At 44.4% G+C, this 144179-nt stretch overlaps 1 protein-coding gene across 1 annotated transcript; it reads left to right on the forward strand.

Moving 5' to 3' along the window:
* The first annotated feature begins 9074 nt into the window (after positions 1–9074).
* On the forward strand, positions 9075–96234 carry LOC120991841 (5-hydroxytryptamine receptor 7). The gene is made up of 3 exons (XM_040420592.1): positions 9075–9327; positions 10100–10662; positions 95210–96234. Exons 2-3 carry the CDS (start codon positions 10157–10159, stop codon positions 95979–95981), a joined length of 1278 nt encoding a protein of 425 aa, XP_040276526.1. The 5' UTR covers positions 9075–9327; positions 10100–10156; the 3' UTR covers positions 95982–96234.
* Positions 96235–144179: the final 47945 nt, after the last annotated feature.

Genomic DNA, 144179 nt, shown 5'->3' on the forward strand with positions numbered 1-144179 from the left:
CTGTATAGCGCCACCTGCTGTTTATTATTTTCCTTATTTGTTGTCCACCTCATTGAGGTGGTCACACTTGCTCAGTTTAAATCTTCAACTGCCACCAGCCATATCTGCTGTTAGAAGCTGTAGTAGTTACAGGGAAAGAGCTACGGCAGAAAGGACACCCCTCTGAGCTGTGATAGGGAGCGAGCTACAGCAGAAAGGATACGCCCATGAGGTGTCAGCCTGAAGGTAATCTTGCTGAACAATTGGAGCAGTGAATGTGGAGATCTCTGGATCCATGTGAGGTCCAGCACTGGTTCCAGCTTTCTTAGAAAGAGATTGCCATGTCCTATACGATGTCTGACTTTCATTTTTACATCAGTCATGGCACAACCCCTTTAAGCTGCTGTCTAGCAACCAGTGTTTCCTCTACGATCCATTAGTCTCGCTGCCGTTGCCGCTTGCTAGAACGTGATATAAAAGTATTTAGTAAAATCCAAGACAACTGAGCACACAGAAAGAATAAACAGGCTGACTATAGGAGCGCCTGCCCGTCCCGTGGTGTCTGCCTGCCAAGGACTGAAAACCAAACAAACAATACGACTCCACCCGCTAACACCACACAACAGCCTCCTTCAGAGAATGCTTCCTTCTTACAACTTGTGAAAACTGATTTTCGCGATAAAGAAAAGAACAAAAACATTAAAATCTCAAAGAAGAGGCCAAAACCTCATTATACTTGCTGCTCTTTCTCATCATGTGGACACTGAGGCATAGCTCAACAGCTAAAAGATGGTGGCAATAGGCGGCAGTGGTACCACACCAAGGCCAGAGTAGGGAGGCCACCACGGGACAAGGTCAACTAGGCCTGGCAAAAATCGGCAGGTTCAGCCAACATTTATCTGATGTGGGTGGCTTCTTGGGAATGAGGGAGGCCTTGATGTAGATTTAACCTTCGACACTAGAACTTCAAGATATTCTTTTGGCAATGGCCAGAACGGTGGTTCATGAATCCATATGGCTCTAAACTAAGGAGCTATAAGTACTCCATGTGACGCCACATGATAACATATTATATCATACAGCCTCCATTAGAGTATTGCTGCATTACATAACTATAGGCTACTCTGAGGGCCCAACACTAGAGGCCAATAACTTACCGATCCAGGGTCCTCTCCAACTGAAAAGAACCAGAAAGCAAAGGGCAAGTAAACATAAGGCCTCATGCACATGCAAACTGCGGGTTCGCGAAATACAGACACTGACCGTGCGCATCCTACACTTTCCCTTCCTGCCCCATTGTAGAAATGCCTATTCTTGACCACAAAACGGACAAGAATAGGACATGTTTTATTGTCATCCATGTACTATCCCAAAAAGGTCCGTGTGCAGTCCGCTTAAAATGCGGATCAGACATGGACCGACAATATGGTCGTGTGCATGAGGCTTAAGCTTTTGATCTGGGGTTTGAATTAAAGGGGTTCTCCCATGACTGATGTAACAAATGAAAATACATCACATAGGACATCACAAACGTAGAACCAGCCCTGGACCTCACATGGCTCCAGAGATCTCCACATTTATGGCTCTAATTATGGGCAGCACGGTGGCTCAGTGGTGCCTTGCAGCGCTGGGGTCCTAGGTTCGAATCCGACCATAGACAACATCTGCATGGAGTTTGTATGTTCTCCCCGTGTTTGCGTGGCTTTCCTCCCACACCCCAAAGACAGACAAAATGATAAAAAACAAAGATAAAAACATCCTGCACGATATGATAAATTAATATGCGGATGTCCATGGCTACATTTATGAAATAAAATAAATCACAGAAAAAAAATAATAACGCACTAACACTATAGATACAAGCATTATATATGGACTAAGCCCTCATTCTGATATAATAAAATCTGAAACTCTCAGCCAATACATTTTGATCAAAACACATCTGTGCCCACCTACCCGCACCAAGGTGCTCTCAGTCAGGCAGGTCCTACTCTAAACCTACCTATGCCGTTGGGCATCTACATTCAGGAGAGCAGACCCTGCACATATAGTGTGTTGCTCCTAGTCACCTGTATGTGCATCTAGCTTAGTTTCATTTTGCTCAGTTTGTAGTATGGGAGTAGCATTCCTGTGCACTTTTGCCCTTCCTATCAAACAGACCGCCTTGATTAGGTGGTACATATAGGTATGGCTTGCTCTTCCTCTCATTGGTTGCTGATGCACACAGAGGTGACTAGGAGCAGCACACCATATGTGCAGGGTATGCTCTCCTGATTATAGATGCCCAACAGCATAGGTAGGTTTAGAGTAGAACCTGCCTAACTGAGACTACCTTGGCGCTGGTAGGCGGGCACAGATGTGTTTTGATCAAAATATATTGGCTGAGAGTCTCGTATTTTATTATATTAGAGTGAGGGCTTAGTCCATATATAATGTCTGCAACTATTGTGTTATTATTTGTTTTCCGTGATGTGTCCTTACTACTGAACCTAGTGACAGTTGACGGTTGAAACTGAGCGTGTGCTTCCATCTCAGTGAGCAGGACAGAGAAATTAGAAATAAAGCAAACAGTAGATGGCGCTATACAGAGAGATTTAATTGAATAATTCAGTGGCAGTAGTAAAATTTTAATGACTTGCAACTACAAAAGTATTCAGATCCAGGGGTAGGTGTGAATAATGAAGAATGTTTTTCGCGGGACAACCCCTTTAATTTGGCTTTGGTTCTGGAGTCTAAATAAATTGTGAGGTCTGAATCTATCTTGGGGACTGGTCTGGGGTCTGAATTTATCTTGGGGACTGGTCTGGGGTCTGAATTTATTTTGGGGTCTAACATATAGTATATTGGGCACATCTGATGAGATTGTATCAGAACATGCAGCGAGTTGTACTTTTTTACCGCAACTCGTCTGACAAGTGTGACTTTAGCCTCCCTGGAGCTGGCAGATGTGTTGGGGAGGGGGCACATGCAAATGTTTGCTATGGGGCCAAAACATTTCTTGCGAAACCCCTGCTGTTGGAAGATGGCCTGTATGAAATCAGAGGCGTACAAAGATATAGTATGAAGAAACAGCTGATGACAGACACAGCTCTGCTACATCTGTGTTCCTGGCAGCAGTCCAGTAAGCGGTTGTAAAGGGGGAGTATGGCTCCTCACGCCTGGTTCATTTATTTCTACTATTGTGCAGTGAAATAAATCCTTGAATACACAGCCTCTGATTTTCTCATCATGAAATTTCTATTTGAAGTGTCCATATCTGGGGTGCAGATAAGCGGACAATGGAGGTGCTTGCACAGTGTCAGCGGGTAGAGCGCCCGATGCCCAGTTTGTCCAGGGAACGTGTGTATATAGTAACCCTGGTGAGCACCGCATGCAGAAAGCACTCCGCAGCCTGAATACACAGGGTGGGTGTGACACACTGCAGACAGTAGGAATATTAGAGGGTGCAGAGGTGGGGTCCAGGAGTCTGAGGGGCCCCTGTTAGGAGACCGGTACTAGAAATAGCACATGGAGGTGAGGGTGTCAGGAAGTTTAGGTTACACCTCTGAAAAATAAGAGGCTGTAGAAGGGCTCACAAAGAGATAGGCGGCCGCCAGCCGCCACCAACCCCTCTGACTCCACCAGCCGACACCGGATCCTCCGGGTCCGACAGCCGGCACGACCCCTCCAATTCTGCCAGTCGGCACGACCCCTCCGGCTCCGCCAGCCGGCACGACCCCTCCGACTCTGCCAGCCAGGACTGACCCCTCCGACTCCGCCAGCCGGCACCGACCCCTCTGACTCTGCCAGCCGGCACCGACCCCTCTGACTCCGCCAGCCGGCACCAACCCCTCTGACTCCGCCAGCCGGCACCGACCCCTCTGACACTGCCAGCCAGCACCGACCCCTCCAGCCAGTACCGATCCCTCCGACTTCGCCAGCTGACACCGACCATGCCAGCCAGAACCAATCCCTCGACTCCGACAGCTGGCACTGACCCTTCCGAGTCCACCAGTCGGCACCGACCCCTCCGACTCCGCCAGACGGCACCGACTCTGCCAGCCAGAACCAATCCCTCGACTCTGACAGCCGGCACTGACCCTTCCGACTCCACCAGTGTATCTAATCGGATACTGCCTAGTGTATCTAACTCTATTATGTGTGATTCTGTACGGTGTATCTAATCCTGTCATATGTGATACTGCCGAGTGTATGTCATCATGTCATGTGTGATACTGTCTAGTGTATCTAATAAGATACCACCTAGTGTATCTAACACTGTTGTGTGTGATACTGTATTGTGTATCTAGTCCTGCCATTTGCGATACTGTCTAGTGTATCTAATCCTGTTATGTGTGATACTGTACAATGTATCTGGTCCTGCCATGTGCGATACTGTTCAGTGTATCTAATCCTGTCATGTGTGATACTGTCTAGCGTATCTAATCCTGCCATGTGTGATACTGTCCAGTGTATCTAATTCTGCCATGCGTGATACTGTCCAGTGTATCTAATTCTGTCATGTGTGATACTGTCCAATGTATCTAATCCTGCCATGTGTGATACTGTCCAGTGTATCTAATTCTGCCATGCGTGATACTGTCCAGTGTATCTAATTCTGTCATGTGTGATACTGTCCAATGTATCTAATCCTGCCATGTGTGATACTGTCCAGTGTATCTAATCCTGTCATGCGTGATACTGTCCAGTGTATCTAATCCTGCCATGTGTGATACTGTCCAGTGTATCTGATCCTGCCATGTGTGATACTGTCCAGTGTATCTGATCCTGCCATGTGTGATACTGTCCAGTGTATCTAATCCTGCCATGTGTGATACTGTCCCGTGTATCTAATCCTGCCATGTGTGATACTGTCCAGTGTATCTAATCCTGCCATGTGTGATACTGTCCAGTGTATCTGATCCTGCCATGTGTGATACTGTCCAGTGTATCTAATCCTGCCATGTGTGATACTGTCCAGTGTATCTGATCCTGCCATGTGTGATACTGTCCAGTGTATCTAATCCTGCCATGTGTGATACTGTCCAGTGTATCTAATCCTGCCATGTGTGATACTGTCCAGTGTATCTAATCCTGCCATGCGTGATACTGTCCAGTGTATCTAATTCTGTCATGTGTGATACTGTCCAATGTATCTAATCCTGCCATGTGTGATACTGTCCAGTGTATCTAATCCTGTCATGCGTGATACTGTCCAGTGTATCTAATCCTGCCATGTGTGATACTGTCCAGTGTATCTGATCCTGCCATGTGTGATACTGTCCAGTGTATCTAATCCTGCCATGTGTGATACTGTCCCGTGTATCTAATCCTGCCATGTGTGATACTGTCCAGTGTATCTAATCCTGCCATGTGTGATACTGTCCAGTGTATCTGATCCTGCCATGTGTGATACTGTCCAGTGTATCTAATCCTGCCATGTGTGATACTGTCCAGTGTATCTGATCCTGCCATGTGTGATACTGTCCAGTGTATCTAATCCTGCCATGTGTGATACTGTCCAGTGTATCTAATCCTGCCATGTGTGATACTGTCCAGTGTATCTAATCCTGCCATGTGTGATACTGTCCAGTGTATCTAATCCTGCCATGTGTGATACTGTCCAGTGTATCTAATCCTGCCATGTGTGATACTGTCCAGTGTATCTAATCCTGCCATGTGTGATACTGTCCAGTGTATCTAATCCTGCCATGTGTGATACTGTCCAGTGTATCTAATCCTGCCATGTGTGATACTGTCCAGTGTAAATTACAGCTCATAGCTCATGTCTTCCAGAAAACCGGGGAGACCTCCTGGACTCTGAGAGGAGCTGGCAAATCTCCCAGGTCCTGTAGACGTCTCCCAGCGACTCCCGGGAATCTGCCTTGTGTTTGGCGCTGCGGTCTAGGTAGTGTAAAGCAAAAGGGGCGTGGTCTGTGTAAAGGGGCGTGGTCTGTGTAAAGGGGCGTGGTTATGCTACGTGTGTTTCAGTCTTACTCCGATCACCTGTGATCTTCAGTGGAGTCTGGTAGTAAGGGTATGCCCCCCCCCCCCCCCCCTTATTCTTACATAAGGATTAGAGATGAGTTTGTTACTAAGTTCCCAAAATTTCGCCCCCGCAGATGAACTTGATAAGCTCAAAACCTTACAACATATGTTTTACCACCCGGACAATAATAACATTTGAAATCTCAGTGAAAATGTCAACTACTAGACTGAAATCCGTGTCAGGGCATCTCCAGACATCATTTTATTTGTTTCTTTGGGGTTGGGAAAATAGACGTCAGCGAGAGCTTCTGTCACCATCTAGCGAAAGTTATAGTAAGGCTACGTCTACACGATGACATTTGTCGTGCGACAGATAGGGCGCAACTACACTGCAACATTTGGTTGCACTAATGTTGCGCGACAATTTTTATAATGTTGCAGTGCGACACCATAGACTGCCATTATAAAAATTGTCGCGCGACATTAGTGCAACAAAATGTCGTCGTGTAGATGTAGCCTAATTGTAGATGGCGGCGCTAAGCCCAGAAAAGTGTTGAGAAGCCTAAAAAGTCAGAATTAAGGTGCATACATGGCGTGCACTATAATCTGCACAATATCTAATGTGACATAGCAGCATGAAAAACAAGTGGCATCAATAATACATAAAGCGACATATAAAATAGCAGCAAATACTCAGCAAATGGTGCAATGGTGTAATCAAATAGCAGCAATCATTAAAATCCTATAATCCACTATAATCTGCACAATATTGGCGTGAAGAGCTTTATAAATACCCCTCTTTGTCATGTACCATATGATTTCTGATTTTGTACATCATAGGATAGTTAATGGGGGGGTTCCATCCCTTTTACCTTTGCAGTAATTGGCAAAATAATCATGTAAGGGGAGTGTGGATCCTTCTGTCATCGAATGGGAGAAAATAAATCTTAATGGGGCACATTTTGATCTGATTTAAAATCAGGTCCTATGTGCAGCTCAGTATCATTCAGTACCAAGCACGGCCACTGTACAATGTATGGCGCTGTGCTTAGTAAACTGAGAAGGTCGCAGTGCTCATGGCCTCTGCAAACAGCTGATTGGGTGGGGGGTGCGAGATGGACCTAGGGTTGCCACCCGGCCGGTAACTCAGCGGCCAGGCTGGTAATTTAGTGCCCCTGCCGGTAATTTTTTTCTACCGGCAATAATAATTGCCGATATTTTCCTTTAAGGGCTGTTACTAATGAACACTTTCACTGTGGAGCGCTAATTAGTACAGCCTTTAAATCCCCCCCCCCCCTCTTGTGTTAAGAAAAAAATAATAACTGCGGTGAAGCTGCGAGATGTCATCACGCTGGAGCGCCGGTCCTGCACATCCAGTGAGTGTTCACAACGGCTTTTTATTTTTTCACAAGCTCAGAAGGGGACATTAATAATTTTGGGGAGCACTAATGGGGGCATTAGTAATTCTGGGGGGTACTAATGGGGGCATTACTATTACTGGGGCCACTAATGGGGACATTACTATTACTGCAGCCACTAATGGGGACATTACTATTACTGCAGCCACTAATGGGGGCATTACTATCACTGGGGTGCACTAATGAGGGGTATTATTAATTCTGGGGGGAACTAATGGAGGCATTATTAATTCTGGGGTGCACTAATGGGGACATTACTATTACTAGGGGCACTAATGGGGGCATTATTAATTCTGGGGGGCACTAATGGGGACATTACTATTACTGGGGGCACTAATAGAGGCATTACTATTACTGGGGACACTAATAGGGGCATTACTATTACTGTGGGCACTAATGGGGACACTACTATTACTGGGGGCACTAATAGGGGCACTATTATTACTGGGGGCAATAATAGGGGCATTGCTATTACTGGGGGCACTAATGGGGGCACTACTATTACTGGGGGCAATAACAGGGGCATTACTATTACTGGGTGCACTAATGGGGGCATTATTATTACTGGGGGCAATAATAGGGGCATTGCTATTACTGGGGGCACTAATAGGGGCATTACTATTACTGGGGGCACTAATGGGGACACTACTATTACTGGGGGCACTAATAGGGGCACTACTATTACTGGGGGCAATAATAGGGGCACTACTATTACTGGGGGCAATAATAAGGCATTGCTATTACTGGGGGCACTAATAGGGGCACTACTATTACTGGGGGCAATAATAAGGCATTGCTATTACTGGGGGCACTAATAGGGGCATTACTATTACTAGGGGCACTAATGGAGGTATTACTATTAGTGGGGGCACTAATGGGGGCATTACCAATACTCAGGGGCACTAATGGGGGCATTACTATTACTAGGGGCAATAATGGAGGTATTACTATTAGTGGGGGCACTAATGGGGGCATTACTACTACTCAGGGGCACTAATGGGGGCATTATTAATACTGGGAGCCACATTATGACATAGTGACTTAACACCCTGTGTCAGGCCACGCCCCAACAACCACACCCCCTTTGGGGTGTGGGTTGTGGATTAACTTGGCTGGTATTTTTTGTTGGGAAAGGTGGCAACCCCAGATGGACCCCAACCGATTAGATATTGATGACCTATCCCGAGGACAAAAACCTGGTGTGAACACAGCCTAAGATCAGAAGCCTAAAGCCAGTTCCGTATTCAGATCTACAAAAAGTCTCCGTCCGCCCACTCCGATGCCGGTTTTTATGTCTAGAACCTGTCCGGACCAGGTTGACCTCCACTGAATTTGATATGGGACATAAACCTCTGTAGGCTGGCTGCAGTGGGAGATCCCTTTAAAAGTACTCCTTGATGCCCATTTTTGCGCCAGCCGTTTCCACATCGCCTTCACCCAGTGCAACATGTTTTAATATTGAGATAAGTTCTCCTCATAATTTCATTAATAAAAAAATTAATTAAAAAAAATGCATTTTATGTGGAGAAGAAGCCAAGTTCAGGATGGTAAGGAGCTGCGCCTCCTTCTCCACATCCACTCCATGCATCACTAAGATCAGATAAGCCCCCTGCTGCTGCTCATTGCTGGGGGAATGTGACATCATCAGAGCAAGCAAGTGACTCCTGCTGCAGAAGTAGAGTCCTGAGTGGCAGGAGGAGAGGGCAGAGGCAGGGCTGGCAGCTTCCAGGGATGGCAGCAGTGTGTGACAAGCTCTGCCAGGAGGAATGTATGGGAAGTGACTGCACACAATGATCCTGCAGCCAGGACGGTGCACAGGGGAACAGGCTCTGGACCATGCTGAGACCTGAGAGGGGTGACTTCTGCACCCAGCAACACTGGATTTATTCCTGAAGAACCAAGAGTGGCATCAAGAAGATGACTGTGACTGAAGGAGTCTTAAAGTGCACCCTATACCCAGAAGGTAATATAGCCTGACCCTATAGACTGCGCCGAATGTGGGTTATCCACCTATTAGTCTTGCATGAGCGCCCCCTTATATAAGCCATATGCACTGACTCTGCAAGCTTTGCACTTTCTGCTTCATTTACCACTAGACCTGGGTGTCCTTCTTTGCCGGCACCAGCCAATGTCACATTTAACTGTTAACAAGCTGGATCCTTGCATAGTGCAATTCACAGCCTCTAGAGTGCTTCTTTGGACTGCATTTCCAGTGCATTCATCATAAGAGCTAGATTACCAAGCTGCCTCTGCTACATCTGTACTTTGTTGCACGCCTTAGACTACATACAGTACAGGCTTGCTGGATGAGTGCAGTGATTGTCAATAGCACATAGGGATGGGTGTTACTGTTGAGGAGCTTGCATCTGGCTAGGCTTTGTGGTAGGAAAGTCGGATGAACTCGATAGGTTGAGACAGTCTTCGGAGATGCCACTACCTGGCTGCCAGAGGTAGAAGGAGACCCTGGATGTTTAGTTTAATGAGAGATGACACAGGAAACCTACGGCTGAACAAATAGCTCCAACTCGCTTAGAATTATTTGGAGTGGAAACAATCTTCTCGGGATGGAAGGTCTCTTTGAGGGCTTTGATAGATGAGAAATAAAGGACACACAGGATGTAAGATGTTGAATTCATCATGATTATAATGTCTATGAGGTGTTTATATATATATCACAGGCTCCTATGTATATACATATCTATGTCCTCCTATCCCACTGCTCTTGTTTTCTCCAGGAGTCTACCCGAGGATCTTGGCAACCTTGGCATCTTTGAGGACATCAAGGAAGGGGGATGCTAATACAGGTCCAGTCCAGTCCACAGGCAGCCATCCATCTCTCTCCATACAGTGCCCAGCCACCCTGTCCCCCACAAAACCTTCTCCCACCTGCATTCATGACTGACAGACCTTTAATTACTACTGAACAAGACTTGGCCACTGTCAACCACACCAACGTCACCGACTGTGGAAAGGACATCTTGCTGTATGGGGACATTGAGAAGATTGTCATTGGGGTTGTGCTATCCATCATCACCATCTTCACCATAGCTGGCAATAGCCTGGTGATCATCTCAGTGTGCATAGTGAAGAAGCTCAGACAGCCCTCCAACTACCTGGTGGTGTCCTTAGCCGCTGCTGACCTCTCGGTGGCCATCGCTGTCATGCCTTTTGTCATCATAACAGACTTAGTTGGTGGAAAATGGCTCTTTGGCAAAGTGTTCTGCAATGTTTTCATAGCCATGGATGTCATGTGCTGCACAGCCTCCATCATGACCCTGTGTGTCATCAGCGTGGACAGGTAAGAGACGTGGACAGCCTGGGTGCCACGGGATGGCTGGCAGAGGTTGGATGAAAGAGCGTGGGAATAGTCTGCCTATTTCAGATTTGTGAAAGATATGCATGGTGTGTGGTAGGGAAGGTAGGAAATCATGAGAGCCATCAAAATGATGGATCCAATGTATGGAAGTCCTGTATACCTTCTATATTATACACTATATAGAAGTCCTGTATACCTTCTATACTATATACTATATGGAAGTCCTGTATACAGTCTATACTATATACTATATGGAAGTCCTGTATACCTTCTATATTATATACTATATGGAGGTCCTGTATACCTTCTATATTATACACTATATAGAAGTCCTGTATACCTTCTATACTATATACTATATGGAAGTCCTGTATACAGTCTATACTATATACTATATGGAAGTCCTGTATACCTTCTATACTATATACTATATGGAAGTCCTGTATACCTTCTATACTATATACTATATGGAAGTCCTGTATACCTTCTATATTATATACTATATGGAAGTCCTGTATACCTTCTATATTATACACTATATGGAAGTCCTGTATACCTTCTATATTATATACTATATAGAAGTCCTGTATACCTTCTATATTATATACTATATGGAAGTCCTGTATACCTTCTATATTATATACTATATGGAAGTCCTGTATACCTTCTATATTATATACTATATGGAAGTCCTGTATACCTTCTATATTATATACTATATGGAAGTCCTGTATACCTTCTATATTATATACTATATGGAAGTCCTTTATACCTTCTATACTATATACTATATAGAAGTCCTGTATACCTTCTATATTATATACTATATGGAAGTCCTGTATACCTTCTATATTATATACTATATGGAAGTCCTGTATACCTTCTATATTATATACTATATAGAGGTCCTGTATACCTTCTATATTATATACTATATGGAAGTCCTGTATACCTTCTATATTATATACTATATGGAGGTCCTGTATACCTTCTATATTATATACTATATAGAAGTCCTGTATACCTTCTATATTATACACTATATAGAAGTCCTGTATACCTTCTATATTATATACTATATGGAAGTCCTGTATACCTTCTATATTATATACTATATGGAAGTCCTGTATACCTTCTATATTATATACTATATGGAAGTCCTGTATACCTTCTATACTATATACTATATGGAAGTCCTGTATACCTTCTATATTATATACTATATGGAAGTCCTGTATACCTTCTATATTATATACTATATGGAAGTCCTGTATACCTTCTATACTATATACTATATGGAAGTCCTGTATACCTTCTATATTATATACTATATGGAAGTCCTGTATACCTTCTATATTATATACTATATGGAAGTCCTGTATACCTTCTATACTATATACTATATAGAAGTCCTGTATACCTTCTATATTATATACTATATGGAAGTCCTGTATACAGTCTATATTATACACTATATGGAAGTCCTGTATACCTTCTATATTATATACTATATAGAAGTCCTGTATACCTTCTATATTATATACTATATGGAAGTCCTGTATACCTTCTATATTATATACTATATGGAAGTCCTGTATACATTCTATATTATATACTATATGGAGGTCCTGTATACCTTCTATACTATATACTATATAGAAGTCCTGTATACCTTCTATATTATATACTATATGGAGGTCCTGTATACAGTCTATATTATACACTATATAGAAGTCCTGTATACCTTCTATATTATATACTATATGGAAGTCCTGTATACCTTCTATACTATATACTATATGGAAGTCCTGTATACAGTCTATATTATACACTATATAGAAGTCCTGTATACCTTCTATATTATATACTATATGGAAGTCCTGTATACCTTCTATATTATATACTATATGGAGGTCCTGTATACAGTCTATATTATACACTATATAGAAGTCCTGTATACCTTCTATATTATATACTATATGGAAGTCCTGTATACCTTCTATACTATATACTATATGGAAGTCCTGTATACCTTCTATATTATATACTATATGGAGGTCCTGTATACCTTCTATATTATACACTATATGGAGGTCCTGTATACCTTCTATATTATATACTATATGGAAGTCCTGTATACCTTCTATATTATATACTATATGGAGGTCCTGTATACCTTCTATATTATATACTATATAGAAGTCCTGTATACCTTCTATATTATATACTATATAGAAGTCCTGTATACCTTCTATATTATATACTATATGGAAGTCCTGTATACAGTCTATATTATACACTATATGGAAGTCCTGTATACCTTCTATACTATATACTATATAGAAGTCCTGTATACCTTCTATATTATATACTATATGGAGGTCCTGTATACATTCTATATTATATACTATATGGAAGTCCTGTATACATTCTATATTATACACTATATGGAAGTCCTGTATACAGTCTATACTATATACTATATAGAAGTCCTGTATACCTTCTATATTATATACTATATGGAAGTCCTGTATACCTTCTATATTATATACTATATGGAAGTCCTGTATACCTTCTATACTATATACTATATGGAGGTCCTGTATACCTTCTATATTATATACTATATGGAAGTCCTGTATACCTTCTATACTATATACTATATGGAAGTCCTGTATACCTTCTATATTATATACTATATGGAGGTCCTGTATACCTTCTATATTATATACTATATGGAAGTCCTGTATACCTTCTATACTATATACTATATGGAAGTCCTGTATACCTTCTATATTATACACTATATGGAAGTCCTGTATACCTTCTATATTATATACTATATGGAAGTCCTGTATACCTTCTATATTATATACTATATGGAAGTCCTGTATACCTTCTATATTATATACTATATGGAAGTCCTGTATACCTTCTATATTATACACTATATGGAAGTCCTGTATACATTCTATATTATATACTATATGGAAGTCCTGTATACCTTCTATATTATATACTATATGGAAGTCCTGTATACCTTCTATATTATACACTATATGGAGGTCCTGTATACCTTCTATATTATATACTATATGGAAGTCCTGTATACCTTCTATATTATATACTATATGGAGGTCCTGTATACCTTCTATATTATATACTATATAGAAGTCCTGTATACCTTCTATATTATATACTATATGGAGGTCCTGTATACCTTCTATATTATATACTATATGGAAGTCCTGTATACCTTCTATATTATACACTATATAGAAGTCCTGTATACCTTCTATATTATATACTATATAGAAGTCCTGTATACCTTCTATATTATACACTATATGGAAGTCCTGTATACCTTCTATATTATACACTATATGGAAGTCCTGTATACCTTCTATATTATATACTATATGGAAGTCCTGTATACCTTCTATACTATATACTATATAGAAGTCCTGTATACCTTCTATACTATATACTATATGGAAGTCCTGTATACCTTCTATATTATATACTATATGGAAGTCCTGTATACAGTCTATATTATATACTATATGGAAGTCCTGTATACCTTCTATACTATATACTATATGGAAGTCCTGTATACAGTCTATATTATACACTATATAGAAGTCCTGTATACATTCTATATTATATACTATATGGAGGTCCTGTATACAGTCTATATTATACACTATATAGAAGTCCTGTATACCTTCTATATTATATACTATATGGAAGTCCTGTATACCTTCTATATTATATACTATATGGAAGTCCTGTATACCTTCTATACTATATACTATATGGAAGTCCTGTATACCTTCTATATTATACACTATATGGAAGTCCTGTATACATTCTATATTATATACTATATAGAAGTCCTGTATACATTCTATATTATATACTATATGGAAGTCCTGTATACAGTCTATATTATATACTATATGGAAGTCCTGTATACCTTCTATATTATACACTATATGGAGGTCCTGTATACCTTCTATATTATATACTATATGGAGGTCCTGTATACAGTCTATATTATATACTATATAGAGGTCCTGTATACAGTCTATATTATACACTATATAGAAGTCCTGTATACCTTCTATATTATACACTATATGGAAGTCCTGTATACCTTCTATACTATATACTATATGGAAGTCCTGTATACCTTCTATATTATACACTATATGGAAGTCCTGTATACCTTCTATATTATACACTATATGGAGGTCCTGTATACCTTCTATATTATATACTATATGGAAGTCCTGTATACCTTCTATATTATATACTATATGGAGGTCCTGTATACCTTCTGTATTATACACTATATAGAAGTCCTGTATACATTCTGTATTATACACTATATAGAAGTCCTGTATACAGTCTATATTATATACTATATGGAAGTCCTGTATACCTTCTATATTATATACTATATGGAAGTCCTGTATACCTTCTATATTATATACTATATGGAAGTCCTGTATACAGTCTATATTATACACTATATGGAAGTCCTGTATACCTTCTATATTATATACTATATAGAAGTCCTGTATACCTTCTATATTATACACTATATGGAAGTCCTGTATACCTTCTATATTATATACTATATAGAAGTCCTGTATACCTTCTATATTATATACTATATGGAGGTCCTGTATACCTTCTATATTATATACTATATGGAAGTCCTGTATACCTTCTATATTATATACTATATGGAAGTCCTGTATACCTTCTATATTATACACTATATGGAAGTCCTGTATACCTTCTATATTATACACTATATGGAAGTCCTGTATACCTTCTATATTATATACTATATGGAAGTCCTGTATACCTTCTATACTATATACTATATAGAAGTCCTGTATACCTTCTATACTATATACTATATGGAGGTCCTGTATACCTTCTATATTATATACTATATGGAGGTCCTGTATACCTTCTATATTATACACTATATAGAAGTCCTGTATACCTTCTATATTATATACTATATGGAAGTCCTGTATACAGTCTATATTATACACTATATGGAAGTCCTGTATACCTTCTATATTATATACTATATGGAAGTCCTGTATACAGTCTATATTATATACTATATAGAGGTCCTGTATACCTTCTATATTATATACTATATGGAAGTCCTGTATACCTTCTATATTATATACTATATGGAAGTCCTGTATACCTTCTATATTATATACTATATGGAAGTCCTGTATACATTCTATATTATATACTATATGGAAGTCCTGTATACCTTCTATACTATATACTATATGGAGGTCCTGTATACCTTCTATATTATATACTATATGGAAGTCCTGTATACCTTCTATATTATATACTATATGGAAGTCCTGTATACCTTCTATACTATATACTATATGGAAGTCCTGTATACCTTCTATATTATATACTATATGGAAGTCCTGTATACCTTCTATATTATATACTATATGGAGGTCCTGTATACCTTCTGTATTATACACTATATAGAAGTCCTGTATACATTCTGTATTATACACTATATAGAAGTCCTGTATACAGTCTATATTATATACTATATGGAAGTCCTGTATACCTTCTATATTATATACTATATGGAAGTCCTGTATACAGTCTATATTATATACTATATGGAAGTCCTGTATACCTTCTATACTATATACTATATGGAGGTCCTGTATACCTTCTATATTATATACTATATGGAAGTCCTGTATACCTTCTATATTATATACTATATGGAAGTCCTGTATACCTTCTATATTATATACTATATGGAGGTCCTGTATACCTTCTATACTATATACTATATGGAAGTCCTGTATACAGTCTATATTATACACTATATGGAGGTCCTGTATACCTTCTATATTATACACTATATAGAAGTCCTGTATACAGTCTATACTATATACTATATGGAAGTCCTGTATACATTCTATATTATATACTATATGGAAGTCCTGTATACCTTCTATATTATATACTATATGGAGGTCCTGTATACCTTCTATACTATATACTATATGGAAGTCCTGTATACAGTCTATATTATACACTATATGGAGGTCCTGTATACCTTCTATATTATACACTATATAGAAGTCCTGTATACAGTCTATACTATATACTATATGGAAGTCCTGTATACCTTCTATATTATATACTATATGGAGGTCCTGTATACCTTCTATACTATATACTATATGGAAGTCCTGTATACAGTCTATATTATACACTATATGGAGGTCCTGTATACCTTCTATATTATACACTATATGGAAGTCCTGTATACCTTCTATATTATATACTATATGGAAGTCCTGTATACCTTCTATACTATATACTATATGGAAGTCCTGTATACAGTCTATATTATATACTATATGGAAGTCCTGTATACATTCTATATTATATACTATATGGAAGTCCTGTATACATTCTATATTATATACTATATGGAAGTCCTGTATACCTTCTATATTATATACTATATGGAAGTCCTTTATACCTTCTATATTATATACTATATGGAAGTCCTGTATACCTTCTATATTATATACTATATGGAAGTCCTGTATACCTTCTATATTATATACTATATGGAAGTCCTGTATACCTTCTATACTATATACTATATGGAGGTCCTGTATACCTTCTATATTATATACTATATGGAAGTCCTGTATACCTTCTATATTATATACTATATGGAAGTCCTGTATACCTTCTGTATTATACACTATATAGAAGTCCTGTATACATTCTGTATTATACACTATATGGAAGTCCTGTATACCTTCTATACTATACACTATATGGAAGTCCTGTATACATTCTATAGTATACACTGTATAGAAGTCCTGTATACCTTCTATATTATATACTATATGGAAGTCCTGTATACCTTCTATATTATATACTATATGGAAGACCTGTATACAGTCTATATTATATACTATATGGAGGTCCTGTATACCTTCTATATTATATACTATATGGAAGTCCTGTATACCTTCTATAGTATACACTGTATAGAAGTCCTGTATACCTTCTATATTATATACTATATGGAAGTCCTGTATACCTTCTATATTATATACTATATGGAAGACCTGTATACAGTCTATATTATATACTATATGGAAGTCCTGTATACCTTCTATATTATACACTATATAGACGTACTTTATACCTTCTATATTATATACTATAAAGAAGTCCTGTATACCTTCTATATTATACACTGTATAGAAATCTAGTATACTTTCTGTATTATACACTATACAGAAGTCCTGTATACATTCTGTATTATATACTATATGGAAGTCCTGTATACCTTCTATATTATATACTATATAGAAGTCCTGTATACATTCTGTATTATACACTATATAGAAGTCTGGTATAACATTGATCGATATAGACAGAGGAATATATATATACTAATGTATAAAAAGTCTTATGTTGTATAATCTGCAGTGGTCACATACATATAGGCAGTCACTCGGTGATACTCATTGACCAATCACAGTGCAGCTTTCATTTTATCAAAACAATTTAAAAAAAATGAGCTGTGTATGGTTGTTATTGGCAACAAAGACAGTTTTTAAAAGGACCACATGTTCAAAAGAATAATTAATTAACAGCTTTTAATCTGATCGTATCTAAAAACCAAAACAGACAAATAACAAAAATACTCTTGGAAAGGAAAGGACTTACCGGTATGCTGATAGAAGACAAATGGTTGATAGACACTTGAATTGCGGGTCTTTTCGAGCAGGTACTGGTACGGCGGGCAGGGGAAAGAATGTTTTTTTTCCCTATAAATGCCCTATCAGGTCTATTATACCCTAATGACCTCCTAAATACGGAGTCATCGCCCTGATAAAGGCGGCCCCGTCCGGACCCTGTCTCTATTATGAGGCCCTAACTTATACCCTGTCAGGGGAAAAGGGGAAGGAATACTAAAATGAATGTCCAAACCCCCCCCCAAAAAAAAATAATATTATTAACAAAAAGCTATCCCAACACGTTTGGTAATGGTTGGTTGCTCCAGAAGTATCAGGGGACAGAGATAGGGCAAGATAATCAAGTAAAAATAAGATACAAGTTTACGGTCGCCACGGTATTTAATCCGGCGCCACTAGTGCACCAAAGGAGGGCTTGATGACTGTCCTAAACCTAACAGTGCAGGTATAACTAACGGTCCAACTAATGTGGTGTGTCTGTCGGCGGCCAAAGACAGTTTTCCTTTTAGACAGTGTTGATAACTGAGGCCTGTTGACTCAATGTTTTCGTGGTAATCCTGTGTCTTTACTTTGTATTACACCCCTCTTTTTGCTTATTCTTATATTAGAAGAAGTAGCAAATCATATCTTTCCAATAGGATAAGAAGGCTAAGCCTCTGATGCCTCGATATATAAGACGGCTATCCAGTAAGTCAAGGCTCAACCTTGTACACAGGCCTTGAGGCATGACATAGATAATTACTTAGCCAGCACCTCATCTACAGACTGCTGTTTCAGAGATACTGTCCCTCATCAGAGAGTACTGGCTTAACTGGCTGAGAGGCCTAGGTCAGGATTCAGAGGGTACTATATCTCCTTAAAGAGAACGTCTAGTTGGCATTTTCCATATGAAGAAATACTACCACCCCTCCGGAATCTTAAATAATTTCTCACTTGTATAAAAAAAAAAATGTTAATTTTTCCGGAAAATAAAAAACTGGGCAGATTGTAATACTGTAGAGATCCAGTGCTATTACCGGTATATCTTATTCTACTACAACCATGTGACTAATTGGAAAGATTTATTAAAAGTGGTGAAAAGGAATAGTTGCAACCAATTAGATTGCACCTTTCATTTTCCAGAGCTCCCCTGGAAAATGAAAAAAATCAATCTAATTGGTTGCTATTGTAAGCTAGGCTTCCTTTTCACCCCTTATATCCCTATAGCAGCATATACTATATGCAGGGAAGGCTTTGTGGTTGTATCTATTCAGTTTTAACAATTATTAAACTAAACCACCAACAATAGAGGGCCCCACAGAGAATTTAGTGCTCCTCCTGGTGGTGCTGGTTCATGCCAACAAAGACTGGCCCACTAGTAAGAGATAAGAGTAAATTGACCTCCCACCGGTTCTCCTCTCTGGGTTGCACAGAAGTAGAGCAGGATCAGGATTGGAACCTCCTTACCTCTATATTTACACCTTTGCTGTCACGGCGCAGTGTGGTAAATACACTCCACACTGAACACAGAAGGGAGGGGAAAAGGTATTAGGCCTGGAACCTAGGGAAAGGGAAATGGTCACACCTAGTTAGTCCCTACGCCGAGCCCTGACTGCTATCAGTATAAACAGACCTTGATGGTAGGAATGTTCATACGCAGGAACCTAATCCCAATCTCACCCTAACAGGGCCCTGCATATAGTGTCAGGACACGGATGGCCTATTCTGTCCCAGATGAAGGAATAGGAGACCCCTTCAGGCCTAATATCAGCAGGTAGGGGAAAACAACAAACAACAAAGAAAATAAGCTTAACTTCCAGAAGTATAGAGACGAGCAGGAAGTCAGAGAGAACCAACACCAGGACTTCCACAAACAAGGAGCTATCAATCGCATAGCATGATGGGTGAGGCCAGACTAAATACAGGGAAAGAAAGACCACTTAAGCTACATCTGAGACAAGAGGTGAGACAGCAACAACACAGAAAGGTGAAACCAAAGAGACTGTCAATCATGTGCAGCCAATCTCCTCGATCTTCTAATCCCTGTCACAGGCGGGACCGTGACAGTACCCCCCTTCTACGGGTGGCCTCCGGACACCCAGGGCCATCTTTATCCGGATGAGCCCTGTGAAAAGCTTTCGCAAGACGATTAGCTTTAACGTCGGCTGCTGGAACCCACATCCTCTCTTCTGGTCCGTAACCCTTCCAGTGGATGAGATACTGGATGAATCTACGGAGAATTCGGGAGTCCACTATCCTGGCTATTTGAAATTCTAGATTACCATCCACCATGACAGGCGCAGGAGGCAAGGAGGACGGTTCAACAGGTTCGACATATCTCTTCAACAACAACTTATGGAACACATTATGAATCTTCAAAGCCTGAGGGAGTTCAAGACGAAAGGCAACTGGGTTAACAATGCCAATGGTATTTTATGGACCAATAAACCTTGGACCCAACTTCCAAGAGGGTACTTTTAACTTAATGTTTCTTGTGGACAGCCACACAGAATTACCCACTTTCAGGTCAGGAACATTCATACGTCTCCCCTCAGCCATATGTTTATACTTATTGCCTATTTTTTAAAATCTTCTGCCAAACAGAGGACAAAGAAGAGGAAAATCGTTCCTCTTCTGGTATACCAGAAGTTTCCGTACCAGAAAACGTGCCAAATTGCGGGTGGAACCCATATGCCCCAAAAAACTGCGACTTATCAGTGGACTCCTATCTACAGTTATTTATGGCAAATTCGGCTAAAGACAAAAATGAAGACCACTCCTCCTGGTTCTCCGAGACAAAAAATCTCAAATAAGTCTCCAGATTCTGGTTAGTGCGTTCAGTCTATCCATTCGACTGAGGATGAAAGGCCGAAGAGAAGGACAATTGTACCCCCAGACGAGTACAGAACGCCTTCCAGAATTTGGAAACAAACTGAGTCCCCCTATCAGACACCACATCAGAAGGAATACCATGTAATTTTACGATGTTATCGACAAACAATTGTGCAAGAGTTTTAGCATTAGGTAGACCTGGCAATGCTATAAGGTGCGCCATCTTACTAAAGCGATCAACAACCACCAAAATCACAGTTTTTCCTGAAGAATTACGCAAATCTGTAAATCCATGGACAAATGAGTCCAAGGTCTGGATATCCCGAAGGGGTAGTCATATCTGCCCTATATCCCGACCTTGAGGCAGAGGTGTTGGAGGCCCAGGGATATGCACCAGATTCTTGTCCTCTGGGGAAGTTGTTTGTTCCTTCTGAATTACATCACAAGGTGTTTAAAGAACATCACTGTACGGTTCTCACAGGACACCCTGGGAGCAGATCCACTTTCGATCTCATCTCTCATAGATTCTGGTGGCCCGGGTTACGTAAGTAAAGATCCGGAAGGCCAAGTATGTGTCACCTTAGCACGTGCACAAGTACTACAAGCAGACACATAGTTCTCAACACTCCTACGTAACCCGGGCCACCAGAATCTATGAGAGATGAGATCGAAAGTGGATCTGCTCCCAGGGTGTCCTGTGAGAACCGTACAGTGATGTTCCTCGAACACCTTGTGATGTAATTTAGAAGGAACAAACAACTTTCCCGGAGGACAAGAATCTGGTGCATATCCCTGGGCCTCCAACACCTCTGCCTCAAGGTCGGGATATAGGGCAGATATGACTACCCCTTCAGACAATATCGGACCAGGATCTTTGGAATCACCCTCCCAGGGAAGCTACGCGACAAAGCATTAACCTTGACGTTCTTAACCCCAGGGCGATAGGTGACAATGAAATTAAATCTGGTGAAAAACAATGACCATCTGGCCTTCCTAGAGTTCAGTTGTTTAGCCAACTCCAGATGAGCCAGATTTTTGTGTTCAGTAAGCACAGTAATAGGATGAATAGCTCCTTCCAACCAATGACTCCATTCCTCAAAAATCAACTTAATGGACAGCAACTCTCATAATTCCTTTCTGTGGCCAAGAGTTTCTTAGAGAAGAAAGCCCATGGGCGCCATTTACTAGGTGAAGGACCCTGCGACAAAACTGCTCCTACCCCCACCTCGGATGCGTCAACTTCCACAATGAACGGTTGTGACACATCAGGTTGCACCAGTATGGGAGCAGAAGCAAAACATTCCTTCACTGCAGAAAAGGCTTGTAATGCCTCATCAGACCAGACTGAGGCATCCGAACCTTTCTTAGTCATGTCTGTCAAAGGTTTGACCATAGTCGAGTAGTTTAAAATACATTTACGGTAGAAGTTGGTGAATCCCAAAAACAGCATAAGCGCTTTCAGATTTTCGGGTAAATCTCAGTCCAACACAGCACGGACCTTCTTCTCAGGATCCATACAAAAACCTGAAGATGAGAGTAGGTAACCCAAGAATTGCACTTCCTGAACTGCAAATACACACTTCTCCATCTTAGCATGCAATTTATTCTCTCTTAGGATCTGTAACACCTGTCTCACGTGATCCTGATGAGTCTCCATATCTGGAGAATAAATTAATATGTCATCCATATACACAACAACAAACCTCCCCACCAGATGATGAAAGATATCATTAACAAAATGCTGAAAAACCTCAGGAGCATTAGTTAATCCAAACGGCATTACCTTCCTTGACCCTGACCAGAATATATGCCCCCCTAAGGTCTAACTTGGAGAACACTTTGGCACCAACAATCTGATTAAACAAGTCAGGAATCAAAGGAAGGGGATACGGATCACAGACCGTAATACGATTGATCTCACGGAAGTACATGCATGGCCTAAGGGTTCCCTCTTTCTTCTTTACAAAGAAAAACCCCACCGCCACTGGGGACTTGGAAGGTCTAATATGTCCCTTAGCCAAACTCTCGGCAATATACTCTCGCATGGCCGCTCTTTCGGGTTCAGAGAGGTTATATAACCTAGATTTGGACAATCATATTACCGATGTGGGGGTAACCCCTGGCAACCACTCTCAGAAAATACATCAGAAAAATCTGAAATAAAAGAGGGAACAGCGTTAGTGGTCAAGACAGAAAGAGATGTATTAAGATTATTGCGCGCTGGCAATAATCAGCGTGCGTGCTCGCGCCGGCGAGTTATATTTAAAGGCAATCCAGTGATCACGCTCGCGCTGTGAATACAACTCACCGGCGCGAGCGTGCATGCTGATTATTGCCGATGCGCGCGTGCGCCGAATCGACCCGGCCGGCGCATGCGCAGTTACAACATTATGCCCGGCTGACTGCAGGAGCCCGAGATGGGATCGTGCAGTCACAAGCGGCGCACCGCGCAGGCGCCAGGCTGGCACGATCCCAAGGAATGGTAGATATGTAAATCATAGTCAGGAGGGGGCGGGGAAAAGGCGGGCATTGCTTGACTTGAAGCAAGGAGGCCGCTGCCCCCTTGACTTCACGCCTGACTGCAAACAAGTATGTTTGAAGTATGGATTAACGAATTTCTGTCTCACACACATGATCAGTTACAGACTGGGGGCTGCTATAAGGTAATGCTGGCAGTTTTATATCACTTTTGGAGGTGACTGGTTTCCTCTAAAGAATTTTTGGGGGTTTGTTTTGCTCTCTTTTGCCACCTGCTGTTTGTTTTGTACTTTTGCAGAATTTACCTATTTTTTACAGATAGTATTAAAAATAAAAATGTTAGTAGAAAAATAAAAAAGTTATGGCTATTGGAACGTGGGGAGGAAAAATAAAAAATGGTCTTTTAAGGGGTTAATAAAGAGATTAGTGTGAGAGAGACAGAGAGCTCTGTGGTTGTTAAAGGGAACCTGTCACCGGGATTTTGTGTATAGAGCTGAGGACATAGGTTGCTAGATGGCCGCTATCACATCCGCAATACCCAGTCCCCATAGCTCTGTGTGCTTTTATTGTGTAAAAAAAACGATTTGATACATATGCAAATTAACCTGAGATGAGTCCTGTCCCTGACGTTTTTATGTCCTCAGCTCTATACACAAAATCCCGGTGACAGGTTCCCTTTAAGTTTATATAGCAGTCCTATGTGTATATATGTTAGATTTATAGCAAAGCTGTGTTTTTCATGGGGTGTATTTAGCTGTGCTGTGTGCGTATGCTACAGAGGACAGTATACTGTATATATACACTCACCTAAAGAATTATTAGGAACACCATACTAATACGGTGTTGGACGCCCTTTTGCCTTCAGAACTGCCTTAATTCTACGTGGCATTGATTCCACAAGGTGCTGATAGCATTCTTTAGAAATGTTGGCCCATATTGATAGGATAGCATCTTGCAGTTGATGGAGATTTGAGGGATGCACATCCAGGGCACGAAGCTCCCGTTCCACCACATCCCAAAGATGCTCTATTGGGTTGAGATCTGGTGACTGTGGGGGCCATTTTAGTGCAGTGAACTCATTGTCATGTTCAAGAAACCAATTTGAAATGATTGGAGCTTTGTGACATGGTGCATTATCCTGCTGGAAGTAGCCATCAGAGGATGGAGACATGTTCTCATTCTGTTTACGCCAAATTCGGACTCTACCATTTGAATGTCTCAACAGAAATCGAGACTCATCAGAGCAGGCAACATTTTTCCAGTCTTCAACAGTCCACTTTTGGTGAGCTCGTGCAAATTGTAGCCTCTTTTTCCTATTATTAGTGGAGATGAGTGGTACCCGGTGGGGTCTTCTGCTGTTGTAGCCCATCCGCCTCAAGGTTGTGCGTGTTGTGGCTTCACAAATGCTTTGCTGCAGACCGCGGTTGTAACGAGTGGTTATTTCAGTCAACGTTGCTCTTCTATCAGCTTGAATCAGTCGGCCCATTCTCCTCTGACCTCTAGCATCCACAAGGCATTTTTGCCCACAGGACTGCCGCATACTGGATGTTTTTCCCTTTTCACACCATTCTTTGTAAACCCTAGAAATGGTTGTGCGTGAAAATCCCAGTAACTGAGCAGATTGTGAAATACTCAGACCGGCCGTCTGGCACCAACAACCATGCCACGCTCAAAATTGCTTAAATCACCTTTCTTTCCCATTCTGACATTCAGTTTGGAGTTCAGGAGATTGTCTTGACCAGGACCACCCCCCTAAATGCATTGAAGCAACTGCCATGTGATTGGTTGACTAGATAATTGCATTAATGAGAAATAGAACAGGTGTTCCTAATAATTCTTTAGGTGAGTGTAGATATATACACACACACACTACACTATATATAACTACAGAGGACAGTATACTGCTACAGAGGGATCTGGATAGATTGAAGGCTTGGGCAGATAAGATTTAACACTGACAAATGTAAAGTTATGCACATGGGAAGGAATAATGCAAGTCACCCGTACATACTAAATGGTAAAAGGCCAGTAAGATTATGGGGTGAATCAAAAGGGGCATCGATGCCCGTGAAGAGAACATAGTCCTGCCACAAATCAGGATTGTGGCTGTGATGAAAGAAGGTTTGTACACAAACATAGAAGAGGATTCTTTACGGTAAGAGCAGTGAGACTATGGAGCTCTCTGCCTGAGGAGGTGGTGATGGTGAGTACAATAAAGGAATTCAAGAGGGGCCTGGATGTATTTCTGGAGTGTAATAATATTACAGGCTATAGCTACTAGAGATGGGTTGTTGATCCAGGGAGTTATTCTGATTGCCTGATTGGAGTCGGGAAAGAAATTTTTTATTCCCCTAAACTAAAGTAGGGAAAATTGGCTTCTACCTCAGTTTTTTTTTTTTACTTCCTCTGGATCAACTTGCAGGATGACAGGCCGAACCGGATGGACAAATGTCTTTTTTCAGCCTAATAAACTATGTTGTAGGTACCATGTATGTGTATATAACGCCGCCCTTTACAAATATTGGTTATATTATCAGCAGATGTAAATCCAGCGTGGCGCAACACATATTTATTATTTTCCCTGACTGATTTTCTCATGTGAGCGTGTAAACAAATATGTTTCTATGGAAACCATCAACAAGCACTACACGCACCAGGGTTCTGCTGCATATTTCCTATGTTCACAGCACCATGTCTCTTACATACTATATCCTTCTAGTGCCTGCTTGGCATAGGTTTTTTGCTTCATTGCATTCTGTGCTGTATTAAATCATTATTTTACCGGCTGGAAACCATCAGCAAGCTGCTGATAACAGATACTGTGCATTGTTGGGACCTGGCTATGTTGCACTGTGTGTAATAATGGTAAACTGTTGGAAATGGGAAATCCATCAATATCAGATTGGTGGGGGTCCGACATCTGGCATCTCCATGAATTAGAAGTCTGAGCAGCCGCCATACAGTGGAGAGAGCCGGTTGCAGAAGGCTCCATCCACTTTGTAGTGGACATTGCTGGCGCCAGAAATGACACAGTGGATGGGGCCTTCTGCTTCTGACTGTTTTCTGTACTGGCAGCTGCCCAAAACGGCTGATCAATGGGTGTTGGGGTGTCGGATCCCTACTGATCTGATAGTGATGACCTATTACAGCCACCGGGTCCGCAGGGGCAACACGTGAGCTACGGTGGGCCGATGGGGGTAGTAGTAGTTTACTGACAGTTAGCAGAGCCTCCCTGGGCCGGCGTGCAGTGATGGGGAAGACAGCTCTAAATCCTCTGGGGCACTCTGTAGCCAGATGGTGGTTGAGGTGCGTAGGGTGCTTTTGAGGCTGGCACCCCGGTTGTTCGTGACGCCAGCACCGTAAGGTGCAAAGGAAGTTGGTAGGAAGAATGAGGAGTCAATTGCAGTAAACATCAGAACTTTTAGGCACATTCACACTTGCGGCAGAGTGATCGGGAAGCAGTTCCGTCGCCGGAACTGCCTGCCGGATCCGGCAAAACGTATGCCAACTGATGGCATTTGTAAGACTGATCAGGATCCTGATGAGTCTGAAAAATGCCTGATCAGTTCAAAATGTATTGAAATGCTGGATCTGTCTTTCCGGTGTCATCCGGAAAAACTGATCTGGCATTTATTTTTTTCGGTCTGCGCATGGATTGCTCTCCATTCAGAATCCATGGGGATATGCCTGATCCGTTCTTCTCCGGTATAGAGCCCCTAGGACGGAACTCTATGCTGGAAAAGAAAAACGCTAGTGTGAAAGTAGCCTTACCAGATCACTTGTCTTCAGACAGTTCATGTATATGGCAAAGCAATAATCCGAATAGTGGTTGAGCTGTATTCCTTATAACAGGCTAGGTAGTTGTAACCTTCTCTCGCTATACCCGTCTATCCTCTGTCTACTCTCTAGCACTCAGGTCAGTACAATCCACAGGGCGGCTCCTAATGGCAGGCATCCGTCTTCTGCTCCATTCTTTGGTAAGGACGCTCTCTGAAGAATCAAGGTCCACTATGTCCATAGAGGCATATGGTAAAGGAGAATCACCCGGCTGTGTCCAGCTACTTTCAGGTTCCTCCCGGTCACTGGTGCTTGTGAAGTCCATTGGCTAATTCAGCTCTGACCTCCACTGGACTTTATATCCAGACGTAGACTCCCTGGTCTGTGCTGCTGGAATACTGCTCTCTGTACTCCCTTGGCTGTATCAGGGCCAAGAGGTTAAAATGGCCGCTACATTGTGGACTAGGCCTGTTCACCTCCTCCACTACTCACTTCCTTCCTGTTAGTACACCCCTGACTATATATGTAAGTGATGCTAGCACCACCTAGGGGCGAAGAGATGTAATGACCTCTAACAGCCTGGTAATAGGAATTACAGCCTGATACAACAATACATTAAATAACACATAGCGGGACACTACACTATTCTAAGGAAAGGTCATCACTAGCTAAGTCCCGGGATACCCCAATCAGTGATTAACACCCCATTATATTAAGAGCCTCATGATGACTTTTAGGGTATGACCATATGGCGCGGTCGTGTCGCAGTTGCGAAGCGGCTGCTCTGTGGTCGTATGGGTCGCAGCTGGCTCTTGTTCAGTGGCGTAACTAGAAATGACTGGGCCCAACAGCAAATTTTTGACAGGGGGACCCCCCCATCCCCCAGTAACTTCTTCGCAAACCCCACCTCTCATGCAACCCCCACTCCTGCGGCTAGTATAGATCACTCTCTCAGACCAGGCCCGGCAGCCGCTCCGTATGTCTTCTACATGTATATGCTGTATGTCATCTCACTGTATATACTGTCATTGTATAATACTGTTCAGGGGCCCCTGACAATAACTTCTTTTACTGCTCCTCCTGGGTGGGCCCCTTCTGAGTCCGGGCCCCAAAGCAGCTGCTTCCCCTATAGCTACGCCCCTGCTCTTGTTAAAGGATAACTGTCATATTTTTTTTATTTGATAGTTTATTAGAGCTAGGCATGTATACCGGAGATACCTTATAATAACAGCTTTCATTAATGTCCTCTGTCCCTTTCCACCGCTCCCTTAAAAGACCGTTGCTAGGGCTCGTCTGTCTCCGGCTAGGAAGACGGAGGGGCGGTCCTTCACACTGCAGGCCTGCATTAGGCTTCAGAGTGAGGAGGCGTGTCTCTCAGTAATCCAATCTGATTGGCTGGCAGGAAGCTGCTGGCTACAGCAAGTTTGTATGTGACCTGAGGGAATGCAGTTTTGGCCTCAGAGAACTGGCAGAGGAGCCATCTTGAGAAGATCCTCATAATGTAGGATTCAAAACAGCCGTAACTAAGGGGAAAACTCAAGGAAAACAGTGGTAAGTGAAGAAACTAAAGATTGCTTTATGCATAATGCTGCTGCAGCAGTAACATATGCCAAAATCTATTTTTTTATGAAAATAGGACAGTTATCCTTTAACTAATGGAGACTGCACTGTTTAGTCGGTCTGCATTGTTAATGGCAGCGCGGCACCTTCAATACAACATGGCCATTAACAATGCAGACCGACTAAACAGTGCAGTCTTCATTGGTTAGTTAACTTTATGCCCCGTGGTTCTCAACATCAGCGCGGCTGCGTCATGACCGCAACACAACCACGCCGCATGGTCGTACCGTTAAGCTTAACACTTTGTACTGTTTTTGGAGCCGTTTTAGTTGTGAGTGTGAATGCGTCAGAATGCTATACGACCATATCCGTGTGCATAGAGTACGTTGTATGTATGTATATACCGTATACATAAATGTGTTTAAAAAGCATTAAAACAGCGTGCTAATATAATACAGGGAGTGTATGAGTGCATGATAGAATAAAGGAGGGAGATGTGAATAGTATGTGTGTATAGTACTGGACATAAAAACTGCACGAGCATGTATATGTACTGTATGAGTGTGCGGCATATGTATGTACAGTACGTGCATGAGGGTGTATATGTATTTGTTTGAATGTGTGCATGTTTGTGTATAAATGTGTGTATGAATCTGAGTATGCACCGTATTAATGTGTATATGGTTGCGAATGAATGTGTAAGAGTATGAATGTCTGTGTATGAATCTGTGTATGCATGAATATGGATGATTATATGCGTACTGTATAAATACTGTATGTGAATATATGAATGTGTGTATGAATCTGGGTGAATATGTGTATGCACTGTATTAATGTGTTTATGGCTGTGAATGGATACATGTATGTGTATGAATCTTGATTAATTCATGTGTACTGTATAAGTATGTGAATGTATGAGTGTGTGTATTATTTTGCATGCATGTGTATACAATGTTTGAATATGTGTGCATATTATGAATATATGAATGTGTGTGAACTGTACACATGTGTGTATGAACTTTGTTACTATTGTGTATGAATGTTTGTGTATTCATTTGTATGCATGTGTGTATGAATGTCTGTATACTGTCTGAATTTCTATGCATAATTCTTTGTGTGTACTCTAATAATACGTGAATGAGTGTATGGCTGTGAATGAATGTACGTGTGTATGAGTATGTGTATGTATAAATGTGTGTGTGAGTATTATCATCTGTGTGTATGAATGTGTCATAAGAAACAGAAGGTGGAGAATAGAGAGGGGCAGAAAGAAAAGAGATAACGGGGGTGAAGTGAGAGGAGAGGGATCTGTAGAGAGCGGATTCGAGAGGGAAAGAATGATACAAGGGAGGGGAGAAGACGGAGAGACAGAGGGAGTGAGAGGAACAGAAAGAAAGAGACTGTGTGAGAGACGGAGGTATGCAGCGGGAGCCTCCCCCCAGGGCCCTTTAAGAGTATAAAAGAGTACTTGTTCTGTCGTGACGCCAGTTGCAATGAAGCAACAAGGAGACAGGACCCCTTTTAGTGATATGGTGGTACCCACGGTATGAATGCCAGAGTGGTGTAGGGTGGCCTAAAATGTCCCTTAATGGTGTTGCACTTGTCACGGTGCTCCTACCTGGATACACTGGACCCTAGGAGTTGGCTCCGCAGCAATGAAAGGGGGGGGGGTTGTTGATGAAGAGGATGAAGAAATAAATGGAGTCCAGACCTTGTGGTGACGTTCATAACAGCTTTACCTGCATACACGTTTATCAGAAAACAATCTTCCAACTTTGTCTTGGTTACAAGCAGGCTTTGGCATAAATCCTGGCAGGCAAACACACTCGGCTCTGCTCTTCATCTGTTGCTCTCTGGCTCTGCTGTGCTAACAGGCTTAAATAGGAATATTTTCCTTTCTTTTCTGCTGTACTTTACTTTCTGTAGTCTGGTCTGTCTCTAGCTTTATCCAGAGAAGCTTTCTATCCCTGGCTTCTGAGGCTTGTAGCTTGGGCCTCTATGTCCAGCAGAGCTGAAGGTGCTCTGCTGGCTGGAACACAGCCTTCCCCTAGCAGTGGGTACTCTGAACTACTTCTAACTAACTAGTCCCTCCCTCTCTTAGAGAGAGCTAGAATGGACAAGAAGGGTTACATTCTAGGTAAAGTAGCTCTGCCAAGCTTGCTGCCACCTGCTGGTGAACCAGGTACATAACAACACTTACACATAACAGTTGCAAAATACGAAATGCACAGTGTTTGAACCTGAAATAAATACACATGGTGACATTGAATCAACCATAAGAGATAGTGGAGAGGTGTAAAAGGTGGTTATGCACCTCTGGGGCATTACAGGTGCAGAGAAAGACTTAGTGACAGAGGACGTCTCAGAGATGTGGACGTATGGCCAGAAGTGAAGAGTATTAGACTGCCTGCAGTCTCCTCCCTGTACACTGCCTGCAGTCTCCTCCGCGTACACTACATGCAGTCTCCTCCACGTACACTGCCTGCAGTCTCCGTGTACTCTGCCTGCAGTCAACTCCGCGCACACTACATGCAGTCTCCTCCGCGTACACTGCTTGCAGTCTCCTCCGCGTACACTGCTTGCAGTCTCCTCCACGTACACTGCCTGCAGTCTCCTCCACGTACTCTGCCTGCAGTCTCCTCTGTGTACACTATATGCAGTCTCCTCCGTGTACACTATATGCAGTCTCCTCCGCGTACAGTGCTTGCAGTCTCCTCCACGTACACTGCCTGCAGTCTCCTCCACGTACTCTGCCTGCAGTCTCCTCCGCGTACACTGCCTGCAGTCTCGTCTGTGTACACTATCTGCAGTCTCTTCCCGTATACGCCTGCAATCTCCTCCGTGTACTCTGCCTGCAGTCAACTCTGCGCACACTACATGCATTCTCCTCCACGTACACTGCCTGCAGTCTCCATGTACTCCGCCTGCAGTCTCCTCCACGTACACTATCTGCAGTCTCTTCCCGTATACGCCTGCAATCTCCTCCGTGTACACTGCCTGCAATCTCCTTCGTGTACCCTGCCTGCAGTCTCCTCCCCGTACCCTGCCCGCAGTCTCCTCCCCGTACCCTGCCCGCAGTCTCCTCCCCGTACCCTGCCCGCAGTCTCCTCCCCGTACCCTGCCCACAGTCTCCTCCGTGTACACTGCCCGCAGTCTCCTCCGTGTACACGGCCTGCAGTCTCCTCCGTGTACCCTGCCCGCAGTCTCCTCCGTGTACACTATATGCAGTCTCCTCCGTGTACCCTGCCCGCAGTCTCCTCCCCGTACCCTGCCCTCAGTCTCCTCCGTGTACACTGCCCGCAGTCTCCTCTGTGTACACTATATGCAGTCTCCTCCGTGTACCCTGCCCGCAGTCTCCTCCCCGTACCCTGCCTGCATTCTCCTCCGTGTACACTGCCCGCAGTCTCCTCCGTGTACACGGCCCGCAGTCTCGTCCGTGTACAGGGCCTGCATTCTCCTCCGTGTACACTGCCTGCAATCTCCTCCGTGTACCCTGCCTGCAGTCTCCTCCCCGTACCCTGCCCGCAGTCTCCTCCCCGTACCCTGCCCGCAGTCTCCTCCGTGTACACTGCCCGCAGTCTCCTCCGTGTACACTATATGCAGTCTTCTCTGTGTACACTGCCCGCAGTCTCCTCCGTGTACACTATATGCAGTCTCCTCTGTGTACACTGCCCGCAGTCTCCTTCGTGTACATTGCCCGCAGTCTCCTCCGTGTACACTATATGCAGTCTCCTCCGCGTACAGTGCTTGCAGTCTCCTCCACGTACACTGCCTGCAGTCTCCTCCCCGTACCCTGCCCGCAGTCTCCTCCCCGTACCCTGCCCGCAGTCTCCTCCCCGTACCCTGCCCGCAGTCTCCTCCCCGTACCCTGCCCACAGTCTCCTCCGTGTACACTGCCCGCAGTCTCCTCCGTGTACACGGCCTGCAGTCTCCTCCGTGTACCCTGCCCGCAGTCTCCTCCGTGTACACTATATGCAGTCTCCTCCGTGTACCCTGCCCGCAGTCTCCTCCGTGTACACTGCCCGCAGTCTCCTCTGTGTACACTATATGCAGTCTCCTCCGTGTACCCTGCCCGCAGTCTCCTCCCCGTACCCTGCCTGCATTCTCCTCCGTGTACACTGCCCGCAGTCTCCTCCGTGTACACGGCCCGCAGTCTCGTCCGTGTACACGGCCTGCATTCTCCTCCGTGTACACTGCCTGCAATCTCCTCCGTGTACCCTGCCTGCAGTCTCCTCCCCGTACCCTGCCCGCAGTCTCCTCCGTGTACACTATATGCAGTCTCCTCCCCGTACCCTGCCCGCAGTCTCCTCCGTGTACACTGCCCGCAGTCTCCTCCGTGTACACTATATGCAGTCTCCTCTGTGTACACTGCCCGCAGTCTCCTCCGTGTACACTATATGCAGTCTCCTCTGTGTACACTGCCCGCAGTCTCCTTCGTGTACATTGCCCGCAGTCTCCTCCGTGTACACTATATGCAGTCTCCTCCGCGTACAGTGCTTGCAGTCTCCTCCACGTACACTGCCTGCAGTCTCCTCCACGTACTCTGCCTGCAGTCTCCTCCGCGTACACTGCCTGCAGTCTCGTCTGTGTACACTATCTGCAGTCTCTTCCCGTATACGCCTGCAATCTCCTCCGTGTACTCTGCCTGCAGTCAACTCCGCGCACACTACATGCAGTCTCCTCCACGTACACTGCCTGCAGTCTCCATGTACTCCGCCTGCAGTCTCCTCCACGTACACTATCTGCAGTCTCTTCCCGTATACGCCTGCAATCTCCTCCGTGTACACTGCCTGCAATCTCCTTCGTGTACCCTGCCTGCAGTCTCCTCCCCGTACCCTGCCCGCAGTCTCCTCCCCGTACCCTGCCCGCAGTCTCCTCCCCGTACCCTGCCCACAGTCTCCTCCGTGTACACTGCCCGCAGTCTCCTCCGTGTACACTATGTGCAGTCTCCTCCGTGTACCCTGCCCGCAGTCTCCTCCCCGTACCCTGCCCTCAGTCTCCTCCGTGTACACTGCCCGCAGTCTCCTCTGTGTACACTATATGCAGTCTCCTCCGTGTACCCTGCCCGCAGTCTCCTCCCCGTACCCTGCCTGCATTCTCCTCCGTGTACACGGCCCGCAGTCTCGTCCGTGTACACGGCCTGCATTCTCCTCCGTGTACACTGCCTGCAATCTCCTCCGTGTACCCTGCCTGCAGTCTCCTCCCCGTACCCTGCCCGCAGTCTCCTCCGTGTACACTATATGCAGTCTCCTCCCCGTACCCTGCCCGCAGTCTCCTCCGTGTACACTGCCCGCAGTCTCCTCCGTGTACACTATATGCAGTCTCCTCCGTGTACACTATATGCAGTCTCCTCTGTGTACACTGCCCGCAGTCTCCTCCGTGTACATTGCCCGCAGTCTCCTCCGTGTACACTATATGCAGTCTCCTCAGTGTACACTATATGCAGTCTCCTCCGTGTACACTATATGCAGTCTCCTCTGTGTACACTGCCCGCAGTCTCCTCCGTGTACATTGCCCGCAGTCTCCTCCGTGTACACTATATGCAGTCTCCTCAGTGTACACTGCCTGCAGTCTCCTCCTTGTACCCTGCCTGCAGTCTCCTCTGTGTACACTGCCCGCAGTCTCCTCCGTGTACACTGCCCGCAGTCTCCTCCGTGTACACTGCCCGCAGTCTCCTCCGTGTACACTGCCCGCAGTCTCCTCCGTGTACACTCCCACATCACAGGAGGATAAGAGGCTTTTCTCCCTCCTCGTGTTGTGTTGTTGGAGATGAAGGAGATTATGAGGAAAGCTTCGGGCTGAGCTCTAATGCTGCTGAGAACATGACAGAAACCGGCCATTACCCAGTATTCGCTGATGCGGAGGTGGGGTGGGTTATGACTAGGGATGAGCGAATCGACTTCGGATGAAACATCCGAAGTCGATTCACATAATACAAACCGGATTCCAAAAAAGTTGGGACACTATACAAATCGTGAATAAAAACTGAATGCAATGATGTGGAGGTGCCAACTTCTAATATTTTATTCAGAATAGAACATAAATCACGGAACAAAAGTTTAAACTGAGAAAATGTACCATTTTAAGGGAAAAATATGTTGAATCAGAATTTCATGGTGTCAACAAATCCCCAAAAAGTTGGGACAAGGCCATTTTCACCACTGTGTGGCATCTCCCCTTCTTCTTACAACACTCAACAGACGTCTGGGGACCGAGGAGACCAGTTTCTCAAGTTTAGAAATCGGAATGCTCTCCCATTCTTGTCTAATACAGGCCTCTAACTGTTCAATCGTCTTGGGCCTTCTTTGTTGCCCCGTCCTCGTTATGATGCCCCAAATGTTCTCTATAGGTGAAAGATCTGGACTGCAGACTGGCCATTTCAGTACCCGGATCCTTCTCCTACGCAGCCATGATGTTGTGATTGATGCAGAATGTGGTCTGGCATTATCTTGTTGAAAAATGCAGGGTCTTCCCTGAAAGAGATGACGTCTGGATGGGAGCATATGTTGTTCTAGAACCTGAATATATTTTTCTGCATTGATGGTGCCTTTCCAGACATGCAAGCTGCCCATGCCACACGCACTCATGCAACCCCATACCATCAGAGATGCAGGCTTCTGAACTGAGCGTTGATAACAACTTGGGTTGTCCTTGTCCTCTTTGGTCTGGATGACATGGCGTCCCAGATTTCCAAAAAGAACTTTGAATCGTGACTCGTCTGACCACAGAACAGTCTTCCATTTTGCCACACTCCATTTTAAATGATCCCTGGCCCAGTGAAAACGCCTGAGCTTGTGGATCTTGCTTAGAAATGGCTTCTTCTTTGCACTGTAGAGTTTCAGCTGGCAACGGCGGATGGCATGGTGGATTGTGTTCACTGACAATGGTTTCTGGAAGTATTCCTGAGCCCATTCTGTGATTTCCTTTACAGTAGCATTCCTGTTTGTGGTGCAGTGCCGTTTAAGGGCCCGGAGATCACGGGCATCCAGTATGGTTTTACGGCCTTGACCCTTACGCACAGAGATTGTTCCAGATTCTCTGAATCTTCGGATGATGTTATGCACAGTTGATGATGATAGATGCAAAGTCTTTGCAATTTTTCGCTGGGTAACACCTTTCTGATATTGCTCCACTATCTTTCTGCGCAACATTGTGGGAATTGGTGATCCTCTACCCATCTTGGCTTCTGAGAGACACTGCCACTCTGAGAAGCTCTTTTTATACCCAATCATGTTGCCAATTGACCTAATTAGTGTTAATTGGTCTTCCAGCTCTTCGTTATGCTCAAATTTACTTTTTCCAGCCTCTTATTGCTACTTGTCCCAACTTTTTGGGGATTTGTTGACACCGTGAAAATTGGAATCAACGTATTTTTCCTTTAAAATGATACATTTACTCGGATTAAACGTTTGATCTGTCATCTACGTTCTATTACAAATGACATATTGACATTTGCCATCTCCACATCATTGCATTCAGTTTTTATTCACAATTTGTTTAGTGTCCCAACTTTTTTGGAATCCGGTTTGTACTTCGTTTTGTACGGAGTGAGTGCTCCGTACAGTATTAGAATGTATTGGCTCCTATGAGTTATTACTACGCAAAGTGGGTACCTTGGAACCGAACCTGAGTTCGGGAAATGTTTTTTTACAGAACAAATAGATTTATGAAGTTATTACACGAAGTCTCGTAGAAGCCAATACATTCTAATACTGTGCGGAGTGCTCGCTCCGTACAGTATTCAAACAAAGTATTATGCGAATCGACTTTGGATGTTTCATCCGAAGTCGATTCGCTCACCCCTAGTTATGACTAAATGATGGGTGTTATCTTACATCCAATTCACTGCCCACCAGCCTGATACAAGGCTCTTCTTTTACTTTAACCATACTGGAAGTGTTTATGGGCCCCATCCCTGCTGTGGGGCCCTCTGAAGTGGATTAACAGTTCTAGACCAGACAGCTAGAGAAAATGATAGAATCCTTAATACCGTCTGGCATCGCTAGGAGAAGCACCCTGCATATGGGTTTATGCAGCTGGTATTGACTTCCAATCTGAGCTGTATAAATTCCTATGTGGTGAGCTCCCCCTAGTGGTGGCTGTAGGCATTCAGAATTCTATTCTATAAGTCTATGGGCAACCAAGAGATTTGGAACTGATTTTATAATGGTAGATATAGCACAGTTTACGATTCTAGGCTATCCAAGATGCTACAATTAACCCTTTTACTATCTTAAACCTCCAGAACTATTAGGAGTTAACCTTTAACTAGAATTTTGAATTTTAGTTTTTACCCTATAACCACCATAGATCACCATGATTATTCCCATGAATCCCTTCTTCACCTCCTATGTCTGATCTTCAATGAGATTATATGGCTTACTCCAGTCACATCCAAAACTGCGTTCATTCCGATTAACTCCTACTACCAGAGAGTACTGTATTACGGGAGCTCAAATCATGATATGGGTAACCCACATAATTCTGATAGCAGCTTTGGATGTGACTGGAGTTAGGGTCCAATTCTTAAGGGTTTATATACTGTAGTAAGATGCGGTTCTGTGGAGGTGATCACTACATGTAAATGCAGATCTTCTACGCCACTTAACGAATAGGTTCCTTGTTAATAATTGGCTGCAGGTCGGAGCATGTAAACCTGCCTAAACAATCGGCCATACCTCCTTTTTGTGTTGTGAAAGATCCCTCACTTTACACTGCGTGCAGAATTATTAGGCAAATGAGTATTTTGACCACATCATCCTCTTTATGCATGTTGTCTTACTCCAAGCTGTATAGGCTCGAAAGCCTACTACCAATTAAGCATATTAGGTGATGTGCATCTCTGTAATGAGAAGGGGTGTGGTCTAATGACATCAACACCCTATATCAGGTGTGCATAATTATTAGGCAACTTCCTTTCCTTTGGCAAAATGGGTCAAAAGAAGGACTTGACAGGCTCAGAAAAGTCAAAAATTGTGAGATATCTTGCAGAGGGATGCAGCACTCTTAAAATTGCAAAGCTTCTGAAGCGTGATCATCAAACAATCAAGCGTTTCATTCAAAATAGTCAACAGGGTCGCAAGAAGCGTGTGGAAAAACCAAGGCGCAAAATAACTGCCCATGAACTGAGAAAAGTCAAGCGTGCAGCTGCCAAGATGCCACTTGCCACCAGTTTGGCCATATTTCAGAGCTGCAACATCACTGGAGTGCCCAAAAGCACAAGGTGTGCAATACTCAGAGACATGGCCAAGGTAAGAAAGGCTGAAAGACGACCACCACTGAACAAGACACACAAGCTGAAACGTCAAGACTGGGCCAAGAAATATCTCAAGACTGATTTTTCTAAGGTTTTATGGACTGATGAAATGAGAGTGAGTCTTGATGGGCCAGATGGATGGGCCCGTGGCTGGATTGGTAAAGGGCAGAGAGCTCCAGTCCGACTCATACGCCAGCAAGGTGGAGGTGGAGTACTGGTTTGGGCTGGTATCATCAAAGATGAGCTTGTGGGGCCTTTTCGGGTTGAGGATGGAGTCAAGCTCAACTCCCAGTCCTACTGCCAGTTTCTGGAAGACACCTTCTTCAAGCAGTGGTACAGGAAGAAGTCTGCATCCTTCAAGAAAAACATGATTTTCATGCAGGACAATGCTCCATCACACGCGTTCAAGTACTCCACAGCGTGGCTGGCAAGAAGGGGTATAAAAGAAGAAAATCTAATGACATGGCCTCCTTGTTCACCTGATCTGAACCCCATTGAGAACCTGTGGTCCATCATCAAATGTAAGATTTACAAGGAGGGAAAACAGTACACCTCTCTGAAGAGTGTCTGGGAGGCTGTGGTTGCTGCTGCACGCAATGTTGATGGTGAACAGATCAAAACACTGACAGAATCCATGGATGGCAGGCTTTTGAGTGTCCTTGCAAAGAAAGGTGGCTATATTGGTCACTGATTTGTTTTTGTTTTGTTTTTGAATGTCAGAAATGTATATTTGTGAATGTTGAGATGTTATATTGGTTTCACTGGTAAAAATAAATAATTGAAATGGGTATATATTTGTTTTTTGTTAAGTTGCCTAATAATTATGCACAGTAATAGTCACCTGCACACACAGATATCCCCCTAAAATAGCTAAAACTAAAAACAAACTAAAAACTACTTCCAAAAATATTCAGCTTTGATATTAATGAGTTTTTTGGGTTCATTGAGAACATGGTTGTTGTTCAATAATAAAATGAATCCTCAAAAATACAACTTGCCTAATAATTCTGCACTCCCTGTAAAGGAGAACTGTCATATTTTTTTATTTGCTAGTTTATTAGAGCTAGGCATGTATACCTGAGTTAGTCTGTCAGTGATTGCCAAAAGATCTGTAATTACCTTATAATAACAGCTTTCATTAATGTCCTCTGTCCCTTTCCACCGCTCCCTTAAAATACCGTTGCTAGGGCTTGTCTGTCTCCGGCTAGGAAGACGGAGGGGCGGTCCTTCACACTGCAGGCCTGCATTAGGCTTCAGAGTGAGGAGGCGTGTCTCTCAGTAATCCAATCTGATTGGCTGGCAGGAAACTGCTGGCTACAGCAAGTTTGTATGTGACCTGAGGGAATGCAGTTTTGGCCTCAGAGAACTGGCAGAGGAGCCATCTTGAGAAGATCCTCATATTGTAAATGTTTAAACAGCCGTAACTAAGGGAAAAACTCAAGGAAAACAGTGGTAAGTGAAGAAACTAAATATTGCTTTATGCATAATGCTGCTGCAGCAGTTACATATGCTAAAACAGATTTTTTTTAATTAAAACATGACAGTTATCCTTTAATGGATATTCCATGTATACTTCTCATATCCATTACCTGACTGGAACTTCTGTTATCCATTAGCTGACTGGTACATTTAATATCCATCAGCTGACTGGTACATCTTATATCCATCATCTGACTGGAACTTCTCATATCCATCACATGACTGGTACATCTCATATCCATCACCTGATTGGTACGTCTTATATCCATCATCTGACTGGTACATCTCATATCCCTCACCTTCTGGAAGTTCTCATATCCATTCCCTGACTGGAACTACTCACATGCATCACTTTACTAGAATTCCTCATATTCTTCACCCAACTGGAACTTCTCATATCCATCACCTGACTAAAATGTCTCATATCCCTCACCTTCTGGAACTTCTAATATCCATCCCCTGACTTGAACTTCTTATATCAATCACCTGACTGGAACTTTTCAATAATGTTGTCAGAGTTTTTTTTATTTTTTTTAAAGCGTTCTTATGTCTTCATGGTATTGTTGCCAGAAGTCATTCAAAGTTGTACCTTCATTCACCCGCATTGGACTATATAATCTGACCTCTAAGGGGCAATATAGGTGAGGATTTCTTTTTTGGTCATGTCTTGTGGTTAAGATTGTAGTCAATCCCTGGCAGAACCCTCATGAATTTATTGTTTCACCGATTTGGGAGAAATCCTGCAGCACGCGATGTCTTTAATGCAATTCCTAATTTGTTCACCAAGAATGAGGTCTTTCGACTACAATGAGTCTTTTTCAAGCAGAGTGCTGGCCCCGCCACTTCATGGACGGTCGTGCTGCTTCATTTTAGTTATTGTTTCACCATCGCAGCAACTGGTCCAGTGGGGATCTAGTATATCATAGTAATGGGGGTGGGGGTGTGAATACTTTTTACCGGCGGAGTACATGACGGTGCCCTCCCCCCACTTGATGAGCAGTCACTGCAGTAGCTTCCAGCTACCATTATCTGATCCCTGTGAATCCGATCTAATAGAATAATCCAATAAACCTCCTGCAGATTCCTAAATTAGATAGAAAATGACCAGGATTGAAGCCGAACCCATCTGAAGGGGAGGACATACCTGGGTGTAATATCTCTGTTTCTCCTCTGGCGGTCTTCTTGGTATCTTCTGCTTGCTGTGGTGTCTTTTTGGCTTTTTCATTACTGAATCAGCTCTTCTACCTGCTATAGAACACACTGCCTCTCCGCACCGCACAGACTTGTTCATCTTAGCCAATCGGAAGGTTGTACACGGAGCAATGGGAGCCGTACGCGGGACCTAACCTTTTATTTAGATCAGAGGTCTCACTTATATGGGGTCCAATGAAAAATATGCACTAATAACATGCACCCACCATCGTACTACTGGTGTGGCAGAATGGCACGTGGCCCTCCAGGCACTGACGTCTAGCTGTGACTGCTACCTCTGCACCCCTGACTGCATTACAATGATATATAAATCCATATACAGATGTAGTAAACTTTAACGTTACAATTTCAATGGCTTTTGTTGTGTTGTGTCCATTTAACGTTTACTGCAGGAGTACATCTGTACTCAGGGCCTTTCTCAAGTCTATGCACAGCGGAAATGCAGAAATAAGTGGGAGAAAAGTGAGGTTATCCGTGTATGTGAAGTCAGACAGGGGAGAGGGCCAGGGTTGCCAACCAGAATGGATCCTTTGTCTAGACAACTTATTCCAAAATCACAGACAGCCAACAGTTTTTGCGGACTAATTGGAAAACCATAATGAATGATAGAGATTATTAGCAATACATATCTATAGCTCAGTATACTAAGAACTCTTTATCAGCATTTATTGTGAGATGTAAAATTATTATAATTAACACCAAAATAATCTAGTCAAATGTCACCAGTAGACAATTGGAAAAATTTGGTTCGATCCGAATTAATTTGCACCGAATTACTTAAAAAACCTCTCTTTCCTGGCTGCAGAGAAGCTCTATAGTGGTGTAGAACACTGTGCCTTGCAGTAACGCACATAGGGAGTCTGCTGTGGTAGTGAAATAATACTGTGAGTCCGTATGACATGCAGATGACAGGCGTCGCTCTTAGAATCGCTGCACACTTCACTTATTTGGGCAGTCACAGGGCTAAAACTGACCAAATAACTCAAGTATGAACTCAGCCTTACAGGTCGATGTTAGCGCCAAGAAGAAGCACACTCCTTTTACACCCTCGTCAGCTGATTCCACATAGATGTCTACAGAACCTGTTCTATTAAACGCTTATAGAAGTAGAGCCCCCCCCCCCAACATAGTGGAGAGGGTGTCAGCCGTAAGTTTGTGTTGACATCATTATTTTGCTCTTCCTCTGATCTGTCAGAACAATAACCGAATGAACCGAATTCCATTATCCTTTCATTGTTGAAATTTTTATTGTGAAACAGGCTTTTTTCTGGAAAATTGATGGGTGATTGTAAACCTCCTTTTGCTTTATGTGTTGAATTACATCGTCGTGGATCCAGCAGCAAACATACTGAAGACGCTGGTGACAACGCACCTGCAGACTTTGCCTTTACCATCTATTCACAATTTAATCAAGCAGCTTCAGTAAGTTGAAAATATTCATGTTATCAGTGACTGCCGGACCCCTGCGCTGATCGGGCGGGCTCAGCTCCTCCACCCACCCGATCAGCCCGCCGTACATGTATGGCGCTGGTCCTTAAGGGGTTAAATCAAGCAGCTTCAGTAAGTTGAAAATATTGATGTGTTTTCATCTGCTCCGTCTGCATTCGATCTCTACAGCACACAAGACATGACAGGAGAGCCTCTGCTTTGGAGTCCAAGTCCAGTTTCTTAAGATCAGGAGTTCCATCACAAGTGTGCGTAACAATCTTGCTCACTGTGCAAAGCCATAACAAAAGGACTCCGTAGGCATACACAAGAGAGGAAGCTGAAGCTGGTTGCCCCAATTTTAATTCAGGAGCAGTAAACAGCGGAAAGCAAATAGAGGTGGCTGAACTCTGCTGCTCTGTATCTCTTGTGAAGTCTATGTCTCCAACTTTGCCCCTCTCGCGATTTACAGCAAATTTATTATTTTCATTTAGAGATCCAAGAATTATGTTGGAGGCATGTAGTGTATGCAAGCCATGTGCGACCCCTCTCATCACTCTCACACTGTTCTGCACCTGGTTTGTCTGGGCGAACGGAGTCACACTAAAGGCTACACTACACTAAAGGCTTTTCAACATATAACATCAGTTCATACAGAACAAAGTCTACAATCATTCATCAATTTTCCCCTAAAAAGCCAGTTTCACATAAAAAATGTAACCACTATGTAATTCGGTCCATACCGGGAAAAGGGCTTCACCACATATAACTGCAGGGCTGAACGGCAATTAGGCCTTAATTGTTTTCTACTTTTACACAACAGGCTTTTCAACAGATAAGTGCAACGCTGGACGGCGAATATATTTGTATTTCGCCAGTAATACACAGCAAACTGGGCTGTAAAATATCTCACTGCCCCGCTGAACGGCAAAGATATTTTTCCTTTTACACGCCAAAAATATTCGCACTTCACCACACAATGGCTAATAAGCCCTTTTTTCCCCCACTAATACAAGCCAAAAAATGTTTTAGAACATATAACTGCACCGCACAAGGGCAAATAAAACGTAGAAATATTTCTGTGTAATAAACCCTGTTAATGGCTGTATCACACAGCACTTGCACCCCAAAAACAAGAACGGTTTGCTGGAATTACAGAGCTGTATAATGGCAATTTAGATCCTCAGTCAGTGCAGCAAGGTGTAATAGAAATGTTCCTATTACCCAGGCTGTAAACTCCCCTACTGAACCCTGTTCTACATAAACGTTGTGGAATGATTCCTCCCTATCCTTTCCCTACACCTTGAATAATGTTTCCCTGAACTTGTAAATCATTTTTTTTTTTTTTTTTAGCACAATGACGTTTTTTCTATCACTGTCCCTAGCGCCTGCTGACGTCTCTCCCTGCACTAAGTTGCTGGTGAATGGCAGAATCTAAAATGGCTGCCGTATTTATAGGGCTGTGACATCACAGGGCTGGCTGCTAATTGGCTGCAAGCATGTCTGTATGGGGGATCCCACCTTCCCGGAGTTCCTTTCTCCATGTCCTCACATGTGCAACAGCCATTTTAAGAAAAATGTGATTCGTTACCACGAAGCGCAAGGAAATTCGCATTAGGTTTAAATTGAATTTTTTCTAAAACTCTTAACGAATTTCACTTCATCAGCTTCGATTTGCTCATCACTAGTCACCAGCCTCAATAAAATCAGGGACACATCTATTTTTTTCAAGGACACAGGAAAAAAGTCACCTATTTTTATGGACTGTCTTGAAATTTCTGGACGTTTGTCAACCCTGGAGAGGAGGGTGCTACTGACTCAGACAATGTCCAGTCCTGATTCCCACACTTAATTCTGGAGGAGGAGGAGGAAGAGGAGGAGAAGGGGGGGGAGGACGCAGAGGGAGAGGAGGAGAAGGGGGACTAGGAGGAGGGGGACGAACAGGAGGGAGAGGAGGAGAAGGGGGACGAGGAGGAGGGGGAGGAGGATGAGGAGGAGGGGGAGGAGGAGAAGGGGAGGAGGAGGAGGGGGAGGAGGATGAGGAGGAGGGGGAGGAAGAGAAGGGGGACGAGGAGGAGGGGGAGGAGGAGAAGGGGGGGGGAGGAGGCAGAGGGAGAGGAGGAGAAGGGGGGAGAGGAGGAGAAGGGGGGCGAGGAGGAGGGGGAGGAGCATGAGGAGGAGGGGGAGGAGGAGAAGGGGAGGAGGAGGAGGGGGAGGAGGATGAGGAGGAGGGGGAGGAAGAGAAGGGGGACGAGGAGGAGGGGGAGGAGGAGAAGGGGGGGAGGAGGCAGAGGGAGAGGAGGAGAAGGGGGGAGAGGAGGAGAAGGGGGGAGAGGAGGAGAAGGGGGGCGAGGAGGATGAGGAGGAGGGGGAGGAAGAGAAGGGGGACGAGGAGGAGGGGGAGGAGGAGAAGGCGGATGAGGAGGATGGAGATGAGGAGAAGGAGGATGAGGACGAGGTAGAGAATGAGGACAAGGAGGAGTGAAATCAGGAGTCATTTGACAGGGAGACTTATGGGGTGTGTCGGCCAGGTGGTGACCACCCATAGTAGAGGGCCAATGATCAGAGGTGAATCTTGTCCCTCTCGTCAGTAATGTGTCCCAAAAAATGCAATTTTTTAACACAACCTGAGTGCAGCATGGCTATAGTGGTTGGTGAGGGGCCCAGGAGCGGATAGAATTTTTCCGGAAGTCTGTCTTGACAGTTTGAACCCAGAGAAGACCCCCAGGCCTGCGCCATCTCGGTGCCCCCAGTACCCTCTACTGAAGGCGGGGTGCACTGGAAAAGAGGGAACAGCACAACACACTGCGAATCTGAATTCTCCTAGAGGGTGTTAAAAAAATAGTTCATAAAGTTTTTAAAAAATATAACCTCCACGTTAAAATATTGAATTCACCAGTTTTCCCATTGGCGATTGCTGTGAAAATATTGCACAATGTCGCAACTGCCATTTTTTCCGTCTCCTCACCTTGCAAAACAAATGATAAAAAAGTTGTATCCAGCCTAAAATGAAACCAGTAAAACCACAGCTCGACCCCACATAACGCAAACCCATCCACAGCCCCATCAGTGGAAAAAAAAAAAAAGTCTGGTTGTCAGAATACACAAAATAAATGGTATTATGTTTTTTTTTATAGGTTTTTAATTTAATTACATTTTTTAAATAGCAACACAAGGCAAAAACAATATTCATCTGGTATTGCCGTAATTGTACAGATCCATTTCTCGGGACATGATACAGGACATGGTTCCCATTAAAAAACACGAGTCACGAAAAAGATAAAGCAAGCCCTCGTACGGAAAAACGTGCCAAGAAGGGGTTAACCATGAGAAGAAAGCGCCATATGATGATAGATCAATCTCTTTTGTAAATCTGTGACCAGGCAAATATTGGTGATTCTTTAAAGAGGACCCATCCCCTGTTATTCCTACTATAAGTTATGAATCAATTGCTAGCAGTTTGCAATGAAGGTCCATCTGGGTGTTACCAGTTGGGTGTGTGTCCCTGCACAGTCTGTTATGTGGTCACAGCCTCTTTTCCTTAAAGGGGATCTGTCACCACATGGCCTTGTACCCTGTTCCCTTTCCGCCTCGTGGATCGGTACGCACAGGCCCAGATTTACTAATGCATCTGTTTTAAAAAGTGGAACAAATTGGCGCAATTTGGCACATCTAGGGTTTCTACTTTTCTTTCCCAACATGCTCAAAAAGGGGGTGGGGCTTAATATAAAGTGGGTTGGCCTTAATAGAAAGGGGGCAGGGCCTAAGATGCGCCATTTTGGTGCAATTCTGGTGTAAAATCTGTCTCCCATTAGTCGGTATAGAGTCAGATTTATTATCTAGGCGGAGCGCCTGTGATAAATCCAGTGCTAGTCTAGACCGCCGGTCTAAGCTTACACCATCTACAGTCTGGGCCGCGTGTGTGCTGAGCAATAAGAAGCATGACTTCAGCGCAACTAGGTGCAATGGTGACACCCTTGTTGCACTAAGCAGTGAATTTGCACTGAATTTCTCTGGAATGTGGGCACCAATCGGCAAGGGAGGAAGAGCGTTTTACTCAGGAGACCAGCGTACGTTTTACTCAGGAGAGCCCCTCCCCATTTCCTTTCGCTCCAATACATTTCCTGAAAGGTTAAACAAGCAAAATCACTAGAAAGCTGAAAATCGATGTTTATTCCTAGTGTAATCTGTGCTAAAATGGCGTAACTTCAGAAATGGCGGGCCATGGAGCAGCTGCAGAAGAATAGCGCTGGTGTCCTTAGATAGAGGGACGGTTTTAGACAATATGTGGCCCTGGGCAAAATTTGAAGTGGGGCCCCAAATCAAATATTGTAACACACTCGCATCAGGTTCCCCGTGCTCCAGTTCCCTGCTCGTCAACTTCTGGACTGGATGCAGTCAATGACATGATTATGGCCTCAGCGGCACATGGGACCCCCAGCGGAAATTAACATGCAGGAAAGTGGAGCAGTGCGACTCGAAGGAGCCAGAACTGAGCCATAGGGAGTACGCTTCCCTCCACGGTTCCAGCAGGAAGGGGTGCTGCCCAGAAGGGTGTGAAAGCTGGACAATTTAAGGGAGAAGCACTAGTTACAGAGGCTTGACAAGGCAGGAGTTATAGGGGCGCCTCTGTTATTTAGAGGGCACTGGAAGACAGCAACACCGTGCTGGGAATCTGATTGTATGATGCCCAAGAGTAGTCTGGTCCAGCAGAGGAGAAGACTAACGAAGCTACTGTATCTGGCTTAGCCGGACACCACCTGACACCATTATAGTGAATGGGATCTGGCGGTATTCTTTCAGCAGAATCTCGGCATTAACGCCTCATGCACATGGCCGTAGCCATTTTTGTGGTCCACAAATTTTGGATCCGCAAAACACGTATACCGGCTGTGTGCGTTCTGTTTGCAGAACAGAACGTCCTACCATCTATAGAACAGTCCTATCCTTGTCCCTAATATAGACATGAATAGGACATGTTTTATTTTTTTGCGGGGCCGTGGAACGGAAATATGGTTGCAGATGGCACACAGTGTATTGAAGTAAATGGGTCCACATCCGACCCGCCAAAAAAATGCGCATGAGCAGTAATGCTATAAACTTGCCCTTACATACTGCCCTCTCCTCACATACTCTTGTCCCATATTGTCCTCTTCTCACATACTTGGCTCTTCTCACATACTGCCCTCTTCTCACAAACTGCCCTCTTCTCGCTTATTTCCCTCTTCTTGCATATTTCCCTCTTCTCGCATACTGCCCTCTCCCCTCCCCACGCAAACTGCCCTCTCCTCGCATACTGCCCTCTCTTCGCATACTGCCCTCTCTTCGCATACTGCCCTCTCCTCGCATACTGCCCTCTCTTCGCATACTGCCCTCTCTTCGCATACTGCCCTATTCTCGCATACTGCCCTCTTCTCGCATACTGCCCTCTCCTCGCATACTGCCCTCTCTTCGCATACTGCCTTCTCTTCGCATACTGCCCTATTCTCGCATACTGCCCTCTTCTCGCATACTGCCCTCTCCTCGCATACTGCCCTCTCTTCGCATACTGCCCTCTCCTCGCATACTGCCCTATTCTCGCATACTGCCCTCTCTCCTCTCCTCACATACTGCCCTCTCCTTGTATACTGCCTTCTCCTTGTATACTTCCCTCTCCTCACATACTGCCCTCTTCTCGCATACTTCCCTCTTCTCCCATTCTTCCCTCTTCTCCCATTCTTCCCTCTCCTCGCATACTGCCCTCTCTTCGCATACTGCCCTCTCCTCGCATACTGCCCTCTTCTCGCATACTGCCCTCTTCTCGCATACTGCCCTCTTCTCGCATACTGCCCTCTCCTCGCATACTGCCCTCTCCTCGCATACTGCCCTCTCTTCACATACTGCCCTCTCTTTGCATACTGCCCTCTCCTCGCATACTGCCCTCTCCTCGCATACTGCCCTCTCCTCGCATACTGCCCTCTTCTCGCATACTGCCCTCTCCCCTCCCCACGCAAACTGCCCTCTCCTCGCATACTGCCCTCTCTTCGCATACTGCCCTCTCCTCGCATACTGCCCTCTCTTCGCATACTGCCTTCTCTTCGCATACTGCCCTATTCTCGCATACTGCCCTCTTCTCGCATACTGCCCTCTCCTCGCATACTGCCCTATTCTCGCATACTGCCCTCTTCTCGCATACTGCCCTCTCCTTGTATACTGCCTTCTCCTTGTATACTTCCCTCTCCTCACATACTGCCCTCTTCTCGCATACTTCCCTCTTCTCCCATTCTTCCCTCTTCTCCCATTCTTCCCTCTCCTCGCATACTGCCCTCTCTTCGCATACTGCCCTCTTCTCGCATACTGCCCTCTTCTCAAATACTGCCCTCTTCTCGCATACTGCCCTCTCTTCGCATACTGCCCTCTCTTCGCATACTGCCCTCTTCTCGCATACTGCCCTCTCTTCGCATACTGCCCTCTCTTCGCATACTGCCCTCTCCTCGCATACTGCCCTCTCCTCGCATACTGCCCTCTTCTCGCATACTGCCCTCTTCTCGCATACTGCCCTCTCTTCGCATTCTGCCCTCTCTTCGCATTCTGCCCTCTCTTCGCATTCTGCCCTCTCCTCACATTCTGCCCTCTCCTTGTATACTGCCCTCTTCTAGCATACTGCCCTCTTCTAACATATTTCCCTCTTCTCACATACTGCCCTCTCCTCGCATACTGCCCTCTCCTCGCATACTGCCCTCTTCTCGCATACTGCCCTCTTCTCGCATACTGCCCTCTCTCCTCTCCTCGCATACTGCCCTCTCCTTGTATACTGCCTTCTCCTTGTATACTTCCCTCTCCTCACATACTGCCCTCTCTTCACATACTGCCCTCTTCTCGCATACTTCCCTCTTCTCCCATTCTTCCCTCTTCTCCCATTCTTCCCTCTTCTCCCATTCTTCCCTCTTCTCCCATACTGCCGTCTCCTAGCATACTGCCCTCTCCTCGCATACTGCCCTCTCCTCGCATACTGCCCTCTCTTCGCATACTGCCCTCTCTTCACATACTGCCCTCTCCTCACATACTGCCCTCTCCTACTGCCCTCTTCTCGCATACCGCCCTCTTCTCGCATACTTCCCTCTTCTCCCATACTGCCGTCTCCTCGTATACTGCCCTCTCCTTTCATACTGCCCTCTCCTCGCATACTGCCCTCTCCTCGCATACTGTCCTGTCCTCGCATACTGCCCTCTTCTCGCATACTGCCCTCTTCTCGCATACTGCCCTCTTCTCGCATACTGCCCTCTTCTCGCATACTGCCCTCTCTTCGCATTCTGCCCTCTCTTCGCATTCTGCCCTCTCTTCGCATTCTGCCCTCTCCTTGTATACTGCCCTCTTCTAGCATACTGCCCTCTTCTAACATATTTCCCTCTTCTCACATACTGCCCTCTCCTTGCATACTGCCCTCCTATAGCATACTGCCCTCCTATAGCATACTGCCCTCCTATAGCATACTGCCCTCTCCTCACATACTCTCCTCTCCTCACATACTGCCCTCTCCTCACATACTCTCCTCTCCTCACATACTGCCCTCTTCTCCCATATTGTCCTCTTCTCACATATTTCCCTCTCCTTGCATACTGACCACTCCTCACAGATTGTCCTCTTCTCACATACTACCCTCCTCCCGCGTACTGCCCTCTCCTCACATGATGTCATCTAACATACTGCACTCTCCTCACATACTGTCCTCTTTTCACATACTGCCCCCTTCTCACATACTGCCCTCTCCTCACATATTGTCATCTCACATACTGCACTCTCCTCACATACTGTCCTCTTCTCACATAGTGACCTCTCCTCACATACTCTCCTCTCCTCACATACTATCCTCTACTCACATACTGCCCATTTCTCACATAATGACCTCTCCTCACAGACTGCCCTCTCTTCACATGCTGCCCTTTCCTCATCTGCTACAGTCTCATCACATACTGCACTCCCTTCACATGCTCCCTTCTGTTCATATGCTCACCTCTCCTAACATACTCACCTCTGTGCACATAGTTACCTCTTTTCGCCTACTCACCTCTCCTCGCCTACTCAGCTCTCCTCACATACTCAGCTCTCCTCATCACATACTCAGCTTTCCTCACATACTCAGCTTTCCTCACATACTCACCTCTCCTCACATACTCACCTCTCCTCACAAACTCACCTGTCCTTGCATACTCACATTTCCTCGCACACTAACCTCTCCTTGCTTACTCACCTTTCTTCAAATATTCACCTCTTCACACATACTCAGCTCTACACACATACTCACCTTTGCTTGCATACTCATCTCTCCTCAAATACTTCCCTCTCCTCACATACTGCCCTCTCCCTCTCCTGCACTGCCCCCTGATGCTGAGTGACACAAGCATTGTTTGTGCAGGTGCCCACAGGATCAGGAAGAGATGAGTATTTGTCTGTTCTGATGTCTGTAAAATGTTAGTTTGGGGTTTTGTCAAGGGTCTGTAAATAGAAGTCTGGTCTGGGGTCTGCATTTTATAGGTTTCTGGTCTGTGGTCTGAATTCTTTAGATGGTCTGGTCTGAGTATATTGTACATATCAATTTTATTGTGATACTGTCTGCTGAGACAGTGTATCTAAGCCTATAATGTGTGATACTGTCTGCTGGGCCATTGTATCTTAACCTATTCATACTTTCCAACTTTTTGGGAACTTATGAAAATTTCCCCCATAGGTCTAGGGGTGTGGCTGTAGGGGCGGTGAGAGTAAACATCCAATTTTAGGAGCTGGAACAGAAAACTGTGTCATGGCTACCAACATGAGAATCCCAAATCTCTATACATTTGTAGGTTCCAAACCTGTTCTGCAAGGAATGACCCAAAACCATGAGAATTGTTGCTTTTGGTGAAAATTTACGTTACCCCCATCCCTCTCATACATACTGACAGTTCTGATATTGGTTTACAATCCCTTGAATTGTATTACAAAGCAGCAGGATTTCTTTAATTGTGCCTATGCCTGAATTGAATGAACAATGTTGAAAATCTAGATGTATATAAATGTGCCCGTTCAGTTCTGTGTGCCGGACAGCTCTGTCCAAATGGGCTTTTCAACCTCTACCACCACAGCACTAAATAAATAATAAAAGTAACAGTATTAAATGAAGCCCAATGACGTCCAACCTTCAGAGGTTGTCATGGAGAACGACAATAATGAAGGATTAATATAAAAAATAGCAGCATTCAGGCCGTGCATCGTGGGACTAACCTTGGAAATGTGATTGTGACATATCCAATGTTATTATATGGAAGAACCAGAGCAAATGAGATCTTGTAGATAATTCTAATTATATATCTAATCATTATAATCCTTCCAAATAGATAAATGCTATACTTTAAATGTTTCTGCAGTATTATAGTTGTTATATTCTTGTACATAGGAGCAGTATTATAGTAGTTATATTCATGTACATAGGAGCAGTATTATAGTAGTTATATTCTTGTACATAGGAGCAGTATTATAGTAGTTATATTCTTGTACATAGGAGCAGTATTATAGTAGTTATATTCTTGCACATAGGAGCAGTATTATAGTAGTTATATCCCTGTACATAGGAGCAGTATTATAGTAGTTATATTCTTGTACATAGGAGCAGTATTATAGTAGTTATATTCTTGTATATAGGGGCAGTATTATAGTAGTTATATTCTTGTACATAGGAGCAGTATTATAGTAGTTATATTCTTGTACATAGGAGCAGTATTATAGTAGTTATATTCTTGTACATAGGAGCAGTATTATAGTAGTTATATTCTTGCACATAGGAGCAGTATTATAGTAGTTATATCCCTGTACATAGGAGCAGTATTATAGTAGTTATATTCTTGTACATAGGAGCAGTATTATAGTAGTTATATTCTTGTACATAGGAGGCAGTATTATAGTAGTTATATTCTTGCACATAGGAGCAGTATTATAGTAGTTATATTCATGTACATAGGAGCAGTATTATAGTAGTTATATTCTTGTACATAGGAGCAGTATTATAGTAGTTATATTCTTGTATATAGGGGCAGTATTATAGTAGTTATATTCTTGTACATAGGAGCAGTATTATAGTAGTTATATTCTTGTACATAGGAGACAGTATTATAGTAGTTAAATTCTTGTATATAGGGGCAGTATTATAGTAGTTATATTCTTGTACATAGGAGGCAGTATTATAGTAGTTACAGTACAGACCAAAAGTTTGGACACACCTTCTCATTCAAAGAGTTTTCTTTATTTTCATGACTATGAAGGAATCAAAACTATGAATTAACACATGTGGAATTATATACATAACAAACAAGTGTGAAACAACTGAAAATATGTCATATTCTAGGTTCTTCAAAGTAGCCACTTTTTGCTTTGATTACTGCTTTGCACACTCTTGGCATTCTCTTGATGAGCTTCAAGAGGTAGTCCCCTGAAATGGTCTCCAACAGTCTTGAAGGAGTTCCCAGAGATGCTTAGCACTTCTTGGCCCTTTTGCCTTCACTCTGCGGTCCAGCTCACCCCAAACCATCTCGATTGGGTTCAGGTCCGGTGACTGTGGAGGCCAGGTCATCCGGCGCAGCACCCCATCACTCTCCTTCATGGTCAAATAGCCCTTACTTTCAAAGTTTTCCCAATTTTTCGGCTGACTGACTGACCTTCATTTCTTAAAGTAATGATGGCCACTCGTTTTTCTTTACTTAGCTGCTCTTTTCTTGCCATAATACAAATTCTAACAGTCTATTCAGTAGGACTATCAGCTGTGTATCCACCTGACTTCTCCTCAACGCAACTGATGGTCCCAACCCCATTTATAAGGCAAGAAATCCCACTTATTAAACCTGACAGGGCCCACCTGTGAAGTGAAGACCATTTCAGGGGACTACCTCTTTAAGCTCATCAAGAGAATGCCAAGAGTGTATATTTCTTATATATTCTTATACATAGGAGGCAGTATTATAGTAGTTATATTCTTGTACATAGGAGCAGTATTATAGTAGTTATATTCTTGTACATAGGAGGCAGTATTATAGTAGTTATATACTTGTACATAGGAGGCAGTATTATAGTAGTTATATTCCTGTACATAGGACACAGTATTATAGTAGTTATATACTTGTACATAGGGGCAGTATTATAGTAGTTATATTCTTGTACATAGGAGCAGTATTATAGTAGTTATATTCTTGTACATAGGAGCAGTATTATAGTAGTTATATTCTTGTACATAGGAGGCAGTATTATAGTAGTTATATTCTTGTACATAGGAACAGTATTATAGTAATTATATTCTTGTACATAGGAGCAGTATTATAGTAGTTATATTCTTGTACATAGGAGCATTATTATAGTAGTTATATTCTTGTACATAGGAGCAGTATTATAGTAGCAATATTCTTGTACATAGGTGTCACGAGGGTGTCAAGAACCACGCCTGACTCCGTTATACCCGGGGTCAGGAAGTCGCAGCGGTTGGCTGCGCGCTCTATGTAAGATAGGGCTGTTTCCTTATGGTAGCTTTCTGGGTTTGCTTTGCAACCCTTTTTGGCTCACTCAGGGATCCGTAGCTCCTTCTCCTCAGCTGTTCCTTGTCCAGCACTCCTAACCTCCTTATATTCCCCTCTCACACTTCTCTGGTTGCCAGATATAGAGCTTCCTGCCTGGACTTCTATACTGACCCTCTGGAGCTGTGTTGCTGCGTTCTCTGGTAGTTGGTCCAGAACGTTACCCTCCGGATCCCTGTTGGACCTTTGTGGTCTGCTGTGGTCGCCCACCTGGGTGTATGTGTTTGTCTGTATTGTCTGTCCTCTCCCTGGTGTTTCCCTCTTAGTTATAGTGGTGCGGACTAGCGATCCCACCGGCCCGTTCACTATCTAGGGCTCATTTTAGGGAAAGCCAGGGTTTAGGCACGTGATCGCCGCACGGGTGAGGAACCCGTCTAGGGACGTCAGGGCAGTCAGGTGCCAGCCGCAAGGTGAGTCAGGGGTCACCACCTTTCCCTCTCCCTTGGGCAGGGCTTTCCCTTTTCCCTCCCTGTGCGTGACGCCGGTCATTACAATAGGAGGCAGTATTATAGTAGTTGTATTCTTGTACATAGGAGGCAGTATTATAGTAGTTATATCCCTGTACATAGGACCAGTATTATAGTAGATATATTCTTGTACATAGGAGACAGTATTATAGTAGTTATATTCTTGTACATAGGAGCAGTATTATAGTAGTTATATTCTTGTACATAGGAGGCAGTATTATAGTAGTTATATTCTTGTACATAGGAGGTAGTATTATAGTAGTTATATTCTTGTACATAGGAGCAGTATTATAGTAGTTATATTCTTGTACATAGGAGGCAGTATTATAGTAGTTATATTCTTGTACATAGGAGGTAGTATTATAGTAGTTATATTCTTGTACATAGGAGAAGTATTATACTATTTATATTCTTGTACAAAGGAGCAGTATTATAGTAGTTATATTCTTGTACATAGGAGGGAGTATTATAGTAGTTATATTCTTGTACATAGGAGGGAGTATTATAGTAGTTATATTCTTGTACATAGGAGCAGTATTATAGTAGTTATATTCTTGTACATAGGAGCAGTATTATAGTAGTTATATTCTTGTACACAGGGAGCAGTATTATAGTAGTTATATTCTTGTACATAGGAAGCAGTATTATAGTAGTTATATTCTTGTACATAGGAGCAGTATTATAGTAGTTATATTCTTGTACACAGGGAGCAGTATTATAGTAGATATATTCTTGTATATAGGAGGCAATTTTTATTGTGAAAACAAACAAAAAAAATACAATTAAAATACATTCTTACAAAAACAAAAAATAACAGGCATTGTACACACAATGACTACTCAACTAAAATGACTATAGAATCATATTAAACTTAGAAAGTCCACATTTGCTGGGGAGGAAAAAGAAGAGAAAAAAACACACAAAATAACATCATATTTTCTGTTTTAAACCAAAGACACATTTCTCCATAATTTCCTATTATTCGGGTTACTCCGTATCTCTAATGACTTAACCCACTGGAGCTCAGACATTATTTGGCTTACGGCTGTGGTGTGGTGGAATGGCTCATTGTGTATAGACACGCGGGTTCTCATGTGCCAATGGTAGTATTTTATGACAGATATGATCAGGTACATTGTCCCCCTGTCTACATTCCTATTTCTGGATGGAACAGCATAGATTATATCAGCATAAGTCAGGGACTGCAGTAATGGGATGTTTAGCTTTTGTGACACTTCTTCCCATATTCTCCTCCCACCCCTGCAGTCAGATATTAAGTGCTCCATCGTCTCCTCCTGCAGACAACCGAGAGGACAGTTCCTATCTGAAACACTTAAAAATTTCAGGTTACCCCTAACAAATAGCTTTCCATGTAATGACAACCAAGCTATGTCAAATAATTTGGCGGGGAGTCGTTTCCCATTGAGGAGCTTCAGACTTTCTTGTAAAGTGCTAGTCACACAATCCCTCAAGACAAGTGGAGAACAAAAGAAAGCCCTACAGACCCTCACATATAGATCTTTCCTTGGCTTACCCTCAATGTAGGACTTCTCTATCTTCCACCTTCTCACACACTTCAGCCCATAGTCCAGGTACTGGGGGAGGTAGTCACTCGTCCATCGACCCCTCTTGAGACTGCCGCCTCGCACCCAAGACTCTGCAAAAGGCATTATCCAGTCCCTGATACTATTCACCCACAGGAAGCTGTTCTCTGAGTCCAGGCAACCAAAATTAACTTTTAGAAACATGGAGTCAAAGAACACCCTTGGATTCAACATATCCAACCCACCCTCTCTTCTCTGTAGGTAGGTGATCCCTCCTTTTATCAGGTTCAACCTGTTCCCCCACAACAGTTGGAAGAACAGGCTAAAGAGCCTAGCGGAGAAAGATTCCGGCAAAGGAAAAACGACAGAGACATACAAGAAGACAGGGACCAGGTAAGTCTTCAACATTTTAACCCTTTCTCTATAGGTCAGCCTCCAGTTCTTCCATCGCTGAACCTTTGCATTTCCGGCTTCCAACTTCTCTTCCCATTTTAGTTTGGCGTTATCATTCCTCCCAAATTTGACCCCTAGGATTTTAATATAGGTGGAGGCTCTCACAAATTGTGGCAGATCAAAGTCTGGATCACTGTCTGATATCCAGAGAGCTTGACTCTTCTCAAGGTTGACCAGAGACCCTGAGGCCTCCGAGTAACTTCTGATGGCCGTAGACAACATCTCCACCTCACGAGGCTCAGATATCACTACAGTCACATCATCCGCATAGGCAACAACACTCAGGGGCAGGCAATGGGGGACTGGCACCCCCTGAAAACCACACTCCTGCAGTGACCTCAAGAATGGGTCTAAGGCAAATACATACAGCAGCGGACTCAGTGGGCAACCCTGTCTCACCCCTGCCTCAACCCTGAAGGTATCACCCTGCCAACCATTGACCAGAGGAAAGCTCTCAGCCTCGCAATACAGAGTCTTCAGCCAATCGATGAATTGCCCCGGAATACCGTACTTTGACAAAGTGGCCCATAGATACTCATGATCTACTCTGTCAAAGGCTTTAGCCTGGTCAAGACTCACAACATATCTCCCACACCTCAGGGATTTACATCTCTCAAACATCTCCCTTATCGAGAGGACTGCTCCGGAGATGTTCCGCCCTTTTACTGTGCCAAACTGACAGCCTGACAACAGTGCTGAGGACAGACAAACTAATCTAGAAAACAGAATTTTTGCCAGAATCTTTCTGTCGACATTCAAGAGGGCAATCGGCCTCCAGTTCTTGATGTCACTCGGCTCTTTACCTTTGGACAGCAGAATCAGCGAGGACACTCTCATGGATGGAGGCATCAGGTGACTTTCTAGACAATTTGTATATACATCCACGAGGATTGGGGCCAAGAGGTCTCTGAATGTCCTATAGAATTCTGCTGTTATCCCATCTGGACCTGGTGCCTTCTTCAGATGTAACTTATCAATTTCCTCTTTAACCTCCGCCACCGTCAAATCTGCTGTCAAAGGAGAAAAGTCCAAATCATTAGTATCAGGGAGCGGAGTTGCCTCCAAGAATTGGGTCATCTTGTCTCTATCCAAAACCTTCCTCTGAAACAAGTCAGCATAGTAAGATCTCACCACCCCCAGGATACCCTCCCGAGATTCTTGCAAAACACCCTGGGGGTCAGTGAGACCGGTGACAGATTTATTTGCCACTCGCTCCCGGCAATTCTCAAAGGGATCAGGAGACCCTAAAGTCCCATAATCCCGTTCAAGAACCAGGGAGGTATACCTGCTGTACTGATACTGCCTTATCTCAGATTTCAGCCGGTCTATCCTTTGTTGGTCATCCCCTCCCGCCGAATATAGTGACTCCAATTCTTTCCGCAGCTTGAGATACTGGCCATACTTACTCTTCCCCTTTATAACTGACAGTCTCTTTAAGAGGGATCTGATCTCATCCTTGACATCCTCCCACCAGTCGGCCATATTGTCATAAAAGTCCACTCTCTCTAGCTGACTCTGTATAAGAGAGTGAACATGACTCTGAACCGAAGGGTCTTCTAATATACTGGAATTAAGTCTCCATAACCCTCTACCTGTCCCAGAACACTTTGTGACACCCAAACAGAAATATAAGGCCAGATGGTCTGAATAAGGGACGATCTTCTCATCTTTCTCACCAATGGTCTCTGTAGGACTCACCAGAGCTAAATCTATCCGACTTCTTCTTTCACCACTAAAATAAGTAAATTTTGGTTTCCGACCACCCTGCACAAACACATCTGACAACCCGGCCTGTTGAATAATTCTGTTTAAGACCTTGGAGTCTCTGGTAAGAGGCCTATTAGAGGTCCTGTCACAAGATGTCCTGGTGGCATTAAAATCTCCAGCCATGATGACAGGGATAGATGTGAAGAGATATGGCTTCACTTCATTATAAAGGTTAACCCTTTCAGTCACTGTCTGCGAACCATAGATATTTATAATACGGAGCCTCCTACCCCGAATAGTAACTTCCAGAATTAGGCACCTTCCCATCAATACCTCTGTCAACCTATGTATATGTACATCATTGGTGTTAAAGAGGATAGAGACCCCGGCACTTGGTGCTACAGCCAGTGACCAAAAGGATTGACCAGACCGCCATTCACGCTCGGCTTCCCGTAAGAGTCCTAAAGTATTCAAACGTGTCTCTTGTAAGAAAAAGACATCAGCATCAAGAGACCTTAGATGTTCATAAACCGCATGCCTGGTCCTCCTCACTCTGACACTGTTCACATTACTGGAGAACACTTTAAGGGTAAAGTCAGCCATCAAAGCAAAGCAAAGTACAAGTAGCAGAGATATTCCCCCCATCATCATAGATCTGAGTCTGAGCCCACCTGCCGACCACCTGTCTCCATGTCTGATTCGGACAGACGTTTAGCTCGCGGGGGTTTCCTTTTTGTGGGGGGATCGCCCTCTTGGTCCTCATTAAATTCATCTACCACCCTCTTTAACTCTCTCTCCATCTCTACCTCAGCGTCTGACTCAGATAGGACACCGTACCTATTTGTGATAGTCATGACACCTGACCCGGGGTCTACTTTCTTTTTGGAAGGTTTTTGGACAGTGGTCCATTCCCCCTCAGGCTTACGGCTGGTTTTGTCCTTCTTCCGTTTCTTCTGCGGATTTATTGATGCAGGGGCAGAAGACGACGTGCCCACAACCTGCTCAGTGACCTCCCCGTTCCCCTCAGTGGCTCCTGGCTGGGACTGGTCAGGCACTATGTCACCCATATTGTCACCCATATTGTGCTGAGGCTCGGGCGGTGTCACTGCTGACCCTGACAACAGCGTCTCCTCCTCTAGGTCATCTGCCACTTCCAGCAAGTCCTCATCAGGGAAGTCCTTACAAACATTATGCCAGGCGTCTGGACAGTCCCTGTGCGAGTGACCGATCCTACCACAGAGGTTGCACCGGATGTTCTGGCAGGTGGCGCTGACATGGCCGATCTCCCCGCATAAATTACATTTTACCAGGGTGCACACACTCGCAATATGACCGGCCTTTCCGCATTTAAAACATTTTCTAGGCTGACCCGCATAGAAGCATACCCCTTTCTCCCGGCCAATAAAGAATGAGTTGGGCAGATGTTGGGTGATGTTGTTAACCTGCCGTAACTTTACCAGGACCTTCCACCCCCCAGTCCATATGCCATCCTCGTCCCTAGTCTTGGTCAGATCTGACATTAGGTCACAGTGTCTTTTTAGCCATACAACAATATCCTGGTGTGGTACTGACTCGTTCCAGAATATTATGGTGACATTTGCTGTGTCTGGTCTAGAGATGGGGATGAGGCTGAACTTATTCCAGTCATCAGCATCTCTCACCCGGGCGAAATGAGCCCAGAAGCGGTCCAGGTCAGACATGAGTTTAAAGCTGACGTCATACCCCTTGCCTGTCAGGAAGGTTTATCACTGCCAGGATGTTAGATGGCAGGAAACCCATTTGGTGGCACAGAAGTTCACGGACCACAAACCTCCTGTCAGGCAACTCCTCCTTGGCCCCTCTATGCCTGAACCGGACCACGTTCCTCCTCTTAAAAGCCTGACCTGTATAGTTCACATTAGACCTGAAGGATGGTGACCCACGGCTCCAGGCATTACCAGAGGAGACACCACCAGTTCCACCCTCCTGCTGAACTTGGGGGCGCTGTGGTGGCTGCTGACCGCCTGCACTATGGGGGTCTGACACTCCTGGTGTAACTAAAGGGGGGAAGTGCTGTGCATCAGACTGTACAGCCCCCTCCCCACCATCATCCATAATACTCTGCGAGTCACAAGCCTCTGAAGGCTGATCTAATGGTGGACCTGACTCTAGAGATGACCCCAAATCCCACACACACTGTAAAGCGCTCCCCTCTGCAGAAACCTCATCAGTAACATCACATACAGTCATATCAGTGCAGTCACTAGCAGTATGATCCTGCTGTACAGAGCCCCGACAGTCCTGCTGAGCCATGACCTGTGAGCTCTCTGCTGCACTGCTGCCTTCAGGCAAGAGTCCACAGTCCTGCTGCTCTCTACTGCCCCCCAGGGCTTGTGGTGACTGCACTGCTACTGCAGAGTTACCTTCAGGCGAGAGTCCACAGTCCTGCTGCTCTCTACTGCCTCCCAGGGCTTGTGGTGACTGCACTGCTACTGCAGAGTTACCTTCAGGCGAGAGTCCACAGTCCTGCTGCTCTCTACTGCCCCCCAGGGCTTGTGGTGACTGCACTGCTACTGCAGAGTTACCTTCAGGCGAGAGTCCACAGTCCTGCTGCTCTCTACTGCCTCCCAGGGCTTGTGGTGACTGCACTGCTACTGCAGAGTTACCTTCAGGCGAGAGCCCACAGTCCTGCTGCTCTCTACTGCCCCCCAGGGCTTGTGGTGACTGCACTGCTACTGCAGAGTTACCTTCTGGCTTGAGTCCATAGTCCTGCTTCACATCACAAACCGCTGGGACTTGTGGTACCTTTTGAGGAGTCTCTGCAGGTCTTTGCTGTTGCTGGACACTTTCTCCCACTTCTTTGTACAAATTCCCTTTCTCAAAAGGGAAGCTGGCTGGTCTGAGGACTGGTCTTGCACAGGCCTGCTGGGTGTCATCTGGACAGGTTGGAGACTTGGGTTTAGATGGAGATGGTTCTGGCGCAGGTCTTCCCCCATGTCCCTCAAGTCTTTGCTGGTTCCTGAAGGATTCAGCGACTGGTCCCATCTGCTCCAGTACGGCCTCCATGTCCTGCACAGTCTCAGCGAGCTGCACAGCGAGGGAGCTCAGCTTCTTGTCATGGACAACCTGATTGTTGGGGTTTGCTGCCTTTAGCTTATAGACACAATCTATCTGTTTCTGCAGCTGTAGTTTTGTTCTTTTTAATGTTTCTAGCCTCTTGACCAGAGCTGGGATCCGCTCGGCCAGACATAGTTCAGGTGCACGCTGAGTATTGGGGGGTTGTGTCTGCAGTGTACTCACAGAATGGCCCCTTACAGGCGTCCCTCTGCTTGGTCCTTGCACTGGACCTGGTGCAGCCGTGGTCACTGCTGCGAGGTCGCTATCTCCAGATTGGGGACTGGGCCCCTGGTTCTTCCCAGTGACTGCACTTGTGGCCCCATGAAGCCTTCCTTCAGTATTCCCTCTGGTCTCATCTGTCGGGTTGGCGACTTTTGCGCTGTTCCCACTCCCGTAGCGTGTGCGGTCAGACCGTATCAGGACAGGCTGTTGCAGGTTCTCCTGCATGGTCTGCTTCTCCAGGGAAGTTCTCCTCTGTCTGCCTGCGGGTGGGGTGGATTGCACACCTGCAGCCATGGTCTTACTCAGTGATGTCTCCTTCTTTACTTCTAACATTTTCTTTTCATCTTTGCTTCCTGCTGCACTGGGACTGGCAACACTCGGAACATTCCTTCCTTCCAAAGAAACTTTTGGATAATTATCCATGGAGTGAGAGGTCTGGGAATTATTTCCTAGAATAGGCCTTGGAGCCTGGGCCTTGCTTGGGGAGCATCCCCACCCAGAGTGGCCCCGCCCTGGGCTTTCTCCAGACATCTAAAGCCTCAGGAGAGCTACTGACACACGTCCTCACAGCAAGGAGGCAGTATTATAGTAGTTATATTCTTGTACATAGGAGGCAGTATTATAGTAGTTATATTCTTGTACATAGGAGCAGTATTATAGTAGTTATATTCTTGTACATAGGAGCAGTATTATAGTAGTTATATTCTTGTACATAGGAGGCAGTATTATAGTAGTTATATTCTTGTACATAGGAGCAGTATTATAGTAGTTGTATTCTTGTACATAGGAGGCAGTATTATAGTAGTTATATTCTTGTACATAGGAGCAGTATTATAGTAGTTATATTCTTGTACATAGGAGCAGTATTATAGTAGTTATATTCTTGTACAGAGGAGCAGTATTATAGTAGTTATATTCTTGTACATAGGAGCAGTATTATAGTAGTTATATTCTTGTACAGAGGAGCAGTATTATAGTAGTTATATTATTGTACATAGGAGGGAGTATTATAGTAGTTATATTCTTGTACATAGGAGCAGTATTATAGTAGTTATATTCTTGTACATAGGAGCAGTATTATAGTAGTTATATTCTTGTACATAGAAGGCAGTATTATAGTAGTTATATTCTTGTACATAGGAGGCAGTATTATAGTAGTTATATTCTTGTACATAGGAACAGTATTATAGTAGTTATATTCTTGTACATAGGAGCAGTATTATAGTAGTTATATTCTTGTACACAGGGAGCAGTATTATAGTAGTTATATTCTTGTACATAGGAGGCAGTATTATAGTAGTTATATTCCTGTACATAGGAGGCAGTATTATAGTAGTTATATTCTTGTACATAGGAGCAGTATTATAGTAGTTATATTCTTGTACATAGGAGCAGTATTATAGTAGTTATATTCTTGTACATAAGAGCAGTATTATAGTAGTTATATTCCTGTACATAGGAGCATTATTATAGTAGTTATATTCTTGTACATAAGAGCAGTATTATAGTAGTTATATTCCTGTACATAGGAGCAGTATTATAGTAGTTATATTCTTGTACATAGGAGCAGTATTATAGTAGTTATATTCTTATACATAGGAGCAGTATTATAGTAGTTATATTCTTGTACATAGGAGCAGTATTATAGTAGTTATATTCTTATACATAGGAGCAGTATTATAGTAGTTATATTCTTGTACATAGGAGGCAGTATTATAGTAGTTATATTCTTGTACATAGGAGACAGTATTATAGTAGTTATATTCTTGTACATAGGAGCAGTATTATAGTAGTTATATTCTTGTACATAGCAGGCAGTATTATAGTAGTTATATTCTTGTACATAGGAGCAGTATTATAGTAGTTATATTCTTGTACATAGGAGCAGTATTATAGTAGTTATATTCTTGTACATAGGAGCAGTATTATAGTAGTTATATTCTTGTACATAGGAGCAGTATTATAGTAGTTATATTCTTGTACACAGGAGCGGTATTATAGTAGTTATATTCTTGTACATAGGAGGCAGTATTATAGTAGTTGTATTCTTGTACATAGGAGGCAGTATTATAGTAGTTATATTCTTGTACATAGGAGGCAGTATTATAGTAGTTATATTCTTGTACATAGGAGGGAGTATTATAGTAGTTATATTCTTGTACATAGGAGCAGTATTATAGTAGTTATATTCTTGTACATAGGAGCAGTATTATAGTAGTTATATTCTTGTACATAGGATCAGTAGGATAGTACTGTTCTATCAGGGGCCAGCTGTTCTGTTCCGCAAAAAGGAATGCACACGGATGTCATCCGTATTTTTTGAGGATCCGTTTTTCGACGAACCGCAAAATACTGAAAAATCCATACGGTCGTGTGCAAGAGGCCTTAATCTGAGGAAAGAACTGATGTAATTTTATTAATACTGTTGTAATCCAACATGCATAAGTGAATAATAGCCATTATTTTGTTTCACGGATAGTTACATGAAGATGTCCTAGTAATTTAGATGTCTTCTTATTTTTATACCTGTTTTTCACGTTTGACTTTTTATCCCATTCACACTATGCAGTTTTTCAGGGCAAAAATATTTGAAGCTAGAGGCCTGATTCAGAACAAGTGCTGTAATAGAAGTAGATTATGCCCTGGAAATGTGCTGTTGTATTTTGTATCATGTATTTTATACTTAGTTTTTTGTGGGATTTATATACACATATGTATTTTTATGCTGTTAAATGCAGATCTCAGGTGTAGCACATGACAGAGTTTTGGAGTGCCCTGCCTCTGGGAGGTGGTCCCCCCCCCCCCCCATTGTTGGTTGGGGGAGTAGATCTATTTAAACCTGGAGGTTTTGCAGTCCATATGGTTACGACTAAAAACGCTACAGTTCAAAACGCGTCAATTGTGCGGTGGTGTAAGGTGGTGTCCATATGCTGTAATTTGTTACCGAAAATAAAGACGAAGCAACGAAATGATTTACAAGTGCTGGAACTTTATTTACATTGTTTTTGTCCAGATAGGGATCGAATGCCCGGCGATAATAAATACAGAACTGCAGAGCAGACGTAGGGGGCGGTGCCTTTCATGCACTTTGGGCCCCCCCTCCCACGGGCCCCATAACAGCTGCGTGGTCTGCCTATATTGGCAGTACGCCAATGTATAATAGTTATATTCTTGTACATAGGAGCAGTATTATAGTAGTTATATTCTTGTACATAGAAGGCAGTATTATAGTAGTTATATTCTTGTACATAGGAGCAGTATTATAGTAGTTATATTCTTGTACATAGGAGCAGTATTATAGTAGTTATATTCTTGTACATAGGAGGCAGTATTATAATAGTTATATTCTTGTACATAGGAGCAGTATTATAGTAGTTATATTCTTGTACATAGAAGGCAGTATTATAGTAGTTATATTCTTGTACATAGGAGCAGTATTATAGTAGTTATATTCTTGTACATAGGAGTAGTATTATAGTAGTTATATTCTTGTACCTAGGAGCAGTATTATAGTAGTTATATTCTTGTACATAGGAGCAGTATTATAGCAGTTATATTCTTGTACATAGGAGCAGTATTATAGTAGTTATATTCTTGTACATAGGAGCAGTATTATAGTAGTTATATTCTTGTACATAGGAGCAGTATTATAGTAGTTATATTCTTGTACATAGGAGGCAGTATTATAGTAGTTATATTCTTGTACATAGGAGGCAGTATTATAGTAGTTATATTCTTGTACATAGGAGCAGTATTATAGTAGTTATATTCTTGTACATAGGAGCAGTATTATAGTAGTTATATTCTTGTACATAGGGCAGTATTATAGCAGTTATATTCTTGTACATAGAAGGCAGTATTATAGTAGTTATATTCTTGTACATAGGGGCAGTATTATAGTAGTTATTTTCTTGACCATAGGAGCAGTATTATAGCAGATATACTCTTGTGCATAGGAGCAGTATTATAGTAGTTATATTCTTGTATATAGGAGGCAGTATTATAGTAGTTATATTCTTGTACATAGGAGGCAGTATTATAGTAGTTATATTCTTGTACATAGGAGGCAGTATTATAGTAGTTATATTCTTGTATATAGGAGGCAGCATTATAGTAGTTATATTCTTGTACATAGGAGCAGTATTATAGTAGTTATATTTTTGTACATAGGAGCAGTATTATAGTAGTTATATTCTTGTACATAGGAGGCAGTATTATAGTAGTTATATTCTTGTAGATAGGAGGCAGTATTATAGTAGTTATATTCTTGTACATAGGGGCGGTATTATAGTAGTTATATCCCTGTATATAGGAGGCAGTATTATAGTAGTTATATCCTTGTACATAGGAGGCAGTATTATAGTAGTTATATTCTTGTACATAGGAGCAGTATTATAGTAGTTATATTCTTGTACATAGGAGCAGTATTATAGTAGTTATATTCTTGTACATATAAGCAGTATTACAGTAGTTATATTCCTGTACAGAGGAGGCAGTATTATAGTAGTTATATTCTTGTACATAGGAGCAGTATTATAGTAGTTATATTCTTGTACATAGGAGGCAGTATTATAGTGGTTATATTCTTGTAGATTGGAGGTAGTATTATAGTAGTTATATTCTTGTACATAGAAGCAGTATTACAGTAGTTATATTCCTGTACATAGGAGGCAGTATTATAGTAGTTATATTCTTGTACATAGGAGCATATTCTTGTACATAGGAGGCAGTATTATAGTAGTTATATTCTTGTAGATAGGAGGTAGTATTATAGTAGTTATATTCTTGTACATAGAAGGCAGTATTATAGTAGTTATATTCTTGTACATAGAAGCAGTATTACAGTAGTTATATTCCTGTACATAGGAGGCAGTATTATAGTAGTTATATTCTTGTACATAGGAGCAGTATTACAGTAGTTATTTTCTTGTACATAGGAGGCAGTATTATAGTGGCTATATTCTTGTACATATGAGCAGGATTATAGTAGTTATATTCTTGTACATAGGAGGCAGTATTATAGTCGTTATATTCTTGTACATAGGAGGCAGTATTATAGTAGTTATATTCTTGTACATAGGAGCAGTATTATAGTAGTTATATTCTTGTACATAGGAGCAGTATTATAGTAGTTATATTCTTGTACATAGAAGCAGTATTACAGTAGTTATATTCCTGTACATATGAGGCAGTATTATAGTAGTTATATTCTTGTACATAGGAGCAGTATTACAGTAGTTATTTTCTTGTACATAGGAGGCAGTATTATAGTGGCTATATTCTTGTACATATGAGCAGGATTATAGTAGTTATAGTCTTGTACATAGGAGCAGTATTATAGTAGTTATATTCTTGTACATAGGAGCAGTATTATAGTAGTTATATTCTTGTACATAGGAGGCAGTATTATAGTAGTTATATTCTTGTACATAGGAGCAGTATTATAGTAGTTATAGTCTTGTACATAGGAGCAGTATTATAGTAGTTATATTCTTGTACAAAGGGGCAGTATTATAGTAGTTATATTCTTGTACATAGGAGGCAGTATTATAGTGGTCATATTCTTGTACATAGGAGCAGTATTATAGTAGTTATATTCTTGTACATAGGAGGCAGTATTATAGTAGTTATATTCTTGTACATAGGAGCAGTATTATAGTAGTTATATTCTTGTATATAGGAGGCAGTATTATAGTAGTTATATTCTTGTACATAGGAGGCATTATTATAGTAGTTATATTCTTGTACATAGGAGCAGTATTATAGTAGTTATATTCTTGTACATAGGAGCAGTATTATAGTAGTTATATTCTTGTACATAGGAGCAGTATTATAGTAGTTATATTCTTGTACATAGAAGGCAGTATTATAGTAGTTATATTCTTGTACATAGGAGGCAGTATTATAGTAGTTATATTCTTGTACATAGGAGCAGTATTATACTAGTTACATTCTTGTACATAGGAGCAGTATTTTCTATATATATAAAGAAGGACGTATATATGTATGTGTGTATGTATGTTCTGCAATCACTCAAAAACGCAACCATCGATTTTAACTAATCTTGGTATAAAACATCCCTTGCTACCTGGGATGAGATCTTGTGGGGGTCACAGCTCTCTAGGATGTATTGTTCCTGAGATATTCCTAAAAAAATGGCCTGCATTAGCCAATAGAAGCCTGCGAGTCTTTCTCTTCATATCCCAACTGCCATACACACGGTCACACATGTCCTTCGTCCGGGCGCAGGACCTGGATGGACACAGGGATGTTGTTTTTAACAGCTCACTCTCAGACAGCAGCACTGTGCTGTGTGATCTACAGGGAGAAAGTCACCCTCCCTCCCACCCCTGCAGCTGACAGAGGTTGATTTTTACCTCCATTTGTACAATCCCAGTCAGCTGCAGAGTGGGAGGGAGCGTGGCCTAACTGGATCAGGGGTGTGGATTAGTGGGACCTGGGGGGTGGAGTTTTTAAGTCCGTCTTTTGAGGGCCCCCTGAACTGTGACCTCCATAGCACTCCCCTTCCTTAACAGTGTCATCCATAGCACCCTGCCCCTTTAAAGCTGACCTGCAGCAGTGAAGAAAAATGGCTGGGATGTTATGTTAAACTGGTGTAAAACTGTGTGTATGTGGAGACCAAGGGCCTGCGAGCTTCTATTGGCTGATAAGGGTCATGTGACCAGGCTTGTATTGGCTAATGCATTTTTTGGGAATATCTCACACAGGGATGTCCTTTTGAATAACTCACTCTCAGACAGCAGCACTGTGCTGTCTGAGAGTCAGCTGCAGGAAGAAAGTCACCCTCCCTCCCACCCCTGCAGCTGACAGAAGTTGATTTTTACTTTCAATTTTTCAATCCCTGTCGGCTGCAGAGTGGGAGGGGGCGTGGCCTAACGGGATCAAGGGTGTGGCTTAGAGGGACCTAGGGGTGGAGTTTTTAAGTCAGTTTTTTGAGGGTGGCCTCAATGGCCACCCTACCTGCCCCCTGAACTGTGACCTCCACAGCACTTTGCTCCCTTAACAGTGTCATCCATAGTGCCCTGCCCCTTTAAAGCTGACCTGTTATGGCAACCTGGAGTAAAATTGTGTGTATGTGGAGACTAAGGGCCTGTGAGCTTGTATTGGTTGATAAGGGACATGTGACCATGTGTATGGCAGTTGGGGTATGAAGAGAAAGACTTGCTGGCTTCTATTGGCTAATGCAGGTAGCAGGGGATATGTATACCAAGTTTCGTTGAAATCGATGGTTGCGTTTTTGAGTGATCACGGAACATACACACATATATACATCCTTCTTTATATATATAGATATTCACAGGGATCTCAAGTCTCCCGGACGTTCAGGGAGTCTCCCGCTATTAGATAGCTGCTCCCTGACGCCCGCATGTGAAACAATATATATTCCGGAAAGGTTTACTCTAGTGATGTCCAGTTCATGAACGAATCGTTCTTTTGAATGGATTCAGTTTACTGAACTAGAGGAGTCGATTCCTCTGACTGAACCGATCCGTGTGAAGCTGCTCAGTCAGATAGCAGAGCAGAGAGACGCTGGCAGCAGGGAGGAGCTTAATCTGATCCTAGAGTGGAATCCAGTACCGCCCTTCTCCGCCCACCCCGGCCTGCAACCAATCAAAGCTCAGTCAGATAGCAGAGCAGAGAGACGCTGGCAGCAGGGAGGAGCTTAATCTGATCCTAGAGTGGAATCCAGCCCCGCCCCTCTCCGCCCAACCCGGCCTGCAACCAATCAGAGCTGAGGCAGATAGCAGAGCAGAGAGACGCTGGCAGCAGGGAGGAGCTTAATCTGATCCTAGAGTGGAATCCAGCCCCGCCCCTCTCCGCCCACCCCGGCCTGCAACCAATCAGAGCTCAGTCAGATAGCAGAGCAGAGAGACGCTGGCAGCAGGGAGGAGCTTAATCTGATCCTAGAGTGGAATCCAGCCCCGCCCCTCTCCGCCCAACCCGGCCTGCAACCAATCAGAGCTGAGGCAGATAGCAGAGCAGAGAGACGCTGGCAGCAGGGAGGAGCTTAATCTGATGCTAGAGTGGAATCCAGCCCCGCCCCTCTCCGCCCACCCCGGCCTGCAACCAATCAGAGCTCAGGCAAGCAGCTCTGAGTCACACACTGTACAGGAGGGAGTCTAAGAATGGAATGAGTCACAGGTTAAAAGAATCTAAAGATCCAACTTAGTTAGAGACTCCTTCGATTCTTTGAGTTAAAAGAACCGTGAGTCACTTGAACAGTCACTTCTCTTTCGGTGACGTCATCGGCGCAGGCGCACTGAGGGAGTGCTGAGGAGGCGAGCCTCCTTATCTCAGAGCGCCTGCGCCGAATAAACACAGGCGCGTGATTTTTGAAATGCTGACAGGGCTGGCCGGAGGAGGAGATCGCGGCTGGCCCTGTCAAACAACAAGAGGAGGGGGCGGTTTTCTGCGGCTGCTACCAGCAAGTAGACGCCCTACTTGCTGGTAGAAAGGTAATTAGCATATCATAAAAGTATGTTTTTTGCTAAATCTACTGAACAAAAATTATTAATAACATAATGTAGAAGAAGCAGTCAGCAGAGAGATAAGAGAAGTGACAGGACACACAATTTAGATTACAGGTTGAATTAACCCTTTAGGGTCAAATTGGCTTCTCAAGGAGATATATATGTTAATGGCATCCCTTCTTCTGTCTCATTCAGTAGTTCTAGAACTATTGAGAGAGATGTATTTTTTTTAAATACATTTACACATTTAACCCTCCATTTTAATTATATTATTTACCCCAGTGTTAAATTCACCCCCCTGGATGCTTGTTTTTTTCCTACAGTGGGGTAGATAATTACACACAGGGTTTTAAAGAATAAACTTCCTGACTCAGACCAAGAGCCGACTCAGCGAGTCAGCAAGTGAATGGAAGCATCCGCGCATGCGCATTGCCAACCGAAGCTTCGGGTCACTTGCTTCTTGTCAGCTCAGCGAAAGAACCAAAGATTCGATTCATGAATCAGTTCATTTGAATGAACTGATTCAAATGAACCGATTCAAGTAAAAGATCCGAACTTCCCATCTTTAGTTTACTCGCAGTAAACCTTTCCGGCAACCTGTAGCAGTGTCCCCTTCTCGGCGCGTGCGCACAGTGCAAGAAGAAGCGGATGCCAGCAGTCCGCAACGGCGAATCAGGCTGAGCCTGTGCGTACGCGCGGGATCTCAAAGCGGGAGGAGAGGGAGAGGCGGAGCTGAGGAGTAGAAGGCGGCGCTGGGCACGAACGGCGATGCGTACGGCCGGGCACCATGCATCCACAGACCTCCCCTGCTTGGGCACCTTAATTCAGTGATTGACAGGTTAGGGCTCTTTCACACTTGCGTTATTGTCTTCCGGCATAGAGTTCCGTCGTCGGGGCTCTATGCCGGAAGAATACTGATCAGTTTTATCCTAATGCATTCTGAATGGAGTGAAATCCGTTCAGGATGCATCAGGATGTCTTCAGTTCCGGTACGGAACGTTTTTTGGCCGGAGAAAATACCGCAGCATGCTGCGCTTTTTGCTCCGGCCAAAAATCCTGAAGACTTGCCGCAAGGCCGGATCCGGGATCAATGCCCATTGAAAGGCATTGATCCGGATCCGGCTTTAAGCTAAACGTCGTTTCGGCGCATTGCCGGAGCCGACATTTAGCTTTTTCAGAGTGGTTACCATGGCTGCCGGGACGCTAAAGTCCTGGCAGCCATGGTAAAGTGTAGCGGGGAGCGGGGGAGCAGTGTACTTACCGTCCGTGCGGCTCCCCGGGCGCTCCAGAGTGACGTCAGGGCGCCCCAAGCGCATGGATCACGTGATCACATGGATCACATCATCCATGCGCATGGGGCGCTCTGACGTCACTCTGGAGCGCCCCGGGAGCCGCACGGACGGTAAGTATACCGCTCCCCCGCTCCCCGCTCCTACTATGGCAACCAGGACTTTAATAGCGTCCTGGGTGCCATAGTAACACTGAACGCATTTGGAAGACGGATCTGTCTTCAAATGCTTTCAGTACACTTGCGTTGTTACGGATCCGGCAGGCACCTCCGGCAACGGAAGTGCATGCCGGATCCCAACAACGCAAGTGTGAAAGAGGCCTTAGTAAAACCTGTTTTTCCGCAGAATAAAGCCACAAATAGCTTTTATAAGGCCACCTTAGAAATCAGAATCCTGCCCTGGACATGAGCAGATGTTTAGCTCACAGGGCTCATAGGTGGTGACAGAATCCCTTTAATTATATACATAAATATGATAATTTGGGGCAGGGTAATGAGCCCAATCCTCCACACCATAGAGCAAAGTGTGCAGATACTGCATAGGTTTGGAAAATGTAATAAAAAGTTCGTGAAAAAAAAAAAAGAAAACCTCCCTGAAATGAGGTTTTGCAGGTTGGGATGTCTGTATTCATGTTCAGTTTTATAGTAATATTGTTTATATTAAGAGGAAGTTTTAGCAATGTCTTTAAGAACAGGTTTTGAAAAAATCTATTAAAATATTAAAAACTTCCCATAAAGACAGTTTCAGGTCATTAACCATAAGAATACCCTGCTGACTGGGTGAAGTGAGTAGTCCAGCAGTGGTATAAGGTTCACTAATATTGAGCCTCGAAGCAGAGGTTTCCTTCCCTTCTTTTCTTCCTGGCTCAGTGCATCCCATAGTGTGTAGTGTGAGAGAATTGTTTTTTTCTTAAAGAAAAATCGTGATTTCTTATTACTCAGCAAATTACCGTACTTGAAAAAAAATCTATTTTTGTTGCAGGGTCTTTAAAGACGTATTCCCATCTCAGACAATGGTGGCATATCGCTAGGATATGCCCCCATTGTCTGATAGGTGCCGGTCCCGCACCTACAATGAGAACGGAGCCGGGAAATGAACGGAGGGCGCACTGTGCATGCGCAGCCGCCCTCAGTTAATTTCTATGGGGCCGCTCAGCTATTGCCATCTGCCGCATAGAAATGAATGGGAGCATGGGCCGCACATGCGCGGTGCGCTCCCATACACTTCTATGGGAGCAGCGCTGGCCGCTTCGTTCTCTTTGTAGGGGACCCGCATCTATCAGACAATAGGGGACTATGCTAGCGATATGCCCACATTGTCTGAGATGGGAATACCCCTTTAAGAATTAAAACTTAAAGAGGTTGGCTCACATGCACAAATAGGATTTATTATGTAAATTACGTTAATACAAGACACTAATGTACTGTGATTGTCCATATTGCTTCCTTTGCTGCCTGGATTCATTTTTCCATCACATTATACACCGCTCGTTTCCATGGTTACGACTAGGGATGAGCGAACCCGAACTGTATAGTTCGGGTTCGTACCGAATTTTGGGGTGTCCGTGACACGGACCCGAACCCGAACATTTTCGTAAAAGTCCGGATTCGGGTTCGGTGTTCGGCGCTTTCTTGGCGCTTTTTGAAAGGCTGCAAAGCAGCCAATCAACAAGCATCATACTACTTTCCCCAAGAGGCCATCACAGCCATGCCTACTATTGGCATGGCTGTGATTGGCCAGTGCAGCATGTGACCCAGCCTCTATATAAGCTTGGGTCACGTAGCGCTGCACGTCACTCTGCTGATACAAGCATAGGGAGAGGTTGCAGCTGCGACGTTAGGGCGAGATTAGGCAGTGATTAACTCCTCCAAAAGACTTCATTCAGTGATCGATCTACAGCTGTGGATCATTGAAATGCTGCTATTCAATTGCTCAGTGTTTTTATGCTGCCCAGAGCGTTTTTGGATCACTTTTTTCTGGGGTGATCGGCGGCCATTTTGTGGCTTGTGGTGCGCCAGCACAAGCTGCCACAAAGTCCATTTAACCATCAATAGTGTGGTTATTTTTGGCTATATCCTACATCAGGGTCAAGCTTTCATCAAGTGCATTTAACCATCAATAGTGTGGTTATCTTTTGGCCATATACTACATCAGGGGCAAGTTGAGCCTGTCACCCAGCGCCTAAAAAATAGGCCTCACATTTATATTAATCCAAATCTGTCATTACTGTTTTAGCTGGTCAAGTTATTTTTAGTGACCGTCAAAGCACAGTTTTTGTTCTGGGTTGAAAAACTATTCCCAAATTTGCAATTCTCAAAATTAGTGGTTTCTGCTGTATCAGGCCTACTTTAAATCTATCCCTAAAAGGGTATATTAGATTCAAGGTGCTGATAGGGTCATTCTCAAGAACTTAACACACACGCTACAGTGCAGATACAAGTCTAATTCTGTGATTAAACGTATACCTGTCACCCAGCGGCTAAAAATTAGGCCTCAAATTTATATTCAGCTAAATCTGTCATTACTGCTGTGCCTGTATTAGTGTAATACGGTACCTAAATAGATAGCCAGATAGTGTTAGGTGTCTGTAAAAAAAGGCCTGAATTTTAATTCAATACATTGGCCCGAATAATATTTTTCTTATTGTGTTGAACGGTAACAATGAGGAAAACATCTAGTAAGGGACGCGGACGCGGACATGGTCGTGGTGGTGTTAGTGGACCCTCTGGTGCTGGGAGAGGACGTGGCCGTTCTGCCACAGCCACACATCCTAGTGAACCAACTACCTCAGGTCCCAGTAGCCGCCAGAATTTACAGCCATATTTGGTGGGGCCCAATGCCGTTCTAAGGATGGTAAGGCCTGAGCAGGTACAGGCATTAGTCAATTGGGTGGCCGACAGTGGATCCAGCACGTTCACATTATCTCCCACCCAGTCTTCTGCAGAAAGCGCACAGATGGCGCATGAAAACCAAGCCCATCAGTCTGTCACATCACCCCCATGCATATCAGGGAAACTGTCTGAGCCTCAAGTTATGCAGCAGTCTCTTATGCTGTTAGAAGACTCTGCTGGCAGGGTTTCCCAAGGGCATCCACCTAGCCCTTCCCCAGGGGTGGAAGAGATAGAATGCACTAACGCACAACCACTTATGTTTTTCTGATGATGAGGACATGGGAATACCACCTCAGCACGTCTCTGATGATGACGAAACACAGGTGCCAACTGCTGCGTCTTTCTGCAGTGTGCAGACTGAACAGGAGGTCAGGGATCAAGACTGGGTGGAAGACGATGCAGGGGACGATGAGGTCCTAGACCCCACATGGAATGAAGGTCGTGCCACTGACTTTCACAGTTCGGAGGAAGAGGCAATGGTGAGACCGAGCCAACAGCGTAGCAAAAGAGGGAGCAGTGGGCAAAAGCAGAACACCCGCCGCCAAGAGACTCCGCCTGCTACTGACCGCCGCCATCTGGGACCGAGCACCCCAAAGGCAGCTTCAAGGAGTTCCCTGGCATGGCACTTCTTCAAACAATGTGCTGACGACAAGACCCGAGTGGTTTGCACGCTGTGCCATCAGAGCCTGAAGCGAGGCATTAACGTTCTGAACCTTAGCACAACCTGCATGACCAGGCACCTGCATGCAAAGCATGAACTGCAGTGGAGTAAACACCTTAAAAACAAGGAAGTCACTCAGGCTCCCCCTGCTACCTCTTCTGCTGCTGCCGCCTCGGCCTCTTCTGCTGCTGCCGCCTCGGCCTCTTCCTCCGCCTCTGGAGGGACGTTGGCACCTGCCGCCCAGCAAACATGGGATGTACCACCAACACCACCACCTGCGTCACCAAGCATCTCAACCATGTCACACGGCAGCGTTCAGGTCTCCATCTCACAAACATTTGAGAGAAAGCGTAAATTCCCACCTAGCCACCCTCGATCCCTGGCCCTGAATGCCAGCATTTCTAAACTACTGGCCTATGAAATGCTGTCATTTAGGCTGGTGGACACACACAGCTTCAAACAGCTCATGTCGCTTGCTGTCCCACAGTATGTTGTTCCCAGCCGGCACTACTTCTCCAAGAGAGCTGTGCCTTCCCTGCACAAACAAGTGTCCGATAAAATCAAGTGTGCACTGCGCAACGCCATCTATGGCAAGGTCCACCTAACCACAGATACGTGGACCAGTAAGCACGGCCAGGGACGCTATATCTCCCTAACTGCACACTGGGTAAATGTAGTGGCGGCTGGGCCCCAGGCGGAGAGCTGTTTGGCGCACGTCCTTCCGCCGCCAAGGATCGCAGGGCAACATTCTTTGCCTCCTGTCTCTTCCTCCTCCTACTCAGCTTCCTCCTCCTCTTCTTCCACCTGCTCATCCAGTCAGCCACACACCTTCACCACCAACTTCAGCGCAGCCCGGGGTAAACGTCAGCAGGCCGTTCTGAAACTCATATGTTTGGGGGACAGGCCCCACACCGCACAGGAGTTGTGGGGGGGTATAGAACAACAGACCGACGAGTGGTTGCTGCCGGTGAGCCTCAAGCCCGGCCTGGTGGTGTGCGATAATGGGCGAAATCTCGTTGCAGCTCTGGGACTAGCCGGTTTGACGCACATCCCTTGCCTGGCGAATGTGCTGAATTTGGTGGGGCAGAAGTTCATTCACAACTACCCCGACATGTCAGAGCTGCTGCATAAAGTGTGGGACGTCTGTTCGCGCTTCCGGCGTTCACACCCTGCCGCTGCTCGCCTGTCTGCGCTACAGCGTAACTTCGGCCTTCCCGCTCACCGCCTCATATGCGACGTGCCCACCAGGTGGAACTCCACCTTGCACATGCTGGACAGACTGTGCGAGCAGCAGCAGGCCATAGTGGAGTTTCAGCTGCAGCACGCACGGGTCAGTCGCACTGCGGATCAGACACACTTCACCACCAATGACTGGGCCTCCATGCGAGACCTGTGTGCCCTGTTGCGCTGTTTCGAGTACTCCACCAACATGGCCAGTGGCGATGACGTCGTTATCAGCGTTACAATACCACTTCTATGTCTCCTTGAGAAAACACTTAGGGCGATGATGGAAGAGGAGGTGGCCCAGGAGGAGGAGGAGGAAGAGGGGTCATTTTTAGCACTTTCAGGCCAGTCTCTTCGAAGTGACTCAGAGGGAGGTTTTTTGCAACACCAGAGGCCAGGTACAAATGTGGCCAGACAGGGCCCACTACTGGAGGACGAGGAGGATGAGGATGAGGAGGAGGTGGAGGAGGATGAGGATGAAGCAGGTTCACAGCGGGGTGGCACCCAACGCAGCTCGGGCCCATCACTGGTGCGTGGCTGGGGGGAAACGCAGGACGATGACGATACGCCTCCCACAGAGGACAGCTTGTCCTTACCTCTGGGCAGCCTGGCACACATGAGCGACTACATGCTGCAGTGCCTGCGCAACGACAGCAGAGTTGCCCACATTTTAACGTGTGCGGACTACTGGGTTGCCACCCTGCTGGATCCACGGTACAAAGACAATGTGCCCACCTTCATGCACTGGAGCGTGATAGTAAGATGCGCGAGTACAAGCGCACGTTGGTAGACGCGCTACTGAGAGCATTCCCAAATATCACAGGGGAACAAGTGGAAGCCCAAGGCGAAGGCAGAGGAGGAGCAAGAGGTCGCCAACGCAGCTGTGTCACGGCCAGCTCCTCTGAGGGCAGGGTTAGCATGGCAGAGATGTGGAAAAGTTTTGTCACCACGCCACAGCTAACTGCACCACCACCTGATACAGAACGTGTTAGCAGGAGGCAACATTTCAATAACATGGTGGAACAGTACCTGTGCACACCCCTCCACGTACTGACTGATGGTTCGGCCCCATTCAACTTCTGGGTCTCCAAATTGTCCACGTGGCCAGAGCTAGCCTTTTATGCCTTGGAGGTGCTGGCCTGCCCGGCGGCCAGCGTTTTGTCTGAACGTGTATTCAGCACGGCAGGGGACGTCATTACAGACAAACGCAGCCGCCTGTCTACAGCCAATGTGGACAAGCTGACGTTCATAAAAATGAACCAGGCATGGATCCCACAGGACCTGTCCATCCCTTGTGCAGATTAGACATTAACTATCTCCCCTTAACAATATATTATTGTACTCCAGGGCACTTCCTCATTCAATCCTATTTTTATTTTCATTTTACCATTATATTGCGGGGCAACCCAAAGTTGAATGAACCTCTCCTCTGTCTGGGTGCCGGGGCCTAAAAATATCTGACAGTGGCCTGTTCCAGTGGTGGGTGACATGAAGCCTGATTCTCTGCTATGACATGAAGACTGATTCTCTGCTGACATGAAGCCTGAATCTCTGTTATGGGACCTCTCTCCTCTGCCTGGGTGCCTGGGCCTAAATATGTGACAGTGGCCTGTTCCAGTGGTGGGTGACGTGAAGCCTGATTCTCTGCTATGACATGAAGACTGATTCTCTGCTGACATGAAGCCAGATTCTCTGTTACGGGACCTCTCTCCTCTGCCTGGGTGCCTGGGCCTAAATATGTGACAGTGGCCTGTTCCAGTGGTGGGTGACGTGAAGCCTGATTCTCTGCTATGACATGAAGACTGATTCTCTGCTGACATGAAGCCTGAATCTCTGTTATGGGACCTCTCTCCTCTGCCTGGGTGCCTGGGCCTAAATATGTGACAGTGGCCTGTTCCAGTGGTGGGTGACGTGAAGCCTGATTCTCTGCTATGACATGGAGACTGATTCTCTGCTGACATGAAGCCAGATACTCTGTTACGGGACCTCTCTCCTCTGTCTGGGTGCCGGGGCCTAAAAATATCTGACAGTGGCCTGTTCCAGTGGTGGGTGACATAAAGCCTGATTCTCTGCTATGACATGAAGACTGATTCTCTGCTGACATGAAGCCTGAATCTCTGTTATGGGACCTCTCTCCTCTGCCTGGGTGCCGGGGCCTAAAAATATCTGACAGTGGCCTGTTCCAGTGGTGGGTGACGTGAAGCCTGATTCTCTGCTATGACATGAAGACTGATTCTCTGCTGACATGAAGCCTGAATCTCTGTTATGGGACCTCTCTCCTCTGCCTGGGTGCCGGGGCCTAAAAATATCTGACAGTGGCCTGTTCCAGTGGTGGGTGACGTGAAGCCTGATTCTCTGCTAGGACATGCAGACTGATTCTCTGCTGACATGAAGCCAGATTCTCTGTTACGGGACCTCTCTCCTCTGCCTGGGTGCCTGGGCCTAAATATCTGACAATGGACTGTTCCAGTGTTGGGTGACGTAAAGCATGATTCTCTGCTAGGACATGCAGACTGATTCTCTGCTGACATGAAGCCAGATTCTCTGTTATGGGACCTCTCTCCTCTGCCTGGGTGCCTGGGCCTAAATATCTGACAATGGACTGTTCCAGTGTTGGGTGACGTAAAGCCTGATTCTCTGCTATGACATGCAGACTGATTCTCTGCTGACGTGAAGCCAGATTCTCTGCTATGGGACCTCTCTCCAATTGATATTGGTTCATTTTTTTATTTTAATTTTTTATTTTAATTCATTTCCCTATCCACATTTGTTTGCAGGGGATTTACCTACATGTTGCTGCCTTTTGCAGCCCTCTAGCTCTTTCCTGGGCTGTTTTACAGCCTTTTTAGTGCCGAAAAGTTCGGGTCCCCATTGACTTCAATGGGGTTCGGGTTCGGGACGAAGTTCGGGTCGGGTTCGGATCCCGAACCCGAACATTTCCGGGAAGTTCGGCCGAACTTCTCGAACCCGAACATCCAGGTGTTCGCTCAACTCTAGTTACGACCACCCTGCAATCCATCAGTGCTGGTCGTGCTTGCATACTATAAGAAAAAACACTAGTCTATGTAGTCCCCACGGTCCGGGCCACCAGGGAGGCCAATGCTTTTTCCTATAGTGTGGAAGCACGACCACCGCTGATGGATTACAGGGTGGTCGTAACCATGAAAACGAGCAGTGTATAATGTGATGGAAATATGAATCCAGCCAGCAAAGGAAGCAATATGACAATCACAGTACATTAGTAAGTATATAGTATTAACATCCTGTACATAATAAATGCCATTTGCTGAAGTGAGACAACCCGTTTAAGGTTCGCTAAATTCTTCAAGTTGCAAAAAAAGTAATTTTTGAGTGAGGTCTAATATGAGAATGCTGTTTATATACAGTACATGAGGTACTTTGTATACTGTTCATCAGAATGTATAAGCCCACTTACCACATTAAGGTGAAGTCTTTCCAGTGGGTTCCTACTAGAGATGAGTGAATAGAATCCCACGAAGTGGAATTCGATCCGAATTTCAGGATAAAATCGATTCGCCTAGAAGCTGAATTTCCTCGTGCTTTATGTCAGCGAATCGATTTAACCTGAAATAGTATAAAAAACAAAATAAATTCAAACTTACCTCCTCCATTTGCTCACGACGGGCCGCAAGTCTCCATCTTGCTTGAAGATTTCGGCCGAAATCCTGTGCGGCGCGAGATTACATCATCGTGCCGGCCGGCGTGATGACGTCATACGTCACCACGCCAGCCGACGCGATGACGTAATCTCGCGCTGCACAGGATTTCGGCCGAGATCTTCAAGCAAGGCAGTAAGTTTGATTTAATTTTTTTTCTTGCGTTTTTATTGTTAATTTTACACTTAGATGCCGCCATCATGTATGAACGCGGCATCTGAGGGGTACAATGATGGGGGCGGTGCTATCATAGCTCCCTGTCATTGAACCCGCTTTTTACAAAAAAAAGTGGTTTGTGACGAAGTAATTCGTCATGGAGGGAATTTTTTTGTGAAATTCGCCGAATCAGCAGAATCGAACTTTTAAGAAATTCGTTCATCTCTAGTCCCTACTGTAAGTTGGCACAGTGCCACATGATGACCAGTGCTGCCAAGAGTTGAGTTTTTTAGATCTGTTCACCCAGGGCAGTGCTGCATGGTGGCTATTGTTGCTGTGACGCTCTGCCTGTGGTTGATGGAGCCCAGTGCCATGGGAGGTGTTGTTGGGCTGCTGGGTTGCACTGCCAGCGAATGTGATTTGTGGCTGGGATGGTCACCATGTGGCACTGCACCATAGTAGAGTAGAGACCAACTCGAAAGAGGTCATCTTTACCTGACGATTGGGGTTATTATTTCGATCAAAATGTATACAAAGTACCTCTTGTACCTGATAACAGGAAGCATCGACATATTATTAGGCTTAGTGGCTAGTATGAAAATTTAGAGATTTTAGGAATCTTTTTTACTTATAGATGGAAAAATAGAATAAAAAACCAAAGATTGTGATAAAATATGTATTTAAATGCTATGTACAACTTTGAAGGCAATTTTTTTTATGATTGCAGGTTACTCATTTTTGGCAAAAAAATCACTTTTTCAATTGGCCTTCATTAATAAAATGTGAGCCGATCTGTCACAAAGGGTTAACTGTTTTTCTATCTGTGTGACTGGTACTTTCACTTTCACTTTGTGCCAGTCATCTAATAAACCTTATCTCTAAACTACCAAGAGGTCATAAACACTTATTTAAGGCACATTCTAATCAGTAAGATAAGGATTGAGCTTTAACCCCTTAAGGACCGGGCTCATTTTCACCTTAAGGACCAGGCTCATTTTCACCTTAAGGACCAGGCCATTTTTTGCAAATCTGACCAGTGTCACTTTAAGTGCTCATAACTTTAAAACGCTTTGACTTACCCAGGCCGTTCTGAGATTGTTTTTTCGTCACATATTGTACTTCATGACACTGCTAAAATTGGGTCAAAAAAGTTAATTTTTTTGCATAAAAAAATACAATTTTTACCGTAAATTTTGAAAAATTAGCAAATTTCAAATTTTCAGTTTCTCTACCTCTGTAATACATAGTAATACCCCCAAAAATTGTGATGACTTTACATTCCCCATATGTCTACTTCATGCTTGAATTGTTTTGGGAATGATATTTTATTTTTTGGGAATGTTATAAGGCTTAGAAGTTTAGAAGCAAATCTTGAAATTTTTCAGAAATTTACAAAAACTCAATTTTTAGCGACCAGTTCAGGTCTGAAGTCACTTTGCGAGGCTTACATAATAGAAACCACCCAAAAATGACCCCATCTAAGAAACTACACCCCTCAAGGTATTCAAAACTGATTTTGCATACATTGTTAACCCTTTAGGTGTTGCACAAGAGTTATTGGCAAATGGGGAGGAAATTTGAGAATTTCATATTTTTGTCAAATTTTTCATTTTAACCCATTTTTTCCACTAACAAACCAAGGGTTAACAGCCAAACAAGACTGTATCTTTATTGCCCTGACTCTGCCGTTTACAGAAACACCCAATATGTGGCCGTAAACTACTGTACGGCCACACAGCGGGGCGTAGAGTGAAAGGTGCACCATATGGTTTTTGGAAGGCTGATTTTTATGGACTGGTTTTTTGACACCATGTCCCATTTGAAGCCCCCTGATGCACCCCAAGAGGAGAAACTCCCTAAAAGTGACCCCATCTAAGAAACTACACCCCTCAAGGTATTCAAAACTGATTTTACATACGTCGTTAACCCTTTAGGTGTTGCACAAGAGTTATTGGCAAATGGGGATGAAATTTGAGAATTTCATTTTTTTGCCTAATTTTCAATTTTAACCCATTTTTTCCACTAACAAAGCAAGGGTTAACAGCCAAACAAGATTGTATCTTTATTGCCCTGACTCTGCCGTTTACAGAAACACCCCATATGTGGCCGTAAACTACTGTACGGCCACACAGCGGGGCGTAGAGTGAAAGGTGCACCATATGGTTTTTGGAAGGCTGATTTTTATGGACTGGTTTTTTGACACCATGTCCCATTTGAAGCCCCCTGATGCACCCCAAGAGGAGAAACTCCCTAAAAGTGACCCCATCTAAGAAACTACACCCCTCAAGGTATTCAAAACTGATTTTACATACGTCGTTAACCCTTTAGGTGTTGCACAAGAGTTATTGGCAAATGGGGATGAAATTTGAGAATTTCATTTTTTTGCCTAATTTTCAATTTTAACCCATTTTTTCCACTAACAAAGCAAGGGTTAACAGCCAAACAAGACTGTATCTTTATTGCCCTGACTCTGCCGTTTACAGAAACACCCCATATGTGGCTGTAAACTACTGTACGGGCACACAGTAGGGCGTAGAGTGAAAGGTGCGCGGTTTGGTTTTTGGAAGCCAGATTTTGCTGGACTGGTTTTTTGACACCATGTCCCATTTGAAGCCCCCCTGATGCACCCCTAGAGTAGAAACTCCATAAAAGTGACCCCATCTAAGAAACTACACCCCTCAAGCTATTCAAAACTGATTTTACAAACTTTGTTAACCCTTTAGGTGTTGCACAAGATTTAATGGAAAATAGAGACACAATTTCAAAATTTCACATTTTTGGCAGATTTTCCATTTTAATATTTTTTTTCCAGTTACAAAGCAAGGGTTAACAGCCAAACAAAACTCAATATTTATGGCCCTAATTCTGTAGTTTACAGAAACACCCCATATGTGGTCGTAAACCGCTGTACGGGCACACGGCAGGGCGCAGAAGGAAAGGAATTCCATACGGTTTTTGGAAGGCAGGTTTTGCTGGACTGTTTTTTTTGACACCATGTCCCATTTGAAGCCCCCCTGATGCACCCCTAGAGTAGAAACTCCAAAAAAGTGACCCCATTTTAGAAACTACGGGATAGGGTGGCAGTTTTGTTGGTACTAGTTTAGGGTACATATGATTTTTGGTTGCTCTATATTACACTTTTTGTGCAGCAAGGTAACAAGAAATAGCTTTTTTGGCACGTTTTTTTTTTTTGTTATTTACAACATTCATCTGACAGGTTAGATTATGTGGTATTTTTATAGAGCAGGTTGTCGCGGACGCGGCGATACCTAATATGTATACATTTTTTTTTATTTATGTAAGTTTTATACAATAACTTCATTTTTAAAACCAAAAAAATGTTTTAGTGTCTCCATATTCTAAGAGCCATAGTTTTTTCAGTTTTTGGGCGATTATCTTGAGTAGGGTCTCATTTTTTGCGGGATGAGATGACGGTTTGATTGGCACTATTTTGGGGTGCATATGATTTTTTGATCGCTTGCTATTACACTTTTTGTGACGTAAGATGGCAAAAAATGGCTTTTTTTACACTGTTTTTATTTTTATTTTTTTACGGTGGTCATCTGAGGGGTTAGGTCATGTGATATTTTTATAGAGCCGGTCGATACGGACGCGGCGATACCTAATATGTATACTTTTTTTTTATTTATGTAAGTTTTACAGAATGAGTTCATTTTTGAAAAAAAAAAAATCATGTTTTAGTGTCTCCATAGTCTAAGAGCCATAGTTTTTTCAGCTTTTGGGCGATTATCTTGAGTAGGGTCTCATTTTTTGCGGGATGAGATGACGGTTTGATTGGTACTATTTTGGCGTACATGCGACTTTTTTGATCACTTTTATTACTTTTTTTGGGAAGTAAGGTGGGCAAAATTTCAATTTTCTCATAGTTTTTATTTTTTTATTTTTATGGCGTTCACCGTGCGGGGAAAGTAACATGACCATTTTATAGATCAGGTCGTTACGGACGCGGCGATACCTAATATGTGTAGTTTATTTTATTTTTTTAATTTTTATTCAGTGATAAATGTTTTTTTTTTTATCTTAACTTTTTTCACTTTTTTTTACATTTTTGTGACCCAGACCCACTTGGTTCTTGAAGATCCAGTGGGTCTGGTGTCTGTATAATACAGTACAGAACAATATATATTGTTCTGTACTGTATTTTACTTACACTGAACAGATCTGTGCTTTTAGCATAGATCTGTTCAGCACCATGGACAGCAGGACGCCTGAGCAGGCGTCCTGTTGCCATGGGAACCCTCCCCGTCTGCTCAGAACTTCGCAGACGGGGAAGGGTAAGCACGGGGCTGAGGGGGGCTCTCTGGGGGCTCTCTCCCTCTCCATCGGGGGGCTGCAAAGCCACAGCAGCCCCCCGATGGAGAGGGAGGGAGCTCCCTGACCGATGACAGTTAACTTTTTCCATACAGCGGTCCGTACGGACCGCGGTATGGAAAGGGTTAAACGGCTGACATCTTCACAGATGTCAGCCGTTTATACCAGGGTGCCAGCAATGTGCTGGCACCCTGGTATACCCACTAGAAGCCAACGATCGTTCATGGGGAGGCGGGCGGGGGATCGCGATCCCGCCTGCCGCACCGCCCGCCTCCCGCAACGCCCCCACCGCCTGCGACACCCCCCCCGCACCACCCTCCGGCATAAAATCGTGCAGGGGTGCAGGGGGTGGGTGAAAAATAATGATTTTAGCCACTCTAAAGTTTCTGATCCCCGCGGTCAGGGACCGCGGCGATCAGAAACTGCAAAAAGCGCAGCAAACCGCAGGTCTGAATTGACCTGCGGTTTGCTGCGATCGCCGATACGGGGGGGTCAAATGACCCCCCCCTGCATTGTTACGGGATGCCGGCTGAATGATTTCAGCCGAAATCCCGTTCCAATTAACCCCTGGGGCGCCGGAATACAGATTTTAAGTCAGGACGTACCGGTACGTCCTCGGTCCTTAAGGACTCGGGAAATAGGGCGTACCGGTACGTCCTAGGTCCTTAAGGACTCGGGAAATAGGGCGTACCGGTACGTCCTAGGTCCTTAAGGGGTTAATGATTGTTTATAATGTCAGAGAGCAGAGATAAGGAGCCGTCAGCTCCTGGTCTGACGGGAAAGACAGAAAATCCAAAGGGTGCTTGTAGAGCATCTCAGCTCTGTACAGAAAAAAGGAGACCATATTTTTAATAAAGACCAATTTAAAAGCATATTTTTAGCGTAAAATGAGTACAATGCAATAATAATTTAAAAAAATGCCCCCAAAGTTGTTTATAGCCTGTTACCATTCAAAATCTGGCGCCTGCGCTGCGGCCGTACGTATCTTCAATCTGCGCAGGCGCACTGAGAGGCGGCCGCTCTCTCCTCAATGCGCCTGCGCCGGGTGTAGATGTGACGTCATCGGCGCAGGCGCATTGAGGATGGAGCGGCCGAGCGAGTGGCCATCTCTCAGTGCGCCTGCGCAGATTGAAGATAGGTACGGCCGCGGCGCAGGCGCCAGATTTTGAATGGTAACAGGCAGGGCCAGCAGATAACGATTCCGTTCCCTGGCCCTGTCAATCACAATGCGGAGGGGGCGTCATTAGGGTCGGAGGATGCGGCTGCTACCAGCAAGTAGCCGCCCTACTTGCTGGTAGCAAGGTAATTTGCATATTTTAAAAATCGCTTTTTAGCAAATTCTACTGAACAGAAATGATTATTTAACTTATGTATGCATAAATCGCAGTGTAGGGATTATTAGTAAACAAAAAAAAAAAAAAACGGTTTAGTGGTTGAGTGATTAGTACGGGCTGGCCTGTGGTGCAACACAGCAGTTCACAATCTTACTGTGCTCTATATTACTCCCCCTCCCATAACTAGTCTGGAAGCACGTGCCTGATTATTTCTCCTGAGCAAAACGCTGAACTGGATAGAGTTCGTGGGGGTGTTTATCAGCTCTCAAATGTGCAATGTCCCTTTTAGTAATGGAGTCCTTGTAGTACAGTAGCAACACTTTAGGCCTGACACAAAGCAGAGACCCTAACTATCTAACTACAGGCCTGGTCTAAGTCTCTAGGCACCAACACTGCAGTAGGATGCGTGCACGATCTTACCGTCCCGGGTCTGCTCTTTATCCACTGATGTCTCTGAACCGAACAACCAGTCTCCCCAGCAAACACGAGGTCCCACAGGGTATGCGGCTTGTTCCTTAGATCTTGTCAGACTTTCTGGAAACAATCCTCCTTTCCCTGGACAGGATCTGGGATTGGGACAACAATCAGCTTCACTCAGCTGCAGCTGTGGTCACAGAGGAGGTCCTCTCACTCCTGGATCCATTAGCTTTTCTACTCACACACAACTCCTCAGCTCCTAAGATGGCTGCAGATACTTCTCCATGTTCTAAAAAACCACACCTCTCATGAATATGGAAATATATATGCAGTCAGTCAGCTGTGCCTAGGAAACAGCGGCATCTTGTGGCCAAACAGCAGAACGTCAGTCCAGAACATTTAATTTAATTCAGAAATTGCTGCTTTAATTCAGACAGTGAGAGCTGTTTCCCCATCTCACACTAGTGTGGTATTAAAATGGGTGGTCCTTTCTCAGGGGTCGTGTTCATTCTCAGGGGACATGTTCTTTCTGATGCAGCACAGTGAGTATGTCCTTTCTCAGGGGGAACATCCTTTTTGCTGCAGCTCTCTCTCTGTAAAGCCCCATTCACACAACCATATTTTTGGTCCGCATCCGATCTGCATTTTTTGCGGATAGGATGCTGACCCATTCATTTCAATAGGTCTTCAAAAAACTAGACAGAACACAGAGTGCTGTCTGCATCCGTATGTCGGTTCTGAAGTCTCAGAAAAAAAGATAAAACATGTCTTATTCTTATCCGTTTTGCGGACAAGGATAGGCATTGTTACAATGGATCCACACAAAAAACGGATGCAACATGGACCTCACCCGTATTTTTTGTGGCTCGCAAAATACATACAATCGTGTGAATGCACGCTAACTGTCACAGCTTCTCACAATAGATACAGCTAGTGGCAGTTTAAAAATTGAGCTGGGCATGTGCGACCACCTGAGTAGATGGACATGCACATTACTATACAGATTAAACACCAGGGGGCAGCGTCATAATGAAGTAAAGAATATCTCACAACTTGGGCATTTTTGAAACAGAAAGTAAATAATAAAAGTAACTTATGTTTCATGCTGAATTATATTAAAATATCATTTAGTGGTGGCACAACCCCTTTAATGGAAAATGTATGCCTGGGTGGCACCAGAGTATTCGATAAAAAGGTAAGATTTTCCAGTATACTTTAAAAGGGTTTTCTGAGATTTTTTTTTACTGATGACCTATCCTCAGGATAGGTCATCAGTATCTGATTGGCGGGGGGCCGACACTTGGGACCCGCCGATCAGCTGTTCAAGAAGGCACCGGCGCTCCTGTGAGTGCTGTGGCCTCCTCGCAGCTCACCTGGCACAGCGCTGTATAGTGGCTGTGCTTGGTATCGCAGCTTAGTATCAATTGAATTGGGCTGAGCTGCGCCTCAGTGACGTCACTCTGCCCAAAAAAAGCTGAGAAAATGTTGCTGCACTCACAGAAGTGCAGGTGCCTTCTCAAACAGCTGATCGGCGGGGGCCCCGGGTGTCAGACCCCCACCGATCAGATACTGATGACCTATCCAGAGGATAGGTCATCCATTAAAAAATCTCGGAAAACACTTTTAATGGTGAATTCACACAACCATAATCCATTTTGCGATTCTGCAAAAAACGTATACCGGCCGCGTGCATTCCACATTTTGCGGATTGGAATGTCCTTCCCTTAGATAGAAATGTCTATTCTTGTCCACAAAACGGACAAGAATAGGACATGGTATATTTTACATTTTTTGTGGGACTGTGAAACACACGGTGTGCTGTCCACCTCCTTTGTGGCCCAATTGAAATGAACGGGTCCGCATCTGATCCCCAACATTGCGGAACGGATGTAGAAAGAAAAAATAAAATAAAAATACGGTCGTGTGAATGAGCCCTAAGTACTAGTGCTTCATAGTTTTCAAGATGTCTGCTTGCTGTCATTGAATAAAAACCTTCATTGCTTACTTCCAGTGGATGGAGTCATGTGTAATCATGCTTGCTAACATTGCCAGAAACCTGCATGGGAACTCGTACTTAGGACCTCTTTCCCACTGGCGTGTGCGCCCCGTGGTCGTATTGCGGACTGAATTTACGGATCCGCAATACACGCGTGCCGTTCCGTGGGCATTCCGCATCACGGATGCGGACCCATTCACTTCAATGGGTCCGCAAATCCGGAGATGCGGAATGGTGCGGAACGGAACAACGGAACGGAACCCTACAGAAGCACTACGGAGTGCTTCCGTGGGGTTTCGTCCCGTACTTCCGTTTTACAAAAAGATAGAACATGTCCTATCTTTTTGCGGAACGGCTGGGTCGCGGACCCATTCAAGTGAATGGGTCCGCGATCCGCTGCGGCTGCCCCTCGGACTGTGCTCGTGAATTGTGGCCCGCATTTTGCGGGCCGCAGCACGACCATGGGGCGCACACGCTCGTGGGAAAGAGGCCTAAGGATGTGGTTTGGCCCAAGACAGCTCAAATTTGCTAAGGCCTCTTTTAAACGACCATATGGCTTTTTCAGTGTTTTTTCACGGATCCGTTGTTCCGTTTTTTTGTTTCCGTTGTGTTTCCGTTTCTTTTCAGTTTTTCCGTATGGCATATACAGTATACAGTAATTACATAGAAAAAATTGGGCTGGGCATAACATTTTCAATAGATGGTTCTGCAAAAACGGAACGGATACAGAAGACATACGAATGCATTTCCGTATGTGTTCCGTTTTTTTTTTGACTTGAATAGAGCCACGGAACATGATTTGCTGGCAATAATAGGACATGTTCTATCTTTCAACGGAGCGGCAAAAACGGAAATACGGAAACAGAATGCATACAGAGTACATTCCGTTTTTTTGCGGGACCATTGAAATTAATGGTTTCATATACGGACCGTATACGGAACGCAAAAAACGGCCCTTAAACGGAAAAAAAAAAAACGGTGTTGTGAATAAGGCCTAAGACTGTCTCTGAAAATCTGCATATTTGTGACAGTTGACAACTATGTCTATGCCCTGCCAGACAGTAGATTTAAACTGAGCATGTGCGAACAGCTCAGTGAGATGGACACAAAAATGAGGAAAAAAACAAACAGCAGATGGCGCTACACAGATTTTATTGAATAGCTCACTGGTTATACTAAATTTTTAATTACATGCAATTACAAAAGTATTCAGATCCCGGTGCTGGTTTGAAAAATGTAGAATGTAGAATATGCTTTGTGACACAACACCTTTAAGTATGAACTACTGTGAGTACAGGTCAGTGTTCCCTTTATTTGAAGGATTTGTATAAATTTCTATGGAAGAATAACATTAAACTTAAGATGAAAGACTTGATTGAAGACTTCAGTAAGCCATCAATATCAGATTGACAAGGGTCGGACCTCCTGCACCCCCACCAATCAGCTGTTACCTTGTACAGTAGCTCCAGCGCCAGAACTGCACAGCTCCACCCATGCACGTCAATAGGAGCAGCGCTGCAGCAATTGGCTCCGTCAACTACACGAGGAGCTGATCAGCAGGGGTGCAGGGTGTCAGAGGGTAGGCCAGTGGCATGCTTTCAAAGGAAGGAGGCCATGCAGCTGCTACGGGGCCCAGGGGGAAGAACTACTTCTTTTCCTGACAAGAAAACACTACATTTTCATACAGCTGCCACTAGGGGGAGCTCAGATTATTTGAGATTCCATTCCAGTAAATTGTAATTGTATAAATTGAGCTCCCCCTAGTGGTGGCAGCAGGCATCCAGCTTTGTAATAGATAGGAAGCAGTTTATTTATGGGGTGAATACATAGAGAGACTTGGTTGTCAGAATGAGCACCATATTTATGAAGCACCTTTTCCCCCTTTTCCAACATTTAAGTTGGGATAAAAAAAAGTAAGTGAGTCAGCCTGGGAGTGATTGTCGCCTACTGGGGCAAGGGGGCCCTTACTAAGTTTGCTATGGGGTCCTATAAGATTTGTGTATGCTTCTGGGATAGGCCATTAATATCAAAGTCCTGAATTTTGGGCAGACTAGATGGGCCAAATCGTTCTTATCTGCCGACACATTCTATGAATGCGTATTACGATTAGTGTTGAATGAATCGAACCTGACGAAGTGGAATTCCATCTGAATTTCAGGGAAACTTTGATTCGCTGCGAAGCTGAATTTCCTTGTGCTTCGTGGTAACGAATTGATTTTGCCTGAATGGTGGATTGAATTCCACTTTGTCCGCCGCCATCTTGATTGAAGATCCCGCGCGACGCCACCATGCCGGCCGAGTCCATGATGTCATCACAAGCCGCGAGAGATTTGACGCTGGACCTATAATTAAGATGGCAGTGGACGGCTCTTCGCGATCACATGGATGAGGGTTAGTATGATTTTATTATATTTTAATTTTATTTTACACTGTAATATTAATATCAGATGCCGCGATCAGTGATTAACGTGGCATCTGAGGGGTACAATGATGGGGGGGGGGGGGGGCGGCTCAATCGCTGAACCCTGTCATCGCGCCCACTACATACAAAGAAATGCGCTTTGTGATGAAGTATTTCATCATTAAGCAAAATTTTTTGTAAAATTCACAGATACAGACTAATCACATTTTTTCAATACCTCGCTCGTCACTATTATGATGAACAGCCATGCCACACGTTAAAATCACATATATGACATTTATTACACGAAAGAGAATTTCACCACCGCTCTCGGATTATTTACCACCAGACGCTAATGACGTAGGACATCGGTAGCGACTTTTTTGTTGTGGGCTTACTAGCATGTATTTAAAAAAATTAATAAATAATTTCTGGATGTCTTATAGCAACCCCCTGGTTCAAGAAAAACAACTGGAGAATGAACAGAAAGCGTTCCTGCTGCCCTCCTTTTCATATACAGAAGTCCTCTTCTGTCATCCAAGATGGCCGCACCACCTCTCAGACTACCTGATGTATACTGTGTATTTGCTAGTCTCAGTAACTTCCTGTTGGTCCAGCCCTGCTCTTGGATTGGTCAGCATTGCTCACATGACCAGTGCTGGCCAATCCAAGGGCAGCAGGAAGTGTCCTGGGCTACCAATTGAGCAGTATGCACCAATTTGTCTCTCCATGCAGGCTCCTGTCCTCCTCTGCCTGTAGAGCTTGTATAGTGGCACCAGCTCTTAAAAAACTATCACATGTGCACCTAGGGAGGCCAGATGTCCGGTTTTAGGCCGTACAGCACGGTTTTCTGGCTCCCTGTCCTCTGTCCGGCGCAGGGCCTGGACAGACACAGGGATGTCCACCCTTTCAGTAGCTCACGCTCAGACAGCAGCACTGAGTCTCCCCCCCCCCCAGTCAGTCACTAGAGGCGCAGACATGGCTCCCTGTGGCTGACTGAGGGGGAGAGAAGCACCCCGGCTGCCCCCAGCTCACCTTCCCCACAGAAATATTTTCCTTCTCCTCCCCCCATTTTTTTGCCCTGATCGGCGATGGGGGTATGGCTTCACGGAGGCGTGGCTTTATGGAGGTAGGCGTGGTGTATCAGTTTGGGGTCATGACCGGTGAGGTCCGGCTTTCTTGGGTGAAGCCAGTGGCCACCCTATGTGCACCCTAATTTACTCCAGCCTATGGCTGGCACTTGAGTGTACTTGGGGCATCTTGCTCTGTGGGAGGCTGCCTGAGCAATAGGTTCCCTAGCTTGCTTGTATCCTACATAAGTGTGGTATTCTGTTGTTTGGTCTGTTTGCTGGATTGTGACCCTCCGCTGCTTCCTGCTACATGTACTCTGTCTGTACTGACTTTGATTTGTTCCTGACTATGATTTTGCCTGACTCCTTGTTGCTCTGCACCATTGTCTCTGATCCCCTTGGGTCAGCTGTTAATCATAAAGAGGCTTCTAGGAGGTAGTGACCTGGTGGTTCCTCTGCAGTGAAGTCCAGATCCTTGTACAGGGGTTGAAGGGTGAAAACCAGGGGATTGCCAGGATAATACCCTTAGGAGCAGCTCATAACCAAATCTGTTGGTCGACACAAAGGTTCGACATCTACTACCGTAACATTAAATTGGCGTTACTACTTGGCGCCTCTCTTGTGCTCATGTAAAATGGCAAATGTAACCTTATGGTCCCAAAACAATAGGTGCTAGATTGCCAGAAGAAAATCTGTCACATCAGACACTAATCTTGAGTTCCGTCAATATCTCTGGGGAGAAACCCCCTTGAGATGATTCCAACACTAGGGCACCCCATACTTCAAAGAAAGGAATAGGTAAGGTGACCTATGGGTGTAAAACCTAGACGATTGCACTCACAAATCTGTTCCCAAAATTTTGGAATCCCAATTCATGCCATTATCCCCTGCGGTAGCTTCTCTCCAGACCTTTAGCTTCTTCCCCCAGTTCTACCTGGGATGGGACCTATACTTATTGCTCCCTTCCACTCTGTTCCAGCTCCAAGGCTCTTGGGCTGTCTTCACTGCACTTTTGGTCCCCGGGGTCATGTGTGCAGCTGCAGTCAATTACTGGCCTCAGCAGCGGCATGTCTACAAGCAGCAGTGACCCAACAGTGAGGACATTCACTGGCTGCAGTGGCACACATCACCCTGTCTGTGTGGGATTTAACAGGTGGAGACCAGAAGTCAGTGACGACAACCTCGGAGCACAGAGAGGAGGGGAGCAGGAAAGCATAGACCTCTTCACAGGATCTACTGAACAACCCCTTTAAGTAAATAAATCATGTGGCCATAGTCGCTGGTTATCAGTACTGGGGGTACTCTCTCTTCCTTGTGGAGACTGTCAGTAGGGAGAGGGAGTCTTATTGGCGAAGCAATCCACACCATGAGTTGCCAACTATTGTCGAATGTCACAACAATGTTACAAACTTTTTGGACATGTCAATAAACCAATGAACATGTCGTCTGTAACCTGTGGCTATCCAGCTGTGGCAAAACTACAACACCCAGCATGCAGTGGCATAATAGGAGTTTCAGAACAGCCCTCATCGGTTGTCTTTGATTATCAGCCTTATGGGCAATTCTCATAAAGAGCCGCTATACAACCTGCTGGAGCCATACTCTGCACCTTACGATAGAACTTTGCTTTATTTCCAAAACTACTAAAGATTTCTTTGTGTCTTTTTAATAGTTTTTTTACTATTTGTGAAAGTGGAAGCCCAAAAGCCTCCAACTGTCTGTAGACCGTGGAAAAATTGTCTCATCTTTCGACAGCCACCATATTACGGGGGTATTTATAGCATTGCTTCTAGAGGAGAATAACTGTACTGCATAATGGCACCATATGATGGCACACTGAGCACCTATCACCCTGCAGTACAAACCCGTAGGTTCCCCAATGAGTCACTGGCCAGACTCTGTGAAGACGGCTTGGCCATGTGCATGGACACTTCTTTATACAGACGCAGCAGAGCTGAGATTGTTTTTTGGCAACGCACATTGTGTCCAAGTTCATTTTTATGAAACTCAGGTGTGTCAGGCCAGAAAGCCTCTCTGACTCATGAGACAACATGATTATTATAACGACATATGGCGTGTAGGTGGACTGCCCATTTACCAATTTTGCATTGGGAGTCGATGATCTCCAGTTCCATCATTGTCGTCAATGACGGGAGTGGAGGATTTTAGAGAATTAAAAAAAAACTGTTTACTGCTGCTGGTTTTCTCAAAACACAATCCATAGGATGTCACTAAACCTCAGAAGACAATCTTGGCATAGCTACACGACCGCAATGGCATGGTGCCATGAAATGACTGGCTGCCATGACCACACAAGGTGATATTAGAATGGACATCACAGAAGTCCCAGGCAGTGGAAAGAGATTTTTTTGAAGACTGTACATTTATTAGTTTTTTTTATTTGGTCACCTTAGAGGGGGTATCTGAGATTCACTCTGTTCTTTGTCACAGGCTCATAAGGTTGAATATTTTGGGTTTACTTTTTTGGTGGCCTCATGTTTAAATTACTGAGTTTTGGGTGTAAAGATTTTTGTGTGTGTGTGATTTTTTAAATTTTTTATTTAGATTTTTAGATTAAGCTGAGTGTGTTCATATTTGGTAGATCTTGAGATCCAGCTGGTGGTGGAAGCCTTACTCAATGCTTTCTGGGGAACAAAAGTGTGCAAATTAGCTTAATCAGGGTGAAACGTCAAAGGCGATGGACATCTTTGGAGGCAATTTTTGTTTATGATTGCATTTTACTCATTTTTGGCTAAAAATCATATTTTCAATTGGCCTTTATTAAAAATATTGACTGACACAAACGGTTAACTGTGTGTGAATGGTACTTTCACTTTGTGCTGGTCATCTAATAAACCTTATCTCTAAACTACTAAGAGGTCATAAACACTTATTTATGCCACATCCCTATCAGTAACAGCGATAATGAGTGTTTATAATGTCAGAGAGCAGAGATAAGGAGCCGTCAGCTCCTGGTCTGACGGGAAAGACAGAAAATCCAAAGGGTGCTTCTAGAGCATCTCAGCTCTGTACAGAAAAAAGGGCTCCATATTTTTAATAAAGGCCATATTTTTTTAGCTCAAAATTAGTACAATGCAATAATAATAATAATAAAAATTGCCCCCAAAGGTGTACATAGCCTTTAAAAAGGATGAAAGCTGTCTCGCTTGTGCCATCTATTGGTAATTACCCTGTAAGTCAATGGTTTGGCTGATATTCCTATTCGTGTTTCAAGGGTTGGATGCATTGGAGATTAAACGTTTAAACGTTGTTAATCTATTTAAAGGTTTTTTCCAGAATTAGACAAAAACAGGGTCACTCTTGTCCTTAGATCACGTTCACACGGCCAGTATTTGGTCAGTATTTTACATCAGTATTTGGAAGCCAAATGCAGGAAATGGTCCAAAAATAAAAATATAGAAGGCACAAAAATCTCCATTATCCTTTGTATGTTCCATTCCTGGTTTTGGCATACAAATACGAATCCGAAATCCTGACCAAATACTGTGAAAGTGGCCTAAGCCTGAGACTGGTATTGCAATTTAGCCCAATTCACTTGAATAGTGAAGAGCTACAATACCAGACACAGCCCATGGACAGACGAGGAGCTGTGTTTGGAATAAAATAATATCCTTTTGTCAATTCTGGTCAATCACAGATCATTTGTTTAATGTCTTCTTATGTCTACAGATAATAGACCTTATTATTTTGTTTTCAACAGGTACCTTGGGATAACACGTCCATTGACCTATCCAGCACGACAGAATGGCAAACTGATGGCAAAGATGGTGTTTATAGTCTGGCTTCTCTCTGCCTCCATCACTCTCCCACCACTGTTCGGATGGGCTCAAAATGTCACAGTGGAGAGGATGTGTCTCATAAGTCAAGACTTTGGGTACACCGTCTACTCCACTGCAGTTGCCTTCTATATCCCGATGACTGTCATGCTCATTATGTATCAGAGAATCTTTGTAGCAGCTAAAATCAGTGCTGAGAAGCACAAATTTGTGAACATCCCAAGACTCATTGAACAAGAAGGCATTTATTGCTTAGAAGAAAATAATGCTCCTAAAAAAAGCTCCAAAAAGAACAAAGCGGTTGAAGAATTTGCCACCTTGTCCAAGCTCATACGCCAAGACAGGAAGAACATCTCAATCTTCAAACGAGAGCAGAAAGCTGCCAGGACTCTTGGGATAATCGTTGGAGGCTTCACCTTTTGTTGGCTTCCTTTCTTCTTGCTGTCCACAGCTCGGCCTTTCATTTGTGGTATTAGGTGTAGTTGCATGCCCCTCAGACTGGAGAGGACTCTTCTGTGGTTGGGCTACACCAACTCACTCATAAACCCTTTGATCTATGCCTTCTTCAACAGGGATTTGAGGACTACTTTTTGGAACTTGTTGAGGTGTAAGTACACCAATATCAACAGGAGGTTGTCAGCTGCCAGTATGCATGAAGCGTTAAAAGTTACAGAAAGGCATGAGGGCATCTTGTAAAGTGGTTCCATCCTATAGACTTTGAACATCAAGACTTGACCATGACTCTGAAAGACACACTGTTTAGTGCCTATTCCAAGAGACAATGCTTTATGGTGATTTGTCTTTTGAGTTAGTTGTTTTTGGTATATTTATTACCATGGTCGTCATAAAGTGGTGAGTACTCACTGGGTTTCTCAAATGCAGTAGAAAAATATAACTACTTCATTGCTTTCCAACTAGGGTCCCTTGGAATCTGCGGAACATGGTTCAAAGGTTCCCCAGGAGACAGTGCCATCAAGTCACTTTTACAGTAAGAATAGGGTGGGTATGGGGATTCTCCAGCAGATAGCACCAGTAAGTCATCTTTATAGTAGCGATGAGGTGGTTGTAGGGACTCTCCATGAGACAGTACCTGCATACCATCTTTACAGTAGGGATGAGGTGGTTGTAAGGATTCCCTAGGAGACAAAACCTTGTAAGTAACCTTTACAGTGAGGAACAGTTGTAGGCGTTCCTCAGGAGGCAGTATCTGTAAGTCACTCCCACAGTAAAGATGTAGGGATTGTAGGAGACAGTACATGCAAGTTATCTTTACAGTAGAGATGAGGTGGTTGTATTGATTCAAACCTACAAATCTCCTTTACATTAGCAATAAGGTGGTTGTAGGGACTCTCCAGTAGACAGTACCTGCAAGTGACCTTTACAATGAAGATTAGGTGGTTAATCGGGATTCTCCAGGAGACAGCAACATTAAGTCATCTTTACAGTACAGGTGAGGTGATTGTAGGGATTCTCCAGCAGATGGTACCTGCAAGTCATCTTTACAGTGAAGATGAAGTGGTTGTAGGGATTTTCCAGGAGACAGTACCAGAAAGTCATCTTTACAATAGAGATGAGTCGGTTATAGACATTCTCCAGAAGACAGTACCTGCAATTCATCTTTACAGTAGGGGTGAGTTGGTTGTAGGGATTCTCCCGGAGTCAGTACCAGCAAGTGATTTTTACAATAAGGATGATGTGGTTGTAGGGATTCTCTAGGAGACGTAACTTGCAAGTCATCTCTACAGCAAGGATAAGGTGGTTGTAGGGATTCTGTAGGAAACAGCACCAGCAAGTCATCTTTCCAGTAGGGATGAGGTGGTTGTAGGGATTCTCCAGGAGACAGTACCTGTAAGTCATCCTTATAGCAAGGATGAGGTGGTTGTAGGGGTTCTCCAGGAGACAGCACCAGCAAGTCATCTTTACAGTATGGATGAGGTGATGGTAGGGATTCTCCAGGAGACAGTACCTGCAAGTCACCTTTACAGTGAAGATGTGGTGGTTGTAGGGATTTTCCAGGAGACAATATCTGCAAGTAATCTTTACAGTAGGGATCAGGTGGTTGTAGGCATTCTCTAGAAACCAGTATCTGCAAGTCATCTTTACAGCAAGGATGGGGTGGTTGTAGGGATTCTCCAGGAGATTGCACCAGCAAGTTATCTTTACAGTAGGGACAAGGTGGTTGTAGGGATTCTCCAGGAGACAGCATCAGCAAGTCACCTTTACAGTGATTATTAGGTTGCTCACCTTTACAGTAGGGATGGGGTATTTGTAGGAATTATCCAGTAGCCAGTACCTGCAAGTCATCTTTACAGTAAGGATGATGTGGTTGTAGGCATTCTCCAGAAGACAGCACCAGCAAGTCATCTCTACAATAAGGATGAGGTGGTTACTGGGACTCTCCAGGAGACAGTACATGCAAGTCATCTTTACAGTAAGGATTAGGTGGTTACTGGGACTCTCCAGGAGACAGTACATGCAAGTCATCTTTACAGTAAAGATGAGGGGATGTGAGGAAGTTGTAGGGATTCCCCAGGAGAAACCACCAGCAATCACCTTTAAATTAGAGATGCGGTGGTTACGTGGGTTTCCCAGGAGACAGCACCTGCAAGTCACCTTTAAAGTAGGGATGGGGTGGTTGTAGGGTCACTTTGAAAGGAATTATTTGTCAGGAATGCCTACATGGAAAAATGTTGGGAATTGCTGCTCTACTTGAATGGACATTGTATAAAAAATCCACAAAAGATTCTCTTGTAAATTAAACAGAAATGTAATATGCCGTGACCATTGCTGAATGTGCATTCTTCTCCAGCTCTTAACTACAAAGGTTTACATGAGGGTAACGTTCACACAACTTCAGCACTTCATGTTAGAGGCAATCATCACCAAAATGTGACCATTTCTTTTTATGACAAGTGCTTGGCATGTATATACACCTGTAGTGTGCCCGCCATGAAGGAAGTACCACCAGTATCTAACTGGAACAACCAGCTCAATGACTTTGCACATTCGTACATTCTGTAGGTGACAAGTTGTGATACAAACATGTAAAAACAGTCAATAATGTCATTAGTAGAAGCTTTTGATACATTTTTGTTCCTAATCAGGAAATGACACAATCACCAAAAACATAGAATTGTAAAGGTGAAATGGTATTTATTTTCAGGTGTTCTGCCTCCGCTCGGTGGCACTCAATACATCTGGCCATCTGTTTGTCCATATGAACTCAATAAAAGGGCTTTGCCCACTCCTGTTCTAACACTCGGTTGACACTTGTGCGTTATTAAACCATCTACAGGAGAATAACAGCAAAATTAGGACTATTATTACCAACTTCTTTTACAGACTGCAGACCAAATCAAAGGGATATTTTTCAAAAAGTTCCATCTTCTGGGTGGTGTTTCAATGACATGTTCATGGTTTCTGTGATTAGTTCCATTCACATAGCCATTGATTGTCCTCTTCCTTGAATCCACCAGATCATAGGATGATGTTGTAGCCAGGGGCATACACAGATCTCATAGGGCTCCAGAATTAGCATGGGTCCCCACCCAGGTTCCTAGTACGCGTGCTTCAAACATTTCTAGGCAACGCTAAGTGCAACGCTCTAGATTTCTTACAAATGTACATTTTCTTATTGAGCTGAAACAATTGTAATAAAAGAGTTGTCCTCTGCCTTACCCAATTTATATGCCGAAAAAAAAAATGGAACATGAGCTTCAGAAATACGACGCTCATTCTGAACAGCATAGCCTCAAAACATCAGACAACTAGCATACATACATTGATAAATCTTTTTCCATACAGCTCTAAATCACTGCTTCCCTTCAGATATATTACAAAACGAGCTGCCTGTAGCCACCACTAGGGGGAGCTCAGTGCATAGGAATTTATACAGTTACAAAGGCTCTTTGCACTGAGCACCCCCTAGTGGTGTCTGCATGAAAATGCTATGTTTTCTTGTCAGTCCACCTCCCTCCTGGACCCTGTAGCGTGGTCTGCCTCCATGGAACGTACAACACTGATACTATTATAGTAGTAGAAATAGTTGCAGTAGTAATGGCAGTATGAGTAGTAGTAATAGTAGTAGTAATAGTAGAAGAAGTAGTAGTACTTTGATTACAATTTTTTGGGCATCTGTTCTCTCAAGTTTATTCATGGTCAAGTTCTAAATTATTTTTCAACACGACTAAGGATAAGGCCATGCATGGTGTATGTTGAGTGGAACTGTGTGCAGAAAAATCCACCGATTTTACAGTAGCAGCAAAGTGGGTGCGAATTTACAAAATCTTATCCACTAGCTGCAGAAAATTTCCACAATGGAATCAACACACAAATTGCCCCGGGGCACAGATTTTGGATATTCTGTTACAAAATATACCACGGACAGCCATGCCCTAAAGGATTTTGCCCAGACCTGATGAAAGTCAAACCGGCCTATTATGGTGGTTAAAAAAGTAAATTTATTGAAGTTCAGTGTGATCTACTTTTGTATAAGTTCTCAGTGGACTTTGACAACTCCCTCAACCTCAGTAGCTGGATATCATGGTAACCTCAATGTGAAGTGAGATGTAAACTTTCCCAGTCCGGGACCTACTGTATGTACATATGGTTAAGAAACCAGTGTAATTCCACACACGGCTGCTCTGATTTATGGTTACTAATATGAGAATACAAATTCCAAGGATACAGTGAAGATGGGAAGGTCCTTCTATATCATCATTATGATGGTCTTCGAGATGTAGACTTCGAACATACAACACCCCTAAATTATATTTTAAGGGAAGCATCAGAATTGGATGTGGGTTACATATTCCCTCCCATCAAAATCAATGGAAGGCAGATCAGTTTATCTGCTTTCGAATACAAAAGTACTTATAAAAAAATACCAACTTTGGCTTTACTCATGTATTGTGTAAAATTGGGTTCAAATTTATCTCAATGTGACTTTAAACTATCACTCCAGGAAAAGTGTATAGAGTGCCAGATGCACCGCCCCTCAGATTCTCTGCTAGGCATAATACCTTGAGTGATCCTTTAAATTTTGACTTGTACCCATCCATGCTGGATCAGCCTCTCCGTCAGGACCCAAAAAACACTGTTTGCTGCATCCTATAAGAAGATGACAAAAACTGTTGATAAACTATACACAGCTCTGTGGTTACAAGCAATAGCAGACATTTTGATGATTATAGTCTGAGATTGGCATACAGCTTGGTGATTATAGTCTCAGGTTGGCATACAGCTTGGTGATTATAGTCTCAGGTTGGCATACAGCTTGGTGGTTATAGTCTCATATAGGCACAAAGCTTGGTGGTTACAGTCTCCGATGGCACACACCTTGGTGGTTAGACTGTCCGATGGCACATAACTTGGTGGTTATAGCCTCATATGGCACACACCTTGGTGGTTAGACTGTCCGATGGCGCATAACTTGGTGGTTATAGTCTCATATGGGCACACAGCTTAGTAGTTATAGTCTTACATGGCACATAGCTTGGTGGTTATAGTCTCAGATGGCACACAGTGTGGTGGTTATAGTCTTAGATGGCACATACTGTAGCTGGGTGTTTATAGTCTCAGATGGCACACAGCTTGGTGGCTATATTCTCAGATAGGCACACAGCTTGGTAATTATAGTCTCAGGTGGCACACAGCTTAGTGGTTACAATCTCTAAAGGGCACACAACTTGTCAGTTACAGTTTCTATTGGAAATACAGCTTAACTGCAGCTTCCACCCAACCTTGGTATAGAAACAGTCTAGAAATAATACAGCAGTCCAGTTCCGAGTGAACGCCTTGGAGATAGTCCACAAGTGTTTATCAGGATTCTCTAGGTCGCTGCCTTTCAGTAACATAGTCCAACCTCTCCTCCTCCGGATCTCTCCTGCAATGTCAGCCACATGCGCCACTCGTCTCATACCTGACAGACTCCATGTACTCTCCTGGTACACAAACTCTTCCCCCTCCCGAGATGTGCCTTAACATCTTATTACCTAGTCTGGCTCCATGTTTGCATTCTTCCCACTGTGCTCACCAGTACACAATGCAAATGTTGCAACTTATAATGGCGCAGTGCATGCAAAGTAAAAGTATGTTATCATCACATTGTCATAATGTATGAGCACGACTTGAATGTCTATGATTATTTTTTTCTTGTAACTGGCTCTAAGGTAATTTACCTGTGGAAAACCCCCTCCTCTGCTCTACCTGCAGTAGGGACCAGAACCTCTACCGGAACAGGCCACCGGATTTCACAACGTGCATGTGAACCCAGCCTTACTCCTTTGTTTTCGGTGCCTGGATACCTTAGGCCCTATTTACACTGGGGTGATCATTGATGATTGTACAAGGTTTGGTCCCAGTCATTGATTTGTGTAAACTTGTCCAGTGTTATCGTTAATGACAACAGAAAATCAATGTTTGTTGGTAGCACATGGACACCCTTTCGTGTACACAGGCGATGTGCTGCCGACAACGTACGCAATTTGTATGGGAATGAACATTGGCAGGAAAAAGTGCTGCATTGACAGTAAATGGAAGGGGGGGGGGGATTACCCGTTTAGTAGACGCGATGTTATGCTGCAGCGAGTAAACACTAAACGCTATGCTCTTCCCATCCTGTGACTGTTGGGCAGAACGAGCGTCAAAGCCAAAAGTCAGATCTGAGTCTTCTAAGTATCTATATTGTATAATGCAGACACAAACATTGCTCTATAATGTTGTTTGATTGGACGGACAACCCCTTTGTTTCCTGAGGTCTAGTATAGTGTCGGGCGAGCCGGCCGAACACCATTTTGACTCGAGCATCGCGATGCTCGAGTCTCCTTCCCGCACGTTTCTTGGCTGCTACGCAGCCAATACACGTGCGGGGAAGTACTGGCCCTCACTGTAATGCCGTAGTCATGTTGGTTACTGGCCTTACAGTGATTGGCTGGCCGGAACGCGTCTTCGGGTGCTATATAGCACCCGATGACACGTGGTTCGGCTCAGTCTTAGTCAGGGAGAGCTGCAGCAGAAGGGACAGACAGTGTAGGGACAGGAATAGTTTTTATTTCAGGCAGGGTTTACCTGTGAAAGGTGTTAGAGACCCAAAAGTCCTTTTAAGGACTATTGTTTTATCTGGCTGCAATATATATTATTAGCGTAACCTGCGCTAAATTGCGTGCAATTGTTTGGCCGCTGCTGACAGTGACACAACCTCTGCTACATCTGTTGTGCTACATTTGCGCATCCTAAATATCTGTGACATTCAGTGCAATTGTTAGGCCCCTGGTGACAGCGACATTACCTGCACTACATCTCCTGTATAACGTTTGCGCATCCTAAATATCTGTGACATTCAGTGTAATTTTTTCTTACCCGCTGGTGACAGCGACATTACCTGCGCTACATCTCCTGTATAGATCTCCTGTATAGATCGCCTTGACGTGCAGCGGATGGGCTCAAATAATTTTGTACAAAATGTATTTGCCAAGCATCTCTACGTTATTAGCATAGCATTACAATATGTTTTTGTACTTTATTTGGTTTGCAGAGAGCTGTTGCATTATATGTTGTATCGTTTTATGTTGTCAGTCATAGCGGCGTGCACCTGCGCATTGGGATGGGATGTGCTGACCAACCCCTTTTGTGTTTCCCTTGTATTTTGCACTGGAGGTGTGGCTGACTCCAGTCGGTCGTGCACTCCTGACCAGGGAGCCGGCGCATGCGCAGTGGACAAGTGCACGGGCGCAGACTACAGTGTCCACTGCGCCTGCGCGAGACTACGGAGCAGAGATTACATGACGTCAGGATAAGGCAGTGAATAAATTAAGTAGTAGGCGGCGCTGGGCTCCGGATCGATGGGCGCGGCTGGGCTCCAGGAGATCGTGGGACAACCTCTTGGGCTCCTGACAGAGGTGATTGACATATGAATAAGATCGATTTTTATAAGAATATAAGGCACACAGAGCATAAACAGAGGGATCATTGTAAACACTGCATGAAGACTAATGGACACATATAAATATCTACATATCGTTAATCCTGGTGACAGAATCCCTTTAATTATCATGAGTATAAAGCTTAGCCTGCTCCTCCCCACTCACTGGAAGCCCCTGACACCAGGTAGTGGACTCAGCATGCATGTGTTGGTACTTGCATCCCTTGTATTCAATGGAGGCCATTTTGGCGCCAAAATGATAAAAACCAAAGTGGACCCAGCATGCATGTGGAACCTACACCCCCTGAATTTCATGGTCGCTGTCATGGCACTTAACAGGTAGAACTTAGTGTTAGGTTCCCATCTTACAGAGATCGCCTTGACGTGCGGCAGATGGGCTCAAATAATTTTGTACAAAATGTATTTGCCAAGCATTTCTACTTTATTAGCATAGCATAAGCATTATAATATGTTTCTGTACTTTATTTGGTTCGCAGAGAGCTGTTGCATTATATGTTGTGACATCTCCTGTATAACGTTTGTGCATCCTAAATATCTGTGACATTCAGTGTAATTTTTTCTTAGTCGCTAGTGACAGCGACATTACCTGTGCTACATCTCCTGTATAACGTTTGCGCATCCGAAATATCTGTGACATTCAGTGTAATTCATTTGCGCATACAAAACCTGCGCTACTGTACGTGTGACATACTTACAAGTATATATACCATTTAATATGCTCAAGGCGAGCAGAAAAGGAAGTGGCAGTGGTCGTGCTGCTCATGGTGCACGCAGAGGCCGTGACCCTGGGCGCGGTGAAACTGTGCCTGCTGCCAGAGCACAAGAAACACACTCATCCACGATACCTAGCTTCATGTTCCAGTTTGCAAGGCGGCCCAGGACACCACTCTAGAAGTCAGACCAGTGCGACCAGGTGGTCGGTTGGATTGCAGCAGATAATGCTTCCAGTCGGTTAAGCACATCCCTGTCTTCCACAAAGTCCAGTCTCAGTAGCCGAAAGTCAGGTCAACAGAATCCTCACCCTGATCCTCCTTCCTCCCACCATGGAGAGTCTTGGCAAACAAGTGATCCCACACTCAGATCTTCCGAGGAGCTCTTTTCAGCGACATTCCTTAATTTGGGCCTCTCGCAGAGCCCGCTTGAAGAGGGACATGAGGAGATCTTGTGCCCTGATTCAAACTCTTGAGCATCCACAGTCAGAAGAAGATGACCGTGGGGAACGGCAATTAGTGTTTCACAAGGTGGATGATGATGATGAGACACAGTTGCCAATAAGTCAACGGCAATTAGTGTCTCATGAGGTTGATGATGAGGATGAGACACAGTTGTCAATAAGTGAGGTTCTTGTTAGGTCAACAAGTCAGGAGGATGACAAGAGTGAGGAAGTGGAAGAGGAGGTGGTGGACCATGAAATCACTGACCCAACCTGGGAAGGTGGCAAACCGAGCGAGGACAGCAGTACAGAGGGGGAGGGATCTGCAGCACCGCAACAGGCTGGAAGAGGCCCACAACTGTTCCCCGGAGCACCCCCTTGCAGAAATATCCCTTGCCAAGGGGTAGGTGTTCTGCAGTCTGGCGCTTTTTTGAGGAAAAAGCGGACGATAAAAGAATTGTCATTTGCAGCCTGCACCGTACCAAAATGAGCAGGGGCATGAACACTAGCAACCTCACCACCACCAGCATGATCCGCCACATGGCATCGAAGCACCCTAATAGGTGGGCCGAACACCTGGGTCCACAACCAGTGTCTGCAGGTCACACCACTGCCTCCTCTTCCCCTGTGTTACGTGCTTCTGGCCAATCCCCTGTTCAAGACGCAGGCCTCCAGCCCTGCACCTGGCCCTTCGCAAACACCATCAGCTAGAACGTCCACTTCTGTGTCCCAGCGCAGCATACAGATGTCCATACCCCAGGCCTTTGAACGAAAGCCCAAATATACAGCCACGCACCCACAGGCCATAGCACTAAATTCGCACCATTCCAAATTGCTGGCCCTGGAAATGTTGCCATTTAGGCTTGTGGACACTGAGGCCTTCCGCAGCCTGATGGCGGCCGTCCCTCGTTACTCAGTCCCCAGCCGCCACTATTTTTCCCGGTGTGCCGCCCCCACCTTACACCAGCATGTGTCCCGTAACATCACCCATGCCCTGACCAACGCAGTTATTGGGAAGGTCCATTTAACTAATGACACATGGACAAGTGCTTTCGGCCAGGGACGCTACATTTTCCTGACGGCACACTGGGTGAACGCTGTGGAGGCTGGGAGCGAGTCGTACCCTGGGATGGTGCTACCGACGCCAAGGATTGCGGGCCCTACTTCCATCAGGATTTCCGCCACCACCTACATTAGTGGCTGCAACCCCCCTTCTCCTCTTCCGCCTCCTCCTCCACTTCCACCTCTGAATTCTCATCTTGCAGCACCAGTCTGCCATTAGTGAGTAGCTGGAAGCAGTGTAGCACTGCAGTGGGGAAGCGGCAACAGGCCGTTCTGAAACTAATTTGCTTAGGTGAAAAAACGGCACACCGCCGCAGAGCGGTGGCATGGTATAGGGGACCAGACTGAGCTGTGGCTCTCGCCACTCAACCTACAACCAGGCATGGTTGTGTCTGATAATGGCCGTAACTTGGTGGCGGCTTTGGAGTTTGGCAAGCTCACACACATACCATGCCTAGCCCATGTGTTCAACTTAGTCGTTCTGCAGCGTACTCAAGTTAGGTGTAGAAATGTTCCTGGGTGTTGTAGTGCAATTGTGACACTAACCTGAGACAGCTGACTCTCTGCAAGGCAGGTGATGATAAGTAATGTTCGTGATGCCAGTGCCAATTAAACGGTGGCACGCCGTTTGCTGATAGCAGGAATAATTGAGGAACCATGTGATGTTAAAACAGAACTCAAACTTTAGTAGTCATCATACATGGACATCGATGGAAGCGCAGTTCCTTTGCAGACAGTTGGTTGCAGTACATTTGATGCAGGCAATATATATAGCAAGGTGACTTCAGAGTGTTAAACACAGGACTTGCAGTACAGGCAGCTTGCACTCTATTCCTGACTGATCCTGGAACATAGAAACTCTTCTCCAAGGCCCGATGCCCTAGCTCTGGCGTATATCCTTGGTTTTATAATTATCAAGTACCTCCTCTGTTGTCTTGAGTACCTCTTGCTTTTCTGGACTTGCCTCTGTCTCTCCCAGTTTCCTCAGGCTGGTTAACTGTGGTGTTCCTGCTTCTGCATATATGAACTCAGGAGGGGGACCTTCTCCCTGGATCTGGAACCCTGTTACAGGGGCAGCAATACCCTCTCCTGGTCTGCAGGCTCCAGGCCGGGACTTGACTCTGACATTGTCTAATCTCCAACTCAACTCCCACTTCAACTCTAGACTGCTCTCCTTACCCTGACTGGGCCTTATATAAACTAGGGCTCCCTAGCTCCCTCTAGTGACTAAGAGCTGGAATGACACCCCTAGCAGGCCTGTACATGCACATTTTACAGTAACAGGGAAGTACATAGCATTACATTACATTATATTTTATGAAGATGACTTATACCAACCTCCCCATAAATAAGGAGAAACGACAACACAACAAGTGACCCTTCTGTAGTGACGGGCATTACAGCTCCCGTACACTACATACCCCGCTGCTTTAAGCTGAGTACGACCTCGTACTCCATCAGGGCCCGCCCAACTGGAATCTTTACCTGAAACAGAAAAAGAGACATGCAGGCATACATATATGTAATTCATCTGCATATACATTCATATCAGGTCCAATTGGCAAAGGTGAAGTGTGGTGACAAGGGGCGTCGTTCTCTTCTCTCAGGATAGTGAATGGAACTGGGGCGCTGACCTGGCACAGCGTAACATTATTACCAGGATAGTCCATATGTGCAAAGTGTCCTTAATAGAACAGCAAGAAAAATACAACAGTATAAAAGTTCTTGGAGGCTCAAAGAACAAATATGAGTCCGTACCCAGGTTACTTTGTATAATTCACAGAGGCTCTCATGCGGTGGAGTCCATCTCTGGGCACATTTCCTTAAAAACAAAAATCTCAGAGGCTCAGGTACTTTTGAGTCTATCACTGGGCACGTATACTTGGAGTTCCGTTGCACAATAAAAATGACAGCTAAAAACAAGTGCTGTAATACCCCTGATCAACCTGAAAAGGGGGTTAAGGGTAAAAGGTGCAACAACGGAACAGGCACAACTTGGTGTGTGATAGCAGAAGCAGGCAGGAGGTCCTGGAAACAAACTTGGCTTTGCTGACTTTATTATTTCAGTGGGTGACACCTACCACTGAGCCGTGGATAAACTGGCAGCAGCAACAAAGGACCAGAAACATAGGACTCCTGTCCTGGAAGAGTTAAATTTTCAAAATCCTCTCTTGGCAAAATAAATCAAAGGCCCAGCAGGCTAATTCAAAAGGGCCCGTCATAATCACCCGGCTCTGCTGGCAAATATGGCCTGTAGTAGTCCTCTACAGGAGGATGTGCCCACATCACAGTGTCAGGGGGCAGCTGCAAAGTGAAGGGACCCCTAATAGGAATTGGCCCCATAGGCCTAGGGGTAAATACACTGGTGGACCGTACCGGTCCAGGCATAATGATTATAGGTTGCGGTGGACTTGATACCGCCGCCGCAAGCGGTCCGGTGGGCTCTGTGCAGCAAGTCACAGGATTAGCAGGTCTTCTTTGGGACCTTGACGGAGCAATGTTAGCAGAAGGTGGTTTACGGGTGGTGACAGGCACCCTTACCTCGTCCTTCTCAGGCGGCGTCTGGATCCTGGCGGTGGCAATCTTGCGCAGCTCCCGCAACTTCTCCTCCAGCCGAACGATCTGGTCACCTATACTTTCAGTGTCAGAGTCGCTGTCTTCTGCTGGCGCCGCCGGCGCAGGTACAGTGTAGGATGCATCAGACGCGGCCGCTGCAGGCTCCGGTGGCGCATCGGGTCTCCTACCCTTCCGGATATTCTCCAGGGTAACGCGGAGTCCTTTGAGATTTTCCAGGTCTTGGATGGTCTTCTCCCGGCCAGGCAGCTCGGGGGACGGATAGGGACTCACCCATTTCTCCAACCCTTGGCTGCCAGAATACATTAGGACCAATGAAAGAGCCCCGCTCCTGGAACGCGTGATGGGCTGGTTGTTCTGGAGAGCGTTCAGGTTCCCGCTCGCAGCCAGAATAGTCCTCTTCTGCCTCCCAGTCCTCCGGTTCCCTCTTGGGACGGGTCACGGCAGTTGCATATGGGCCTCGCAGACTCTCGGCAGGGGTGAACTCCACCTCCTCTCCCTCGCGGAGGCTATGCTGATATGAAGGGAGGTAATCTCTCTTGACAGATCTCCTGTTAACGTATAAGTCTCTGCCAGTTAGGTAGTCTTGTATGAACCCGTAGCCACGGGTCTTGTCAAAGGACACCACCAACCCCTTCCTCCTTTCCAGGCGGGGTTGGGTATTCATGTGCCGCTCGTGAATCGACTTGGTTAGCTCTTCATAATATATTTTAGTTTTGGTATTCCTCTTTATAGCGGCCTCCCGAATCTCTGCCATTAACGCGGACCACTTGAAAGAGGGCTGAAAAAAGTCTCTCCAAGAGCCATAGCAGGGCTCTGTTTCTTTCCTCGGTGGCGGGCAGGCGGGTCTCTCCGGTCCCGGAGAGTAGGCCGGTGGAGCGTCCTCTGGCTCTACACCGATATCAGTCATTTTTGGTAACTCAGGCGCGGACGTCGCAGCAAAGCAGTCCTCACTCTCCAACATGCTCGATCCTTCTCTGGAGAACGACAGGGTGGCGCCAATAAGTTCAGCCAGATCCTCCCATTGCACTGGGAGGCCGCCCCCCAGGTATTCCAGTATGTGGAAGGCGGAGTCCATTCTGGCAGACATGCAAATGTCCAGACAGGCGGTGGCGCATGACCTTGAACCTTTTCCCGCTTTTTCAGTAAAAAGGCGCCAACTTTTCCCGCCTTTTCGGGATGAAGATGACGCAGCAGTAATTTCAGCAAGCTCAGCGGCCATCTTTAGCAAAAACCGCTGTCTATTCACTGACAGCAAGCAGGATGGTAAAAAGTCCATAAAACCACACTCCGATGTGGCGATTTCTTTCCTCTTGATAGCGCAACACTGCACAGCGCTTTTTGGAGGTTTTAGGGACACTGTTAGTATGTTTTTCAGTCCACAAAGTCCACTTTAATAAAACAGGCAATTTGTCACTTTGGTCACAGGGCAACTGTATAAGGCACAAAGTTCACGCTTCTTGCACTTGCGTATCCTGTTCGTGGACGCCAAAAGAGAGGTGCAGCGAACTCAAGTTAGGTGTAGAAATGTTCCTGGGTGTTGTAGTGCAATTGTGACACTAACCTGAGACAGCTGACTCTCTGCAAGGCAGGTGATGATAAGTAATGTTCGTGACGCCAGTGCCAATTAAACGGTGGCACGCCGTTTGCTGATAGCAGGAATAATTGAGGAACCACGTGATGTTAAAACAGAACTCAAACTTTAGTAGTCATCATACATGGACATCGATGGAAGCGCAGTTCCTTTGCAGACAGTTGGTTGCAGTACATTTGATGCAGGCAATATATATATAGCAAGGTGACTTCAGAGTGTTAAACACAGGACTTGCAGTACAGGTGGCTTGCACTCTATTCCTGACTGATCCTGGAACATAGAAACTCTTCTCCAAGGCCCGATGCCCTAGCTCTGGCGTATATCCTTGGTTTTATAATTATCAAGTACCTCCTCTGTTGTCTTTAGTACCTCTTGCTTTTCTGGACTTGCCTCTGTCTCTCCCAGTTTCCTCAGGCTGGTTAACTGTGGTGTTCCTGCTTCTGCATATATGAACTCAGGAGGGGGACCTTCTCCCTGGATCTGGAACCCTGTTACAGGGGCAGCAATACCCTCTCCTGGTCTGCAGGCTCCAGGCCGGGACTTGACTCTGACATTGTCTAATCTCCAACTCAACTCCCACTTCAACTCTAGACTGCTCTCCTTACCCTGACTGGGCCTTATATAAACTAGGGCTCCCTAGCTCCCTCTAGTGACTAAGAGCTGGAATGACACCCCTAGCAGGCCTGTACATGCACATTTTACAGTAACAGGGAAGTACATAGCATTACATTACATTATATTTTATGAAGATGACTTATACCAACCTCCCCATAAATAAGGAGAAACGACAACACAACAAGTGACCCTTCTGTAGTGACGGGCATTACAGCTCCCGTACACTACATACCCCGCTGCTTTAAGCTGAGTACGACCTCGTACTCCATCAGGGCCCGCCCAACTGGAATCTTTACCTGAAACAGAAAAAGAGACATGCAGGCATACATATATGTAATTCATCTGCATATACATTCATATCAGGTCCAATTGGCAAAGGTGAAGTGTGGTGACAAGGGGCGTCGTTCTCTTCTCTCAGGATAGTGAATGGAACTGGGGCGCTAACCTGGCACAGCGTGACATTAATACCAGGATAGTCCATATGTGCAAATTGTCCTTAATAGAACAGCATGAAAGATAAAACAGTATAAAAGTTCTTGGAGGCTCAAAGAACAAATATGAGTCCGTACCCAGGTTACTTTGTATAATTCACAGAGGCTCTCATGCGGTGGAGTCCATCTCTGGGCACATTTCCTTAAAAACAAAAATCTCAGAGGCTCAGGTACTTTTGAGTCTATCACTGGGCACGTATACTTGGAGTTCCGTTGCACAATAAAAATGACAGCTAAAAACAAGTGCTGTAATACCCCTGATCAACCTGAAAAGGGGGTTAAGGGTAAAAGGTGCAACAACGGAACAGGCACAACTTGGTGTGTGATAGCAGAAGCAGGCAGGAGGTCCTGGAAACAAACTTGGCTTTGCTGACTTTATTATTTCAGTGGGTGACACCTACCTTACATTACATTATATTTTATGAAGATGACTTATACCAACCTCCCCATAAATAAGGAGAAACGACAACACAACAAGTGACCCTTCTGTAGTGACGGGCATTACAGCTCCCGTACACTACAGTTCAGCGGTTTCTCAAAACCTACCCCAATTTGCCCAAGCTACTGGTGAAGGTGCGCCACGTGTGCCCATTTCCGAAACTCATCTACAGCTGCCGCCGGTCTGGCAACGCTGCAGCAGCGCTTGAAATTGCCAGCTCACCGACTGTTGTGCGACGTGAGCACGCGCTGGAACCCCACGTTCCACATGTTGGCCAGGCTTTGTGAGCAGCAGAGGACAGTAGTGGAATACCAGCTGCAACATGGTCGTCGCCTTTCCAGTCAGCTTCCGCTCTTCACAAGTGATGAGTGGGCATGGATGTCTGACCTCTGTTAGGTTTTATGCAACTTTGAGAAATCAACACAGATGTTGAGTGGCAATGCCGCTATTATCAGCATAACCATCCCACTTCTGTGTCTACTGAAACGCTCGCTGCTCACATTGAAGGCGGACGCTTTGCATGTGGCAGAGGTGGAAATGGGGAGAGACAGAACACAGGGTGATAGCCAGACCACCCTCAGTTCGTCTTCTCAGCACAAATTGAATGTGTCACGGCTGACTATGGGGGAAATCCTCAGCCGTGCGCTGACATGTGCTGTAGGCCTACTCGGCCAGGAGAACAGGATAGGGAGCAGGTCACCTCCTACAGCGTCCCTACCCTGACCCTAACTCCTAACTGCATGGGCCAACCTTAAAGGTAGGAGGACCCATGCGCAGGAACCTCGGATCCCTAACTCACCCTCTGTCCAGTCCCTGCGCTAGGAGTCAGAGTAAGACGACCTACTCCTCCTAGGCACGGAGGAGCAGGAGTCTCAATGGCCAAGCTGTTGGGAAAAGAGGTACACATACAGCCTTACGGGAATGACAGGCGAACTATTAGTTCCACCAACCTGTCACAGCCTTGCTGACTGGATCCCTGCGCAAACAGGAATCCAGAACCGTAAGCTGCACCAAACACATAGAAAGATCCCAACAGAACATAACATACAACATCAACACACAGCAGACATAAACATAAGGACAATATCTTTATGACCACAGGGGTGGCTCTCACTGGCAGATGATATACACAGGAGGCTGCTCCAGCAAGCATGGCTGAAACAACCCACAGAACCATGCTAACAGTGAGGCTATATAGGCCAGGAAGCCACACCCCACAGTCGGACACACCCAGTGACACACACACACACTGGGAAGGAAGTTAACCCTTCCAACACCCGGGAAGGGAAAACACAACATTAAAGGGAAAGTGTCCAACAGTAGCAAGCCACTGTGGTTGTTGCCGCTGGCCACGACATGGGTGGCAACCGTGTCCTGGGGAATAGCCCGGAGGCCGGGACACTGCCACCACATGTACAGACAGCCAAACGTTGCCACGGGCAACCACAGTGCAGGAAAAGTGTCAGTGCACACAACACACTACACAGAGTGCACACAGACAAACAACACAGTGAACACAATACACACACACCTAACATAGGGGTTCCTAGGTGCAACCGCATGCACAGCAGAAAAGCTGCCACAAGCAAGCGTTGTCAGCGGCAACCACAGGTGAGGCAAATACCACTGCCCTGACCTGTGATTGACAACAAAACCAAACCGCTGACAATCGCATGCGGTTGAAGAGTCACGGTCATAGCCATGGCCGTGACAGAATGATGATGATGATGAGGAGGAGCAGGAGACGGTTGCCTCCGCTATAGTACCCATAGCAGGTTTATTCCATCTGTTCAGCGTGGATGGGCCGAAGAGAAGGAAGAGGATGAGAGTCATCCTCCTGATGAGGACAGCGAAGTCTTGCCTGTTGGTACTCTGGCACACATGGCTGACTTTATGTTAGGCTGCCTTTCCCGTGACCCTCGCGCTATACGCATTTTGGCCAACACCGATTACTGGTTGATCACCCTTCTCGACCTCCGCTACAAAGAGAACTTCTCATCTCTCATTCCTGTGGTGGAGAGGACTAGCAAATTGGTGCAATACTAGAAGGTTCTTGTGGAAAAATGGCTCCAAAATTTTTCAGCTGACAACACTGGCGGCAGAGTACGTAGTTCCTTGGGCAACCGAGGAGGGGAGACGAGGTTAACACACAGCAGTTCCAACAGAGACAGGGCAACACTCTCCAAGGTCCGGGACAGTTTCATGACACCCCGCCAGCACCCGCACCCTGATGCACGGCCTAGTGTCACAAGGAGAGAAAAGTTTTGGAAGATGATGAAGGAGTACGTAGCAGACCGTGTCAGCGTCCTCAATGATCCCTCTGTGCCTTACAACTATTGGGTGTCCAAGCTAGACACGTGGCACAAACTGGTGCTCTATGCCTTGGAGGTGCTGGTCTGCCCTGCCGCCAGCGTTTTGTCAGAGCGGGTATTTAGTGCTGCTGGGGGCATAATAACTGATAAGCGCATCCGTCTGTCAACTGAAAATGCTGATAGGTTGACTCTTATCAAAATGAACAAGGCCGGGATTGCCCCTGACTTCTCTACTCCACCAGAGGAGAGCGGCTGAACACAAAGGCACTCTAAATGTGGCTTTTATGGTGTATTGAATACACTGTATTCCCATGCACCCCTTCCACCACAAAAAAGGGTGTATGGTTCAATCTCCCTTTTCTCCTCCTCCTCCATCATATCAACATGCTTATTAGGCTGCCCTCGCTCCTAATGTTTTAGATGGTCAGCTCAGCAGTAGGCCCTCGCCCCTAATGTTTTTGAGGGTCACCAGCAGGCCCTTGCTCCTAATGTTTTTGATGGTGTATGAGGCCCTCCTATATGTGTAACAAAGGGTGTATCGGAGTGCCTCTTCCTTGTAATTTTTGGCAGCCCTTGCACTTTTTTATACAAGTAAACATACAGGAAAGAATGTTTCCTATACAATTTTTCCTCTAAAATCGATTTTATCTTCGGTTTGGTGCGCATTATTGTCAGTCGGTAAAAGTGGCGTACTACTCGGACAACATCGTTTACAGCAGTGACCTGGGAGTCCAAGATGCATACAGACATCCTCCCCATGCTGATCCCGAACCATTTCAGTGGTGTTTCCATCAGTTTCTGACCTTTTCCTGTGAACCAGACACCCTCCCCTCTTCAGAGCAGGGGGTGCCTGGTTTAATGCTCGGGTTCTCCCATTGACTTCCATTGTGCTCGAGTGCTTGGTAGAGCACCCGAGCATCCCAAAGTGTTCAACTCGAGCACCCGAGCACTTTGGTGCTCGATCAACACTAGTCTAGTGTTTTTTTTTGCCTATTATTCTTTTGTGTCTCTTAGTTTTCAGTCTTACTCCCTGAAGACTGGTGGTTTTATGTCATATTCTGGTTTTATATCTTACTCCCGGGTGTATAATGGTTTTATGTCTCACTTCCGGGTGTCTAATGGTTTTATATCTCACTCCCTGGTGTCTAATGGTTTTATATCTCACTCCCTGGTGTCTAGAGTGTGACGGACTGAACCGTCACTGGGGCTATGGACCCAGAACTATGGAGACCCCCCTCAGACCTCTTGGGGTTACAAGGAACTATTAACCCTGATTTATGTGTGGAGCTACAGTCCACACATCTTTCCTATTGTCCATTAAAGGTGCAGGGTGTGAATCCCGCAACACAAAAAGGGTTAACTCTGCACTGAGACTCCCAATGAATTTGTTAGTTTATTTGTTTGTGTTAGTGATGGGATTAAGAGATAGCTGACTCTAGAAGTAGTCGACTCCGGTGTAGAGGAGTAGATCACCCCATGATACTACACGCAGGAGATAATCCCATCACATGTGTCTCCTCTCTCCCTATTCTTTCATTAAGAAACTGGGGAGGGGATGTCTGTTTGCACTGTATATACACTCACCTAAAGAATTATTAGGAACACCGGTTCTATTTCTCATTAATGCAATTATCTAGTCAACCAATCACATGGCAGTTGCTTCAATGCATTTAGGGGGGTGGTCCTGGTCAAGACAATCTCCTGAACTCCAAACTGAATGTCAGAATGGGAAAGAAAGGTGATTTAAGCAATTTTGAGCGTGGCATGGTTGTTGGTGCCAGACGGGCCGTTCTGAGTATTTCACAATCTGCTCAGTTACTGGGGTTTTCACGCACAACCATTTCTAGGGTTTACAAAGAATGGTGTGAAAAGGGAAAAACATCCAGTATGCGGCAGTCCTGTGGGCGAAAATGCCTTGTGGATGCTAGAGGTCAGAGGAGAATGGGCCGACTGATTCAAGCTGATAGAAGAGCAACGTTGACTGAAATAACCACTCGTTACAACCGAGGTATGCAGCAAAGCATTTGTGAAGCCACAACACGCACAACCTTGAGGCGGATGGGCTACAACAGCAGAAGACCCCACCGGGTACCACTCATCTCCACTATAAATAGGAAAAAGAGGCTACAATTTGCACGAGCTCACCAAAATTGGACTGTTGAAGACTGGACAAATGTTGCCTGGTCTGATGAGTCTTGATTTCTGTTGAGACATTCAAATGGTAGAGTCCGAATTTGGCGTAAACAGAATGAGAACATGTATCCATCCTCTGATGGCTACTTCCAGCAGGATAATGCACCATGTCACAAAGCTCCAATCATTTCACATTGGTTTCTTGAACATGACAATGAGTTCACTGTACTAAAATGGCCCCCACAGTCACCAGATCTCAACCCAATAGAGCATCTTTGGGATGTGGTGGAACGGGAGCTTCGTGCCCTGGATGTGCATCCCTCAAATCTCCATCAACTGCAAGATGCTATCCTATCAATATGGGCCAACATTTCTAAAGAATGCTATCAGCACCTTGTTGAATCAATGCCACGTAGAATTAAGGCAGTTCTGAAGGCAAAAGGGGGTCCAACACCGTATTAGTTTGGTGTTCCTAATAATTCTTTAGGTGAGTGTATACTGAGTTAGTCTTCAATAAAGTCACTTCTTGATTTACTCTCCAACATTGGTGTTGCCTGATGATTGAGGAGTTTAGGGTTCTGGCCTCATATATTGGCTTTGTCCAATTATTAGGCAGGTTTGGGCTGAGGACACTGGAATTCGGGTTCCTGCGGAGGGGAAGCTGTTTTCTGATCGAGGTACCCAGTCGGGATACCAGGCGGTCCTCACAGAGGTTTTATATCTCACTCCCTGGTGTCTAATGGTTTTATATCTCACTCCCTGGTGTCTAGAGGTTTTATGTTCTACTCCCTGGTGTCTAGTGTTTTAACGTTATTTCCTTATTCCTAAGGTTTTAATGGATTCATGGATTCCTCAGTGCTGTCCAGTGGTTTTATGTCTTATTTTCTAGCTTCTAGTTGTTTTATATCTTATTCCACAGTGTCTAATGGCTTTGTAGCTTATTCCCTGCTGTCTAGTGGTTTTATGTTCTACTCCCTAGCGTCTAATGGATATATATATATATAAATATATATATAATCTTACTCCCTTCTGTTTAGTAGTTATATATCTTACTCCATGGTGTAGTGCTTTTACATATTACTCCCTGGTGTCTAGTGGTTTTATATCTTATTCCCTGGTGTCTAGTGGTTTTATATCTTACTCCCTGGTGTCTAGTGGTTTTATGTCTTACTCCCTGGTGTCTAGAGGTTTTATATCTTACTCCCTGGTGTCTAGAGGTTTTATATCTTACTCCCTGGTGTCTAGTGGTTTTATGTCTTACTCTATAGTGTAGTAGTTTTATATCTTACTCTCTGGTGAAGTGGTTTTATATCTTACTCCATAGTGTAGTGGTTTTATATCTTACTCCCTGGCGTCTAGTGGTTTTATATGTTACTCCATAGTGTAGTGGTTTTAAATCTTACTCCCTGGCGTCTAGTGGTTTTATATGTTACTCCATAGTGTAGTGGTTTTAAATCTTACTCCCTGGCGTCTAGTGGTTTTATATGTTACTCCATAGTGTAGTGGTTTTAAATCTTACTCCCTGGTGTCTAGCGGTTTTATAGGTTACTCCATTGTGTAGTGGTTTTATATCTTACTCCCTGGCATCTAGTGGTTTTATATGTTACTCCATAGTGTAGTGGTTTTAAATCTTACTCCCTGGCGTTTAGTGGTTTTATTTGTTATTCCATAGTGTAGTGGTTTTATATCTTACTTCCTGGCGTCTAGTAGTTTTATATCTTATTCCCTGGTGTCTTGTGGTTTTATATCTTATTCCCTGGTGTCTAGTGGTTTTATATCTTACTTCCTGGCGTCTAGTAGTTTTATATCTTACTCCCTGGTGTCTAGTAGTTTTATATCTTACTCCCTGGTGTAGTGGTTTTATATCTTACTCCCTGGCGTCTAGTGGTTTTATATCTTACTCCATAGTGTAGTGGTTTTAAATCTTACTCCCTGGCATCTAGTGGTTTTATATGTTACTCCATAGTGTAGGGGTTTTAAATCTTACTCCCTGGCGTTTAGTGGTTTTATATGTTACTCCATAGTGTAGTGGTTTTATATCTTACTCCCTGGCGTCTAGTGGTTTTACATATTATTCTCTGGACATCATGAAGAAATCCATTAATCTGCTTGAAACCCATGGAACAGTATTCCCAGTGTGCTCTCCATTCACTTCTATGGGGTTACAAAATTAGCTGAGTGAGCGTGGTCAGCTTTTTTTGGAAGTCCCGTAGAAACAAATGGAGAGCGCACAGCACAAGCAAGGCCACTGTTCCGTTCACTTCTATGGGACTGCCAGAAACAGACAAGCTAGCGCTCGACAGAACTGTCATAGAAATGAATGGAGGGCACCCATGCCCTGCTGTTCTTCATTCACTTCATGGGTCTCGTTCTAGAGATAGGTGCAGGTCCCAAAGGTGACATTGGTGGCATATCCTAGCGATACACCATCAATGTATGAGGTGAGACAACCCCTTTAAGTCATAATCCCTAGTGTCTAGATGTTTTATATCTTACTCCCTAGTGTCTAGTGGTTTTCTGTCTTATTCATTGGTGTCTAATAATACCTTTAGTGGTTTTATATATTTTCTCTGGTGCGTAGAGGTTTTATATCATACTGAGTGAAGTCTAGCGTTTTTCTGTCATGCTCCCTGTCCCTGGTGTCAGCTCCCAGTCCTTGGTGTTCGATGTTTACTTACCTCAAGTCATCAAATGAACTGTAATGCATCAAAGATAGACAGATAGACAGTGGTAGAGCAACATGTCAGACTCACGAGTCTTTATTGAGTCTGGAGGGACAGCCGTATGCAAAGAAAGCTGTTTGACATTGAGCCAAGTAGAAGGAGCATCTTGTGATCTGTGGTTACTTACCTGACTTGCTTGACGTTCCTCGAAGTGCACCAATGGCCCCAACACTTATTATGACACTTGCATTTTTTTGTAGCTGAAAAAAAAGGAGATAGCGTTCAAGTTTTACTCTTCAGTTATTTAGTAAATTGTGCTCTATGTCAAGATAACAGGCCATAACAGTCATGTGGATAATAGTCCATAACAGTCATATGGATAACTGTCTATAACAGTCATGTGGATAACAGTCTATAACAGTCATGTGGATAACAGTCCACAACAGTCATGTGGATAACAGTCCACAACAGTCATGTGGATAACAGTCCACAACAGTCATGTGGATAACAGTCCACAACAGTCATGTGGATAACAGTCCACAACAGTCATGTGGATAACAGTCCATAACAGTCATGTGGATAACAGTCTATAACAGTCATGTGGATAACAGTCCACAACAGTCATGTGGATAACAGTCCACAACAGTCATGTGGATAACAGTCCACAACAGTCATGTGGATAACAGTCTATAACAGTCATGTGGATAACAGTCTATAACAGTCATGTGGATAACAGTCCACAACAGTCATGTGGATAACAGTCTATAACAGTCATGTGGATAACAGTCCATAACAGTCATGTGGATAACAGTCTATAACAGTCATGTGGATAACAGTCTATAACAGTCATGTGGATAACAGTCCACAACAGTCATGTGGATAACAGTCTATAACAGTCATGTGGATAACAGTCCATAACAGTCATGTGGATAACAGTCTATAACAGTCATGTGGATAACAGTCCACAACAGTCATGTGGATAACAGTCCACGACAGTCATGTGGATAACAGTCCACGACAGTCATGTGGATAACAGTCCACGACAGTCATGTGGATAACAGTCCACGACAGTCATGTGGATAACAGTCCATAACAGTCATGTGGATAACAGTCCATAACAGTCATGTGGATAACAGTCCACGACAGTCATGTGGATAACAGTCCACGACAGTCATGTGGATAACAGTCCACGACAGTCATGTGGATAACAGTCCACAACAGTCATGTGGATAACAGTCCACGACAGTCATGTGGATAACAGTCCACGACAGTCATGTGGATAACAGTCCACGACAGTCATGTGGATAACAGTCCACGACAGTCATGTGGATAACAGTCCACGACAGTCATGTGGATAACAGTCCACAACAGTCATGTGGATAACAGTCTATAACAGTCATGTGGATAACAGTCCACAACAGTCATGTGGATAACAGTCCATAACAGACATGCACTCATATTGACCCGTGCACTTGCTCTGGAGGTAGGAGATGCTTGCTGTGACTCGTAGTCCACGCTCTAATGATGAGGAATGTTGCAGTAACTGCACCAGTGTAGAAGGACACCAGTCACCTCCTCTCTGTCCTACACCTCTGCTGTGTCCTACAACTGGGAGAGCGCAGAGGACGTCATATGGCTTTAGGGGACTTGTAATCTAATATATACGGAGTCGCCTGCATGATGATGTGACGGAGCCGTGACTTCACCCTATATCTATACCGCAAGAAACGTCTCGTCTTCTACCTCTCCTTGGTTGCTCCATCTGAACACTGACAATCAAAGATGTCTTCAAGAAATATGACAGACACAGCGCCCACCTGATAGGAATGGTCACAGACATAGCATCAAACTCTTGAAAAGACCCGTTGGGGCTGCCAAATCTAAGGGCAGTTACTTTGTTTAAGGTGGTATCTTCTGGTCATGGCAGTCTTTTGGTAGTCACAATGGACTCAACAAATGTGCAGCTGACAACGAGAAGATGACACCTAGTCATAACAAGCTCCCTAGAGGAAGCTGATGACACAGCCATACATTGCTGGAGTCCACAGAACATTCAACATCCTGCAGATGGACCCAAGATGGCAGATAATGAGGTACGAGGCACAGGCTGTGACTGCTAAGGTACAAAGCCACAGTCATCATTAGTGAAGATGTGACAAAAGGAAAAGGTTCAGGATCTATCAGACCGAACAGAGAGGAGAGAGCAAATGTTTCTGCACGGGAGCCAACTGTGAAATATTAAACGTGACACGTATCCAGAGACAACGGCGAAAACTGCAGCCAAGAACTCAGGGAAATAGGTTAATCCGAGAAAAAGAGGCAGAAAAAATCAGGGTCAACAGTGGAATAAGACTATTTATAATACAGCAGATATGGAAATGGAGGCAGATAAGAGATAGATAGATAGATAGATGATAGATAGATAATAGATAGATAGATAGGAGATAGATATGAGATAGATAGATAGATAGATAGATAGATAGATAGATAGATAGATAGATAGATAGATATGAGATAGATAGATAGATAGATAGATAGATAGATAGATAGATAATAGATAGATAGATAGATAGATAGATAGATAGATAGATAGATAGATAGATAGATAGATAGATAATAAATAGATAGATAGATAGATAGATAGATAGATAGATAATAAATAGATAGATAGATAGATAGTCAAAGATTTTAGACTTGGTCATTTGTTTATTAAGGAAAATGATCTAATATCTCATATCTGTGATTGGTAGAAGTATGTGACCCCCGTGCGTTCAGTATCTGGGGTGACCTCCTTGTGCAACAATAACTGCAACCAAAAATTCCTGGTAATTGTTGATTAGTCCTGCACATTCTCGTCCATTCCTCTGTACAAACCAGCTTCACCTCTGTTATGTTGGTGGTTTCCTGCCATGAACTGCTCACTTCTAGGGACTGTTTGCTGTTGCAGACTTTTTACTACTTGAACTCCCAGCGATGTCCATCAGCTCGTGGTAAACGCTTTCTAAAGATGCAGAGATAGATTTTAGTGGTCATTGAATGTCCAGGAAAATAATTTTAATTCCTATGCAAATCAGCTCCTCAGTGTCCAGCTGGCTGGGCTTTTCTTTACAAAGTGTCCTTCTCCAATATCTGCTCCTGCTCTAACCTCCCAAGGCTTGCTTCCTCTCCCCTGGGGTCACCCTCTGCTACGCTTCTGGCGCTTGTGCACCACATTCCCTTTTGTGGCCTTTTGCCTTAGCGCCTGCGCAGAACAAAAGTTATTTTCCAGAACATTCAAATTCCACCAATGTGTCCTACAGGTATGTTTAGAATGCTTTTACCACGTGCTGATGGACATTGCTGGTAGTCTAATTAGTGAAGAGTCCATGACAGACGTCCGCAACATTTCTATAGGATTAATAGGGTTTTCTAAGGTTTAAATACTGATGACCTATCCTCACTCGGGACCCCCACCAATCAGCTGTTTGAGAAGGCACCAGTGCTCCTGTTAGCATGGCGGCCGTACATTGTATAGTAGTTGTGCTTGGTATCGGAGCTCAGCCCCATTCACTTCAAAGGGACTGAGCTGCTCCTAGGCCACGTGACTGATGAACGTGTCATCACTCAACCTAGGGAAAGCAGCAAAAAGGCCACGGTGCTTCTGCATGTGCAGCTGCCTTCTCGAACGGCTGATCGCCAGGAGTCCAAGGTGTCAGACCCTAACCTATCAGATACCAGAGGATAGGTAATCAATATTTAAGTCTCAGAAAACCCCTTTAAGGTCAGGACTTTGACTTAGCCATTCCAAAGCTTTAACTTTTGTCTTCTTTAACCATTCTTTGGTAGAATGACTTGTGTGCTTAGGGTCGTTGTCTTCCTGCATCACCCACGTTCTCTTGTGATTCAGCTGATGGATAGATGTCCTGACATTTTCCTTTAGAATATGCGGGTATAATTATGAATTCATTGTTCCATCAATAATTGCAAGCCATCCTGACCCAGATGCAGCAAAACAGCCCAAATCATAATATTATCACCAACATGTTTCACGGATGGGATGAGGAATGTTGTGTTTTCCTCCAAACATAACGCTTCTCATTTAAACAAAAAATTTCTATTATGGTCTCATCCACCCACAAAACATTGCTCCAATAGCCTTCAGGCTTTTTAAAGTGACCTTTAGCAAACTGCAGATGGGCAGCAATGTTCTTTTGGAGAGCAGCAGCTTTCTTCTTGCAATCCTGCCGTGCACACCATTGTTGTTCAGTGTCCTCTTGATGGTGGACTCATAAACATTAGCTAATGCCTTTAGTTGTTAGGAGGTTAACCTGGTTCTTTTGTGACCTTGTGGACTATTACATCCCTTGCTCTTGGAGTAATCTTTGTTGGTCCTTTCTTGGGAAGGGTAATAATGTTCTTGGATTTTCTCTATTTGTTCACAATCTGTCTAACTGTTGATTGATGGATCCAAACTCTTTAGAAATGATTTTGTAATCTTTTCAGCCTCATGAAAAAACATCAACAACTCTTCTTCTGGGGTCCTCAGAAATCTCATTTGTTTATTCCATGATACTCTTCCACAAACATGTGTTGTGAAGATTAGACCTTGCTAGATCCCTCTTCTTTAAATCTGATTGTCATGCCATTGATTGGAAACACCTCACTCTAATTTCTTAAAAATATTTTCTAATCCTAAAGATTCACATAATTTATCACTCACGGACATGTGGTATTGGATCATTTTCCACAAGAAATAGATGACTGAGTCTTATATTTTTGACTCTTCTGTTTGATTTAGTTATCTTTATCTGCTTTTAAGACTTGTGTGAAAATGTGATGTAGTTTTAGGTCAAATTTATGTGGAAATATAGAAAATTCTGAAGGGTTAACAAACTTTCAAGCTCAACTGTATCTTTAGCATAAAGAAAAACAAGTAGTCCTCTTAACATCATCAAGTCTGTCTGGGATTACATAAAGAGACAGAAGGATTAGAGCAAGCCTACATCCACAGACAATCTCTGGTTAGTTCTTTTTTGGAATAACTTCCCTGCCGAGTTCCTTCAAAACCTGTGTGCAAGTGTACCTAGAAGAACTGATGCTGGTTTAAAGGCAAAGGGTGGTCACACCAAATATTGATTGGATTTAGATTTCTATCTATTCTATTGGATTAAAGGGTCTATCTATCTTTATGTCTATCTATCTATCTATCTATCTAACTTTGCAAATAAGAGGCAGCGCTCCAAATATGGTGAAGGGTGGTGGACCCAATTGGGACGTTTCAGCCCAACACAATGAGGCCTTTCTCAAGCTAAGTGACATGTGCCATAGTGATGGTATATATATATATATATATATATATACACACACACAGTGCTGCCCATAATTATTCATACCCCTGGCAAATTTTGACTTAAAGTTACTTTTATTCAACCAGCAAGTAATTTTTTGACAGGAAATGACATAGGTGTCTCCCAAAAGATAATAAGACGATGTACAAGAGACATTATTGTGGAAAAGATAAATTTCTCAGCTTTTATTTACATTTGAGCAAAAAATACAAGATGTTCCGCACTGTGGAAAATCTCAGAGGACGTGGTCGGAAGCCAAAAGTGACACCTGTGCTGGCCAGGAGGATAGTTAAAGAGGTGAAATAGAATCCAAGGATCACCACCAAGGCCATCCTGGTGAATCTAGGCTCTGCTGGTGGCAAGGTCTCAAGGCAGACAATCCAACGGACACTGCACACTGCAGACCAAGGAGGACGCCACTTCTCCAGATAAGGCACACAAAAGCTCACTTGGCCTTTGCAAAAGCTCATCTGGACAAAGAAGAAGACTTCTGGTCTTCTGTGTTATGGTCAGATGAAACAAAAATTGAATTGTTTGGTCACAATGATGTTTCCTTCATTTGGCGTAAAAAAAGGAGAAGCCTTCAACCCAAAGAACACCATCCCCACTGTCAAACATGGTGGTGGGAACCTAATGCTTTGGGGGTGTTTTTCAGCCAATGGACCAGGGAACCTAATCACAGTAAACGGCACCATGAAAAAAGAGCAATACATGAGGATTCTCAACGACAACATCAGACAATCTGCAGAGAAACTTGGCCTTGGGCACCAGTGGACATTTCAGCATGACAATGACCCAAAACACACAGCAAAAGTGGTGAAGAAATGGTTAGCAGACAACAACATTAACGTTTTGGAGTGGCCCAGCCAGAGTCCAGACTTGAATCCAATTGAGAATCTGTGGAGGGAGCTAAAGATCAGGGTGATGGCAAGAAGACCCTCCAACCTGAAAGATTTGGAGCTCATTGCTAAAGATGAATGGGCAAAAATACCTGTGGAGAGATGCGAAAAGCTGGTCTGCAATTATAGGAAGCGTTTGATTGCTGTAATAGCCAATAAAGGCTTTTCTATTGATTATTGAGAAGGGTATGAATAGTTTTGGACTGGACACTTTTGGCTCAAATGCTTAGAAATGTTTTTTTCCCACAATAATGCCTCTTGTACATCGTCTTATTATCTTTTGGGAGACACCTATGTCATTTCCCGTCAAAAAATTACTTGCTGGTTGAATAAAAGTAACTTTAAGTCAAAATTTGCCTGGGGTATGAATAATTATGGGCAGCACTGTGTATATATATATATATATATATATATATATATACATACACACAGTACAGACCAAAGAGTTTTCTTTATTTTCATGACTATGAAAATTGTAGATTCACACCCCCTACATCCAGGCCCCTCTTGAACTCTTTAAGTGAACTCACCATCACCACCTCCTCAGGCAGAGAGTTCCATAGTCTCACTGCTCTTACCGTAAAAAATCCTCTTCTATGTTTGTGTACAAACCTTCTTTCCTCCAGACGCAGAGGATGTCCCCTCGTCACAGTCACAGTCCTGGGGATAAATAGATGTTGATAATCTTTCAGGGTACTGTAGTCCCCCCATTCCAGTTATTACTTTAAATGCCCTCCTCTGTACTCTCTCCAGCTCTGCTATGTCTGCCTTGTTCACAGGAGCCCAGAACTTTACACAGTACTCCACGTGTGGTCTGACTAGTGATGTGTAAAGTGGTAGGACTATGTTATCATTACAGGCATCTATGCCCCTTATAATGCAACCCATTATCTTATTGGCCTTGGCAGCAGCTGCCTGACACTGGTTTCTACAGCTTAGTTTGCTGTTCACTAAAATTCCTAGGTCCTTTTTCATGTCAGTGTTTTACTATTTAGTATGTACGGGTGACTTGCATTATTCCTTCCCATATGCATAACCTTACATTTGTCAGTGTTAAACCTCATCTGACACTTATCTGCCCAAGCCTCCAATCTATCCAGGTCCATCTGTAGCAGTATACTGTCCTCTGTAGTATATATACAGTATATTGTCCTCTTCCGTGTAAATTTCTTTACACAGTTTAATGTAATCTGCAAAAATTGATATTTTACTGTGCAAGCCTTCTACAAGATCATTAAAAAATATATTGAAGAGGATAGGGCCCAGTACTGACCCCTGAGGTACTCCACTAGTGACAGTGACCCAATCCTAGTGTGTACCGTTAATAACCACCCTCTGTTTTCTATCACTGAGCCAGTTACTTACCCACATACAGAAATTTTCTCCCAGTCCGAGCATTCTCCTTTTATATACTAACATTTTATGTGGTACAGTGTCAAATGCTTTGGAAAAGTCCAGATATACGACATCCATTGATTCGTCAAGTCTAGAACTTACCTCCTCATAGAAACAGATTAAATTAGATTGACATGACCGATCCCTCATAAAGCCATGCTGTTATGGCGTTATTTGCTTATTTTCCTTGAGGTACTCGAGGTGCTCCAAGATAGCATCTCTTAGAAAACCTTCAAACAGTTTACCCACGACAGATGTTAAACTTATCGGCCTATAGTTTCCGGGCTCTGTTTTTGGACCCTTTTTGAATATTGGCACCACATTTGCTATGCGCCAATCCTGTGGAACACTCCCTGTCAGTATAGAGTCCTTAAATATCATAAGTAAGGGTCTGGCTATGACATTACTTAAATTTCTTAGGATACGGGGGTGTATTCCATCTGGTCCTGGCGATTTGTCTATTTTAATCTTTTTAAAACAACGCTATACTTCTTCCAGGGTCAGACAGGGCACTTTTAATGGGGAATTAACTTTTACATTCTGCATTTCATCTGACAGTTTATTTTCCTTTAATAACTTTGCTTTCTCCTCATCGCTCTCTGCAACTCCCCCCTCATTACTCTGTAGAGGGCCGACAGCTTCAGATTTATACTTTTTACCATTTATATAATTGAAAAACATTTTAGGGTTAGTTTTGCTGTCTTTGGCAATTAATCTCTCAGTCTCTAGTTTGGCTGCTTTTATTTGTTTTTTACATATTCAATTTTTTTCCTTATAGTTTTTCAGTGCTTCCTCGCTACCCTCCTGTTTTAGTGATTTAAATGCTTTCTTTTTTTGTCATGTATTGCTTTCAGTGTATACATTGTACAGAAGTGCATAAATGCAACTTAATCATCAAGTGGTGAATCCTTTTACTGTTGTTACTATATATTACCTGTCCTCTGGATAGGTCATCAATGTACGATCAGCAGGTATCCGACACCTGGGACCCCGCTGATCAGCTGTTAGAAGTGGCTAACGCTGTGTGAGCACTGGGGCCTCTTCCTAGGCCAGTGATGTCACTGTACATCGGTCACATGGCTGATGAGCAGCTCAGTCCCATTGAAGTGAACACAGCCACTATATGATGTACGGCGCTGTGCTTGGAAAGCTGCGGGAGCCGGCAGCACTCACTACAGAGGCTCCCTGACACAGCTGATCGTCTGGGGTGCCTGAGGATTTAATTCATTTTATGTACTTCTTTAGTGATACTATATTCCGCAGCGCTTTGCAGACATTAGCATCAAGCTGTTCCCAGTGCTGAAGTGGAATTATAGAGGGTTCAGAGGTAGCAGTCACATCCCTAGTGCCAGAGGGGACCAAGATGTTTGGGGGTATAATTTTTGACACACCGACGATCAGCAGATTGAGTGGACTGCTGCGCTCTAGAAGAGGAAGTGGAACAGCACAGCTCCGTACACTGGGTAGTGGCCGTGAATGGTACTGCAGCTCTGCTGTATAAATGAATGGGAGCAAGACTGGAGCACCATTCATGACCACTACCCAGTGTATGGAGCTATGCTGTTTCGGGTCTGTTCCAGAGCATAGCACATGCCCTCAATAAGCAGACCGTGCAAGTCCACAGAGTTGGTCCCCCACAAGTGTTTAGCGAACTTGTGTTTAAAGTTCACCGTCCAATGTTCTGGTTCAGGTTATCGAAGAATCCCGTTATGGATTCTGCTACCACGGACCATAACGGAATTGGGAATTCATAACAGGATTCTTTAATAACCCGAACCCGAACTTTGGACGTCGAACTTAAAACACAAGTTCACTCAACACTATCCCCCACCAAACTGATATTTAGATTAGAGATGAGCGAATTTCTCAAAAATTCGATTCGGTCAGTTCGCCGAATTTTCAGAAAAGATTCGATTCAATCCGAATTTATTCGTGACGAATCGCGTTAAAAAAGAGAGCCTTTATAGGGGTGTAGAACACTGTGCCTTGCAGTAACGCATAGGGAGTCTGCTGTGGCAGTGAAATAATACTGTGAGTCAGTATAACATGCAGAAGACAGGCGTCGCTCTTAGAATCACTGCACACTTCACTTATTAGGGCAGTCACGGGGCCAAAACTGACCAAATAACTCAAGGGTGAACTCAGCCTTAGGCTACATGCACACAAACGTTGTTTGTTTCCGTGTCCGTTCCGTTTTTTTTGCGGATAGGATGCGGACCCATTCATTTCAATGGGTCCGCAAAAAATGCGGACAGCACACCGTGTGCTGTCTGCATCAGTGTGTCCGTTCCGTAGACCCCCCCACAAAAAAAAAATAGAACATGTCCTATTCTTGTCCGTTTTAGGCATTGTTACACTGGACCGCAAAACACATACGGTCGTGTGCATGTAGCCTTACAGGTCAATGTTAACGCCAGTTATAAAGAACCATGTAGAGGCCCAAAATCCTACTGTGAAGAAGCGCACTCCTTATTCACCGTCGTCAGCTAATTCCACATAGATGTCTACAGAACCTGTTCTATTAAACTCTTATACAAGTAGAAAGCCCCACCCAAAAGAGTGGAGAGGGCGTCAGCAGTAAGTGTGTGTTGACATCACTGATAATTTTGCCCTTCCTCTTATCTGCCGAAAAACGGATCCCGTCTGTGGAGCATCCACCTTCACTCAGTCAGCATTTGGTCAGTAATCCATCAGTATTGCTAATGCCAAAAAAACAGGAGCGGATCCAAAACAGAGATGACACGTGAACTGAATATTTCCATGTCTTCTGTGGATGTCTCCTCCAGATCTTGGCTGGGCAGTAGCTGCTGACTGTCCTCTAGTAGCTCATCCTCGCTGGAGCCGAGCCTACGGCATATAATACTTCTCGCGCTGAGGGAACTGAAAATGACAGGAAGGTTGAAGACAGGTGGGGGCACAGGGTCTGCTCCCGGACCATGCCAACTAAGCGTCGTGTCAGAGGAACCCACAGACTCTTGGCTGGGGATTTCTGATGTCACCGAGTCAACCATTTAAGCACCGCTGGGTTGCTGGTCAAGACACGACCGCTAGATGACACCGAGAACTCAGGCCTCTCGCTGCAACCCCTGCTGCCACCCCGCCTTCTTCTGCTGCCTGCGACAGAAACATTTTGCCCACTGCCCGTTCCCTTTGAAGGGCCTGTCACCTGTCTGTCTGACATACTGTATGATAAAAGAATTACATTTAAATAATACCCTCCAAAAAAGACTGTAGTACAATGTTACTTCACTGCTGAACGGCAATTAGGACATATATATATATTTTTCCAGATTAATAAACTCTCCCCCCAAAAAAAAAAAAAAAAATCACAAATCACTGCAGAACAGCAATTAAGATGTATTCTTTTTCCTATTACTACACACCCAAAAAAGGAATATAACAATCACAATTCACCGCAGAACGGCTAATAGGACTTACGTATATTTCTTTTTATTACACCACATAAATGGCTATAGTGCAGTCACAATTCACTGCAGAACAGATAATAGGAAGTAGGTTTATTTCCCTTCAATATACCCCGTAAATGGCTGTAGTACAATGTAACTTCACCGACGAACGGCACTTATGACATATATTTTTTGCTTTTATTTTTCCTATTAATACACCCCCAAAAAAGTAAAACAATGTAAAATCAACACAGAACGGCTAATAGGACGTACGTATCTTTCCTATTAATACACCCTGTTAATGGCTGTATCACACAGCACTTGCACCCCAATAACAAGCAAGGTTTGCTGTAATTACAGAGGTATCATCTATTGCAAAGAAAAAATTTGGGGGATTCAATCAGCACAACCCTATATGCAGGTGCACATTGCTATGGCGAAATACATATACAAAGAAAAAGACACAAATGCAATAGCACTCTGCAACCAGCACTCTGCCCTGCCTCCATGCTGGATGAGGCATTGGTGTACATTTTGGCCAAAGCGTAATAAGCCACTCACCACGTCAAGGTCGTCTCTATGGAGTGGTCCCTAACACTAGGTCCTACCTGTTTATGGGCCATGACAGCCACACAAAGTCCAGGGAATGCAGGTCAGCATGCACGCCAAGCACACTCTGCTTTCATCGGATCCAGGGATGCAAGTACCAACATGTACACCAATGCCTCATCCAGCATAGAGGCAGGGCAGAATGCTGGTTGCAGAGTGCCATTGCATTTGTGTCTTTTTCTTTGTATATGTATTTCGCCATAGTGATGTGCACCTGCATACAGGGTTGTGCTGACTGAACCCCCCACATTTTTTCTTTGTAGTATATATTGGAGGCGTGGCGATCTCCTTTGAGTCATGCACACCTGACCAGTCAATCTGTCCTGGAGGCTTGTTTTAAAGTCAGTATAAAACGGAGTCTGCTTATATAGAACCTACCATTAGCCATTTGGCTCCAGGAGAAGTATATTGTGGGTTCAGCATGCATGTTGGTACTTGCATCCCTGGATCCGATGAAAGATGTAATGGCACCGGACGGGGTTAAAAGCAGAGTGTGCTTGGCTTGCATGCTGACCTGCATTCCCTGGACTTTGTGTGGCTGTCATGGCCCATAAACAGGTAGGAACTAGTGTTAGGGACCACTCATAGAGGCGACTTTGACGTGGTGAGTGGCTTATTACGCTTTGGCCAAAATGTACACCAATGCCTCATCCAGCATGGAGGCAGGGCAGAGTGCTGGTTGCAGAGTGCTATTGCATTTGTGTCATCATCTATTGCAAACGTAAAAGCAGCAGTATAATGGCAATTTGGATCCCCAGTCAGTGCAGCAAGGTGTAATAAAATCACTCCTATTACCCAGACTGTACACTCCCCTATTGCACCCTGTCCTCTTTTTATAGTGTAGATCAGGGATGCCCAACCTGCGGCCCTCCAGCTGTTGCAAAACTACAACTCCCAGCATTCCTGGACAGCCTACTGCTATCAGCCTGCAGCAGGGCATGGTGGAAGTTGTAGTTTTATAATAGCTGGAGGGCCGCAGGTTGAGCATCCCTGGTGTAGATGATGCGTCCCTATTATTTCCCTACACTTTGAATAATCTTTCCCTGGACTTGTAAATCGTTTTTTCAGCACAATGAAGTCTTTCCTCGCACTGTCCCTAGCGCCTGCTGACGTCTCTCCCTGCACTAAGCACACTGGAAAATGGCTGAATCCAAAATGTCTGAGGCTATTTATAGGGCTGTGACATCACAGGGCTGGCTGGCTGCTGATTGGCTGCATGCTTGGCATTGTGGGTGATTCCTCGTTCCCAGAGTTCTTTGCTCCATGTCCTCACACATGCAGCAGCCATTTTATGAAAAAATGCGATTCGTTGCCACGAAGCGTGAGGAAATTTGGATTCGGTGCCAATCTAATTTTTCCTGAAATTCGGATCGAATTCCACTTCATCAACTTCGATTCGCTCATCTATAATTGAGATAGTAGTTCATGGTGAGAAGTTAGCCATGTGCTCACGCTTCTCTTCCTTCTCATACCGGATGGGTAAGATGGTGTCAGAAGTCTAGCTATTAGAAGTCAAGAAGCAGCATTTCACTGGTGCCACATAAGAAGACCCTGGTATTATAGATGCCACATGATAAGGGGCTCTATTACAGGGTTGGCACTGATGCCCAAGATGATGATGATGTATAGTCTTGTGTACACGCAGTTTTACCCATAGGACCTCCATGCGCTTAGCTGGCTGATTCAGAAGAAGGCATGACAGTTTGCCATGGGCCGCAAAGGCCTAGAGAATAAGGCACCTATTCCAGAGACAAATTTCCTAGCACTTATCAAATGGAGAATCAAGAAAAAGGGAGGGAAGGTAGGGAGATCTCAAGGTTCAAAGAGTTCGGACGAGATATAGAGAATCTCAAGAGAACAAAATTAATAAATGTGAGGAAAAAGTATCTTTAACCACCTCCGGACCACCGAACGCAGCGACGCGTCCTGGAGGTGGTTGATTCATTCCGCCTGGACGCGCCGGCGCGTCCTCTCGCGAGACGCGAGATTTCCTGTGAACGCGCGCACACAGGCGCGCGCGTTCACAGGAACGGAAGGTAAGCGAGTGGATCTCCAGCCTGCCAGCGGCAATCGTTCGCTGGCAGGCTGGAGATGTGATTTTTTTAACCCCTAACAGGTATATTAGACGCTGTTTTGATAACAGTGTCTAATATACCTGCTACCTGGTCCTCTGGTGGTCCCCTTTTGTTTGGATCGACCACCAGAGGACACAGATAGCTCAGCAATATGTAGCACCAAGCACCACTACACTACACTACACCCCCCCTGTCACTTATTAACCCCTTATTAGCCCCTGATCACCCCTGATCACCCCATATAGACTCCCTGATCACCCCCCTGTCATTGATTACCCCCCTGTCATTGATCACCCCCCTGTAAAGCTCCATTCAGACGTCTGCATGATTTTTACGGATCCACTGATAGATGGATCGGATCCGCAAAACGCATACGGACGTCTGAATGGAGCCTTACAGGGGCGTGATCAATGACTGTGGTGATCACCCCATATAGACTCCCTGATCACCCCCCTGTCATTGATTACCCCCCTGTCATTGATCACCCCCCTGTAAAGCTCCATTCAGACGTCCGCATGATTTTTACGGATCCACTGATACAGTCAGGTCCATAAATATTGGGACATCAACACAAGTCTAACATTTTTGGCTCTATACACCACCACAATGGATTTGAAATGAAACAACCAAGATGTGCTTTAACTGCAGACTGTCAGCTTTAATTTAAGGGCATTTATATCCAAATCAGGTGAACGGTGTAGGAATTACAACAGTTTGCATATGTGCCTCCCACTTGTTAAGGAACCAAAAGTAATGGGACAATTGGCTTCCCAGCTGTTCCATGGCCAGGTGTGTGTTATTCTGTCATTATCCCAATTACAATGAGCAGATAAAAGGTCCAGAGTTAATTTCAAGTCTCCTATTTGCATTTGGAATCTGTTGCTGTCAACTCTCAAGATGAGATCCAAAGAGCTGTCACTATCAGTGAAGCAAGCCATCATTAGGCTGAAAAAACACAACAAGCCCATCAGAGAGATAGCAAAAATATTAGGCGCGGCCAAAACAACTGCTTGGAACATTCTTAAAAAGAAGGAACGCACCGGTGAGCTCAGCAACACCAAAAGACCCGGAAGACCACAGAAAACAACTGTGGTGGATGACCGAAGAATTCTTTCCCTGGTGAAGAAAACACCCTTCACAACAGTTGGCCAGATCAAGAACACTCTCCAGGAGGTAGGTGTATGTGTGTCAAAGTCAACAATCAAGAGAAGACTTTACCAGAGTGAATACAGAGGGTTCACCACAAGATGTAAACCATTGGTGAGCCTCAAAAACAGGAAGGCCAGATTAGAGTTTGCCAAACGACATCTAAAAAAGTCTTCACAGTTCTGGAACAACATCATATGGACAGATGAGACCAAGATCAACTTCTACCAGAGTGATGGGGAGAGAAGAGTATGGAGAAAAAAAGGAACTGCTCATGATCCTAAGCATACCACCTCATCAGTGAAGTATGGTGGTGGTAGTGTCATGGCGTGGGCATGTATGGCTGCCACTGGAACTGGTTCTCTTGTAGTTATTGATGATGTGACTGCTGACAAAAGCAGCAGGATGAATTCTGAAGTGTTTCGGGCAATATTATCTGCTCATATTCAGCCAAATGCTTCAGAACTCATTGGACGGCGCTTCACAGTGCAGATGGACAATGACCCAAAGCATACTGCAAAAGCAAGCAAAGAGGTTTTTAAGGGAAAGAAGTGGAATGTTATGCAATGGCCAAGTCAATCATCTGACCTGAATCTGATTGAGCATGCATTTCACTGGCTGAAGACAAAACTGCAGGGAAAATGCCCCAAAAACAAGCAGGAACTGAAGACAGTTGCAGTAGAGGCCTGGCAGAGCATCACCAGGGATGAAACCCAGCGTCTGGTGATGTCTATGCGTTCCAGACTTCAGGCTGTAATTGACTGCAAAGGATTTGCAACCAAGTATTAAAAAGTGAAAGTTTGATTTATGATTATTATTCTGTCCCATTACTTTTGGTTCCTTAACAAGTGGGAGGCACATATGCAAACTGTTGTAATTCCTGCACCGTTCACCTGATTTGGATGTAAATACCCTCAAATTAAAGCTGACAGTCTGCAGGTAAAGCACATCTTGTTTGTTTCATTTCAAATCCATTATGGTGGTGTATAGAGCCAAAAATGTTAGAATTGTGTCGATGTCCCAATATTTATGGACCTGACTGTAGATGGATCGGATCCGCAAAACGCATACGGACGTCTGAATGGAGCCTTACAGGGGCGTGATCAATGACTGTGGTGATCACCCCATATAGACTCCCTGATCACCCCCTGTCATTGATCACCCCCCTGTCATTGATCATCCCCCTGTAAGGCTGCATTCAGATGTCCGTATGATTTTTACGGATCCACTGATACATGGATCGGATCCGCAAAACACATACGGACATCTGAATGGAGCCTTATAGGGGGGTGATCAATAACAGGGGGGTGATCACCCCATATAGACTCCCTGATCACCCCCCTGTCATTGATCACCCCCCTGTCATTGATTACCCCCCTGTAAGGCTCCATTCAGACATTTTTTTGGCCCAAGTTAGCGGAAATTATTATTTTTTTTCTTACAAAGTCTCATATTCCACTAACTTGTGTAAAAAAATAAAATCTCACATGAACTCACCATACCCCTCACGGAATCCAAATGCGTAAAATTTTTTTGACATTTATATTCCAGACTTCTTCTCACGCTTTAGGGCCCCTAGAATGCCAGGGCAGTATAAATACCCCACATGTGACCCCATTTCGGAAAGAAGACACCCCCAGGTATTCTGTGAGGGGCATATTGAGTCCATGAAAGATTGAAATTTTTGTCCCAAGTTAGCGGAAAGGGAGACTTTGTGAGAAAGAAAAAAATAAATAAAATCAATTTCCGCTAACTTGTGCCAAAAAAAAATTATTTCTATGAACTCGCCATGCCCCTCATTGAATACCTTGGGGTGTCTTCTTTCCAAAATGGGGTCACATGTGGGGTATTTATACTGCCCTGGCATTCTAGGGGCCCTAAAGCGTAAGAAGAAGTCTGGGATCCAAATGTCTAAAAATGCCCTCATAAAAGGAATGTGGGCCCCTTTGCACATCTAGGCTGCAAAAAAGTGTCACACATCTGGTATCACCGTACTCAGGAGAAGTTGGGCAATGTGTTTTGGGGTGTCATTTTACATATACCCATGCTGGGTGAGATAAAAATCTTGGTCAAATGCCAACTTTGTATAAAAAAATGGGAAAAGTTGTCTTTTGCCGAGATATTTCTCTCACCCAGCATGAGTATATGTAAAAAGACACCCCAAAACACATTGCTTAACTTCTCCTGAATACGGCGATACCACATGTGTGACACTTTTTTGCAGCCTAGGTGGGCAAAGGGGCCCACATTCCAAAGAGCACCTTTAGGATTTCACAGGTCATTTACCTACTTACCACACATTAGGGCCCCTGGAAAATGCCAGGGCAGTATAACTACCCCACAAGTGACCCCATTTTGGAAAGAAGACACCCCAAGGTATTCCGTGAGGGGCATGGAGAGTTCCTAGAATTTTATATTTTTTATCACAAGTTAGTGGAAAATGATGATTTTTTTTTTTTTCTTACAAAGTCTCATATTCCACTAACTTGTGACAAAAAATAAAAACTTCCATGAACTCACTATGCCCATCAGCGAATACCTTAGGGTGTCTTCTTTCCAAAATGGGGTCACTTGTGGGGTAGTTATACTGCCCTGGCATTCTAGGGGCCCAAATGTGTGGTAAGGAGTTTGAAATCATATTCTGTAAAAAATGGCCGGTGAAATCCGAAAGGTGCTCTTTGGAATGTGGGCCCCTTTGCCCACCTAGGCTGCAAAAAAGTGTCACACATGTGGTATCTCCGTACTCAGGAGAAGTTGGGGAATGTGTTTTGGGGTGTCATTTTACATATACCCATGCTAGGTGAGAGAAATATCTTGGCAAAAGACAACTTTTCCCATTTTTTTATACAAAGTTGGCATTTGACCAAGATATTCATAGAACTTTTTATTTTTTGGCACAAGTTAGTGGAATATGAGACTTTCCGAAATGGGGTCATTTGTGGGGTGTTTGTACTGTCTGGCTATTGTAGAACCTCAGGAAACATGACAGGTGCTCAGAAAGTCAGAGCTGCTTCAAAAAGCGGAAATTCACATTTTTGTACCATAGTTTGTAAACGCTATAACTTTTACCCAAACCATTTTTTTTTTACCCAAACATTTTTTTTTTATCAAAGACATGTAGAACAATAAATTTAGAGCAAAATTTATATATGGATGTCGTTTTTTTTTGCAAAATTTTACAACTGAAAGTGAAAAATGTCATTTTTTTGCAAAGAAATCGTTAAATTTCGATTAATAACAAAAAAAGTAAAAATGTCAGCAGCAATGAAATACCACCAAATGAAAGCTCTATTAGTGAGAAGAAAAGGAGGTAAAATTCATTTAGGTGGTAAGTTGCATGACCGAGCAATAAACGGTGAAAGTAGGGTAGGTCAGAAGTGTAAAAAGTGGCCTGGTCTTTAAGGGTGTTTAAGCTATAGGGGCTGAGGTGGTTAAAATAGAAAGGAATTTATAGACTAAAATTTAGGAAAACCCCCAAAATTATATGAACCAAGAATAAGTGTTGTATAGGAAGATCAAACGCCTGTTTGAAAAGTAAGGTTTTCAGTGCACGTCTGAATGAGAGAAGACTGGGAATCATTTTCAGGGCCAGAGGTACTGTAGGTGGTTCCAAAATCTGGCCCCTTGAGCCGAAAAGGATCTACCTCCACGTCTGATCTTGTTAACTTGCGGGATGTTAAAATTCGCAGAGTTACTAGACCTCAATGTCCTCAACCTGGTAAATTTATGTCGCAGGTACAGGGGCCCCACAAGCATCCAATCTTGAACATCACCCGTTGTTGGACGGGGAGCCAGTGCAAGGTATTAAGAGAGGGAGTGATATGCTCTCGACAGGCAACACCCGTTAGTAGCCTTGCTGCGGCATTCTGCACAAGATGAAGTCTATGCAAGTTCTTCTTAGGGAGTCCCATGTACAAGGCATTACAATAGTCCAACCGACTGCTGATCGCTGCTCCGACCAAGGCTTTCCTGAGAGGGGATTCGATGTATTTTAAGATACTCCTCAGAAGTTTCAGCTAGTAGTGGCAGGTACTAACCACCTGATTTATCTGAGGAGCCAGGGTTAATCTGGAGTCCAAGACCCCTCCCAAGTCCCTGACCTGGATGGCTGTCTCAGGGACAGGTCCAAATGACAATGGCCATTGGGGTGCTGAGGGTGTAATTTTCTGGTCACTGAATGTAATACATTCAGTTTTGGTGCCATTAAGCTTTAGATGATTGGCACTCATCCAGTGATTGATCTCCAAGAGACATCTGGCCAGATCAACTTGATCAACTGTTCCTTTGGCAAGCCTAATATACAGTTGAGTATCATCCGCATAAACATGAAACTGAAGATTGTGGCTCCTGGTGATGTCAGCCAATGGTCTCAGATAGATGTTGAACAAGACTGGAGATAGTGCCGAGCCTTGTGGTACTCCACAGGACAGTGGGAGATCGGCTAAGTGAAATACCCCCAGCTTCACTCGTTGTACCCTGTCCTGGAGAAATGAGACCATCCATGCCAAGGTCTTTCCATCTAATCCGGCTACCACTTTCAACCGGTTCAGTAACACTTGATGGTCAATAGTGTCAACAGCGGATGATAGGTCCAGAAGGACTAGGACCATAGAGTCGTTCTGGTCTAATGCCATCAGTAGATCGTCCTGGACATCGACCAGAGCGGTCTCAGTACCCCTTCCAGGTCGGAATCCCGACTGGAAGACTTCAAGAATGTGATTGGCCTCCAGATATCCCTGTAGTTGTGCAACAACCTCCCTCTCGCCTATCTTTGCAGCGAACGGCAGTCCCGAAATTGGTCTAAGGTTACTCATATCGGTCACAGGTAGCGCCGGTTTCTTAGGCAGAGGTGTTACCACTGCCTGCTTCAGAATAGCCGGCACTTGACCGCTGGAAAAGGAACTATTTATAATGTCTCGAATGTTTGGTGCCATTGCAACTGCGGCGGACTTCACCACGGCCGCCGGGCATGGGTCTAGAGGCGAGGAGGAGGATCTAAGAGCTCCAATGATTTCAATCGTTCTCTCCTCAGAGATCTGGAAAATAAGCCATGAGCAGGATGTCCTGTTTATATTCCTGCTATAGGACCTGCAAATTGTTCTGAATTTTTGTAAAAAGTAAATTCTCAATAAATTCCCAAAAAATAAAACAAAATATTTTAAGTTTCTTATTTCTCTAGTGTCTTATTCTCTTGTATATGGATACCAGTATATATGGATGTCACCTTTCTTACCAAGACCTTTCTTCCCCAATTACTTAGTTTGGTGGGGCGGAAAGCTCTAGGAGTTGTCCTGATTTTTCCAAACATCTTCCATTTATGAATTTATGGAGGCCAATGTGCTCTTAGGAACTTTCAATGCAGCTGACATTTTTTGTACCCTTTTCCAGATGTGTTCCACTTGACTATCCCGTTTCTGAGCTCTACAGGCAGTTCTTTCCTCCTCATGGCTTGGTTTGTACTATGATATGCATTGTAAGCTGTGAGACTTTATATAGACACAGCTATGTATTTCAAAATCCTGTCCAATCAACTGGATTTACAACAGGTGACTCCAATCAAGGTGTAGAAATATCTGAAATATGATCAAGAAAAATGGGAGGGCCCCCAGAGCTAAATGTCAACTGTCATAGCAGAGGGTCCGAATACTTATGTCCATGTGACATTTTAGTTTATACTTTTTTTTTAAATATTGAAAACAATTCTAAAATAGTTTTTTCACTTTCTCATTATGGGGTACTGAGCGCAAATTGATGGGGGAGAATTAGAATTTCACCACAAATCTGCAACATAATAAAATTAGAAAAGCGTGAAAAGGTCTGAAGACTTTCCAAATGCATTGTATAGCATTCAGTATGCCATGAAGGACGACATGTGTACATCTGAAATGAGTAGCATGTGAATTTGCATTTTATGGATTTTTTAAGAAGCGACCAATAAAGATTTTTTTTATTGAGACGCATTGCTGGATTTCTGTAGTCGGTCTTGGACCATTATCGGAGCAGCTTCTCCGTGCACCGTCACATTTTTCTGGCATTTGGACAGGGACGTAGCTTTAGGGGGTGCAGAGGTAGCAGTCGCTACCAGGCACAGGAGCCTGAGGGGCCCCAAAGACCTCATAAGAAGTCACCAGTATTATAGAAAGTGCATGAAGGTCAAGTTACACCTCTGGCTGGAGGGAAGGGGTTAGGTCAAGAGTTTGGCACGGGGAGGATGGGGTGCAGTGGCGTAGCTAGAAATGACTGGGCCCCAGAGCAAATTTTTGAATGGAGCCCCCCTCCCCCAGTAATTTTTTCGCAACCCCTTCCTTTCATGCCGCCCCTATTCCTGTGGCTAGTAAAGATCGCTCTCTCAGACCAGGCCCGGCAGCTGTTCCATCCGTTTTCTACACTGTCTATACTGTCACTGTATATAATTTCATTGTGAAATACTGTTGAGGGGGCCCTGGCAAAATCTTTATGTCCTCCTCCTCCTGGATGGGCCCCTTCTGGGTCAGGGCCCCAAAGCAGCCGCTTCCCCTGCTTCCCCTATAGCTACGCCCCTGATAGGGTGTCATTTCAATTTTCGCCTTTTCGCGATGTGCTCCTCTGGCCCTGGCCACAAATGACTGAGGGAAGGTGGGCCCAAGCTGAACTCCTTCACCAGGGCCCATGAGCCCATGGATTTGGGCCTTGAAAAGTGGTTTAGTGGTGAGCTGTATGACCTTCCCTCATCTTTGTTCAATTTTATAGCAATGTCCTATCCCATTACGTATATTTGGATGGTTAACTGTAAGAATATAACCAAGAAAATATACCAGATATTGTGTTTTTCCACTTCTGGTTCTGGGCAATAAATGGCATCAGATAAGTGTAATCTGCACCCAGGAGGCAGAATGAATGGGAAATCCTGTAAATTTAGCTTCCAGTACATTGATAATTTCTGGTGAAGGGAAAAATATCACTGAGGATGATGAAGGTCCGATGTGTATGAGTCACAATCTCCTTAGAGCTGGCGTCCAGCTTTATGACGAGAAGTAGGTCACTGAAAGCTTTTAGATATTTTACTACCATATGGCACACGCTGAACTATCAAAAAGTCTTTATCTTGCAGTAAAGTTTTGCAGCAGAACATCACTGACGATGACTGAACCAGCAGTACGAGGCTATCTCCAAACTGCCGTCATGTGAATGTGAACTTTACTTAAAGGGGATCTCCACCTTCACAGACAAAAGTCTTTCTATTGCTCTAGTACATCTCACATCACAAATAAATCAGCACTGCATATAGTTAATAATAATTATATATATATTCTACCGCTTTCCAAATCTCTGACTTTTTAGGTTTCGAATCAAACCCGAATCTTTTCTGGTTCGATTCGCATGAATCTTGTAAAACGGCGCCCAGCGCTTAAACCATCAATAGTGTTTTGTCACCACCAGGCGGGAGGTAATTGCAGTCAGTTGCGACAAAGCAATAACTGCAGTTTGCAGAAAAAAAATAATTACAGTTACACCTGATGCTGTATCAGAGCGACGGGACGGCCGAGGGAAAATGAAAAAAATAATAAAAAAATTAACGAAATGAGATATCAGCTTTTCATAAAAAAAATCTGTGTTTTAGAGGACTAGAGGGGGTTATATACCAATTTCCAGGGGAATGGGAGCAACTTTGGTTTGGAACGAATAGATTCGGACTACACTGCACAGCTCAGATGAGACATATACCCTCTGCATGAGACATACACCTCCAAACACAATGTCAATGGATGCTCCAACTATGGCCTCATGCACACGGCCGTTGTTTGGGTCCGCATCTGAGCCACAGTTTTGGCTGCTCGGGTTCGGACCCATTAACTTCAATGGGGCCGCAAAAGATGCAGACAGCACTCCGTGTGCTGTCCGCATCCGTTGCTCCGTGTGCTGTCCGCATCCGTTGCTCCGTTCCGTGGTCCGCAAAAGAAATATAACCTGTCCCATTCTTGTCTGCGCTTTGCGGACAAGAATAGGCAGTTATATTAATGGCTGTCCGTGCCGTTCCGCAAATTGCGGAACGCACACAGACGCCATCCGTGTTTTGCGGATCCGCGGTTTGCAGACCGAAAAACACAAAACGGTCGTGTGTAAACACAAAACTGTCATAGTAATGCATTCTGTATTGTGAAGATACTGCACTGCATATAGTGTACATTGAGGGCAGTGTAGGGATTAAAACAGCAATAGCTGAGTCAGGGGGCAGACAAGTTGTCAGTGTAAGGGTGTCCTCACACCACTCAGCATGTTTCCAGTGTTTATGTATAGTGGTATCTAAGAAGACCTCATGGTCAAACACCATGGAAGCATAGTCTGCACTAAAGCTGCTGATGGAGAGAGCGCCAGACCAATACTGCTTGGCAGTTAGCTAACTAGTGGAGGTGAGTGGTGCAGAGTCTATACAGGGTCAAAGCTGCAGTATCACCCACTGCAGAAAGGCCACTGCAAGGGTATACGACTTGTACATGCCTACCAGGCCTGAAACTGATGATGCAGCATCCCAGCACCATGCACAAGATATATTCCTGGATATAGATATAGGCCTCAGAGCAGGAGCATAACTACCATACTGGTAGACCATGCAACTGCTGTGAGGCCTGGGGCAAGAGGGGCCCCAGTTGGGATCATCTTCTATTGGGGGTGCAAACTTGGTCAGGACTCTACCATCTAAAGTAACAACTTTTAGCAAATGAGGCAGTGGAAAAAATGGCCCAAGGGTCATTGAATGGAGTTTAGGCAGAACCCTTCTGTCCTGTGTGTGTGTGTGGGGGGGGGGGCTGGTTTGGTCCTTGCTATGGGGACCTTACTTCTCTATGTACACCACTGAAGACGGGGAGATCCCACCTTTTATTCTTGCGGTCCTCATTGACGTTTCTTTTTAACCCCTTACAATTACTCAAATCACTGTATAGGTGCAGGTAGTGAGCAGTTCTTGCTTAGTGTCCTGGACTCTGTTAACATTTCCTCCTTCCCTTATCTCTGAGTGATGGTTCTAGCCAGGGGCGGACTGGGAACTTAAAGTGGCCCTGCAGAAAATACTAAAAGTGGGCCCGTTTTTTAGTTGGGTCCAAACTGATGGAAGGCAGGGCCAGCAATACCATATTGTGGCACATTATACCACCCCAACAGATCCAAATAGTACAGTGCATCACAAAATACTGCTGCCAGTAGCACAAAAAACATCCCACTGGCCGGCCGTGAGGAGGGCTCAGACGGCCCCCTGGGCATCGGCCCACCAGAAAATTTCCCTGTAAGGTCTATGGCCAATCGGCCCCTGGTTCTAGTGGCCTCCAGATTGGATGCTACAGCCAGATGAGTGGAAGGTCTGGGAGGTCGGTCAGAGTGGAGAACTGAGGGCACTGGAAGTAAAGAGACAGGCTACTTGGCACTTGGAGGTTGGATTTCTTGGTCATGTAAGGTGCATGATTATTACCCTGTCACCTACAGAGCACTGTCAGCAATTTGGTTTCTGAAAGACTTTCTTTCCCATTCATTTGCTCCATGATTGAGATTAGGCTCCCAGGGCTGTCCTCCAGAATCTTCGGCCAGGCTCTTATTTCTCACCTGGTGATATCATGTAGGACGTTGTGTGCTCTGATTAAATGAACGGCTCCGATAAAGCTTTTATTATTAGGCGAGCAGTTCATTAGTCAGTCCATTAACCGGCTTATCTCCGACAACCGCAGGCGAATCCCAGCAAGCTGTGCGCACGGACGTCCACGGCCGAGGAACATGCCGTAAAGGCAGAAAGCGGGAAGTTTTCCCCACGACTCTTCAGGATTGTTCTTCACGTTAAGGGGGTGGAAGCAACGTCCCGTCCATCTGTAATACCTCTCTGCTCTTCACAGTCACTGCCCTGATTTCCACCCACGGCCTTTTCCAATTATATCGCACTGCGGAGAGCGTTTGACATTTCACCGCACGCATTAGGCTCAAGGCGTCTGACGTGTCTCACGGTTTTCCTAAAACCAAAGTGCAATATGAGGGAGGAAGGTTGGGGGAAAGGGGGGAGTCCTCGTCTGGACAATACAGAGTTAACCCCACGACAAGCCGCTCAATTTGCACTGAAAGCCTCTAATGCTGGGTATTATGGGCTGTAATAGGCGAGGTGTGACAGGACATGAAACAGAAGCGTTCAGCAGTGATGAAAGCCTTCAGAGCGGTGTCATTAAAGCTTCATCCGTGCTCGGGATCAGCGATCAGCCTGAGATGACACCTCCGCTATGTGGAGTGGAGCACCAGGTATAGGGATTAGGCCTCATGTGCACGACCGTATGTATTTTGAGGTCCGCAAATCGTGCATATGCACAATACGGATGCCGTCCATACTGCACCTGCTTTGACTTTGCGGACAATGTGGGACATGTTCTATGTTTCTGATGAACAGGCATACGGACGCAGAAAGCACATGGGTCACCTGTGTGCTTTCCGCATCTGTATGTCCGTTCCGCAAAAAGACAGAATATGTCCACAAAATGCAGACCACGGACTCATTGAAAAGAACGGGTCCGCAAATAAAATGCGGACAGCTCGCGGGCCACATCTATAGTTTGCGGATCCACAAATTGCAGACCACAAAACAGATGGAGTGCATGGGGCTTTATTCATACCTGGGCAAGTAAGAAGTGCTGTATGTAAGATGGCGGCGGCAGGCTGGAAAGAAAGGGTCGTCTATCAGATTAGATGAAGAGGACATCAGCGCCAGCTAATTACAGGGGAGCTGTCACACCGAACATGGCGGCCTGATATAGTGCGGGGGAAGCTGAGCAGATTGATGTATAGATTTGTGGTTATATATTCACTACAACTGGTTATTTACTCATTTAAAGGGGTCACGCCAAGCTCTTAACTTATTCTATATCCACAGGATCAGACCCACATCGATCCTGAGAACTGGGTCCTGTTCCCTCATAGCAGCAGGTTACGCTTGGTACTCCATTCACATGGGGGAGAACAGGACCCCTGTGTTCAGGATCCTGGTGTACCCCAGCAGTCAGACACCCACCAATCAAATACACCAAAATATTAGCTAAAAACTTGGCCCTTAAA

This window comes from Bufo bufo, chromosome 2 (genome assembly GCF_905171765.1).
Source record: "Bufo bufo chromosome 2, aBufBuf1.1, whole genome shotgun sequence".
NCBI classification, from domain to species: Eukaryota; Metazoa; Chordata; class Amphibia; order Anura; family Bufonidae; genus Bufo; species Bufo bufo.

Bases quoted from the DNA above. Each gene is read 5' to 3' on its own strand.
- LOC120991841 (XM_040420592.1), top strand. From the start codon at position 10,157: ATGCTAATACAGGTCCAGTCCAGTCCACAGGCAGCCATCCATCTCTCT. The intron at 10,663-95,209 runs GTAAGAGACGTG...TGTTTTCAACAG, and splicing joins TGTGTCATCAGCGTGGACAG to GTACCTTGGGATAACACGTC.